General features: G+C 35.9%; 16 protein-coding genes, 2 long non-coding RNA genes, 1 other non-coding gene and 2 pseudogenes across 31 annotated transcripts; 10 read left to right on the top strand and 11 right to left on the bottom strand.

The window, feature by feature from the left end:
- The first annotated feature begins 3,139 nt into the window (after window positions 1-3,139).
- Window positions 3,140-6,382, top strand: LOC122318542 (probable protein phosphatase 2C 34). Of its 6 annotated transcripts, none has more exons than XM_043136036.1 (6): window positions 3,140-3,406; window positions 3,724-3,971; window positions 4,118-4,426; window positions 5,142-5,259; window positions 5,353-5,576; window positions 5,887-6,382. In XM_043136036.1, the coding sequence occupies exons 2-6, from the start codon at window positions 3,729-3,731 to the stop codon at window positions 6,094-6,096; spliced, it is 1,104 nt and encodes a 367-aa protein (XP_042991970.1). In that variant the 5' UTR covers window positions 3,140-3,406; window positions 3,724-3,728; the 3' UTR covers window positions 6,097-6,382. The 6 variants fall into 6 exon arrangements, with proteins under 6 accessions (XP_042991970.1, XP_042991960.1, XP_042991952.1 ...); XM_043136026.1 differs by having other exon boundaries at window positions 3,140-3,441; window positions 3,693-3,971; XM_043136018.1 differs by having other exon boundaries at window positions 3,140-3,452; window positions 3,693-3,971.
- Window positions 6,383-12,025: 5,643 nt separating this feature from the next.
- On the top strand, window positions 12,026-14,888 carry LOC122318534. 2 transcript variants are annotated; one of them, XM_043135982.1, is made up of 8 exons: window positions 12,026-12,366; window positions 12,463-12,593; window positions 12,782-12,859; window positions 12,988-13,032; window positions 13,135-13,179; window positions 13,261-13,312; window positions 13,810-13,906; window positions 14,457-14,888. In XM_043135982.1, exons 1-8 carry the CDS (start codon window positions 12,084-12,086, stop codon window positions 14,518-14,520), a joined length of 795 nt encoding a protein of 264 aa, XP_042991916.1. In that variant the 5' UTR covers window positions 12,026-12,083; the 3' UTR covers window positions 14,521-14,888. The 2 variants fall into 2 exon arrangements, with proteins under 2 accessions (XP_042991916.1, XP_042991907.1); XM_043135973.1 differs by having other exon boundaries at window positions 12,030-12,366; window positions 14,446-14,888.
- An 8,168-nt stretch (window positions 14,889-23,056) lies between these two features.
- LOC122318523 lies at window positions 23,057-28,802 on the bottom strand. 2 transcript variants are annotated; one of them, XM_043135952.1, is made up of 7 exons: window positions 28,023-28,798; window positions 27,515-27,712; window positions 26,607-26,879; window positions 25,621-25,723; window positions 24,493-24,611; window positions 24,209-24,385; window positions 23,057-23,883 (listed from the first exon to the last, which is right to left on the bottom strand). In XM_043135952.1, exons 1-7 carry the CDS (start codon window positions 28,314-28,316, stop codon window positions 23,134-23,136), a joined length of 1,914 nt encoding a protein of 637 aa, XP_042991886.1. In that variant the 5' UTR covers window positions 28,317-28,798; the 3' UTR covers window positions 23,057-23,133. The 2 variants fall into 2 exon arrangements, with proteins under 2 accessions (XP_042991886.1, XP_042991895.1); XM_043135961.1 differs by lacking the exon at window positions 27,515-27,712 and having other exon boundaries at window positions 28,023-28,802.
- Window positions 28,803-31,622: 2,820 nt separating this feature from the next.
- On the bottom strand, window positions 31,623-32,121 carry LOC122302638. The gene is made up of 2 exons (XR_006240493.1): window positions 32,003-32,121; window positions 31,623-31,847 (listed from the first exon to the last, which is right to left on the bottom strand). It is a non-coding gene; the product is annotated as an uncharacterized LOC122302638 (long non-coding RNA).
- Window positions 32,122-44,849: 12,728 nt separating this feature from the next.
- Window positions 44,850-45,839, top strand: LOC122297842 (protein FAR-RED IMPAIRED RESPONSE 1-like). The gene is made up of 3 exons (XM_043108052.1): window positions 44,850-45,326; window positions 45,557-45,688; window positions 45,771-45,839. The coding sequence occupies exons 1-3, from the start codon at window positions 44,850-44,852 to the stop codon at window positions 45,837-45,839; spliced, it is 678 nt and encodes a 225-aa protein (XP_042963986.1).
- Window positions 45,840-51,435: 5,596 nt separating this feature from the next.
- LOC122318506 (pre-mRNA-splicing factor cwf23-like) lies at window positions 51,436-53,450 on the top strand. 3 transcript variants are annotated; one of them, XM_043135926.1, is made up of 4 exons: window positions 51,436-51,765; window positions 51,863-51,914; window positions 52,003-52,070; window positions 52,669-53,450. In XM_043135926.1, the coding sequence occupies exons 1-4, from the start codon at window positions 51,619-51,621 to the stop codon at window positions 53,206-53,208; spliced, it is 807 nt and encodes a 268-aa protein (XP_042991860.1). In that variant the 5' UTR covers window positions 51,436-51,618; the 3' UTR covers window positions 53,209-53,450. The 3 variants fall into 3 exon arrangements, with proteins under 3 accessions (XP_042991860.1, XP_042991873.1, XP_042991866.1); XM_043135939.1 differs by having other exon boundaries at window positions 51,436-51,631; window positions 51,863-52,070; XM_043135932.1 differs by having other exon boundaries at window positions 51,621-51,778; window positions 51,863-52,070.
- A 17,836-nt stretch (window positions 53,451-71,286) lies between these two features.
- Window positions 71,287-75,173, top strand: LOC122318497 (probable polygalacturonase). 2 transcript variants are annotated; one of them, XM_043135914.1, is made up of 6 exons: window positions 71,287-71,776; window positions 72,486-72,803; window positions 72,925-73,079; window positions 73,165-73,339; window positions 73,445-73,515; window positions 74,089-75,173. In XM_043135914.1, exons 2-6 carry the CDS (start codon window positions 72,658-72,660, stop codon window positions 74,760-74,762), a joined length of 1,221 nt encoding a protein of 406 aa, XP_042991848.1. In that variant the 5' UTR covers window positions 71,287-71,776; window positions 72,486-72,657; the 3' UTR covers window positions 74,763-75,173. The 2 variants fall into 2 exon arrangements, with proteins under 2 accessions (XP_042991848.1, XP_042991839.1); XM_043135905.1 differs by having other exon boundaries at window positions 71,291-71,772; window positions 72,959-73,079.
- Window positions 75,174-80,394: 5,221 nt separating this feature from the next.
- Window positions 80,395-90,030, top strand: LOC122318490 (WD repeat-containing protein 43). 2 transcript variants are annotated; one of them, XR_006244843.1, is made up of 13 exons: window positions 80,395-80,665; window positions 82,092-82,445; window positions 83,498-83,652; window positions 84,385-84,473; window positions 84,611-85,160; window positions 86,438-86,602; window positions 87,446-87,609; window positions 87,761-87,840; window positions 88,434-88,545; window positions 89,052-89,126; window positions 89,211-89,376; window positions 89,588-89,681; window positions 89,722-90,030. XR_006244843.1 is itself a non-coding variant. In XM_043135889.1 (12 exons), the coding sequence occupies exons 2-11, from the start codon at window positions 82,096-82,098 to the stop codon at window positions 89,355-89,357; spliced, it is 1,887 nt and encodes a 628-aa protein (XP_042991823.1). In that variant the 5' UTR covers window positions 80,395-80,665; window positions 82,092-82,095; the 3' UTR covers window positions 89,358-89,376; window positions 89,588-90,030. The 2 variants fall into 2 exon arrangements, 1 of the variants encoding a protein (XP_042991823.1); XM_043135889.1 differs by having other exon boundaries at window positions 89,588-90,030.
- LOC122294007 lies at window positions 81,027-81,182 on the top strand. The gene has a single exon (XR_006237439.1). It is a non-coding gene; the product is annotated as a small nucleolar RNA snoR134 (small nucleolar RNA).
- A 1,108-nt stretch (window positions 90,031-91,138) lies between the features above and the next one.
- Window positions 91,139-92,724, bottom strand: LOC122318486 (heavy metal-associated isoprenylated plant protein 35-like). Its single transcript, XM_043135876.1, has 3 exons — window positions 92,456-92,724; window positions 92,260-92,344; window positions 91,139-92,133 (listed from the first exon to the last, which is right to left on the bottom strand). The coding sequence occupies exons 1-3, from the start codon at window positions 92,615-92,617 to the stop codon at window positions 91,409-91,411; spliced, it is 972 nt and encodes a 323-aa protein (XP_042991810.1). The 5' UTR covers window positions 92,618-92,724; the 3' UTR covers window positions 91,139-91,408.
- Window positions 92,725-100,516: 7,792 nt separating this feature from the next.
- Window positions 100,517-101,828, top strand: LOC122318466 (major pollen allergen Bet v 1-D/H-like). Of its 2 annotated transcripts, XM_043135835.1 has the most exons (3): window positions 100,518-100,876; window positions 100,996-101,189; window positions 101,311-101,828. In XM_043135835.1, exons 2-3 carry the CDS (start codon window positions 101,006-101,008, stop codon window positions 101,613-101,615), a joined length of 489 nt encoding a protein of 162 aa, XP_042991769.1. In that variant the 5' UTR covers window positions 100,518-100,876; window positions 100,996-101,005; the 3' UTR covers window positions 101,616-101,828. The 2 variants fall into 2 exon arrangements, with proteins under 2 accessions (XP_042991776.1, XP_042991769.1); XM_043135842.1 differs by having other exon boundaries at window positions 100,517-101,189.
- Window positions 101,818-102,792, bottom strand: LOC122318474 (major strawberry allergen Fra a 1.07-like). The gene is made up of 2 exons (XM_043135853.1): window positions 102,442-102,792; window positions 101,818-102,323 (listed from the first exon to the last, which is right to left on the bottom strand). Exons 1-2 carry the CDS (start codon window positions 102,623-102,625, stop codon window positions 102,025-102,027), a joined length of 483 nt encoding a protein of 160 aa, XP_042991787.1. The 5' UTR covers window positions 102,626-102,792; the 3' UTR covers window positions 101,818-102,024.
- Window positions 102,793-103,008: 216 nt separating this feature from the next.
- Window positions 103,009-103,958, top strand: LOC122318485. Its single transcript, XR_006244841.1, has 2 exons — window positions 103,009-103,261; window positions 103,392-103,958. It is a non-coding gene; the product is annotated as an uncharacterized LOC122318485 (long non-coding RNA).
- A 213-nt stretch (window positions 103,959-104,171) lies between these two features.
- LOC122318482 (major allergen Pru ar 1-like) lies at window positions 104,172-105,120 on the bottom strand. The gene is made up of 2 exons (XM_043135866.1): window positions 104,752-105,120; window positions 104,172-104,639 (listed from the first exon to the last, which is right to left on the bottom strand). Exons 1-2 carry the CDS (start codon window positions 104,933-104,935, stop codon window positions 104,341-104,343), a joined length of 483 nt encoding a protein of 160 aa, XP_042991800.1. The 5' UTR covers window positions 104,936-105,120; the 3' UTR covers window positions 104,172-104,340.
- Window positions 105,121-107,320: 2,200 nt separating this feature from the next.
- Window positions 107,321-108,126, top strand: LOC122318459 (annotated as a pseudogene).
- An 898-nt stretch (window positions 108,127-109,024) lies between these two features.
- Window positions 109,025-109,975, bottom strand: LOC122318450 (annotated as a pseudogene).
- Window positions 109,976-114,592: 4,617 nt separating this feature from the next.
- Window positions 114,593-115,575, bottom strand: LOC122318446 (major allergen Pru ar 1-like). The gene is made up of 2 exons (XM_043135806.1): window positions 115,310-115,575; window positions 114,593-115,146 (listed from the first exon to the last, which is right to left on the bottom strand). The coding sequence occupies exons 1-2, from the start codon at window positions 115,491-115,493 to the stop codon at window positions 114,848-114,850; spliced, it is 483 nt and encodes a 160-aa protein (XP_042991740.1). The 5' UTR covers window positions 115,494-115,575; the 3' UTR covers window positions 114,593-114,847.
- Window positions 115,576-117,681: 2,106 nt separating this feature from the next.
- Window positions 117,682-123,911, bottom strand: LOC122318433 (26S proteasome non-ATPase regulatory subunit 14 homolog). The gene is made up of 6 exons (XM_043135780.1): window positions 123,684-123,911; window positions 123,213-123,390; window positions 121,735-121,816; window positions 119,779-119,955; window positions 119,534-119,701; window positions 117,682-118,122 (listed from the first exon to the last, which is right to left on the bottom strand). The coding sequence occupies exons 1-6, from the start codon at window positions 123,823-123,825 to the stop codon at window positions 117,931-117,933; spliced, it is 939 nt and encodes a 312-aa protein (XP_042991714.1). The 5' UTR covers window positions 123,826-123,911; the 3' UTR covers window positions 117,682-117,930.
- A 1,119-nt stretch (window positions 123,912-125,030) lies between these two features.
- On the bottom strand, window positions 125,031-125,909 carry LOC122318440 (major allergen Pru ar 1-like). Its single transcript, XM_043135792.1, has 2 exons — window positions 125,646-125,909; window positions 125,031-125,534 (listed from the first exon to the last, which is right to left on the bottom strand). The coding sequence occupies exons 1-2, from the start codon at window positions 125,827-125,829 to the stop codon at window positions 125,236-125,238; spliced, it is 483 nt and encodes a 160-aa protein (XP_042991726.1). The 5' UTR covers window positions 125,830-125,909; the 3' UTR covers window positions 125,031-125,235.
- A 4,099-nt stretch (window positions 125,910-130,008) lies between these two features.
- LOC122318429 (major allergen Pru ar 1-like) lies at window positions 130,009-130,959 on the bottom strand. The gene is made up of 2 exons (XM_043135765.1): window positions 130,672-130,959; window positions 130,009-130,552 (listed from the first exon to the last, which is right to left on the bottom strand). Exons 1-2 carry the CDS (start codon window positions 130,853-130,855, stop codon window positions 130,254-130,256), a joined length of 483 nt encoding a protein of 160 aa, XP_042991699.1. The 5' UTR covers window positions 130,856-130,959; the 3' UTR covers window positions 130,009-130,253.
- A 2,812-nt stretch (window positions 130,960-133,771) lies between these two features.
- LOC122318424 (major allergen Pru ar 1-like) lies at window positions 133,772-134,844 on the bottom strand. The gene is made up of 2 exons (XM_043135752.1): window positions 134,580-134,844; window positions 133,772-134,328 (listed from the first exon to the last, which is right to left on the bottom strand). The coding sequence occupies exons 1-2, from the start codon at window positions 134,761-134,763 to the stop codon at window positions 134,030-134,032; spliced, it is 483 nt and encodes a 160-aa protein (XP_042991686.1). The 5' UTR covers window positions 134,764-134,844; the 3' UTR covers window positions 133,772-134,029.
- Window positions 134,845-140,472: the final 5,628 nt, after the last annotated feature.

Below are 140,472 nucleotides of genomic sequence, written 5' to 3'. Positions count from 1 at the left end.
AGCCTATGCTAACTTGTCGGCCTTCTAGTTCTCTCCCCTTGGCACTTGTTGGATATGAAAATACCATAAATGGTTGCCTCTTTTCCACACTAGCTGCAAGTATTTTTTCAATTTCTCACCCTTTGTGTTGAATTCTCCCAAGACTTGGTTGATGACTATTTGGGAGTCAACTCTTACTTCTACTTCGGTGGCCCCCAGTGACTCAGTGACTGATAGACCAACCAATAATGTTTCATATTCCACCTCGTTGTTGGTGGTCTTGAAAGTAAACTTGATTGCGTAGTTATGTTCTTCCCTAGCATATGTGGTAACACGCACCCCTACTCCCCTACCAGCTGTTGATAAAGATTTGCCAGGGCTTGCCCATAGGTCATCTTAGACTTCTTCAGGGAAGTCAGTGAATTCTGCAACAAAGTCGGCCAATATCTATCCCTTTATCACGTTTCGAGGAGATAGTTGATGTTGAACTCGCTCAATTCATCAAATGACCTGAGACTTTTGGCCACTGCAAGGCCTTCTACAAAGGTGCTTATGTCAGGACCTTGATTGGGTGGACTTGGAAATATGGCCTCAATTGTCGGGCTATCATCACTAGTGCAAAGGCCAGCATATCCATCCAAGGATACCTCGCTTCTACTCCCTAAAAAGCCTGTCTAGTGTAATATACTGGTTTTTTTAAGTCAAGTGGATTTAGTATGCATGTAAAGTAGTTTTGAACACAAAATCACATTTGCTATGAAATGGTATGCTATTTATACGTTCAAACTATAATCCTTTCATCATCCCTTCTTCTGATATTAATATATGTTTTCCTTTTAATAGATTGGATTATCTCTGTTTCAGAGAAATATTTTGTTCAGTGCATTAACTAATTCCACTTGTTATTAAAATATTATAATTATAGATCATGGTATGTATTGGGGACGATCTAATTATATTTAGGTCTCGTTTGAAAATGAGATGAAAGTTGAATAAAATATTATTTTTATTTTAAAATTAAAAAAAATTAAATTATTTATTAAATTTTGTGGAAGAATTTAAGAAAATTATCACGAGATGTTGGGATGAAACGACTCCTCAATGTGTTAAAAAGGGCAAAACTCATAAACTTGCTGGCCCTGAATCGACATTTTCTCACACGGAGCCGTGGAGGATTCCTAACCTTGGTAGCCTCAACTAGCATTCATGTATATATATTATACCTTTTTTTTTTGTTTTTAATTTTTATGTCAGTGTCCACTTCACACGTGTAGCAAAAGAAAGGAAGCATTTACGTTATTTCAAAAGATTTTTAACGTATATCCCAAATGTGTGCCAATTTCTCTAACTTGTTCGTGCTTGTGAAATTGCCTTGTTTTTAATGTTGAGGTAGGTTGTATATAGTAGGCCTGTGCATGAAATGCATTGGGCCGATCCGTCCGCATGAACCGGCTTGAGCCCACCCGACAAAAGTCGGGTTCTTCGGATCCACGTCAGTAGCAGGTCGAGCTTAAGTATTATCGGTCGAAACCGATACCGGCAATGCGTTTTGAACCAAGGCAGAGACCACTCTGTCGTTTCAGAAACCCTCTTCCCCTCGTTTCACAAACCCTAGCCACCGGTGTGACCACTCTGTCGTCAGTCGCCGTCGTCTTCATCGTTGCTGCTGCCCTATGTCGCTGCTCCACCTTGCATCCAGATCTTCCCCTGCAACGGGTTCGTCCTCTACGACCCACATGGCTTCTTGTTTCTAGTATTTGTTCCTTAGGTCTCAGATCTCTTCACCTTGGTCGGGTTGCTGGAATTTTTCTTTACGGTTTGCTGGAATTTTTTTTTTTTTTTTGTTTTATTATCTGTCTTTCTTCTCGTTTAATCTGCCAAAGTCTGATGCGGTAAACTCCACCTTTATCCATGGACCGCCTGACAGCACTACCCAAATCCGCCGCCCTCTTCCGTATCGCATGCCCTTCCTTCGATGCCATCAACAGTTTCACAACTTTTTCTACAGTGTTGACGTCACTAGCTATGCCCGGCGCGACCAGTCCTTCACGACAATTCCAACTTCGAGCAATTCTGTAATTAGAACCGTGTTCCTCGGCTGGTCCAAGGCTATTGGCCAAGCTGCAATTGGCACCCCTCATGCTGATGCTCTCGATGCAAGAATTACTGTGGCAGAACAAACGAGGAGAATGCGAACGGGTTCAATCCGACTTGAATTTCACGGACCGGATCAGATCAATTGTATTTTGTTTTCCCGTCGGGTCGGGTCGGGTCGGACCAAATTATGGACCGGGTGGATCGGTGTGCAGCCCTAGTATATAGTAATAAAAAAATAGGTAAAAAATAATAATAGAATATTAAATAGTAGTAAAAAATAGATAAAATAATAATAATAATAAAATAATAAATAATAATAAAGTATGTTAATAATAATAAAATAATAAATAATAATAAAATATATTAAAAAGTGTTCAGAATATCTAAAATAATAAGTATTTTTACCCAAAGAAGCTGACTCTAGAAATCCTTGATTTGATGGAAGAAAAACAACCACAATTCGAGCGCTTGGAAATAGTATCTATCTTTTGGTTGCAAATCTAACTCCCTGGGCCACCATTATCATTTTCTCTTAAAACAGATGAATGAATGTTTTCGACATCATTATCAGTAATGATGACTGGGAATCCACTAGGTGCAAGTTGCAAACTCTACTGGCCACAAGTATATATAAAAGACCCAGAATTCACTTTGCTTTACTTTTTATATTTCTTGCCCCAACTTCTTATATATTTGTCTTTTCCTCCTTTGAGTTCCACGACCAGAATCTAGCACCCATATCCGGTCCCTCTATAGCAAAAAATATGCACGATTTTAAAGCAATGATCTTTACTTCATGAAGTTGGACACCCATATGGTCCACCTAATACAAGCGGCTAACTCTCAGCCTAGTATTAATTAGTTCCTTCTTTGGAACTCGATTCATGTTGTTGATCCTTCCACATTCAGGAACTTTTATTTAAACTGCAGGCACCATTACTCATTTGTTATTTTTAATATACCGACCTAATAAATCAAATAAATTAATATTTCGATTAGCTCATGATAATCCACCTACTAATGCTTCCAAATGCATGTCTTTGTTTGATTTATTAAACTAAACTTAAAAGCACGTCAAAAGTGGGCGGGGATGATGCAACTCTCAATATGAATCACCTGCCAGAATGTTCAAAACACCCCTTACTTTGTTGGCACACTGCTTGCCATTACCACAGGTGTTCCAGTAATTTGACCAATATACTGTTGCCGCAAGACTGTACAGGTATCCCTTTACGTAAGTACCCACGGGAATTTTGCAAGGTGGAGAAAACGAGAATGCTCAATGCAGTGTAAGACATATTAACCCTCTCAGACTCGAAGGTTGATCAAGGTGAGGGTTTCTCCGGCAGAAGCTTCTGCTTTCAGGCATATACTTGGTCGTTATCTTAAGCAAAAATCGGTGAAGAAACAGTTTTTTTTCGTACTTGTTCTCTTATTCTCTCCAAAGGCTTTCAAAGAAAAATCGCTATCTTTTATCAATACTGATATCATTTTTCTGTTCTTCTTTTGGTGATTCTAGAGTTTTTAGTTGTTTTTGTTGTTTATTGGAGATTTGGTTTGGAGTTTTATCAAATAATTAAAGCAACTTATATATATATATATATATTGTGAAGTAGCTAGGTGATTATGGGTATGATTCGACTGTAGTGGCGATGGTACTTTTTCCGTCCTTTCTTGATGGGCTGACACGATCTGAATCACTCAAGAAAGGCAAGAACTATGAGAATGACCTTGGAAGGGAAACGGCGAAAACATTAGCAAAGGAAGCCAGGAAGAATGAGTTGATATTGAGTTCTTCTGGCACCGTTAAGTCCAACAAATCCAACAACTTTGCATCTGTATGCTCTAAGAGAGGGAAGAAGGGAATAAATCAGGACCGCTTAATTGTTTGGGAGGTATGTTCCTGCCTGTTTAATGTTGAGATCTAGCTAATTGATTAACTTAACATACTATTTGAAAATTCGAGCTTTTGTAGCAGTTATGATTTCTTTAGTTTGTTCATTCTAATTAACTTGTAATCAATGCATGGGCTGGTTGTTAGGAGTTTGGATGTCAAGAAGACATGATTTTTTGTGGGATTTTTGATGGGCATGGCCCATGGGGACACCTTGTAGCCAAAAGGGTCAGGAAATCAGTGCCTACTTCTTTGCTGTGCAATTGGCAAGAATCTATAGCTTCGACCTTACTGGACTTGGATCCTGAAATAGAAGTGGATAGAAATCTTCATCGGTTCAATATATGGAAGCAATCCTACTTAAAAACTTATGCTGCCGTTGACCACGAGCTTAAGCATCATCCCCGAATCGATTCTTTTCATAGTGGTACTACAGCTCTGACGATGGTTAAACAGGTGCTTAGGAATTTGCCGTATCATAATTTTTTTCCCCATGCAATAGATTTTGAATTCGGTGTTGGGTTCCATCAACCATGCCTTAGCTTTTGCCTGTTTGATGGGTATGTTCGGTTTGCTTACTCAAGTAGATGATACTAATGTCAAGGATTAAAACTAAATGAATACAAGAATTTTGTGATACAGATAAGCGACACCGACACCAAATACAAGTGGAAATGCTTTATCTGTATCACGATCTGTTACAAGAGTAATCAGACTATCTACTTACAGCATATGTCATGTGTGTGTGTGTGTGTGTGTGTCTGTATACCCTAATGTTTGTCTAACTTGGTGCCATCTTCATTTGCAACTCTGTCATAGTATCTGTGGCTATGCTATTTATTGTCATCTAGCATAAATCAGGAATAATTTTCCTTTCTAGCTAGGAACCATTCATGAACATAGAAAAAATGTCGTCCCTTGCAAGTCTTGTTTGGTGTATTAGGACTATTGTTGCTGTTGCCCCTTAAAAACTTGGGATCCTTTCTATCTAGTATTAATTTATTGTCATCTAGCTAGATTTCTAAGATTATTTAGAGAAATAGGAATTGCCTTAATGCCTTTGACCCATGCAAGTCTCGGTTGTTTTGAGTACTTTATATGTGCCTGTTGCATATATGTTAATACTCATGTTGATAAGTAACCTGAAGCATTGACCATCAATTGTCTTCAGGGCGAAAACATTGTCATTGCAAACGTTGGAGATTCTAGGGCTGTATTGGCAACTTCCGATGATGCTGGCCATTTGGTGCCACTTCAGCTTAGCATTGACTTGAAGCCCAATTTACCTCGTTAGCTCTCTCTCTCTCTCTCTGTGTGAGCGCGCGAGCGCAGATGTGCATCTATTGCTACAGATTTTCAACTTCTATCTATTTTGGTTACAGAGGAGGCCGAGCGAATAGCAGAGTCCAAGGGAAGAGTCTTTTGCTTACAAGATGAACCTGGAGTGTACAGGATCTGGAAGCCTAATGGTCAGACAACAGGACTAGCACTATCAAGAGCTTTGGGTGACTACTGCCTAAAGGACCATGGGCTTATTTCTGTGCCAGATGTGACACAGAGGAATTTAACCAGCAGAGACAAATTTGTTATCTTGGCAACAGATGGGGTATGCATTTTTCTTGATAGTTGTTCCCACTCTTTCTTATCCTCCCTTTCGGCTAGCAAAATCCCCAACTCTCTCTTAATCGCAGAATGACTTGCATTTCTTTTTTCACTGCTTCTTCGTGAATAAGATTACAAATTTCATATTTATTTTGCAAAAGGAGATGAGATATGGTGTGAAATTCCATTGCAAGTGTGAGGTGGAAACGTTTTGATTAGTCCCAAGTATAATGTTTTTTACGTAAGTTTGTCTTATAAACAACGGAGTCCGAGTTACTTCAAATTGTATGTGATATTTTTTCTTCTCTTCTCAGATATGGGATGTTATTTCCAACCAAGAAGCTGTACAAATTGTCTCTTCAACACCTGATAGGGAAAAATCAGCAAAAAGGCTTGTGGAGTGCGCTGTCCGTGGATGGAAACATAAGAAGCGAGGCATTGCGGTGGATGATATCTCAGCTATTTGCCTCTTCTTTCACACTCCATCCCCTCAACCAATCCCCGCTGTGCATGTCTCAAAATGAGAGCTTATTTTCCAACGGCCTGTGGCCTGGCACGAGACTCACATCTCCAAAATTGAGATCGGATTCGACCGCTCTTCCCAATGACCAATGTATATATAAAAAAAAAAAAAAAATGATTGCCTATTTCCATTGTCTTAGCTGTGATCATCAAAATTGTCGAACATCAAATAATCAGGTTGCCTGGACCCTAGTCCTCCAAATAGAATCTTTGTACTAAATCTGTCGACTGTCATGAATACACAGTTTGAACTGTCCAAGGTGGTTATGAATATACTTACTTCTACCATTGGATATATAGCAAAGAAAGATTGACGTCATGATACTCGTAATAAAGTTTGAATATTTCATTATCGTGAAGCGTATTGAATGGAAAACACACTCAAGCGAGGGAAATTTTGAGGGAGGCGTTAGGTAGGCTTGTGCAGAAAAATGTCTGGCCCAATCTCTCCGAAATAACCGGCTTGAGCCCACCTAAACAAAGTCTGATTCAACGGGTTAAGCTCAATAATGGGTTCAAACACCATGTTATCGGTTGAAACCGATTACCGGAAACTTGCTACTGCCTCTCTTCTCCTTCTCCTCAAACCCTAGCACGTCATCGTCATTCGTCTTCACATCATCCCCTTTGTTGCTTCTCCACGAGATTCATATCTACGCACTCAAGTCTCACGTTTCTCCTCTGTTGCTTTTGGGTTTACTTCTGCTAGGATTGGAATTCTTAATGACACAAGATTCCAATTTGTGATGGTCACCTAGTACTCAATATTCACTATATATATTTATATATTAAATTTCTCATCACCACTTGCCTTCATCAATGGAGAGCTTGCTTTGACCACCAATGGAGCCATTTACTTTGGCTGGAGTGGTTGCTCCAACTTACTCAACGACAAAGCAAAATAAAGCTGACCAAGTTGAAGCTCTTCGTCTTCGTTCATTGTGGATTGTTAAAATCCCAAGGCAGGAAGCCACAGGCCATGCCTTGACAAGTACCTTGCCGTGCCCATACAACATAGTGGAAGCACTGTTAGCATCGATGCTTGATTGCTCATAGACCGAGTCCTTGGAGAATGCTAGGCCATGGCTACAACCACCCTCAAGCAGGCAATGCACAGTTGGTGCACGCACAACTTGCATGCGTGCATGAGCGAGGTTGTCGCACCTTGCTCAGTTAGCAGCCAAACTGCACGGATGCCTAGTGTGCGAACACAACACACATGCATGGCTTGTGCACAAGCACAACACGCATGCATGGCCTAGGCACCAACGCAACGCATGCAAGCACACCCTATTTGGAATTGACGGCATGACTGCCCAACAAGCTGCTCAATGCTCTAGCCTTGGCTAGGCCCATACCGACCAACGCCTAGGCCCCACAGCCTTGGTCATGCTGCTCAACGCCCAAGTTCCATTAGCCTAGGCCATTATTAGCCTGGGCCATGCAGCAGCCTACCACGCTCAAGCCCACCACAGTCTAACCTAGCGACACACCATTGGCGCCCAACCCACACAACCGGGGCCACACATGCAAGGACCAAGGACTAGCCAGGGCTGGCGCCCAGCTGGCCAACCTGAAGACCTATGCACACCAGCAAGCAACCCATACCGTGGGCTTATTCAGGCCACCCGTGGCCCACCAACAGAATGAGGCCTAAACCAAGAGGCATGGACTAAGCAACCATTATCCACTTTGTAAATATTGTTATTTGAATTCTAGTAAGGCACTAGACCATTAGGATCTTTATCTTTTATGCTTTGAACAATTTGGCTTGTAAGATTTTGTAGGCACTCTTGTACTCTATCACTTAGGCTTAGGGGTGAATTTGGTCCGGTCCGGTCCGGTCCGAGGAGGTTTTACGGACCGGACCGGACCTATTCGGTCCAGGGTTTTCCCACCCTGGACCGGACCGAACTTCATACGGTCCGGTCCGGTCCGGTCCCATTCGGTCCGGTCCGGTCCGGTCGGTCCGTTCGGTCCACCCTATGAGTTTTTTTTTTTTTTTTTCAATGACATTTTGTTTAATACTTATGTAATTATATTGTGACATATTTAATATATATACATATACTATACTATTATATATATTAGTAATACACTACTACTATTAGTAATAGTGATAATTATATATGTAACTATATCATGTAATAATAATAGTAATAATAGTAATATATGTAACTATATGTAATATTAATAACTAATACTATTAGTCTATTAGTACTAATACTATAACTAATAAATATATGTAATGATAGTGATAATATATGTAATATTATATTAAATAATAGTAATACTCTTATTACTAATATTCTATGTAGTTATAGTGATTTAATACTAACATATTACATATTAAGTTAACTATACTAATACTATTATAAATTTACAAATATATGATATATTATAATTTATACTATAACTTTTATAATATGTTAATACATTAATATATATACTAGTACTATATTTTTTTTTGATCGGTTATACTAGTACTATATATTATAGTTAATAGTTATATATTAAAGAATATAGTAATACATTGATACTAAATATATATATATAATATAGTTATAGACTTACAATGATTTAGTTATTATGAATTTATAATTAGTATAACTATATAATTGTATTAGTATTAGATTATTAGTAATTCAACTATTATATAAATAATAATTTTTTTTTTAATCTATTCGGTCCGGTCCGGGGTGAAAAACCCCCGGACCGGGACCGGACCGAATACCTTCGGTCCCTTAAAAATTGGACCGGGACCGGACCGGACTCATTCGGTCTGGTCCGGTCCGGTCCAAAAATGACCGGTCCGGTCGGTTTTTCCGGTCCGGACCGTTCGACTTTCAGCCCTACTTAGGCTCCATTAGGTGCAATTCGTGAATTAAGGTAACCTATTATTATCTTTGTTTCCCTTATGTTAATGCAATCTCAAGGTATTTCAGTAGGTTTGTTGTTATTGCATTGCATTTGTCTTTGCTTGCTGATCATTTTGCACTACTCTGATGGGGCAATGTATAAGGCAGCCACAAGTGGCCATTGAAGGGCACTCGTCCTGCACTAGGCCTCCATGGTCGAATTTGGAGTAAGGATAGGAACAAGCTAAGCGATTATTGCCAACTACCTGAGCCACACGGCCAGCTTTAGACACATGTCTAGCCATAATCGCCTCCCTAATTAGTAGGGATTAACCGCACACACCATAAACTACCCAACCACCCACTTGACCAAACCACATAACCGCCCACGTGTGCTTCACTCAATCGCATTAGCCTACTGAACCACTTTAGCCCACTCAACCGCTCTAGCCCACTTAACTGCTGCAAATGCATGCATGCAAACCCACTAGCATTGCGCCCAGCAACACCCTTGAACACTCATTTGAGTTAAACCAACACCATCTATAGCCATCACAGTCAAGCAAGTGATAGATCACTTCGATCATCAATGCACAAGAAGGGGCTCGATAACTTGGTGTCTAGGGTCTTGACTGAGGACCCGATATGACGTCGTCGAAGTCCATCTCAGGATGAACTACAAATACCCATCCAACCATATCTGATTCCACCTCATCTACAAGGCCTTGAAAATCAAAGAGCAGCCTTTGCATCCCTAGGATCAGAGATAAATACCCATTTGTGGGCAATGAATGGAGATCAAGGATTTTGTTTGGGAAAGGAGAAATTGGAGATCACATGAAACTAGCCAAACCCCTCTCTGTCTCAACTTAAGACCCAGTCCATCTTTTTGTCCTCAACTCAAAACCATCAAAGTCCATCGTATACCAACATCAACATGCTCCCTCCTCCTCTCAGACTCAGTCCCCACAAGCTCTCTTCCCAGAATTCCCCCTTCCCTTCTCTCAATCTCCATACGCAACATACTTATTAATTTTCAAAGGGCCTAAAGTCAAGCAAAACGAAGAACTTTGAGAATTTCAGAAAGATAATAGAGAGAGATAGACCTAATCAATGGGTGGCAATGGTAAGCACAAGTGGAAGATCTCGTTTCACCGCCAAAGCCGACGATCTACAGTAAGTAGGAAATTTTTTTTTTTAAAAAAAAAAAAATTTGGTAAAGGTTGGGTCATACGGGTTTAACCCAATTTCATTTTCTTTGGGTCAGGTCGGTTTGGCCCCTTGCATGGGGTTGTCTGGGTCGGGCACAAACCAGAAGCGTTACGAGCCAAGCGAGTGGCTTTCACTATTTTACACTGACCGATAATAAGAAACATGTTGGGGTTATAACAAAATAACAATACAATTGCATGCAATGAATCTACATTACTTTCATCTCCTTCCCCAGCCCAACCCAATCTCTCTCTCTCTCTCTCTCTCTCTATATATATATATGTGTGTGTGTGTGTTTGTGTGGGGACTCGAGCTCTCATAATTGTTTAGAATAGAACGAATGTAGTGAATAAGAGCTTTGAGAGTTATCAGCATCGTCCTACCAAAAATGGCTGATAAAAAATTGTCTTCAGCTTAGCATTGTTGCAGTTTTAAGGTCTCCTTCACATCTATGGATTTAACCAGCCTTCCTCTCTCCTTCGATTATATTCCCACTCCACCACAACAGCAACTATTCTTGTTGGGTATCATTTAAATGATTAATCGGTGATTTGTTGGGATTAAACCAATAAGAGAAATTTCATGACCAACAAAACCAATCGACTACATAGAAGATGCAGATTTCACATAATTCAACATGAAGTGAGAAAAACGAAAACAAAAACAAAATTGATTAAAAACATCGAAAGGTCAAAAAGAAAAATGAAGTATGGCGTCAACAACCTATGTTCCATCTCCAGTATCACCAGAAGCGTTCACATTGCAAGATAAATTTACCACACTACTTATTTTTAAAAAGGCCATATAAAATAAAATTCATTTAATTGTTTTAGTTCTAATTTCTTGATCTCTTTGAGTTAGTTTTCAAAGAACGTACCTTTTAGATTATTTTATGCGTGTATAAATGAATACTTCATTATGGTAAAAATCCTGAGAACATAACCACTATTATTGGTTTTGAAAAAATTAGAACACAGCAGACACGTAAAATTTGAATAAATTCGCAGGTCTCACTTTGTATCATTCGTCTATAATGGAAAATGAAGTTATTGTGCTAACGGATAGAGAAACAAAGACAGAGTGGCCAAAGACAAAAGCGCCGCGCGAAGATTGATAGAGAGAGACAACAGTGTCGGACTTCAATGGCCTATGAGGACATAGATGGCTTTGAGGGTGTCTACAGACTTCGGTAAGAAGAAAGATGTAAAAATGGATTTTGAGTGCCCAATGGGTCTGTGGTAGGAAAGAAGATGAAAAAAATTGACTTTTATCTGTTGTAGTAGAGACTATGGTAAGAACAATAGAAATAGGATGTGTTTCCTTCTCATTGGAGGGTGTAAAATACACTTTTACACCAAATCTGATTTGGAGGTTTTCCCAAATTTTGAATATTACAGACAAGGAAAGATTTAAAAGAAAACTAAATAAAGTTGAGAAAAAAGAATAAGGTCGATTGTGAGGTTATTAAGATATCAATAAGTTATGATGGATCTAATTCTCCATGTTAAGCACGCATCATTTAGCCCGGTTTGGATGATGAAAAAGTTTTATTTCATTTTATCATTATAATTTTTCTAAATTTTCATACAAAATATAATAAATAATTTAATCTTTTCAAATTAAAAATAATATTTTAAAATTATTTTATTTAATTTTTAATTTCATCTCAACTCACTATACACTTAGTTTTCAAGTGCTTAGGAAGATGAAAAGGCCAAATTCCGTAGGAAAATACAAGTTACTTGAAACCAATTCATCTATTATTTATATGAAAAAAGAGTTTAGGTTAATGGAAAATTATGAAATTTAATTTATATCATTTATCGTATATAATCACCTGTAGTGTTGGTCTGTTCGTAGACCACATCATACTCTTTTTTCTTTCTTTTATTTATTTTTTCTCGACTCCTCAGGCTCTCATGCTCGATTCTATTTCTATTTCCCTATCACTCCCCCCCATTCCTCCCCGACTCGCGCCTCGCTCGTCACCCCACCCCTCAGCTCTCCCTCTTCTAATTACTCCTCTCCAATCCGGTCACAGACAAATTGTCCGGCGACGTTCTCGGACCAACATGTCCTCCGAACACCGCCGGCTTAGTTCTCCGGAGAACTACAGTGAACTCAATGACGAGTCCGATTTCGAAACCATCGTCTCCCCTGATGGCTTCATCTCCATCTGTGGCTTCGGTTCCCTTCTCTCCGGTACGTACGACCAAGTCACATTTTTCATCATCATCGTTGTTTATATGTTTTTTAATTTTCTTTCTTTCGGACGGCCAATCTTTCTGTGCGAACCAGAGAGGAGTGCAAGGAGTACATTCCCGGATCTGATCAAATTCAGAGTCGCTAGATTGACCGGTTTTCGGCGCGTATTCGCTCACGCGGCTCCGATTTTCTTCGAGCGTGGCATTGCCAAGCCAGAAACCAAGGTCCCTCGGGATAACATTTTTTTATTTTTATTTTCATTTATTAATCTGTTGGGAAAATTACAAGATATATTAAGTTGAGGTTTTTGCGCCATTTTCAGTTTTCATTTATTTTACTTCAATTTTGTAGAATTATTAAATTTGGATGAAAATATAACGACCTCGTTGCTTTTTGCTCGTTAATTTTTCAGGAGATTTCTAGCTTGAGTGTCGAGCCTTGTGAGGACGAAACACTAATAGTTACAGTTTTCGAAATACAAAAATCAGAGGTATATATATGTAGTGTATGGCTTCAGTTGCTTTCTTGTGTTTGATTGGAAAATTATTATGAACTACAAGTGAAACGAGCTAAATTCTCTTCAAAGTTCAACTCAAAAGGTAACTTTGTTACTTTCAGATTCCGGCTTTTATCGAGAGGGAGCTCGAATTTCGGTTTCTAGCTGTGAGTTTCTATATTGTTATAAAATATTGAATTTGTCATATCAAGTTACGTCCAGGGATTGGCTCTCGGGTTTTATTATAGATTTATCTGTTTCTCTTTTAGGTTCAGCCAACAACACTTGATGGGAAGCCACTTGATAATCTAGCGGTTAGTTTTTCTAATATGTCGGTTAAAAGTTACATAATAGTAATCTATAATAAATTTAAACTTGATGGGACATTGATACAGGTGCTTTGTGCTCGGTCTAGTGATGAGGAATTTTTTCAAGTTCGATGCAAAGGTATTCCTTTTCAGGGTTTTAGTTATCATTAGTTAGAGAATATGATGCGTTAGTAATTTGAGATAGGGGCTTATCTTAGAGATTTATCATGTAAACTACCTGTATACTCAGGTTGTTCATCTTTCAGATAAGAATCCTTGGCTTCGTTTTGGCTTATTAGCCAGCTTCCAAGTAATATTCTTTAGTAATTGTCAATCTTAAATATTGCTAACGTTATTTCAGACACTGTAGGGATAGGGGCTATTCCTCATTTTTGCTTCAAATGCTTGAAAAGATATTGTGTATGCTGCTATTGCTAGTTATCTGTTATCATATATCAGCTTGAGGAATTGGGAGATCTCCCTTTTCATCCCTTGTATGTGGATGAATCTCATCTTTAGTTTTCGATATCCCTTCATTTTACGAAGTGTAACTAGTGTTTATACCCTTTTCACTGTAAGCTCAGAAATGAAAAGAGAGTATCTGTGATGATAGTTATGCTGGTTATTTTCCAACAGGAAGCAAGGAGATCTATTTTCAGCACTATGGACGTTATAACATCGATAAGATTTGGCGAAATGATATTTTACCTTGCCGTGTTTATCTTAGACACTGGTAAGTGCTATTTGAATCCGTATCTGTTATGTATAATTCAAGATAAAATGTATTTCTATGAAGGAACATGATGACAAGTAATCTAGTAGAAACAAAGTATTGGCCTGTAATCTTGTGGGCGCAGCCACAATGATCTGTAGAAAACTTTGCACTTGTACATGTGGGAGCCTCTTTTTTACTCTTTAATATGCGTGTGTGTGTACATATGTATATATATATATATATTTTGATAGGTATATACATATATATATATATATATATATATAACTGCCATTCTCCATGGTTTGGTTGGATGTCTTGATCAGACATGACACACGCACAGAGTGGTTTACATAGCACAAACTTTTGCCCAATAACCATATATATCAACATCTTGGAGATGATTTGAAGCCACGTCTCTTTATATGATATAAGATGGCGGTTCACTCGTTCCTACCCAATGTATTCTCCTGGCTTTACTTATATATATACGTTGTTTCTAACATGTATGCTATGCTGACCACATTGTACATAATTGAAGCTAATGAAACGTTCTGTAGTGTATTGGCAGCAAAGAACCTCAGCAATGTCGCCTACGACAACTTTCTGGATCACACTTTCCTTGCAGATCGTAAAACAACCATCCGTGAGTACTTTGCAACAGCGGGTTCCGGCATTATGGAAGAGGAGCCCCCAGAATCCCTCAAAACCCGCTATGATGGTTGACATTGAAGATTATATCCCTGCTAAGAAAATTTGTAAACAATTTTTTCTATGAAATAAAGAGAAAAATTAGAAGTTCTTAGAAGAATATCTGATGTACTTGCACAACACCCCGTTGAACCTCATTTATCTGCATGCCAATTTCAGGGAGAAAACTTACGAAGTCTTGTAATCGGAGCAGTAATTGTTCTCCTTTTCAGATTCATTTGAAATTTTTCTCATACTCATAAACATGTGGTATCATCTATGTTAAGATATTACGCTGTTATTATCATGTCCATTTTGGGAGTGTCATTATTTTTCCCTCGAGCAAATCGCAATGCTTTGAACCAAGTGGATTTACTCCAGAAGAAGGCTAATGTCATTTTCAATGTAGCAGAAGCATATTTTGTGATGGCTGAAGACAACAAGACTTGAGCTGTTGTTTGGACAGTGAGTTAAGATAAAATGAAAGTTGAAAGTTGAATAAAATATTATTAGAATATTATTTTTTAATATTATTACTGTTTTGAGATTTAAAAAAAATTAAATTGTTTATTATATTTTATTTAAAAATTTGAAAAAGTTGTAATAATTAGATGAGATGAATTGAGATCACTCTTGTATCCAAGGGCTGTCACAGAAAACACTCCGGAAAAGCATGGTAATAATGTTCTTCTTGCCAAAAAATTAAGATTATGAGTAATGGTTGCCTCCACCCAAATAGAAACTTAAATTCAACTTTTAGATAGAGAAAAGCCCACACAAACACAAAGAAGACACGATAAAAACCCTAATCACAAGCTCGAGCGCTCTATTTGTTTTCGTGCTCGAATATGGCAGTCTTCCCACTCTCTTGAGTTTATTTTCCTTCAAAATACTTGAAGAGATTGATCTTTTTTCCCATGGTACCATTTTTCTACGAGTTTCTGAATAGAAAATTCGTCTCTTCTCGTATTTTACCCGGTTGCTAATCAAGTAATAGTAATTCTTTTTCATATATTCGTGGGTTCATCCCTTTTAAAGAATATGATGCCAGTCTTTTGTGCTATATATCATCTCAATTCACACCCAAAGTTGTCGCCTACTGTAAGATGCTTTGAATGTTTGCCAAAGATTTGTCTTCCAATTATACGATCCCACCTTAGTCTGCAAAGCAAGCTGCCTAATCTTATATGCAAACGAATAAATCATGACAAACAATTTCGTATCTAATTAAAGAGAATCTTTTGTGCGAACCAATTCAAACAGAAAGAAAGAGGATGGGAATTGGAGTCCCACATTGCAAAATGAAAATTACAATACAAGCACTTCAGAAAAAGCACCTCGTACTGAACCATAAGTTTCACAGGCGACAATGATACCTTATAAAGGACTTTAAAAACAACATTGTGAAAAAAGAGGAGTGGGTTTGAGTGAGCCTTGTCTTCCTCTTTGAAAGTATTAAGAGGCCATTCATGCTGTGAGTTTAAGAACATGTCTTACTAAACAAAGTGCCATGCAAATAAATTCTACCTGGTTCCTTTTCCCAAACAGATATCAAGGTTCCACGATAATGTCATATTGCCTATTCCTAATGTACAAGTGCATGTTCTTCATCCTCATGTAAAGTTCACTTGATATAAATAAGCAATCATAGTACGACTTTTTTGCTGTTCCTGTAAAGTACTATCTGAAACTTCTTGTTTTTTCTATATGTACCATCTGAAAATTGACTCATTGAAGGAACTCACAAACAATACAAAATCCAGTGACAAACTTTTAGACTCATTCGAGTTTGGAAGTCCACAAAAGTCTGACTTCAATGAATATAATCAACAAGTACAACTTATTCTTAGTCCTAGAAAGCCAGTTGCAAACTCTAATAATCTCACTGTCCTTCCATGAAAATTTATGAAGTCCTTATAAAGACCATAAAATAAAGTTACCCCCACGTATGTAGTAATAGAAAACAAAACATAAGCATCACACTTGATCAGTACATGCCTGGGGCAAATGTGACACAAGTGCTTGAGGAGAAATCTTTCTGCTCTCGAAGAATATATGTCAAAAGTGCAGCAGTACAACCACCAAGTGAATGGCCAACAATCTGAATGTGAAAATTTCAGTATAAATTTATTTATAAGAAACATAAATTGCGTGAACCGATTATGTACAGTAACTCACGGTTGAAAATTGACATCTTAAAGATATAACATGGTACACAATAACAAAGGATTATAGATTTATATATCTTACAAAGAAAATCCAAGTGGATGTGAAACGCCAACACATCGTATTTCAAATTTAATTTGCATCCAGGGGATCGCAAATTATATAATTTAATCTACACAAGAGTCAATATTGAGATCAACCAAGTCTTATGAAAATTTAGGCAGAGAGCTGACCATATTGCTCTCATGATGAATCGCACAGTTATATAAGAACTACTACAAGATACTTGGCATCATCAGTTCCTGTAATAAAGGCCACGTCACTAACACTGACTAACAAGCAATGTGAGAATTAACACCAGTACGATTTCACAATCCACCCATCCAGCACGAAATTAACAAAACACCTTCACAACCAGGATGTCACACACAGAAATGGAACAATGAAGATCATGTTGCGTTCTAAGTTTAACTATCCATAAAAAGGATTAGTTCTGAAACAACCACATGCTTTCAATTTGTTTGACAGAAAGATGAATAAACTTAACAGCGAAATCAGAACAATTAAATATTGACATGAAAATAAAAATAAGAAAAATAGTATTTACCTGAACATTGTAGTCGGGATATTCATCATGAGTTTTGAGCAGAAAAGAAGTGCTAAGCTTTGCTATCCAACGAGCAGCAGCAACCATTCCACAATGGGCATATCCTTAAACCAAATTGCTTATCCCACCATCATGTAAAACCAAGTGGTGGAAAGGGACCACTGCACCAGTTGCTGCTGTTAGTACCGGGAACCAACAGGAGGAAACATTTTGAATCTTTATCTCGTATAATTGTGAAAGTGGGCTTCAAAAGCTGCAATCATTGTTCTGGTAATTAAAGCAATACTCAAGTATGATTTTACTACTTAAATAGAAAACAAAATATGTTTTTCTTGGCCATGTATATTACAGTTGGTATAAGAAAATCAGAACAACTACCATGGGAGAAAGGCCAAACCTACAACTTAATGTTTTCGCAAAGTTTAGCCCACATTGGAAGTCTTATTAGTGTGATCATCAGTAAGTTGTTAATTGGACGTTTAAATAGGTAAGTTCCAATTTTACAGCTAAAAATGCAAATTGAAAATTGCTATTTTCCTGAAAAGTCCTCTCTGCTTTTTAGCTCAGTGGTTGACTATAGTCCCTATCAACTTATTCTACCCTCTCTATGACTAAACCTCAAGAGATGTGCAACAATCCATTCATGGCTATTTATTTCATCTCCCATGAATGAGGAGCCTTCTGAGACTATTATGGAAATAAACACTGCAGCAGATCACGGCAAATCAAGGTGCAGGAATATCACATGCCGAGAAATAAAGACCTTGCCATTTGACGTATCAAGGCACTAAATCCGCGGTGAGAGTTGCTATAGCCAATAAAGACGCAACGTTTTGATCTAAAATCAAGTTTGTGGTGGTTGAACGGGCGAAGAAATGGGAAACAAGCACAGCCAAAAATTTTTAAAGATGAAAAATTAGGAGCATGTTTGTGAAGTTTTTCAAACGGTGAAATACCAAGAGGAGTGGTGGGAAGGCGATTAATAAGATAAGTGGCCGTGAGAAAAGCGTCATCCCAATAGGTGTGAGGAACATGGCTATGGGATAAGAGTGAGAGGCCCGTTTCAACGACGTGACGATGTTTCCTTTCAAAGGACCCATTTTGTTGGGACGTATGAGGACAAGTGATTCGGTGTTGAATGCCAATATTTGCAAAATAGGTGTGAAGGGAGCAATATTCCCCACCCCAATCAGTTTGCACCGATTTTATCTTGCAATTAAATTGACGCTCAACAAATTTTTTAAAAGAGCAAAAAATTTGCATGACATTAGATTTGTGTGGAATTGGAAATAACCATGTAAATTTGCTAAAATGATCAACAAACGAAACATAATATTTATTGCCATTGGTTGACATGATAGGAGATGGACTCCAAACATCTGAAAAAATTAATTCAAGAGGGTGACGAGAAATGGATTGAGAACTAGAAAAGGGAAGACGATGGCTTTTTCCTTGTTGACAAGCTATACAAACAGTCGGAATTTTATTAGATGAAGTAGGTAAAGAGAATTTGGAAATAAGGTGGCGAACAATTTGATAGGAAGGATGGCCCATCCGACAATGCCAGACGTCAAGAGGCACCCATTGAGAGAGGTATGTTTGAGGACGATTTGTTGGTGGCATGGAGGTCGAAAAAATGTAGAGGCCATCTTTAGGTTTGCCGCGCAGAAGAACTTTCCCCGTTGCCTCGTCCTTCACCAAAAAAGAAGAAGAGTGAAATTCAAGATAAACATTATTGTCACTTGTAAATTGGCTCACAGAAATTAAATTCTTCTTAATATGAGGTACATGCAGCAACTTATTTAAAATAAAAGAATTTGTTGAGGTCGAAAGAGTAGTGGAACCAATGTGTTTTATAGGTAAACCTGCCCCGTCGCCAACATGAATCTGGTCATTGCCAAGATAAGGTTCGAAATGCATTGATAAGTTGCTGAAGTCGTTGGTAAGATGGTTTGTGGAACCAGTATCTGGATACCAGTTGGTATCATTTTGTGGTAAGGGAGATGCTACATAAGCCGCCATATTAGGAGGAGTGCCTTGATAGGCATGATCGAACCTGTAATAACATTGGATGGCTATGTGACCATTTTTTCCACAGACTTGGCATTGGGGTCTCGGGTTGGAGGAGTAGTTTGTAGGTGGAGCACCTCTTCCTCTGTTGCCACTTCCCCTGCCTCTATTGTTGGAGTTGGAACCTTGGTACTGCTTGTGAGAAGAACGTTGTTGTGGTGGATGTCGTCCACCACGTGACTTGGAATCAGTCCGTGTGGCCACGTTCATCGAGCCTACATTGGTGTCAATTATAGCTTGTTGCTGCTCAAGGCGTAGCTCAAACGCAAGAAGATGGTTAAACATATCTTCAGAAGTCATTTTGTCAATTTGAGTAGAAATGGACGTGACAATAGCATCATACGAATTATCGAGACCACCAAGAAGGTAAGCTGTAAACTCACGGTTTTGAAGGGGCTGTCCGATGGCAGCCAAGTTGTTCGAAAAAGATTTCATTTTTTGAAAGTAATCGGAAATTGACAAGTTACCTTTCTTGTTGGAGGCCAAAAATTGTCGAGTTTGTATGGCGCGAGCGGAAGAGTGAGAGGCGAACATTCTCTTGAGGGCAACCCAGAATTCTCTTGAAGTTGTGAGGCCAACCATTTGTGCCAGGATATTCTCGGATAAGGAGGAAACCAGGGCACTTAGAACAACCTGATCTTGATCATACCAGGTAATGTATTTGGGATTTGGTATTTCAGTAGAAGCAGTTTGGGAGGTCGCTGCTTCAGGGTTGGGAATGGTGGGACTAGGATTGGTGATGGTTCCATCAACAAAACCAAAAAGACGCTGACCACGTAGGTAGGGGACGAGCTGAGTTTTCCAGAGGAGGTAATTGTCCTTGGTGAGCTTAACTGTGACGAGGTTATGGATGTTTATGGGAGTAACCGAGTTGAAGGCCATATGTATGGATCGGAAAAAAAAAAAAAACAGAGGTTATGTTAGGCTCTGTATACCATGAAAGAATAGAACAAGAATGCTGGAAACGCTTGTGTCTTGTGCAGCGAGAGATCATGTTTATTTATATCAGTTTCTATACAATCGGTGAGGATTTGTTTACAGCTGTAGAAACAGATTTATAGGAAACTATAAATAAGGAAGTGAGGTATACATGGAAGGAAAATAATTTTGTAGCCGTTGAGGACTCCTGGAATCAAGGTGTAGGAATACTTGATTTGCCGTGATCTGCTGCAGTGTTTATTTCCATAATAGAGACAGTTGCAGTCAAAATCGTCAGAGGGGGAAGTAACTAGTCCCAGTTGCATAATTTTCTATTTAGCAACATAAAAAGGACAAGAAATTATAGAAATGAAACCCCCGAGAGAGAGAGAGAGAGAGAGAGAGAGAGAGAAGGGGGGAGAGACTACCCGTTTAGATTCAAAAAATATTTTATCACATCTCATCTCATCATTACAATTTTTTTCAAATTCCGATATAAAATATAATAAACAATTTAACTTTTTCAAATCCTAATTTAACTTTTTTAAATTCTAAAATAATAATAATATTAAAAAATAATATTCTAATAATATTTTATTTAACTTTCATATTTTATCTAAAACTATCTCATCTAATCTTAAACTCCAAATCAATCCTAAAACCAAAACAAAGCATACTCTAGATAGTAATGCACCCCTGCCTTGGGCTTGTGAATGAAGACTTCTTCATGTGAGAAGCCAGCATATAGGGCTGTAATCGAATCGAGCCAAGCCTATCTTTGGTTTGTATAGCTCGGTTCAATTCAAAATATTCGAGTTCGAGATTTTTTTTTTATTCTTTGTTCAAACTCGACTCAATAAGCTAAACTCTCAACTCAAACTCGAACTCGTCCTACAAATGAGTTTAACTCGAACTGAGGTAATTTTTTTTAATAAGATTTAATAATTAATAAATTAAATAAATAAAAAAATAAAAAATCTAATTTTGAATTTATACAACTAACAAGTAAAATCTCTATTGAATTATAAAATTTTATAAATAATTAATATCTAACTAATTGATATTTATCCAAAATAATAATATATTATTTGCTTATATATATTATTAATACATATACTTAATATGATAGCATATATCTATCTTATGTATGGTTTCCACGTATTAATATATAAAATTATTAAATTTTATCGATTAATTATTATATAAATTATAAAATATATCTATAAAATATATTCACTATATAGACATAAATAATTAGATTATATATTATATATTTAATTATAAAAAAAATATACTTATATTATTAGCTGACACATGTATATATACAATTATATATATATATATATATATTTATCAATATATAAATAAATTTTAATTGAATTAAGCTAACCAGTCGACTTAAACATAAATAAACAAATATTAACGAATCTTAACCAAATTGAATTTATTTTTATTAGATATATATCATTTATAAATCCAGCGAATATCTAATTTCACGAACGGAACTTTTATTTTACAAATCGAATTCGCTTTGAGTTATCACTTCCAGCGTACACACTTGCAACTTGTAAGTTACCCTGCAAACATAACGAGAATGAGCTCACAACACAAGCTTAACAGAGAGCACTACTTCGAGAATGACCTAGAAGGAAAGGATCTAAACTTTTCCCTATACGGCTAAAGGCTTTGGAGTCTTTCCCTATTGGCCATTTGCCCAAAGTCTCAGAATACGCAAAGCGCAGCGTCTCCGAGAGCGTGTTGATCGACTCGAACAGCGTGGCCGGGGCCTGAGCTGGCCTGCGAGCGATTCTCCTTCTATACGATCTGGTCGACTTTGATATATATCCACTGAGGTCATCTCCCTCAACCGTACCCGCTCCTAGTCTTCGGCTCAGGCTGCTCAGCACGTAAGACTTTTGTGTGAACCAATTCAAGCAGAAAGAAGAAGGATGGGAATTGGACTATTGGAGTCCCACATCGCAAAAGCTAAGAAGTGGAAGGCCCAGAGTATTTCTATAAATAAGCAAGCGACAGCCTATATTTGAAAATAACTCGTCCTGTCAGGGGTGAAAGGCGACTCGTCAATGATCGTTTAGAGACGGCGGGTCGTGCCGACACCCAACATCACGAACACCTTATATGAGGCGAGCAAGTTCCGCCCTACTTAGGTGGGCTTGCCCGTCAATTTTTGGAAGCCTAAGCCTCCCTAAAGGCTGGGCTCACTAAGCCCATTTCAGCAAACGCATAAAATACTTTACCAACCATATTAGGTAATATGAAATCGTTATGCCGTACACTCAACTACCAAAGAAAAGAGCATGATTAATCTGAAAAATATAAATACAAGAAAAAGATAACTTATGCCAACTCTGAAACCAGATGTTATCTTTATGTGGTAAGTCATTTAAGGTTGACATAGCGAAAGAAAGATAAATTAATAAAATTTTCTTCTGTAAATGTAATCCCTTTAAAATTGCAAGCATGTTACAACCTCTATTATCCAAATCAAAATGCCTGTTGTTGGGATACCAAATCTGGATCCTAACAATCCTTTTATGTTTTCTGTACAGTAGAACTAATGGCTTCGATAAGTCTGTTTTCAATAAGCACAGTACTAACACACCCGGTCAAGCGCACAGTACCAACACACCCGGTCAAGCAAAGAAGGATCTCATCCAAAAGAAACAGATATCGCACAAGAAACACTCTTGACTCCTCAATAGCATCAAAGAGTTGTATATAAATAAAATGAAGAGTATACAACATATGTAATCTCTTGACTATTAATTTATACATTTCACATTTCAAAACTACAATCTGCTTCATTTTCCAGTTCCCTGATTAACATTTCCATCATCTTCTTATACATAGGCATATAATGATCATTTATCATCGTTTTTGAAAGTCGTAGCTTACTATACAGTTCTCTCGGTGTCTCGTATATACCAACGTGTTCCTCACTGTGCATACCATGCTCCATATTAGGAGTAACAGATGCAGGGGCGGAAACGATATGCATGATTCTGCCAGGGGGACAAAAGCGGACACTCTCTGATACATCCGACGCTGAGATTGGCTTATCACCTTCCACTGCATCAGCCAGCATATTTTCCTCTTCAGTGATTTCTTTAGCTGCAGCCGCTTCTTCCTCCTGGGCTCTAACATCTGATTCATTCTCCTGCCTTTGAAGCTCTTTCTCCAGTTCATACCACAACTCACCTTCAGTGACATCTTCCACGGTTGATGCACTGGTGACTCTATCTATTGGAAGCAGCAGCTCTTCTTCGTCTGTATCATCATGTCCTGATTCATTGCTAGAAGAACTAGATTGCACTTCATTCTGAAGCGGGTCACTTGTCATCCCTTCAGTTGCAGCAGCGTCTGAATTTCTTTCAGACACCATAGCTGCTTCAGGCAGATCCTCTACTTCAGAATCCATAATTGAGCCCACATGACGGCGACGTGCACCCATGCAAGACCATGATGATAGAGATGAGCGAGTTCTGACAACAGCTTGAGCAACATTCTGAGCACGCTTCATCACAACCTAAAATTTACCAAGCAGAATTTTCTTTAATGATAAAAATATATTCAAGCAAGAATTGAGAGACAAAAAAGTACAAGGTATTATTACATCATATTTTATCAAAATTTAGTTTTCCAAGCAAAAGAGTCCACGATAAGTATGCACTCAAACTAGTTTCAAACCCTTGTCGAGCAGATTTATGGGAAAATATTACATTACCTGCAATGTATAAGAGAACTAACTTGTGCAATTTACCAGGTTGATCTCTAGGTTAAGTCTAGATCTTGAAAAGGTAGACAAGTATATGTTGCTAGAACTTAACCAAGAAGAGTGAGCTAAAGCCTACCTGAGTGCTGCTGGATACTGGCTTCAGAAGTGCACCTGCACCAGCAACCCTGGCTTTTGTACTAGCTACAGATGGTAAACGAGATCCCAGAGCAGTTGCAGAGCGATAAACAACATTTAGAACCCTTGTGTGCTCAATCTGATCCCGCATATCATTTAACCAGGATGATGCTCTGACCTGAAACCAACAATCTAACTAAGGATTACCAAAGTTTCTAATGGATGAGAGACTTGAAATTTCCCTGTTAATGTCAAGAATTCATTGTCTATCAGGCCATTTCCAACCTCAGAGCGAAGGTCATCAAGAGAAGCTGTTGAGAATGTTGGAACCAGGTCAGAACCATTAATGATGGTAGTAATGAAGTGTTTGCCTGATTCTGCTAATTCCCAAGTCATACAGGCGGCTGCAAAATGAAAATTACAATACATGCAATTTAGAAAAAGCACCTCGTACTGAACCACAAGTTTCAGAGGAGACAATGATACCTTGTAAAGCACTTTAAACATTGTGAAAAAAGGAAGGGGGGGGGGGGGGGGGGGGGGGGGGGGAATTTCAACACTATAAATACCAAATGCAGAAAGATCCAATTTCCTTCGACCCTCCATTATTGCTATCTTGTCTTCCTCTTTGAAAGAATTAAGCTGCATATGCAATTCTGGCAACTCTAAACAGGATTTTCATCGCTAACGACATCCATTATTTTTTATAGGTAAGACAAACATCCAGTGGGTATTGAAGCCACGAGCTCACTCTTCACCCTTTTCCTATGGAGGAAGGAGGTGCCATTTGAGCTACTGCTCATTAGCATCATTAATGTCCTCCACATGATAATATTGCAGGTTTTGAGACAAAAGATGCCATTCATGCTATGAGTTTAAGAACATATCTTACTAAACAAAGTGCCATGCAAATAAACTCAACCTGGTTCCTTATCCCAAATAAATATCAAGGTTCCATGATAATGTCATATTGCCTATTCCTAATGTAAGTGCACGTTCTTCATCCTCAATTTTTTTTTTTTCTTTTATAAGTACGCTCTTCATCCTCATATAAAGTTCACTTGATATAAATAAGCAATCATAGTATGACTTTTTTTTCTGTTTCTGTAAAGTACTATCTGAAACTTCTTGATTTTTCTATAAGTACAATCTGCAAAATTGACTCATTGAAGGATCTCAAAAACAAAACAAAATCCAGTTAGTTCGAGTTCGGAAGTCCACAAAATTCAGACTTCAATGACAATAATCAACAAGTACAACTTATTCGTAGTTGTAGAAAGCCAGTTGCAAACGTTATTAAACTTCTATCCTATGAACATTAATGAAGTCCTTATAAAGCCCATAAAATAAAGTTACCCACTTATTGGTAGTAACTGAAAGAAAACATAAGTATCACACTTGATCAGTACATGCCTGGGGCAAATGTGACACAAGTGCTTGAGGAGAATTCTTTCTGCTCTCGAAGAATATATGTCAAAAGTGCAGCAGTACCACCACCAAGCGAATGGCCAACAATCTGAATATGAAAAATTAAGTACAAATTTATTTATAAGAAAAATATATTGCGCGAACCGATTATGTACAGTAACTCATGGTTGAAAATTGACATCTTGAAGATATAACATGGTATACAAAAACAAAGGATTAGAGATTTATATATCTTACAAAGAAAATCCAAGTGGACGTGAAATGCCAACACATCATAATTCAAATTTAATTTGTATCCACGTGATCACAAATTATATGATTTAATCTACACAAGGGTCAATATTGAGATCAACCAAGTCGTATGAAAATTTAGTCAAAGAGCTGACCATATTGCTCTCATGATGAATCGCACAGTTATATAAGAACTACTAGAAGATATTTGGCATCATCAGTTCCTGTATAACTTGAACTAAAATGATTATATTGTTACGCCACAATATAAGCAAAATGTCATCACCCAAGAAAGTTCTAGTTACATTTGTGCTACTCGCAAAAGAACAAGTCATTGGTGTAACAAAAACCTCCTTAAATCACTAATAAAGTCCAGGTCACTGACACCGACTAACAACCAATGTGAGAATTAACACCTGTATGATTTCACAATCTACCCATCCAGTACGAAATTAACAAAACACCTTCACAACCAGGATGTCACACACAGACATGGAACAATGAAGATCATAATGTGTTCTAAGTTCAACTATCCATAAAAAAGGATTAGTTCTGAAACAACCACATTTACTTATCAAAAAAAAAAAAGTTCTGAAACAACCACATTTACTTATCAAAAAAAAAAGTTCTGAAACAACCACATGCTTTCAACTTGTTTGACAGAAAGATAATAAACTTAACAGCGAAATTAGAACAATTAAATAGTGACATGAAAATTAAAATAAGAAGAAAAATAGTACCTGAACATTGTAGTTGGGATATTCATCACGAGCTTTGAGCAGAAAAGGAGTGCTAAGCTTTGCTATCCAACGAGCAGCAGCAACCATTCCACAATGGGCATATCCTAAAACCAAATTGCTTATCCCACCATCATGTAAAACCGAGTGGTGGAAAGGGACCACTGCACCAGTTGCTGCTGTTAGTGTATCTTTAATGCTATGAGTACCACGAATCAACAGAAGGAAACATTTTGAATCTTTATCTCGTATAATTGTGAAAGCGGGCTTCAAAAGCTGCAATCATTGTTCTGGTAATTAAGGCAATACTCAAGTATGATTTTACTACTAATATGGAAAACAATAAGCATGTTTTTCTTGGCACGTATATTACAGTTAGTATAAGAAAATGGGAACAACTACCTTGGGAGAAAGGCCAAACCTACAACTTAATATTTTCGCAAAGTTTAGCCCACATTGGAAGTCTTATTACTCACATGTTTTTTTTTTTTGAAGTCTTATTACTCATATGTGATCATCAGTAAGTTGTTAATTGGGCATATAAATAGGTACGTTCCAATTTTACAGCAAAAAATGCAAATTGAAAATTGCTATTTTTCTGAAAAGTCGTCTGCTTTTTACCTCAGTGGTTGCCTATAGTCCCTATCAATTTATTCTACCCTCTATGAATAAGCCTCACGAGATGTGCAACAATCCGTTCTATGGCTATTCATTTCATCTCCCGTGTGAGGAGCCTTCTGAGACAGTTGCAGTCAGAATCGTCAAAGGGTAAGTAACTAGTCCCGGTTGCATAATTTTCTATGAAGCAGCTAAAAAAGGACAAGATATGATAGAAATGAAACCCCCACAAAAAAAAGAAAAAAGGAGGGAGACTAAAACCAAAACAAAGCATACTCTAGATGGTAACGCACCCCTGCCTTGGGCTTGTGAAGGAGGACATCTTCCTGTGAGAAACCGGCAGACTCTAAAAACACCGGAAACTGCTTCTTTGAGAAGAGGATACAAAGGGTCAACAACCTTAGAAATTTATTCAATTCCACGACAATTTCCGGACCTTTAAGTTGAATACAATCACTACCAGCATACACACTTGCAACTTGTAAGTTACCCTGCAAGATGCCAATCATAACGAGAATGAGCTCACAACACAAGCTTAACAGAGGCCACCACTTCGAGAATGACCTCGAAGGAAAAGATCTACTTTTACCCATTAAACCAGTCAGTACTGAACAAGCAAACGTTATGAGAAACTGGTGGGGGTGAGGATTTGGGGGTGGGAGAACCATGTGATTCATAGGGAAAGACTCCAAAGCCTTCAGCGGTATAGCATTACAATTTCAACCAGGCAAATGCTTTAAAATAAATAAAATTTAAAAAAAACACGGTTTTATTTAATCAAAATTCTAAAATATCCCAGACCTGCCTCCTCATGAAATATTTAATCCCGAAAGCCAAGTCCCCGATTGGCCATTTGCCCAAAGTCTCAGAATACGTAAAGCGCAGCGTCTCCGACAGCGTGTTGATCGACTCGAACAGCGTGGCGGGGGCCTGAGCTGGCCTGCGAACGATTCTCCTTCTACACGATTTGATCGACTTCGATAGATCTCCACTGCGATCATCTCCCTCAACCTTACCCGCTCCCAGTCTCCGGCTCAGCACGTAGTACAGCAGAACCGCAGCTCCGGCGGCGGTCGCCATTGCCCCCGCCGCCATGAATCGACGAGAGAGATCGAAGAATCAAGCCGAAACCATCAGGTCTTAAATTTTTAATTATAAACGATAAGCATTCTAGAGCAAAATATTCGTAGAAAAATAGAATTAAAAAAATCAAAATCTGAATGAATGAATGCGAGCTATGGTTTTGAAGAAGAAGAAGAAGACGACGAGGACGGAGAAGAAGGAGAGATCCGGGACTGGGACGTAGCAGAGAGTAACAGAGAATCTGAACGATATATCAAAGAAGAAAGGAGCACAAATTTCCAAAAAAGTCCCGTCGTTTTGGAGAATTGACGAGTGAATCACCGTCAAAATCACGCGGCAATCGTAGAAAGAGTAGGGTTAGTTTTGAACGTTGAGTTGGCGAAACGAAAGGAATAAATAAATCAATAAATATAGTTGGGGGTGAATAATAAGAGTGGGAGGGTTGCGCACGTTAAGGATGCAGTAAGGATGTGGGGAAATGAAATTGGGGGGAGTTGAGAACTTGAGAGTGAGAGGGTTAAAACGGAGCCGTTTGGGCGGGTGGTGGTGGTGAAGATAAGGACAGGGGAGGGGAGTGTTGTGCTGGCTGGATCCAACCCAAGAGTCAAAAAAATAAATGGGCATTGGACTGGAACAGCTTCTTAATAATAATAATAATAAATTGAGTAGGTCCCGTCCAAATTCGCTTGTCTCTCACCTCTCAGGCTCAACTCGGCTAGAGGATAATCTGTCACAACAAAACAGCATATAATACTAGGATTAGACCCCACTTTCGGCTGATGTCTTTTATATTTAGTATAATAAAACATAAAAAATCAGGTGGTCCATTATCTACCCTCTCAGCTTAAAGCCCTTTTATTAGCAATTCAATTACTAAGGACAAAGAGACAACCCAACTAACTATGCCCTTGTGGAGCCCAGCCCAAATTCCAAACAACTGATTTTATAAATATTTTTGTTTAGAAAATTAATGAGATAATTAAATGAGTAATACTACTTATCATTTTATTTTTATCAATTTTTTATTATTTTATAATATGATATTAAATTATAATTTTATAAGTAAAATATAGTAAATATTTTCTAATGATTTAATATTATATTATAAACTAATAAGAAAATGATGAGAATTAAAATGATGAAATTTTAATTTGTGAAATTTTGTGAAAGGTTTTGCATTCGAGTAGTACCACATATATTTATACTTTTATTTACAAAACTCATTTTGTTAGTGTTTTTTTTTTATAAATTTAAATTTTAAATTTCAAATTTCATGATTTTCAACGTATCAATAACTAATAATAGAAAAGTAAATTTTTTTGTAAGTTTTTCTTAAATACATTTAGTATTTTCCTTTGCATTTTATATCAGAAATATTAGATTTAACGCATTGCACTGACATATTATTACAAAATGATGCTTTGCACCTCCCTCCCACTGTTAACATCTAACTGTTAATTGTACCATATTGTCTATATGTCATTTATTTCAACTATCAAGATTGAATTAGAGTATAAAGTATCAATGTTGTAGTTTGAGGCTGTAATAGTAATATAGCTAGTTTTAGTGGTTACTCGGGGTAGCAAAATGCACATTTCTCTTATTTCTACGTGATCTTTTATTTTCTATAAAATTACTGCTCGACTAGGACCGAAGGATAAATAATTGAGAAAATACTATTCCTTATAATTTTGAACAACCCTTAACCCCTCAAAATCTTTAAGAAAACCGGCCTTCTTTATCCTACAAAACAATTATCAAATAACCTCATATGTTCATAACTCTAATAAGCTTGAAATAAGTTCACAAATCCCTAGAAAATCTTATTATAAAATAAATAAAAATAATTTTTGAAAAAAGAAATACAAACTTTAACCTAAATCTTTGATTGATAAAGTCTTTATATTTACAACTCAAAAATTTTTGACTCAAAAAGCTTATGAAAGTCGAAAGGTTTATTTTCTTAAGCCCACCTGTTAACATATATATGATTTTTCTCTATTATCTTATTCTCTTCTCTATAATCATAATTTTGAACGAAACATCCTCTAACTGATCATTATCTTTTACAATCAAGAGAAATCTTGAGCAATTTTATTTTGATGAACATGCTAATATTTTTTACATCTTTAATTATGTTTTATGTGTTTCTCTCTATATCTATCTCTATTAAGTAAGTGCAAATCGATGATGAATAGTGTTTTCATCTACTAATTTATTTCCATTTTTGCTCCTTGTTTTATATCGAATTCCTTTCTTTTTTGCATTCCTTCCTCCACCTCAGACTGTGTTTATTGCCTTTTAACATTTCTTTCTTCTACTTTATCTCTTGCACTTTTTTCTATTTAAGAAAAAAAAATTATTTTTGCCAAAAAATTCCATAGAACCAAAACCAATATATAGAAGAAAATTATAAACATAAATAAGGAAGTTCCCAACAATCCGTGTGTAGCAATCCTCTAATCATCCCGTTTCCTATTTCTATTCCAGTGAATGAGCAACAATTATTATTGGCACCTTGTTTGACAAGAAAATTCTTATCGAAAAATATGACAAATACTACAATTCAAGGCATGAAACAACACTTTAATTTCTTCCAAAAAAATTCCACAAATACCGAAGATTACAATCTCCTGACCGGATCCATCCCACTATTACCGCCGAATTCGATTCCACCGTAAAATCCTTGAGTCCCATTTGTTGTGCCATTCTTAAACTATCAAAAAGCGCACGACTCTCTGTTACTATATTTGAAACCACTCCATAATATGTTGCAAAACTAGCCATGGTTCGGCCATTATCATCTAGGAAAATGCCTCCTCTCCAGCCAGCACGGGGTTGTCAAGAGAACTACCATCAATATTAAGTTTAACTTCACCCCCTCTCAATTTCTTCCAAGCAACAGCCTTAACAATTTTCTTCCCAACCAGAACAAGAGGGGAATTAAATAATTTTCAGATCTTTAAAATTCATTTATTTGAATTTCTAGTCTTTAGAAAAAATATCTATCAAAACTGCCTTAACTCGCCAAGCTACCCCTCTCTAATCAATACTTTATCTCTGACACTTTTTGTAATTATCTCATCCCTAGTTTCTAGAAAAAATGAGAAAAATTTTCCTTCATCTTAGTCATTTTTTTAGATCTTCTATTACTTTCTCACACAAACTTCTTAGTGGCCTTTGAATTCATCTTCTTCCTTGTGATTCTTGGTATTAGTATGCTTTTTCTTATTTCTCTTCTCACTTCAAGATGTTTGAATTTCTACTAGCTTACTAAAGAAATAATTTACATATGCATGAAACGAAAGCAAAGCCAAATACAATCTGTAAGATGTTTGAATTTCTAAAATTTAAGTAAATAAATCATATGCATATACATGAAATTAAACCAAACCAAAAAATAATATGTAATATATGTTTAGATCTAAAAAAAAAAAAGATGCTCAGAGGATTCAACAAACAAAGAGGGGAGATACGAGAGATCCTTAGACCCAGACCCTATAGCTGTTGTTTTCGTTATTTCTCTCTTAAGACCACGCGCTGCTGAAATAATGAGATCAATACACATGCATCAAATCGAATGAAACAAGATACCAAATTAGACAAAACAAACACTACGTAATAATATCTGTGTAGATCTAAAAAAATTGGTGATGAGAGGATTTAATAAACATAAACAATAGAGATCTAAGAGATACTTGCACCGAGGCACTAAAGCGACGTGATGTTGCAAGCCGTAGAGGGTGGTGGTTGTTGTTGGTAGAAGTTAAATGTAACAGAGAAAAGATGGAAAAGAGTGCGATTGGGTGGGTGAGAGAGAGAGAGAGAGAGAGAGAGAGAGAGAGAGAGAAGAAGAAGAAGAAGAAGAAGAATTGGGGTTTGATGGTTTTTATTAAACATTGTGGTACTCATTCAGGGCTGGGCTTTTTTTTTTTTTGGGGGGGGGGGGGGTATGCACTTAAAAAAGAGACCATTTCAAAACTCAGCCATGTAAAAAACTTATGACAAATGACCTATACTTTTTTTTTTTTTTTACAAATTGACACAAAGTCACAAACTCTTCATAAAATTTTTATGAAAAAAGTGTAACGCTTGAAAAATAAAATTTTAATATTGGACATAGGGAGCTGCTACAGATACACAAGGATCCTATAAAGGGATCCAACAAACTAACGTGGCATAAATACCACGTCAGTTTTTTTTTTTTTTTGTCTTTTTCTCCATAAAGTAAACAATCGACACTCCAGCCCTGCCATGCATCCATCCCATTTCACAAATTTCCCTCCTTCCCAACATCCTTGCAAACTTCTGGAGCAACCCAACGTCCCTGCAAACTTCTTCAGCAACCCAACGCCAGGTAACACACACACTTTCTCTCTCTCTCTCTCTCTCTCTCTCTCTCTCTCTCTCTCTCTCTCTCTCTCTCTCTCTCTCTCTCTCTCTCTCTCTCTATGGCATTTTTTTCAACTTTTTTCCTTTATGCAACTTACTTTGTAGTGGCTCCCTTTCCACTTTCATTCTCTTTTCTTGTTTCTTTATGCTATTCTTTTTTTTTTTTAATGTATTTGTGTTCTAGTTTGAAGCTTGTTCTAGTCTGATCCTATCATTTATGAGTTGGAAGCAAAGACATGTTAACTAAAATTTCGCTTGTATTGCATAACTAGCTGGCTGAAATTTCTGTTATTTGTTCACCCTTGTGTATGTTATTTCTTACTTTCTGGTTTAAATCAATTATTTTAATTCTATTACAGTCTACGGGAGTGCTTGTTGAACGTAACATAGATAAACAATTGGTATTTTCTCCTAATAGGGATGAACACCAAACAACTAGAGCTTTGTGGGCAACAACAACATCGACTGGTTATGATTGTGGGTTGGAAGAGAAAGGGAGGAGGGAGATGGACAACGGCCACCCAAAACCTATAACTTGCTCAAGCTGTGCGACTCTCACGGTTGGAAGAAAAAGGGAGGAGAGGGATTGGCGGTGGTTTGTGTGCAACGGGTTGTGGTTGTGGGTTGGAAGAGAAAGGGAGGAGGAAAATGGGAAGGAGAGCAGCGGGGGAAAGAGGGAGAGTAGGGGATTCTAAGGAAAAAGAAAAGGAAACTGACAGGGGAAAGAGGCAGAGCAGGGGAGGGGGATTTTAGAGAAAAATAAAAATAAACTGACTTGCCACGTCAGCGTGTGGGATCCCTTTATGGGATTCCTTTGTGTCTGTATCAGTTTCCATGGACATATTAGATAACATGGTCTAGAACATATTAATATATATATCAGAACATCTCTAATCTTTTCATTTCCTAAAAAGTTATATAAGACTGATGAAATAAATTTCACCATTTTCTACTTTGTAATGTTAAGATTTTATTTTAAATAAATTCTACCATTTTATATTATCGAGTCTAAGGTCAAACCTGTAAATGATATTGAAATGATAAAATGTCCATACCTAAACAGGCTCAGCCCACAAAGCAACTATTAGGAGACAGAAGAGAGAGGGAGAGGAGATAAAGGGAGACAAGGTAGTGAAGATGTCAGGAGGAAAGGATGGGAAGGGAAGGGAAAAAGTGGAAAGAAAAGAAAGAGATCAAACACGCAAATGTGACCTGCCTTATCACTACAGACGACACGCGGATAGGGATCAGATAAAAAGCAAGCAGCTAGACGACTTGGGTACTCAACTTTTTCTTCAACCTCTCAAAAAGGGAGCTCCAGCGAGGGGGTCTTCTCCAACAAATATGTTCAAGATTTTCATTGTACAGTGAGAAATGAGAGGCTGAGAGAGACTATAAAACAAGCATATTATAGTGGATTTTCCTTCCACAAGTGCCCCCCAAGCGCCCCGTGGACTTAAACAATATGTTGAATCACGTAAATCTGTGTGTTCATATCTCTTTACTTTTTCTACACTTATTTTCCTTTCACTGCCGTACACACTGACACCGTACAGTTGTACCAAACCACTGCCGGGGGCTCCAAACCACACCAATTGAAGCCCGAATCATCATAGCGGGCTGGAAAATTACTCGTTCTCCCCCTTTCAGTCTCTTCTGCAATTTTTCAAGCATTAACAATAGCGCCATCTATGGGATCTGAATAACTTTCTATGCTAGAGATATGAAAGGGAGATTTCCGGTGCACTGAATAATCTTTGAATGAACAAATGAAGCTTCCTTAATATAAGTACTTCCAGCTTTTCTACTCTTATTTTTATTAACGGCGCCATCGCAAAAATTGGGTGAGTAAACTCTTCCTTGCCCATGTAGTTGATAATACTCTACACTTAAGTGCTTGCACAAGGCACTTGCAGTTCAATTAACTCGGCAACTCATCTTCCCGACTTAGGGGGTGTAGTTTATGCATGGGAAACATGCACATGCACTAGCGAGCAAATACTATGCACTTAAATGCACAATACCATGCAAAACATTGTGCTCCTACATGTATAGTAACCGTGCACATTCCCACCATTGTACATAAAGAGAGACAGGAACATTTGCAAATGTGCACTAAGATGTGCTCAGGCACATTGTGCACATGCACAATACATGTCACACACGACACTTTGCACTTAAGTGTACAGTGGTGTGCACATACAGGCCATGCATAATACACATAGTTTAGGCAAGGCACGAGTCCCAGGACTTGCCCAGACGGCCACATGGACACAAGTTTCTTGACTTGCCGACCTTTGCACTACAATCCAGGTCCCTTGATTCTCCATGAAGTTGAGCTGGGCACCAGTTCCAGGACTTGCCCAGACGGCCTCTTGACTTACCGATCTTCATGCAACAAGTTGAGTTCTTTGACTCTCCTCTATGCAGCAACGCTAGCACACCCTCTACCACAACAAATGCCAAGTGTTACACTCGTGCCACAACAACTGCCTCAGACCTTCACTACATTCCAAAAAGACAATGCAACAATGTCAAAAATCTCCTACTTACTTTCTCGTTGAGGGTCAATAGGTGGGTCTAGCCTTATGGCAACCCGGCCTGCTTGACGGCAAGGTACGAAGCTAGCCTTTCAGTTGCCTGGTGTTACTCTTAAGATGACATCTTCTTTAAAAAATGCCGAGTGTTTACAATTGTGCAACAATCTCCCTGGTTATCTTCATCAACGAGTCAACAAATGGAAAAGGTCGAGGACCACTTAACCACCCAAGCCATCAATGGTCGGGCAAATCACTTGACTACACGACCCTCTCAATTTATACAGTCAAACTTAACTCCCGCTTATCTCGCCGAGACGATCTCTGTGCTCGCACTTCAAGCGGTTGAGCCAACGTCTCGCTTATCTCTCAAAGACAAGCTTTGCGCTCGCACTTTATGTAGTTGAATACATCTCCCGTCACATCCAAGCTCCGCGCTCGCACTTTATGTAGTTGAATATGTCTCCCATCACATCCAACTTCATGCTCGCACTTTACGTGGTCGAATATGTCTCTCGCCACATTCGAGCTCTATGCTCACACTTTACGCGATTGAGTACACCTTTCGCTTAACTCCGCACTCAAAAAGTCTTTATCGCTTAATGCAAGTGAAGTTGACAACCAGGGACCAACTCTCGAAATTTATTTTCGTGCATATTTCTACAGACAACCCTTGTTGCATATTTTATCCTAAAGATTCTTAAGATCTTTGTTAAAACAAATTGCCTTTAAGAATCGCGGGCAACTGAAGAGGATAAAATATCAAGGGTCAAAATTAGGCCCAACTCACCAGGTCACCACTATGAGACAAAAAGAGAGAGAGAGATGACAAAGGGGGGATAAGGGAGTGAAGGTGTCAGAACAAAAGGAATAGAAGGGAAAGGAAAAAGTGGAAAGGAGCAAAAGAGGTCAGACACAGAAAGGTGACTATGCCTCATCACTACAAAAGGCATGCGGAAAGGGGTTAGATAAAAAGCAAACAGCCAGATGATTTAGGGACTCCAACTTCTTATTCAACATCTTGAAGGGGAGCTCTAGCAAGGGGGTCTTCTCTAGCAAATATGTTCAAGATCTCCATTGTACAGTGAGAAATGAGAAACTTGGAGAGATTGTAAAATAAGCATATTATAGTAGATTTTCTTCCCCCACAAATGTCTAGTTGACATCAGGGCTGAGCACCGACGCAACCGGAGTCGGTATCTGGGTCCTCCGACTCCAACTCCGACTTTGTCGGAGGCTGAGTCCGACCTCCGACTCCGGCTCTGGCTCCAAAGGCTATATGCTCCGCTCCGGCTCCGACTCCGACTTGTTGGAGTGAAGTCGGGACGGAGTCGGTGAGACCGTGGGAGGGCAGTGGGCACCGTGCGATGACCCAGATCTGCGACGACGTGGGGACTCGGGGCGACGGCTGACAGGGACTGCCGAGTACAACTTGAAAAATCCAATCTCGGTTAAAAATGCCAAGTAAACTTGAAAATGAAAGAACAAAACATAGAAGATTGAGTCTAATGGATTGTGTTTAGCTATGAGAAACAACGGGAAAAACATGTAGAAGAAACGAGAGATTAAAAACCTACGACTTTCGATTCCAACAAGGAAAAATAAAATATTTCAACTTTATTACAAATCGATTGAAGAAGAGGAAGAGCTCGATGCGAAGTCGTCGGAAACTGGTGGAGAATGCATCGATGATCTCCATTGGCTGAGATTTTGATTAACGTAGCAGAGACGATTCAGGGTTCTTGAAAGGATGGTCGCCATGATAAATGCGAGAATCTTCCCATCCAGAAAGCCCTCTTTCTCTCAGAATATAAACCCTAGGTCCTTATCGAAATGGCCAGACTTCAGTATCGGGGATTCCGGGGGAGGGGGGGGAATAAACTGCCAGACTTCACTCTTCAAAGTAAACGGCGCCGTTTACCTCCCAAACGATGCCGTTTTACTAAAATTACTCTGTTTTGGCAACCAAAACAGAGTCCAACGACACCGTTTGGGCTTTGTTTTGGTATATTCAGTCCCCCCCCTTTTTTTTAAACTCTAAATCAAATATTAATTTTTTTTAATAATTAACTATACTATTATATATAATATAACTATATATTATATAAGTATAGTTAATTAGTAAGTTAATATATAACTATATATATTATAGTATATAAGTATAACTATATATATATTATATAAGTATAGTTAATTTGTAAGTTAATATATAACTATATATATTATATTATATAAGTATAACTATATATATTATATATACTATATAAGTTACTATATATACTATATATTATATAAGCCCTTAATATAATTATATATAATATAACTATATATTATATATTAACTTATAGTAAACTAGTAATGTAAATTGTAAAATATAAAACAAGCTATAGTAACTTATATAGTAACTACATAGTCTATATTAACTTATATTAAATTAGCTATAGTAACTTATATAGTAACTTATAGTAAATTCATAATGTAAATTAACTAAATAAGGTATAGTAACTTATATAGTAACTATATTATTATATAGTAACTTATAGTAAATTAGTAATGTCAATTAACTATATAAGGTATACTTATATAAAACATATAAATATATATGATTAATGCATAAAAAATACATATTATAGTAACTATATATTATATAAGTCCTTAATATATATAGTATATATATATAACTATATATTATATATTGACCTATAGTAAACTAGTAATGTAAAATATAAAATAAGCTATAATAACTTATATAGTAACTTATAGTAATTAGTAATGTAAATTAACTATATAAGGTATAGTAACTTATAGTAACTTATAGTAAATTAGTAATGTAAATTAAGGCACTAGGTATGGTAACTTATATAGTAACTATATTAACTTATAATAACTTATAGTAAATTAGTAATGTAAATTAACTATATAAGGTATAGTAATTAGTAACTTATAGTGTAACTAATAACTATATTAACTTATAGTAACTTATAGTAAATTAGTAATGTAAATTAACTTATACTAACTATATTAACTTATATTATTCATTATAATGTTTATACATTATTATTTATTAGATGTTAATATATTGATAACACATATTTTTATAAAATATGCACAATATCGGAGTCGGAGTCGGAGTGGAAGTCGAAGTCGGAGTCGGTGTGTCGGAGTCGGAGTTGGGACACCTCCACCTCCGACTCCAACTCTGACTCCGACTTTCAGGGGAAAAAAAATTCCGACTCCAACTCCAATTCGTCGGAGCCGGAGCGGAGTCGGAGCCGAAGTCGGATTTTTGGATTTCTGCTCAGCATTAGTTGACATAGGCAATATGCCGAACTATGTAAATCTGTGTGTTCATATCTCTTTACTTTCTCTGCATTTATTTTCCTTTCACTACCATGGATATACGCATTGACACCATATAGCCATAATGAACCACTATCGGTAGCTCCATACCACACCGATCTAGGCCTTAATCATCACAACGGGCCATAATGACCATTTCTTTCCTTTCGGTCTGTTGTGCAATCTTTTACGCATCAACAGATATGTAACATAATTTTTCAAAAAACATCTTGGACAGAAGTCTAAGGTACTATATCAAGGATATGGAACAAAAAGGAAGCCGGTCCTTGATTTATCGAGCATTCTATTTGAACTTCACTGAGGAGGAATTCCATCGGTTGATTGCCCATGTTAAGTTTTGGGCTTCCTATATGGAAAAGAAAACCAGTTTTAAAATTGGCCCATGTAAAAAAATTATTGCAAAAAATACTAGTGTTCGGTTTGGCCATTGAGATTTTTCATCTCAAATACAAAATTCTTATCTTATCATTACAATTTTCTTAAATTTCTATATAACATATAATAAACAATTCAACTTTTTCTTAACTTTTTCAAATCCCAAAATAATAATAATATTAAAGTATAATATTTTAATATTTAATCTTAAAATTCAAAATTTTCATCTAAGAAATTTCAGTGGCCAAGTAGAACCAACTCTTCATAAAAATTTTATTAAACATACTGAACTCTTAAAAATATAAACATTAATCTTGGATGGCACGTTATTTTCTTCACTTTTAAATTTTATGATTATTGAATTTATTTGTTACGTTTTAGTAGTGGACATTATATTGCTTTTGCTTATGACTATTTTACATGGGATTAATTGCAAATTTATAATTAACAAGTGCTCATATTTTATTAATGTTTAAAAAAAGGTTATAAAAGTTTTTGAGATAAATTAAATTGATACAGTTTTTATTTCTAAAACTAACAATTAAATTGTTTTGAGGTTGAGTAATGATGAAATTATTATTTACTAACATATATCTGAACATATGCGATCTTTTCCATTCTTGAAAGTTTTTGTAATATTGATTGTTTTTTTTATGGAGCATTTTATATTGAGGAGCATTTTATTTCCTTCAATTCTTAGTTGATTAACGATGTTATGAAATTATTTAAAACTTAGTACTGAAATTTGTGAGTTTAAAATTGTCATTTTATATATTTATTTTCTAACTAACAAATACGCAACATATGCATTGAATTATAACTATTAAAATTAACAATAATAATTTCTTTTAAAAAAATACTTTTTTTGTGGATTTTTTGGGCTATACAAACCAGCAGACTTTATGAAAAGTTACTATAATTTAAAAAAAAAAAAAAGAAATTAATTTCTTTTTTCGCTTTAGGTGTGGTAAATAAATAATGCTAGAAATGAGTATGGATTTATCAATTGGACTATAGTCCTCTCTTCTTTGCTTCTAAATAAATTCTAAGTGTTTGTAAGTTTATTACCTCTTTTAAATTTGTTTGAATTTTTTTTATCTACATTATCATTTATCATTTATTATTATTTTTTTAATTTTCTCAATTGAGCACACGTGCCGTACATGTTGTGCCTTACTAGTATATTATTATATAGTTCTTCTATATGCAAGTAGACGGCTTACGAAAATGCGCACCATTTATGATGTGGCAACTTCTTCCACATAGCTTCTTTCTGCCATTTTTCCCTCCAGTAGTGCTAGAGACAGCCACATTGCGAACTCCACTAACGTGGCAAAATGCCACATTAGCATTTATATTAAAAAAAAAGAACTAAACCAACGGGAAATACATTCAAGCTTGAAAGGGTTAGCAGCAGGAAAGACATTCAACCAAACCATCGCAGATCTTCTCTTTCAGACCTTTCATCTCTCAGTTCTCATAGCTATGTTTTTTTTAAAAAAAAAAAATTCTTGATTATTTTTAGTCACTAAAATCAGATAAATGAGAATTTAGTAGAATAGTCTATACACAAGAGATATATGGGTATATGATCCGAGTGATTTGTTGTTACTAAATTACGTAGGTAGATCGAATATAATTTTCCATAGGTAGAGCTAAGAAAGCTCTATGAAATGATATTCATGATTATTAATCATATATGAGTCTCATTATGAAAATTTATTTCTTTTTTCCATAATTGGGACATGAATATGATCATGAAGGCAAATGCGTACCTGATCTAGAACATGATGGCTTGCTAATTAAATAATGAAAGTGTTGGCAAGACAAATTAGAGATAAAGACATGTGATGCCTGATATACCATTTGTATCTTTACTCATGTGTGCATGTATCTTGCTTTCATTTTTGACAACCACCCACTTGCTTTCATTATTGAGGTAGTTTTATTTGGAATTGTGTAGATAGAAAAAGAGAAAGAAGATGCATCCCACATAAGATCTCCTATCACTAATCCATCAATCACGGTATTGTACATCTCTTTCAACAGTTAGCGTGTGTTTATTTTATGTGTAGTCATTGGCCACTTGGGTTGATTAACATTATATTACTACATGTTAGGACATATTACGACCACTTTATCCATGCATTTCAAATTACATGACAAGTTACTACGGTTCAGTGCCTCATGCATGATTACCACCTTTTATGCCTCATCCAAGTGCCATATCCATTGAGCTACCAGGTAATCGTTCAATGATAGCTTTAATTTTATGAACTTGAATATTTAGTCTAATTATTTATTTTTAATTTTTTTTTGGGATAATTACAGCAACAACCATGGAACTCTACTTTCGTTACTGCGTCAAGTACTGCTGCTCTGAGCAGTTCCGCTACCTTGCATAATTCTGCCATACCAATGATGGAACCTCCTCTAACTATCTACCTATATCTATGGAGCAACCAGGTGATTATTTCTTGAAATATTTATTGTAGTTAGTGTGTTTAAATTTTATGAACTATACAATATTTGGTCTAAGTATTTATGTTAAATTTTTATTTGGAAACTTGCAACAACAAACACGGAACTTTACAATCGCTCCCATGTCTAGTTCTGCAACCAATGTCAGCTCTAGCGTAGCTGCCAGTCCTAGTGTACAAAGCAGCGCTAGTGTAGCTACTAGCTCTTGTTCGACTTTACCAACATTTGTTCCTCCGACGAATGCCAACCCATATCCATGTGGTAGTGATGTAATGTGTTTGATTTTCCATATGCATTGTTTTTTATATTATTTAGAACATATATTGTCATATAATACTTTTTTCTCCTAATTTGCAGGAAAATAAAGTGCAGTAAAGTAACTCTATTGAAGAGATTAGTGAGGCCACGTTAGACTCGATAGATTGTGAAGAGCAGTCGGATGTGCTTTGAATTGGAGAATGCGTTGATGGCTTATTATAAACATTATGGAAAATAAAAAATTTTTTCAGTTATGATACAAAGGAGTAAAAGAGAGAAAGATTGAACTATCAAATATGTTACTCTGGGATGTGCTCGTGGTGGCAAGGCATAGAATAGGGCATCAAATGTCTCAAAACCTCGGCCAACAAGCAAGACAGACTGCAAGGTAAGGATGAATGCGATGTTCAAGAATGAGAAGTTTTGTATCACATCGGTTTTTAACACACACAATCATGTACTTAGTCCAAGAAAAACAAGATTCCTCATATGCAACAGAGAAGTTAATGAGTCAGTTAGGAGGGTGTTGGACACAAATGATCAGGCTGGCATATGGATGAATAAGAGTTTCCAAACTCTTGTAACTGAAGCAGGTGGGTTTGAGAATGTACAATTTGGAGAAAAAAATTGTCGTAACTATATTGATAAGGCACGACACCTGTGTCTTGGTAAAGGTGGTGCTCAAGCACTATTAGAATATTTTAGAAGGATGCAATACAAGAATGATGAATTTTTGGGCATCATGGATGTGGATGAGGATGATAGGATGAGAAATGTGTTTTGGGTAGATGTGGTAAGACCCCATGAAGATAAGGGCCAACCTAGCCCACCTATGGGCTCAGGCATGCCATGGCTCAACTTAGCCTATGTCAACTATGTTATTGCTTATTATTTATTTTAATTTAATTATTTATTTTCCAATGGACCTATTAGGAGTTTTCAAGTTGTAATCCTTATAAATAGGACCTTTAGTCTTTACATTTACATCTTTTGGCAAATTCCTTAGAGAATGATTATTTTGTTTAAGAGATCAACAATCAATGCTAGGCACTTGGGCTTTTTGGATGCAATTCGTGAATCCCAGAAAGAGGATCACACCTTGTAATTCGTGAATAGGTGTAATTCATTTATCTTGATCTTGCAACTTGGTGCAATTCATGAATCCAAGTTGTTGTTATCCTTATTTTTATCAAGTTATCAATGCATGAGATTTATTTCAACTATTGTGCAATCCGTGAATTATTAGTTGATTTGTTACCTTTTGTTCATTCAAGTTCTTAAGTATTTTACTTTGTTATTGAGTATTCATCATTTTGTTCTTGGTGTTCATCATTCCATTGCTCATTTGATTCTTCCATACTCTCATTTTCGACCACTAAAGTGTTTGTCACTTTTCATAAATCCTTTCCTTCACAAAACCCTAGCCACCCACCTCAAGTCCCTATAAGGTAATTTACTTCCTTCTAGGAGTCTTGACTCTTTCCCATTTCAAAGCCCTTAATTTAAGGAATTGACAATCATATTCAAATCCTTAAATCACTCTTCCTAAAATCTCTCTAGTCAACTATTGACTCGCCATCCTAGTCCAAATTCGAATTCCCTCATTCCCTCAAAGATTCCTTCCATCTTGCAAACATTCCATAAAATCCTAGCCAAATCATCACTTACCATACATGGCATTACCATCTTTACCCTTCTTCCATCCCAATTTACCCTAGCCGAAACCCCCCAATTCTCCATAAGGAAATTCTTTCCTTTTAGGAGTCTTGACTTCCTCCCATTCAAATCCCTTAGTTTAAGGAATTGATAATCCCCTTCAATTCTTTAAATTCATCATCCCTTAATTTAAGGAATTGATAATCTCCTTCAATTCCTTAAATCCCTCATCCCTTAAATTTCTCAAGTCAACATTGACTTTCCAAACTAGCCCCACCAATTCCTCAAGGATTCCTATCACTTAGGAATCTTTCCAAAACCCTAGCCTCCATCCATCTTGGTGCCAACCCTAATTCCATTGGGCAATTTTGGCAACCCTAGTTGCCTCATAGCCGAAAACCCTACCCTCACTCACTCTCATCAACCTTAACCCAATCAACTTGGCACTACACTCAAGGAACAAGCCCTAGCCGTCCATAGAAAATTGCAAATCCTAAACACTTAGCCTACCCAATTCTATCATCATCTTCATCATTCCACATCCCAAACACCTACCCTTTGTGGAAGGTCAAGCAAGTTGGCAAGATCACTTGATCACCAACATCACCAAGGCGAGCTCGTGTACTTAATGTTTAGGGACAAGACCGAGGTCTCTAATAGGATGCCCGTAGTAGAGGGGCCTATGACTATTTTGGAGATGCGGTAACATTCGATACCACAATCCTGACAAATAGGTATGGCATGCCATTTGCACCTTTCGTGGGTGTAAACCACCATGGACAATCAATCATTTTGGGTGTAGGCCTTATTTCAAGTAAGGATACAGAATTATTTGTATGGTTATTTAGAAGTTGGCTTGATTGCATAGATGGAAAAGCGCAAAATACTATTATTACAGATTAAGATCGCGCAATAAAAAATACGATCGTCATTGTTTTTTCCAACATGCGACATAGATATTGCTCGTGGCACATATTGAAAAAGGTCTCTGGGAAGCTTGGTTCTCATAGTCAATACCAATTTGGCCTGAAAATTAAGTTACTATCTTGTGTCTATGACTCCCTTACTATCGAGGAGTTTGAGAATTCTTGGAACATCATCAAGGATACATTTAACTTGCATGAAAATGCATGACTACAAAGCTTATATGCAAAGAGAGAGTTTTGGGTGCCTGTATATTTAAAAAATTCTGTTTGGACTGGAATGAGTACAACTCAGCGCAGTGAGAGCGTGAATGCTTTCTTCAACGGTTATGTGCATGCCAAGACAAACCTTAAAGAGTTTATTGATCAGTTCGACAATGCATTGAAGAAAAAAATTGAGAACGAAAACCAACTAGACTTTCACTCTTTCAATTTCACCATTCCTTACATATCACACTTGGCTCTTGAGAAAAAGTTTCAAGATATGTATACAAATGAAAATTTTAAAGAAGTTCAACAAGAGATAATGGAAATGATTTATTGTTATTGTCGTTTCAAAAAAAATGGATGGAGTAATCGCGACTTACTCGGTTGATAATGAAGTTAACGCTGAAGATTTCATTAAGGATGTTACTTATACTGTTTTGTTTAATGAGACGAAGTGTCTTTGTAGGTTGTTTGAGATGCGAGGGATAATATGTAGACATATTCTTTCCATCTTTTCAGCTAGGAAAGTTCATGAGTTGCCGGAAAAGTACATATTAGACCGTTATAGAAATGACATTAAACGTAAGTATACTCTCATTCCGAGCAATTATGACGTTATTGATCTGAGGCCAGAAACTGTTAGGTATAAATGTCTATTAAAGATTTTTTATGAGGTAATAACAAATACTTGCACTCAAGATGGGCATACTGAGGATATGGTATCAAAGTTGTATGCGATGAATGAAGTATACTGCACCTCGAAGCCCCACAACATAGATTTCAATGTTGGAGTAAGTACTGTGAATGTAGCCACGAAAGGAAGTTCGAAAAAGGTACTAAGTCCCCATATTGTCAGAGGCAAGGGAAGACCCCATGTAAGAGGAGGATGTGAACGATGGAGGAACAAATGAGGAAAAAAGAAAAAAAACTAAGGCAGTGAGAAAGAAAGGAGATAAATGAAAAAGCAGATTGATAAGAGTATAAAAAAGTAGATTTGAGTATTTGATAATATACTATTATTTGTAAACATGGCTTATTTAGGTATTTTTTTTTATGTTGTTAGAGACGTAGATTGGACAGCGAATTATTGGAAAGCACTGGAAATCAACTTGATGGAAATCAAGAAAATGTACAAACTCCTGTAATGGTGGATCAAGAAAGTGCACAACAAGAAGTGATGGGGACACAAGAAAGTGTACTAAAACTTTACTTAATTCATTTCTTGTATTTGTATATTTTTTATGTGGGTCTTACTTTGTTTGCTATTACATACACAGATACAACTAAGGATAGATGGGACACAACCAGAGACGACAGATGGAATGCAGCCAAATAACATATTGTAGCAAGACTTTGAGAACGGGTGTTGGAGTATGTTGTGTGTTGGTGTCAGTTTGTAAACAAATGCTTGTTGGTAGTGATTTGTTTGGACCCAGCAAAATGAACTCTTTGTATTTATTGTTGGGCTGCTATTGCATAAATGAAGTGTTTTTTTTTTCTTTTTAATTTTTAATGCTTCCAATCTTCGAGTGAATGCAGCAGTCCATAGTTTTTATAATGCACGTGTAGAATGAAGCAGAATTTTTAAGTGAATTTGCAGATTTTTTAGTTAATGCAACAGATGTTCAAGTTAATGTAGCAGATGTTCAAGTTTGCTGTAGCAGAATTTTTTTTTTTTAGTGAATGCAGGCTGCAACAGATTTTTTTTTATGCTCCTATCTTTGAGTGAATGCAGCAGTCCATAGTTCCATAGTTTTTGTAATGCACGTGTAGAATGAAGCAGAATTTTTGAATGAACTTGCAGATTTTTTAGTTAATGCAGCAGATGTTCAAGTTAATGCAGCAGATTTTTTTTTTAGTAAATGCAGCAGATTTTTTTTTTTTTTATGCAGCAGATTTTGCAGCACATATGTTGATTAATATACAACTGCCATGTCACCTTCGAAATCTTGTTAATAATTTCTATTTATAGAGCAGTTTTTTTTGCACAAAATACAAGCTTTGTATTGAAAATCTCAATAAATACAAAGAGTTTCCACAAAATACAAAGAGCTTCCACATACATTAGAATACCTACTTTGTTAATAAGCAGTGGAACATTAAAGAACAATAAAGTCTCGAGATTGAAGATGACTTTTTACAAATAAAGTCTCAAGTACATTCATTAAAGTTTGGACTTACAAACATTAAATTCCTATCAAATACAAATACAAAGTCTTCGTCACTTTGAGTGTATCAAATACAAGTAAATAACTATGAACATTAGCCATTACCCACGGAGTAGTGTGCATGCATGCCACATGTCGGATTCTTGCCTACGAAGCTGGGCTTCATCGTTGTGGAGTGCCAATCTCTTGTTCTCTCTTTTTAAGTTCTTCCTCTTTCCCTAATATTTATGCTTCTCTCTTTACAAGGGCTTGCTCTTTTGTATTCACTACCATCTGTTCACTTGAAATATTTGCAATGCGGTAATTCCTGTGTGTCACATAAATCATTAAGTATGTTTGATGTCAAAATTTTTAATAAAACATTAATATGTAAATAGAAACACACAAGTACTATTAATTGCATCTACCTCTTTATTATACAATGGACACCTAAAGAATGCTCGTCCAGGATTTTTTGGAGTACTTGATATTCTAAGTACAACTTCTTTCACACAGCTGCACATTGAGACGGTACTCAATGTGCTATGTCCTAGTGTAGCTGAAGAAACTGAGAATGGCATCCTTAATTTTTTTTCCTAATGAAAGCCATAAAAGAACATTATTAATTCATGGCAACATAACTTTGTCATGGTGTGTATTTGAATGGCATTTACCTTACTGATCCGCAATTTTATGGCATATTGATTTCCTCCTTTAATTGAAATATTTTCTATCGGCCAACCTAGAGGTATTCAAGAACTGAGTTGTATGTAGCCTCGACATTGTTGATTAAAACATTTTCTTTCATTCACCTAATAGAGTTTAAAGTCATGGAATGAAATAACTGCGTCTATTATTGATTATTGGGATTTGGTGGGGGGTGGACGGGAGGGGATATTACGCAGATTTTTCAGGAGCTATATACACCTTTGAAAGTGGAGGGACTGCAAATGAAGAAGCCAAAAGGGTCTTTTTACCCAAATGATACGGATAGAGTCTCATGGGTTGTGGCTCTTAACCTCTGCATTTTATACTAAACAAGATTATAAACCCAATCAACTTTGAAAGATGAACAATTTATAAACACCGAACACACCCATACTATATAATGCAATATGAGCAGCCACCTAATGACCACTTTTGACTGAATAAAATTCGTCAAGAAGAAATACACACAGCCAACTACTATCAAAATGACAAGCAAAAAGACAAGGGCAACAAATGAAATTTGGCCTTAAAAAGAAGTAGACCAAATAATAGAGGAAACAAGTCCAACCATCAAAACCGTACCTACGAGGGTTAAGCTCTTCTATACAGAAAATTCAATTGCAATTCAACTTCGGAGAGAAAGAGATGCGAATCGAAAGGGCTCTTTATATGCAAGCTTCAATGGTGGGAAAACAAGCTTATCTTGCTGCCATTTGGCCACCGTGCCACCATTTAGGGTTAGGGTTGGGAACAGAATCGCTAGAGAGAGGGAATGGGAGGGAGAGTTCAGGGAGAGAAACGAAAGAGAGGGAGAAGAAGTAATGCGAAACGCACTGTTTCGTGTGGGTTCAAAATGAGACAGTTTCAGTTCAATAAAACACGCTATTTTACTTACTTCTAAACAGTGTGTTTGGTGCCACGTTAGAAGTCGTTCGCGCACAGTTTAATTGACAATTGAATAACTTTTTTTTTCCGATAAATGGACAATTACAACTTCTGACTTGAAAATACAAGCCAAATCTAACAGTTCACGCTCTCCAGCCCACAAATTTCTTTGTAGCTAGTAAGGTCTTGTCCTATGCCTCCAGACTAACCGTTTGAGAGACAGGTCTCTGGACTAACCGTCTAGGAGACACACCTCTATCTTCGACCACCGTTTAAAATAGACCACACAACTCCCCCTCCCAAGGAGTGGAATACAAACTCTACGGACCCTAGGTCCTAGAGACAAAGTTTCCTAACACTCCCTAATACAGACTAAAAAAACATAATAATCACTCCAAAAAACACAATACAGAAAATAAATACAACTGGACTGAAGCATACACCTTGGGCCCAACCCAACAAACCTAAATATCCCTAAACACGTGGACCATACGGGATGAAGGAAACACCAGGGACTGGCTAGGGTTTCAACTCTAACTCTCCCGCCGCCCCCCTTCTTCTTTCGATCCAATTGCTTTGCAGCATTGATCAGCCATGCCGACCACATGGTTTCATGCACACCAATCCATTGCCAAAATCAGAGAGAAGGAAGGCCAGCAGCCTTTCCCTCGTGATCCAACACCTATGCTCGTACCATCAGTTTTCTGTTAAAAACAGAGCAGCACACCTCTCGCCGACGAGCAGCCCTGTCGTTGCCTTGCCTCGCCATAGTCCATTGCTGTCAGTCTTGTGCCATCAAAACAGGGTGGCTAGCCTCTCACCCCTATCAAGATCCTCCGCCCTCGGTGAAACCACCGTGCCTCTGTTCGCGTCTCCTTTGCGACGTGCCAGGTTGCACTCGGGAGCAATTTCTATATGGTTGCAAATGTTCCTTGCCTCGGGACGGCTCCATATAGAGAGTAAGAACTAAGCCACCATAACCACAAGCACCAGCTGAAGAAACAAGCAAAAAAAAAAAAAAAAAAAAACCCAAAAACCAGACAAAAGACTGGAATAAAAGTAAACAAAGCAAAGAGTAAACAAAAAAATCTAACGGGAGGGAGAGAGGGAGGTGGGAACCACCTCTAGAAAAGGTTTCTTATTTACTGTCTAGAGAGAAGGGAGAGATTCTCTCTCTAGAAAAGCTGATTGGCCAAAAGGCCTGGTTAAACATCGACAATTGAATAACAAACTTGATAGTTGAGAAATCATGGTACCAAAGGGAGTGGTAATTTAAATGGATAGAGCATAATTTTTAGTATTTTTGTTATAGACAGCACAATAAATACTTGTAAATTTATTATAAGAAATTGAAAATATATAATTTTCTTACACCCATAATTATCTTCTAATTTTTGCCCGACATGGAGTGATAAATTTATGAGAAATATTTTTTTATTACGAATTTTGTCATTCTCAATCAGATGTATAATGACTTAACTAATATTTTATTTAAATGGTTTGTCTATAAAACTATTTAGAATATTATTAAATGATTAATATAATTAAAATTAATAAAATTTAAGATAAAAATAACATTCCTCAATTTCATCCATGTTGCGTTCTGGATTCACAAAGTCAAACTGAAACTTGAGTTGACCGACATGGAAGCATATAACCTAGGCCCTCGGGCACAGGCTCCTCCAACCCTATCCACCTATTCCGCAAAATAGCAGCATGGGATTCTGAATTCCCAACAACTTCTATCGGCTATTTCATGCAATTGGACATTGTAGAATGTGTATTTCCTACTCCCTTTGGAAGTTGTCCCTACACAAAACAAAAGCTACATTTGATAATCAAGCAGTCCCTGCCGGCCAATCTCGAAAACAAAGCTCCAATAGCGAAGGCCATTGCCTAGGTCATTTGCCTCTGGTTCTCCAGTCATGGACTTGGACTTGATGACGGGACAGAGAATGGAACGCATCGGGTTATGAGACACACAGTTGCTCAATAATTGCATGGGGACAGCCACATAGAGTACTCTTGATTCCAAGTCACCAGTCGGCGACAAAAACCAAATGCAGCCATAAACACCAACCAATATCTAACAAACGTAATAAGTGCTTTCTAGTTCAAGCAGTCTGACATATGAGCAACCGAATTGTTATATTTATAAGATGGTGTGCACAACATACCGTTCATATCATTTATATAATAAAATTTAATTTATAAAATTTAAATTTTAAATTTTATTTTTTAAATTAAATTATGTTAATGTAGAGACTTTAAATTAACAATACTCGAGCCAATATTCAGTTCAAATATGCCAAATTCAAATTCAAGTTGTTGTGTAAAACTTGACCAATTAGTTAATAAAAAAGGCAGACAACAGAGGCTTTTTATTTTTCCACCGGTGGTAGGGGCCTTTTGGATTATTTTACACCTACTCTAGATCACTTTTCATGCTGTGATTCAACTGGGCATTATATGTGTGGGCCACACACACCTACTGAACGCTCCGTGTTCACGTGTAATTTCACTTTGGAATTCACTATTGTACCTGTTTTGAAATCCATGATACCTGTTGTTTCTCAGCTTTACTGTCTCAAAGTCTGCAATCCCTCTTTCTGCATTCTCCATATGCTCTCTCTAATGGGATTTTTCTGCGCTTTGATTATGATATATTAGTTTACTGTAAACGCATCACTTGTTACATAATTCATTATAATTATAAAAGAAAATTAAAATATCGACATTATAATGATTTGTTAGTTGTATCTTTAACGTGTTAGGAAATAATTGTTGTTCTACTTAGTTAAGTAGTCATCCATCATAACTTATAGCCAGCAAACTGAACAAATGAGATTTATAGTGATTTAATCCGAAAGAAATCATATTTACAGTCTTAAAATACACAATATTACTTTTAAAAACTAGATATATATGAAATTCATATAAAAAAAATTAATTTTTTTTTATGATGAATTTCACTTAAAAATAATAATAATTAATAATAATACATATATTCATAAGTAGAATTACATATTTTAAGACTATTCCATCCATAAAAATGATTGAGATTAACATAAGGGATCTGTAATTCAATTATTCAAAGCATTTTGGTTAAACCAAATGGCCGGCCCTATTCCTTCTTAGGTGATGCCACGTGGCATAATTAACGTTAAACTCTCCGCTTCTTCTTCCCACCAACTGATCCACTTTCAAAAATCTCTTCCGGAAACCTTGCTCTTTTTTCTTAACCGCTCCACCTCGTAATCAATCACTACCCTCTTTCTTTCTTAAGACCAAAGGAGACGCACACAAAGAAAAGCCACGAATCTTTACAACCCACTTCACATTTTCTCCTCCTCCTCTTCCTGAGTTTTACTCTCTTCTCTTCGAAATGGGTAGAGTGGGTAAAGAATCCGATCTCAAATCCCGTTTAGTCACTGAAATTTGCTCTATTTCAACTCGTTCAGTTTCTTGCACTCATAGTCATGGTTGCAGCCCGTTTAAATCGCATTTGATCGATTGGTATCGCGTTCTTGGAGTAGGTTTATGGGGTGCTCATGATCTCAAGTCTTTCAAGCAGTCTTGTCACAGAGCTTTTGCATTTGATCTAATTTGTTTGTTAATGGATTCTATAGGTGGAAGAAAATGAAAAGACAGACGTTATCCGCAAGCGATACCATAAGCTTGGTGGGTTCTGTTCGTGGACGCACTTTTATTTCTTTTTCCAATACGCATTTTCATTTTCTTGTTTTGGTGAGAATCGTTTGTTGTGCAGCTTTGCAACTTCATCCAGATAAGAACAAGCATCCCAAGGCTGAAATTGCTTTCAAGCTTGTCTCAGAGGTTAGATTGATTCTTTCCATTTCGTCAATCTTGAGAAAATTTACATGCTGAAGATTGAAATAGAAAACCAAATATTTAGAACATAGGATACAGAGTTAGCACTAGACCCAGAACAAATCATTATCATTTAGCCCTCTCCAGTTTCCAACATCGATTAAGCTGCCCAACCTACCTGAAATCTGGGTTTAACACATGCGCCTTGTCACACAAGGGAAGTTGACTGCATTTCGAGAGTCATTGCTAGTCTGGTTCAAGATGGTAAACTCATGCAACATGAATGAATGAATGAATCCTGGGCCATGGAAGGATTGGTGTTTAGTTTTTTGCATGTGATTGAGTAGAGTGCATTAATTTGCAAGGCATTCATTTTGTCAGTTTTTCACTATTCCGCACACCAAAGTCAACATAAGTTTCTTTTTCCTCTCTCTTCGGTAATTATTTTCTGTTGAAGTTTCAACACGGTATGGAATCCTGCATCGAATGACCCAAACAAAATGAGTGATTGGTATAATATAAACTTGAGTTTTGAATTACGCGATTAATATAATATTATTTTCTTTTTAGAATCTTCACTTCAAACACGAAAACGTATCTGCAGGCATATACATGTCTCTCTGATGGTGCAAAGAGAAGAGCATTCGACCTGGAGAGAAGGAAAAACTTATGCTTCAAGTGCAAGACAAATCCATATACGATCTGCAGCAGTCGTACAAACTGCAATGGCTCAGAAAAGGTTTGGAATCTTACAAGCCAATCAAGGTCTCACAAAATTTTGCAAGGTCTGAAAGACATCAGAGAAAGATTCAAAGAGGAGGCCAAGGTAATAGAGAACTGTATGAGAGCTAACGCAACATCGAGGAAAGAATCCCCACTCTTCACTCCATCCGAATCTTTATTCCCAAGCAACAAAAGGACCCATAAAGAATCTCCAATATTCAATCCAGCGGACTACAATGTCCAAGGATACCCTCATCTTAGGACCCGAGTTTGCAGGCAACCAGGGAACTATTGGTACTTACAGACAGGGAGTCGTGTGAATTATGAAGGGGGAAGAAGCAGGGGGTATGACACTCCAATTTTTGAAGTCAGGTCGGAAAGGGCAATGCTTAGAAGTAAATCTGCTTGTGCGCGTTCCTAATCTTAGCCTAACAGGTGTAATGCGCTGCATTGAGAAAAGACAATGTGATGGACTTGTTGTCTCTAGGAGATCTTTTAGTTTTCTGTTCTGAATTTTCTTCGTGCCAAAATTTTGCCTGAAAAACATTTGATGTAAATATTTTAGGACATAATTGAACATCAGGATCCAACACTTTTTCAATATCAAAGGGATGAACACAAGGATTAGGATTTCCTACAATTTGTCCCAAACACTTCTGCTTATGCCAATTTTCAGGTATTTTTGTTGCGTTTTATGTTGTTATCAGCGGTTCTTTTCATCATTAAAACCTGACGATATGACAGGGAAAATCTCAATACAAAAATTCACTTTTTTAGCCCTGATGATACTGCGTGGAGAATGCCAACAGAACCTCCAGTCGCAACCTGCATGCATCGGCATGACAAAAACCTGACGATATGACAGGAAAAATCTCAATACAAAAATTCACTTTTTTAGCCCTGATGATACTGCGTGGAGAATGCCAACAGAACCTCCAGTTGCAACCTGCATGCATCAGCATGACAAAAAAGTAGTCAAGGCAGTTGTATGATGGGCTTAGAATTTAGAAAGTGCAGATTATAACATGGAGAACCAACATCTGAATTTTCTTTTTCAAGGAAGTGGTATTCCCAACATATAGAAGTTTCAGTATGTCTAATCTTCAGAAAAATGAACAGATCTGCCAAGAAACAACCATTGAACCTCATAAAATACCTCATATATGACTCCTTTTCCAAAATTTGATCTCAATTAGTTCTCCTGTACTCTTGATACATATATCAACTAGACCCTACAAACATTCCAGCATCCAATTTTCCCCACTCAAAGTTAGTCTTTGACTAGTTTAAGCTAACTATAGATCTACATTATTGGAGCTTCACAAATTTCAATAGTGAAGATGATATTGATGAAGCGGCGGTATAGGTTATTTCTCAACTAAATGAAAGAAGTTATCAAAAGGGATCATAAAAATGTAAAAAGAAAATGAAAATCTATTAACGAATCCAAAAAGTAGAGTAAAACACCTCAGCAAGACCACCACTGAGTCCTGACCAACAGCTCTTGCCTTCTTAAGAAAGGGTCCTTTCTTCCTCCCTCAACTAGGTGAAGACCATCACCTAGATCCTCACCTAGTTGAAGACCATCTAGTGACCATCAACTAGATGAGGTGATGGTCAACAGATACCAATAATGTTCAACAGACAAAAGTTCAGGTATAGATCCTCTCTTAAGTGGCATTCAACAAGCATTGACAAAAGAAACATGATGGATAAACACACTGTCGGCTGCGTATTTATGAATAGGAGTGCTTTATAAGTTCCGTTGAAATGTATTTAAATATAAAAAATAGATTGAAATATATTTAATTTTTTATGAAAAATTTAAAAAAATAGAGAATCTCATTAATAATTTATCTGAAATAAATTGAAATGATTTTGACAACCCAAACATATACATTTTTTTTAAGTGATGATTAATTGATTATGTTGACACAAAAAAGGTCATGGACCACATTCAAATAAATGCCGAGTAGACCGTCCATATTTTTTAATCATTCGATGTTAGACTACATATGAAACCGGGCAACAAAAAAATAAGTTAGCAGTTCGGAGAAGAATTGTGATGACCCGCTTTTGAGTGTATTTTCGCGGAAATAATTGTTTTTATTTTAATTAATATATCAGTTATTTTATTTTAATTTATTTGCGTTTTAAAAATTGGATTTTAATTTATTTGAGGTTATGTTTTATTTCTTTTAGTTGTTTTGTGGTTTTAATCTTTTTGGCGGTTTGTTTCGTTTTCCCGGAGTGAGGACTGGACCTCATCTCTTTTCACATCTTTTCCTTTTTTCTCTTTTTCCTTTTTCTTTTTTCCCTTCTTTTCTTTTTTCCTTTCTTTTTCTTTTTCTTTTTCTTCTTTTTTTTTTTTCTTTTTTTCTTTTTTTTTTCTTTCTTTCTTTCCTCTCCCGCTCGACCGAACCCCCCCGTGCTTTCTCTCTCTCCTCCCTCTCCCTCACGCCGGCGTCACCTTCTCTCTACCCTACCGCCGCCGTCCGGCCACCGTTCGGCCTCCCACCGGTCCCATTCTCTTCCTCTCCCTCCGGTGCACCACCCCTCCAAAACCCACCCCCAACCGGCCGGCCGTTTGGCCGGAAAAGCTCCAAGAAGGGTGCACGGATTTTGCTCCGATCCGCCGCCGTCGCTCCACCTCCGGCCACCATTTCTTCACCACTTCATCACCGACTCCTTGCCGTCCTAATCCACCCATTTCCGGCCTCCAACGACCACCGGAACAGCTCCTACGAGCTTAGTTTCCGTTTTGGGTAATCCGGCCATTTCTGGCCATTCCGCCGCCACCCACGGCCGTCCGTCACTTCCAATAGCCTCACAACCATCCCTAGACCATTCCCTATCAATCTCGTGTCTTAGTTTGTCCCCGTTCAAAAGTGGGTTTTTCAAACCCAGGCCACAGTGAATTTTCACTGTGACGTTGCTGTTTTTCCGCCGCTTGCAACGCCGCTTGTTTTCTAAAATTGCCGTATAGCGCTATAAGTATTTTCCAAATCCTATTTTCAGATTTTAATATATATTGCTCATTCAATTATTTACTGTTGTTGGTTGTTGATTCCGGACTGAGTCCGAAGAGTTTCGGGGGTCGGATGGATGGAGGACGGAGTTGTCTGTTTAATTGATTTATGTTGGTTGGTTATTTTATTATGCATTGATATGACATTTCATGGTGCATGCACGTGTGTTGGTGGATTTATATGAAAAGCCTGTGTTTTGGCGTGAGTGGTTTTGCGGGTGCGTGTGTATCACGAGCCCAAGCCGGGATGAGTTATTATCTCGGTGGAGCTCCTCTGGTCACTCGGGAGCGGAATAAACTGAGTGATGTCCCCTGAGTTGTCGAGAGAGATGACGGGAGCGGGGCTAGGGGATGCTTGGCTACGAACGCGCCGGGCGCGGAACCAGGCATCGCCCTACTCACAGACTCCGTGGCCCTTCGCTGGCGAGGGCTAGAGGATGCTTGGCTACGCACGCGCGGGGCGCGGAACTGGGCATCGCTCGTTAGGTGTCACATGCGTGGTGGTACTCTACGGTGTGACACTGGAGCCAGGGTGTGCGGATGACCCCTAGGGGAGGTCATGGTGCATACGGTTAAAATTGGATAATGGTTTATGAGGCCAAATGGGACTTTTGGCGTGGGCCAGATGGACTTCTGGCGAGATATTGGGCCGGATGGACTTCTGGCGAGATATTGGGCCAAATGGACTTTTGGCGGCCAAATGTGACTTTTGGCGTGTTTTTCGGAAAGGATGTGTTTTTGAGCAAAATGGGTTTTTTGGCGTGTGTGGAAAACTGGTGTTTTTGGACTTTGGGCATTGGGCATGGTTCATGCATATTGTTTGAGTTTTATGTGTTTTTATCTGGTAGTGTTTGGGTTTTACTTACCTGCGGTACCATTCGTGGTTCCGCAGCTTTTGGTGCAGAGTTAGAGGACGAAGAGGAGGAGGCTGAGCCCGAGGATACGGCTCCGCCGGGTTGCTGATGCTATCTTTTATATTTGTTAAAACTGTATTTGTGTTTTGTAATATTTTATCTATGTATGTTTTAAACAGCTTGTATTACGTTAAGAAAAATTCTGGTACTTAGTTATGACTTTCGTTATCCGCTGCATGTTTTTCTGTACACATATGTTGCCTTGCACACACTCGGCACCCGTCGATGGGATGGTGACCCGGGTTGTCACCATCCGGACGTCTCAATTTCCCCGTGTTCGGGCGTGGGGATTTGGGGGCGTCACAAGAATAGCAATTTTATTCAAAAGGAAAAATTTAGTTATAAGTATAATTGCATACTAATATGTATATAAATTTAATATGATTAGTCAAAAAGTAAATTTTATTAAATAGTAATAATTTAAATTTTAAATATAAAAAAGTCAATATTAATATGCAGATTAACATGCAATTTTATTTGTACGTAACAAAACTCTATCCAAAATAAACTCCTTCATAAATCTTCTCAAGCTCATGGATCAGGATATTGTAACTTATGGAAAATGCCATTTACAGTCACTTTGGAGAGCAGTGGCGTAATCATGGTCCAACGTGGCATTAATGAAACGAACCATTTCATTAAGGGAAAACAAACTGACGCCACTCCTTAGTAATGAAACGGTGTGTATTTGAAGTGGTATATTCCCACGATTACGAAGAGAAATGCTCACAACCAACACTTCACCCTTTCGTCTCCTCTCGTCTTCTCTATCTACCCTTCCCTCTCATCTCTCCTCTGATACTCATGAAGAACCCTAACCCTAACCCTTCGATCCCCATGAAGATTTACTTGATTCCTTACTCTGAGTTGGAATGGTGCTTCGTCCTTATATTTTTTTCTCATTTCTTTCGCAGGTTCAAGATTTCAGTTCCTCGGTTTCATTTCGCAAGTCTGGGTTCTCATTTGGATTTCTCATTTATTCTCTTTCACAAGTCTGGGTTCTCCTTTAGTTTTGTAGATTTCACAAGTTTGGGTTTTCCTCAGTATGGGTTCTCCCTAGTGTTTTTGATTTCACAGTGTGGGTTCTCCTAGTGTTTTCAAAGAATCCTAACCCTAACCCTTCGATCTCCATGAAGATTTACTTGATTTCTTACTCTAAGTTGGAATGGTGCTTCATCCTTTTTTTTTTTTTCTCATTTCTTTCGCAGATCCAAGATTTCAGTTCCTCGGTTTTATTTCGCAAGTTTGGGTTCTCATTTGGATTTCTTGATATTTCTCTTTCGCAAGTCTAGGTTCTCCTTTAGTTTTGTAGATTTTGCAAGTTTGGGATCTAAATGAGTGTGGGTTCTCCCTACTGTTTTCGATTTCACAAGTTTTGTTAGATTTTTTTCCTTTTTCCCTCCTCGGTTTGTGTCTGCAAAAGTTTGTTCTCCTTCCTCAAGGAGAAGAGACATTGTTTCATCTATAGATCTATCATCTATAGATTTGGTTCCTCCTCAAAATCATTGATCCCAAAACCCTAACCCCAACTTCCGAAACCCTAACCCTAACCCTAACTCCCAAAACCCTAACCCTAATCCTAAAACCTCAACTTTTGGACTTCGAATTTGGGCACTTGGCAATTGGCCAGAGAACCCACTCAAACTACGTAAGCTCCCCCTTTGATATGTGAGGAAAGATTTTATTTATTTATTTGCATGATATTAGTGATTTTTATTTTGGTGAATGAATCTAATTATTTCATTGTTTCGTCTGTAGGTTTTTAATTATGCAGCATTGAGAATGAATGCAGTTCAAAGTGTCCAACCAAAGTTGAGTTTTATTTTTTCTTCTCTTTGGTTCATAAGTTTATTTGTTCTATTTATAAGCTTACTTGGATAGATTTGAATATATTTATATGATATTGAAGTGATATTATTTGCATAATATTCTCTTTGATTCATAAGTTATGTGTTCTGTTTATAAGCTTACTTGGATAGATTTGAATATATTTAAATGAGATTGAATTGATATTATTTGCATGATATTCTCTTTGGTTCATAACTTTCTTTGTTCTGTTTATAAGCTTACTTGAATAGATTTGAATATGTTTAAATGAGATTGAAGTGATATTATTTGCAGGATATTCTCTTTGATTCGTAAGTTTATTTGTTCTGTTTATAAGTTTACTTGGATAGATTTGAATATGTTTAAATGAGATTGAAGTGATACTATTTGCATGATATTCTCTTTGGTTCATAACTTTCTTTGTTCTGTTTATAAGCTTACTTGGATAGATTTGAATATGTTTAAATGAGATTGAAGTAATAGTATTTGCATGATGTTCTCTTTGGTTCATAACTTTCTTTGTTCTGTTTATAAGCTTACTTGGATAGATTTGAATATGTTTAAATGAGATTGAAGTGATAGTATTTGCATGATATTCTCTTTAGTTCATAAATTTCTTTATTCTGTTTATAAGCTTACTTGAATAAATTTGAATATGTTTAAATGAGATTGAAGTGATACTATTTGCATGATATTCTATTTGGTTTATAAGTTATGTGTTCTGTTTATAAGCTTACTTGGATAGATTTGAATATGTTTAAATGAGATTAAACTGATATTATTTGTATGATATTCTCTTTGGTTCATAAATTTCTTTGTTCTGGTTCATGTTAGAATGTTGTCATCACCTTCGTCTTCTTCATCCATTGGTAAACGTACTTCAAGTCAACCATTCTACTTCTGTGAGGTTGAGGCCACACTGAAATACTCAAATACTCCCAGAAATCCAGGACGACCCTTCTTAGGCTGTCCAAAGTACAACAATGAGGTAAAACGTTTCAATTTAAAGTAATCATAGTCTCACATTTTGATGTAAGTACATCTAACATTTTTTTTAAATGTGTAAAATGAGCAAGGCTTACCATATTGCGAGTTCTTCAAGTGGGCGGATGGTACTTTGGACATAGAGCAAGAAATTCAAGAAATAAAAAATGAACTATTAAGGAATGAGGAAGAATTGAAAATGGATAAGATTGAGTTCCGAAAGCGAGCTGATGTGATCGAGAAGATGTTAAGCAATATACTCGAGGAGGTTCGGAAGCAAGATGCTGAAAATAGACAGAAACACACACTTCTCAATCTGTATTGGGTTGTTGCCATTGTTGTCTCATGTTTTTCTGCTGTCTAAGTGATTTTAGACTAGTGTCTTAAGTTATTATCTGTATGTATTTTAAGTTACTCTGGATTGGGAAGCTATATTTGTAATGAGATTGAATTGTTATTTCAAGTGTTCTGTCTTGATAGATTGTACTCTAAGTTGGGAAGCTATGCTTGAGACTCATAAATGAGTTTTATTTTGTGTTTTGATGGTGGATGTATTTTGAAATAGAAGCTATTTCTTTGGTTCATTGTTTTTAAATTAGAAATGTATGTTTTGATTACTACTATGAATTCTGAGTTGAAGGGCTGAGCCCATTTTCACTTTGCATTGACTCAAGCCGCTTTAGATTACAGGAATTATTTGCATTACAAGAATTAGTCACATGACCATCCCATTGTAATCCAAGCTTTTGGATTACAGGAACCAACTCATAACTTTCTTTTGTGTGCATAAATGAGTGAATGAGTTGCTTCAAAAAGGGATAAGTCCTGTGATCAATTCTAGTATCTCCTTTATCCAACCATACTCAGATGATAAATCATACTCTCGTTGGAGAAATAATACTATAACCCATTAAGGCAACCAGTGACTATGACAGTGATGTCGTGAACTTAGTGATCTGTTTATAAACTCAGTGACAAAGTATTAACTTAGCAACAAAGTGAATGACTATGAATTCATTCGGTCTGAGCAAAACTGGGTGACAGTATATGACTATGATCCTGACAACAATAATCAACTTGTAGAGTCTCAAAATTCCAGTAGCACATAACCCCAGCTATAACTCATTAATAGAGTCTCAATATTGGCCTTTACCATTTCAACCTAGAAATTTCCCAAAATTCATGAATATATACAAAATATCAATTCTAATGATTACAACCCCTCACAACAATTATTAGGGACATGGAAACTAATCACAAACTTGCAAAACATTCAAAAGAACCTGGAATATGTCCAATTACATTCAATACACCATATATTTTACAATTTCTCCAAGAATTACAGCTACTACACAAAAAATATCAGTGTTTAAAAATCGAACAATCTCATTGGTCGATCTAGTTGTGATCCATCTAACCCAAATTACATATGTAATGAATATGGTCACAAATATTCAAAGAAATTGTAGAATCCTATTAAAATTTGAATCTTAGCAACAAATCTTATTGTTTGTTGACTCCCAAATACTGTATGCTGAAACTAGGTTCCATTAATACCAATAACTGAGCTCTCTGCCACAATCTAGTGAGCATTAAAAAATTAACATTAAGATTATTCTTTGCTTTTAGTGCACAAAATAGCGTAACATCTAAATTCAACCCACTTTCTTCTCAAATAAAATTTTAATGTAATACACCTGAACATTTCCAACATTAGAGATGGAGGTCTCTGATGGGTCAAATAAATTTTTGTGCGTGCCCATAGCTGTTGTATCTCCTTCATCTCGTTAATAATAAAGTAAAAAGTAAAAATACTCATTTTTCTAAGTGAAACTTTATAAACATTAAAATAATCTTTAATTTAGCCAATGTTAATACATGCACCTGTTTAAACTTTCCTCCTACTTATGCTTTCTTTTGTTTGGCTTTAATCTTGCGTATGTCTGTTTCCATCCTGGATGCTCTCTTTAAAGATGGGGGTCTTCCTTTCCCTGACAACGATTGGACCCTTGACTTGTTGTGAACTACCAGCGGCAGTTGTATCTATTGTTGTAAAGCCACCTTCCAAACTTGTTTGGAGCAAAGACTGTTATATAGGAAATTATATAATTATAGAAATTGTAATTTCTCTTTTCCTAGTTATAAAGAACTAATTAAGGAAATATAGTAAACCACACTATGGAACTAGAAAATTAATATTTTTAGCCAAAACATTTCTACATATTTAACTATATGCAATGCAAAATTTTTATATTGTTAAGTAAATCAATACATGCTTGATTATTTATTAGTGACCGGTATTTATTTAAGCAGTGACCAAAATCATCATAAACATATAAATTACACTCAATAGCTTCACATGTATCCTCTTCATGAACAACCAAGGCAGCAGCGATTAGTAAACCAACTAGAAACATGTCATCATCTGTTCATCCAACTAGAAATATATATTTAACAACAACTAAACCACAATAATTAAACCATAATATTTAACCTGAAAATTAATATTTTTAGCCAACAAATTTCTACGTATCTAACTGTATGTAATGCAAAATTTTTATATTGTTAATTAAATCAATACATGCTCGATTGTTTATCAGTAACCGGTATTTATTTAAGCAAATGTAACTATTATTGCATATTGAATAATGAGTTGGTTTCTACGGATTAAACTCACAAAGATGATCCATGGAGCTGACCCACAAAATGGATGACCCGATATCTTGGCCCACGAGCTTGTCCCAAATCAAGGCCACGACGCTGACCCAAACTAAGCCCACCACACTGATCCAAACCGAACCCACCACACTGATTCAACCCGATTCACAGCCTTGACCCACACCAACGAACGCCCCCACTCAGTCTGTTTCTACACCCACATCAATAAACGCCCTACTCAGTGATGTTGTGAGCAGGAACTGCTTGGATCTACAATACTCTTGTGCCAATGGCTGTAAGCAAAACAGAGCAACAAATATAAAAACTGAAAGGCTTTCTGCGTATTTTAGCCTTTTTTATTTGTTTTAATAAATAGTAGGCCACATCAACTAACTGCACCCCGCTTATAGTTGACAACTGTCAATAGAACTCTTGGTAACTTAGAGCATTGGCATTGGCTTCATCAAAAGCCAATGCAAATGTATAAAATGATGAATATGTGTAAAAAACCACTGTATTGGATTAGTCAAACTGGTAAATGACAAGTTTTGGCCTATAGTGAATTTATGGTTTCCTTCAAATATGAAGGGCTACTGCACATTCATCTTCTTATTATTTTCCTCGATTTTAATTCATTACCGAGCTCCCCGTGTTTTCTCTTCCCCTCTCTCTTTTTCATTTCTCGCACGAAACGGCACTCGGATTCTTCAATCCACCGAAACAGCACTTGGATTCTTCACAAGAATCACTTTGATCTGAAGCTACACAAATAGCACTCACATCCGCTGCTTCAAGTCGTCGAAGCTGCACACATCTTTCAAAGAACAACGTAAATTTGAAAACATCGAATCCTAAAACTCGGCCACGGACTTCTCCCCGGCCCGCCACAGCAAATCCCTTTGCCTCTTAGGGCTCCGCCATGTGGCATCGACGCCAACCTCGATTCCAGGCCCACTGTTGCTCTTACCCTTCGCGGCCGCACGATCCCCATCGCCTCGGATGGATAAATCACAACCGCAGGAGCTGGGGTTCTCAAACAGGAAGTTGAGCCAGACAGTGAGCGAAAACTTGGCCACGGACTTCTCCCCGGCCCGCCACAGCAAATCCCTCTGCCTCTTGGGGCTCCGCCATGCGGCATCGACGCCAACCTCGATTCCAGGCCCACTGTTGCTCTTACCCTTCGCGACCGCACGATCCCCATCGCCTCGGATGGATAAATCACAGCTGTAGGAGCCGGGGTTCTTGAACAGGAAGTTGAGCCAGACAGTGAGCGAAAACTCGGCCACGGTCTTCTCCCCGGCCCGCCACAGCAAATCCCTCTGCCTCTTGGGGCTCCGCCATGCGGCATCGACGCCAACCTCGATTCCAGGCCCACTGTCCCTCTTACCCTTCGCGGCCGCACGATCCCTATCGCCTCAGATGGATAAATCACAGCCGCAGGAGCCGCGGTTCTCGAATAGGAAGTTGAGCCAGACAGTGAGCGAAAACTCGGCTACAGACTCCAACGCCGTCAACGAGAACCTCCTGTATTTCATCTCACCTGTGCACATCGGCCCTCATTTTGACCAGCACAAGATTTTTTCTAAGTAAATTGATTTTGTTTTTCGTTTCCCCTGTATCGGCCATTCTCTACTCTTTTTTTTTTTTTTTTGTTCCTCTAGGATTTACTTAGTCTTTGTTCTTCTCTTTGATTTTGCCCCTATATCTTTGGTCTTTGCTTGGAATTTGCGTGTCTGTTTTGAGCACCAAGTGCTCGACAGCACATAAATTACTACTTTGTGTGCTCATCATATTCCAATTGTTTGATCATCGTTACGTCAAATTAAATTATTAATGTACATATAGTAGGTTTAATTGTAAAATATAAACAATATATATTATTAAAAAAATAATATTATATTATTATTTTGATGAATTCAATAGCTAATCCAACGTGGAATTATGGATATGAAAATTTTAGAATTATGGAAAACTTATACTTTTTATCAAAATTTAAAGATGATTTTGATGAAGCCAATGTCAATGCTCTTATAGGGTCTCCATTGGAAAGTGTGTTGCACTATATACCAGGACAACTATTCATGAAAAGATGGAAATAAGACCCAACGTTTGTCATTAGCTTTGTACCATCAACAGTGGAAAAAATTACAGACAAGCACCTGAAAAAGTCGATTGTGGAAAATTGAAGCTTCTCACAAAAATCTGACAGATATTCAATTTCAACGATACCATGCTAAGAAATTATTAGAAAAATATAATGAAATTCATGAAGATTGTAGTTGGGTGGGTTTGTCAGGATACTCAGATTATTCATTTCCAGTGAATTTTGAAGATGTAAATCTCTAGCCACGTTCTTAGCATTAGGAACATGTACCGCTCATGTACCAGATAAGAGATTAGTCTGATGGCCGGGAATGAAAACTGTTAGGTTAAATAATTTATCCTTGTAGTTTTTTTTCCAGGTTAGTAATTCTGCATTTGGAGCTTCAAAGAAGATCAACAAAACGATTAGCGATCCACCAACCTTCCAGCACTACTGTGTCTGAAGCACAAGAAAACGATGACTTTGAAATGACAGAACCCTGAAATTTGAAGTCCCTTACCATACTCAAAAGCTGATCATGAGTTATCTTGCCTACTTGGTCCTTCGTACCTTTGATAATTTTCTTTCTTTTCTAAAACAGAATGTAGAGGAGGAACAAAACAGAAGTGAACAGCAATCAGATCAACTGCAGAAGAATATGGTAAGATGAAGAAATGACAATATTTTATCACTGTTCTTAATCTTAATTTATTAAGCATAGAATTCTAAGAGCAATTGCAGCCAACCTTTGCATGCACTCCTATCCTGTGTATGATAAAAGAGGTCGACTATTAAATTCTCTCCTCCAGAATTGGCTGAATCACTGAAGTCGTGTCGAAAGACTGAAGCTTTCTTTAGTCTCAGCAGAATTTCCTGCTTTTGAGAAAAAAGTAGATGAGTACCTACTGAAATTACATCCGTTAATTGACATCATTTTTAGGAATTATTACAACAGTTCTGCATGGTAAAATTTTAGTAGATAGTGCCAAAGCCACAAGCAAATTAAATGATGTACACTATGACTTTAGTACTCCTGCCGCGCGCTTTCCCTTAATGGCTCTCAACTACCAAAACATGTTATGATTCTGTGATTGAATCCTGGAAAAATAATATTAAAATTAACATTAAAAACAAATCTTATATCCTCTATTGAGTGATTGGATTTTCTACCATAACCCGAGTCATTTCAAAAGAGTGAAAACATGTCAACATTTCTAGCTATAACCTGGGCCACATCAGTACTCTTGATAATCCAATTATTTGGAAGAAAATCCAAGAACAGCTAAAAAACGAAAAAACTTTAAAACAAGACATTCGAACTAATCCGACCATGTGGTGAAGAAGAGAAGCCACATGCCCGTGGAGGCCCGAGGGAGGGATAAATCCTGCCAGCTAGGGCGGCTGCATATAAAGAAGACTGCTAAACATATGAGTAATTATATACAATTATTTTTACATACTCTCTCTTCACTCTATTGATATAATTGGCTGTATCAATTTTTTTAATACACAACCAAGTACATTAGTAGAGTGTATAAAAGAGTATACAAAAGTGACTACACATAAAATTTTTATAAACAAATTGCTTGACATCGGCTTAATCAAATTTAAATTCGGCTCGATTCATTTATAAAATAAGTTATTCATGAAAACAATAATAATAGAGAATTAAACGATCTAATTCGTACAAAACTCACTTCAAATCTTATAAACTCAAATAAGTATTTTAGTATTATCTTTATATCTACAATGAGAATACAAGAGATTATTTAGATAATAAGATGAAATAAGATGATTTTAGATTGAAAGTTGAAAGTTGAATAAAATATTATTTTATTATTATTATTATTATTTTGAAACTTGAAAAAATTGATTGAAATTTGAAAAAGTTGAATTGTTTATTGAGAACTAATACAAATACAAATAAATTACAAAAAAAAACCTACAAACTGATGTGATTTTATGAAATTTTTTGTAATAAAAGTAATTTTATAATTTATATCAAGTTACATCAGTTTATAGATTTACTTTTGTGTAATCTCTTTGTGGCTAAAATATTTTCTCTCTTTGAAATACATGAGTAGTTCGTGAATGAAGATTATACATATTATTCTTATGTCTAGAATGCACAGATTACAATCAAGGGATGATCAGCCATGCATATATCCTTGAGGGGCGAAAGGCTACCTAAACGTATTAATCATTCATACATGGAATCGTTATATTGGGAGGAACAACATGTAGGGCAGTTGTAATGATATCTTTCCCTCTCTGAAATTGATTACATGCTTTTTTGTGCCGAAGAAAAGTAGTTAAAAGCACACATATGGCTAAGGTGATATGTAAGGAGTGGTACCATCGCTTGAAGTCAATCCTACTAACAGAGAATACCCAAAAAAAAAAAACTTGTCCAAGCGCTGCAGTAGTCCTGTGTGAACTGTATTTTTATTGTTCAATTTGTTGACATCTTTTGATATTTGTGAGGAATATTTAAGTTTTGTTTGGTTACACAGATGAAATGAAGTGAAAAATTTATAAATTTTAATGAGATAATTTGTGAATAATAGTGAAATGATTTGAATCAAGATATTTTATGGAGTTTTGAAAAATGAGAGAAAAAATTAAATAGAAATATTATAAAGTTAAACTATTATTATAATATTATTTTTGTTTTAGAATTTGAAAAAATTGAAATAATTTTTATGTTTTGTTTGAAAGTTTAAAAATATTATAATGATTAGGTAATGATTAAATAAAAAAGTTGAAAAGTTGAAAGTTTAAAAATTTAAAATTGAAAAATATTTGTATTTTAATAATATTTAAATATTAAGATAAAATAAAATAAAAATGAGAACATATATAAAACCAAATGGACCTGTTATGTAAAGATTGAGGATACCATACAAGTAGTTTTCCATCTGCACAACTAATGGTTTTGATTTAGAGATGAGATGAGATAGTTTTAGATAAAAGTTGAATAAAATATTATTAGAATATTATTTTTAATATTATTATTATTTTACAATTTAAAAAAGTTGAATTAAGATTTAAAAAAGTTGATGTTTTATATGAAAATTTGAAAAAATTATAATGATGAGATGAGATGAGATGAAAGACTTTGCGAATCCAAACGGACTGTTATTATTATTATATTTAACAAACCAAGATCAACCGATTTAGATTATTTATACATTATTAATATTTTATTTTTATTATTATATTCTAATTAATATTCTAATAATAAAAATTAATATGAAAAACAATATGAAGATAATTTTTATTTTTTCAAATAATATTATACGTGAAAAATCCTATTATTTTTAAATCTAAGAAGAAATATAAAAAAAGTCCTAATTATTAATTTGTTCCACAAAAGCTAAAAAAAAAATATCGAATTGAGATTATTTGTAAGATATTAATATTTCATTTTTATTATTATTTTATTCTTATTAATATTAAAATAACATAAAGTTTAATCACATTTTTAATGGCAAATTACAGGATAAAAATGTAATTGTGCAAATGGGACAGTGTGAACTCAAACACTATTTATGAGGCTATAGCTTTTTTATGGTAGAATAGATATGGAGAGAGCTTACCCAAAAAAAAAAAAAAAAAAACAAAAAGAATAGAGAGAGACTGTTAGTCATGCCTATATAAACAAATAAGATAAGAGGGAGAAAAAAAATTCAAAACATGCACAAAGGACAAAAATGTAATTTTGTCCATCAAATAAGAATGCACTATTCATTTATAGAAGGGTTTTTTTTTTTTTTTAGGTAACTGCAAAAGTCACTAAGAGTGGGTCTCGATACTGTGCATCAATAAGATCATTTTATGTTTTTTATGTATTTTTAAATCTTGTTAAACATTTTAAAAAAATAACAACATTATTTAAAAATATTTACTTAATTATTAAATATAAAAATAAAATTGGGACCCATCATAAGGATCCATTATATTTTCGGAAGGAGAAACATTTTCCTTTTATATATATATAAAGGAGATATATATATAAATAAAATTATATACAGTCATAAAATACGTAAGTATTATAAAATTATATTCTTTAAAAAAGGGTCTATTATTAAAAATTTAATTAATTTTTTAATGTAAATATTATATTTTTTTCACTCTCTTTAAGCTACAATTACACACTCTACCATTGAAAATTATTTTTATATACATATATGCGCATTAGTCGAGATACGTACAAATGTGTACGTGTATATATATATATATATATATGAGTTCTTCTATAATCACTAAAGAAATCATCCGAAAAGTATTCCGAATTGTACATTTCTTTTTTTATGTATTTTTTTAATCATCATAAATATTTAAAAAATAGAAAAAATAAAATATTATTTAAAAATACTTATTTAATCATTAAATAAAAAAAATCAAAATACATTCAGGACACATATTCGATAAAATTAGTATTTATCTATATATATATATATATATATATGGGAATGTCAGTGCAACAATAATGCGGTATGCACTGTTTGCATGGTTGGCGAAATGCATCATGTACTGTTCTGTCAAAGATCAGATTGCAAATTAAACAGTATTCTATGATGATTTACATAGTGCCAAATCTAATTATTTGGGCACTCTTTCCCTTTCAACGTCAAATCTTCGCCGGAAATTAATTGCTTTTTCGAGTTCTTTGCATTGTGATAATTAATATTGAAGGAAAAAAAAAAAAAATCTGGCCACGTGTTGTCACTGTTGTGGGTGTTGATATGTTACTTCACTACAAAGACGTTTGGTTCGTGCATGGGTCCAGGGTTACAAGAAGATATGTAGCTGCATCATCATGCGGTCTTGGCTATGGAAAATAATCATAACGCAGATAAAAGCATTATTGCAGGGCAGGTTTCTTGGCGTTATACTGTTGATCTCCACCAATGGCCTGCACATGTTTATTCATGTGTCATGTACTGGTCATCAATACTCATGTACAGATATGTGGCCGGTACTCCTGATTATGATCGTAGGATCATCAGGGTTTGCTGCCATGCATGGATTTTTCTGACCTGTGATTTATAAGCTCGATATGTATGATCATTTTAATTAGTCTATATATTCTTCTTCGGCTGCAACATGCAGGCATGTTAATTTGTTTAGACTTGGAGCAATTCTCATTACTTTTCATCATGAATTAATTTATCATCTTTTAACTCTATATATCCATTATTTGATATGCATACATATATATATATATATATATATATATGTTGTGAAAAACGATGACAATGAATTGAAAGATAATAACGAACGAGAAAAACAATCACACACGCAATCACACACGACACAAAATGTACGTGGTTCGATAAATTGCCTACGTCCACGGGAGCTGCAGAGGATTTTATTATTGAGGAATATCACACTACAAGATGGATCTCAACACTGTTCGTCCACAGTGTTTTCGTGTTTACAGTGACCGGCCACATGAAGTAAAACATCATATATATAATTTAAGAGGCGGAAACCCTAAAATCGCATGTTCGCTCAAGCGGCATGTCGAGCGCGCGTCGAGCGAACTTCCCTTCTGCATCCCGCTCGAGCTCACTGTCGAGCTGACATCGAGCGTTCGACTCTGCCTAATTTTGCTCGAGCGGCCAATGCCTCCGCTCGAACGAAAGCCTCCTGCTCGAGCTTACTGTCGAGCTAACATTGAGCGTTCGACTCTGTCTGATTTCGCTCGAGCGGCTAATGCCTCCACTCGAGCGATGTGGACCAGACTTTACAGTATTCAACATATATATATATATATACTCGCTAGCAAGACAACTACAATAAGGAAATTAAGAGTCATATTCAGACTGCAGCAGCAACTAGCATGCCGCATAACTCTAGGCACATAAGGATAAACGATCTGCAATCAAACGCTTCACATCCTTCTTATGGTGGGTTTTGGGTTTGCTTAGCTGCTTAGCTGTTCACACGGCCCCGACGTGTACGTCGACTGCTTTCACGGAATGCCTACAACCTTTTTGCGATGATCACCTTTTGCATGGCATAAATTTTATTTAAGCCGACTAGTGGACTCAAAATCATGCGTAAAAGCTAGGCACAAAACTTTGCTGCTCGTTTTTAATAATCTTGTTAAAACTTTCATGAGCTAGTACTCCAAAATTAAAGTTGCTTTATATTAACATGTTTATAAGTGTGCTAGTACAAAATTAGGTGGTTCGGAGACATCCTTGAAGAGTATTATATGTATTCTTCACAATTTTTCATTCAAGTAAGCATGCATTTACTTCTCGTATCAGGAATCATGATGTTATTTATGGGTTGGTATCATTCTTGTCGAATTTGAGATTTAAAATATTTTTTTTTTAATTTTAAAATTTTTTTATTATCAAGTCAATGTGAAAACACAACTAGTAAAATATTTATACAGTATAATTTAATTTTATAAATAAATTTTAAAATTTAAATATTTAATATTATTCTTATAAAATATTTATAAAAAAGTAAATGTCAATAGTAATTTTTATATATATTTTTAAAATAAGACCCATATTTAAAAATAAAAATAAAAATTACACAGAACTTATCTGTTTCACGTTTCTATAAATCATTTCTCCATCTTAAAATGTCTGTATTTTTCATTTTACATAATAATGGTGTCAATTGTCATGCGTGTGGTCTGTTATGTTCTGTCAAAGTGAAAGAGGCCAGGCTGGCACCCTTTGACATGATTGAGGTGGGTCTCCCCTCCCCTCTGTGCATCCACATGCTGTCTCAATGCCCCCATGCACTCCCCTACCCTCACTTATTTTTATTCCCTTTATTTCCTCGTCACCCCAAGTTTCACGCACTCTCCCCTGCCACCCCCCCCAAAACCCATCCACGTTTCATAACTTGCAAACGCCTCCCCTCCCCCATGCGACATCCGTGCAACCCAATGTCAATTTATTGAACGCGTTCTCTCATTTTGTCCTTGCACTTATCAATTCTCAACAAATGTAAGCAAACAATCCCGCACAGATACTTAATAGTTAAATTCTTTGGCTCTCTCTTTCTCTCTCTCTGGCAGGGGCCGTTTCAAACAATTCTGTCGGCTATACACGTTATTAATCATATTGAAATGGAGAATAATTACCAATTTAGTGGATATTAATATTATTATATTTCTCCTCGTCCTTGCCACCTTGGCTGAGCTTGATTTTTGCTTGATTGCATGGCAACTGGCAAGCTGTCTTTTTTAATTTTTTTGTACTACAATTGTTTTGCTTGCCATATATAAGCATTAGTCTCTCCCGTCATGTACATAATTAATGCTTATAATAAGCACCCATACTTGCAGAGACCTCCCCTGTTTTTCTGGGTGGTTCCTCTTCTGCTTCTCCGGCTCCCCTGCTCTGTATTTCTCTGCTGCTGTTTTGTTCTTTCTAGGTGTTTTGGGCTTCACCGCGTCCTGTTCTTGTCTCTTTGGTCACTGGCTGCTGCTGAGGCTTTTGTCCCATGAAGATCCTAGTAAGTACGTTTCTTTTTTTTTTTTTTTTTTTTTTTTCTGGGTTTGTTTTATTTTTTCCTTCTTCCAAATCTGGGATTTTGGAATTTGATTGTTTAGGTACGATTTTTTATTGCCCAGGTATTTATTCAAGTTTATCTTTATTGGTGGTGGCCGTTGCAGATGTTTCGATCCAATATTGCTGTTCTTTTTTTCTTAAAAGATGATCTTTGATATTGAATATGTTTTAGAATCACAGTTTTCGTGATCTTGCAAACTTCTCGATTCAAATGATCTAAGTTTTCTCGTTAGCGAACTTCTCAAAGTATGAATTTATTCAAAGTTGGATAATTTATGTTTCTTCAGTTTAGAAACGCTGATTATGTTTCTTTGTCATATACTCATAGTGACAATACAAAGGGAGGTACATTCTAATTGCGTGGTGTATTCTTGTGTTATGTATGGGTTTTATGTGAATAGGTCGTTCACTTTGGGGTTTTACCTTTTATCCTTTCATATAACAGAGTTAGATATTGTTTGAAATCCAATAACGGTGTTGAGTCTATTTGTGTTTAACCTGTGTCCTTTGGATCGAATTCTTGGTTTTTCGTTTGTTGGTACACCTATTTTTTCTCATTTCCTTTCCGAATTAGTTACTAGAAATTATAAATTTGTACCCCTAGAAAGTCTTCCGAGTATCAGTTGCTGGCCACTTATTTGTTCTCCCGCCTTCCAGGTGGCACTGCTCTTGCTGCTGGCACTTAGCAATGCAGTCAAAACCAATGGAGATAAGAGTGATGGACAGTGTGATTATAAGCTGACATTGGAGCCAAGACCACATAGTGTGTCTATATTGGAGTTTGGTGCTGTGGGAGATGGTAAAACATTGAATACCTTAGCCTTCCGGAATGCCATTTTCTATCTCAAGTCCTTTGCTGATAAAGGTGGTGCTCAGCTCTATGTGCCACCGGGAAGGTGGCTTACAGGAAGCTTCAATCTTACCAGCCACCTTACACTCTTCTTGGAAAAAGGTGCTGTCATTCTTGGATCTCAGGTAAGTTTCTTCCCTTTGCCTTTTTTCCACATTCTGTAACCTATTTCATTTTATTGGTTTCTAAACTGATTTGAAGTCATAGTGTAGGATGTACTTCTAACAAAATAGTATTTTCTGTTAGCCTTGGATTTTCACACACACTGTCATTTGTTAAGGACCCATCGCATTGGGAAGTTGTTGAACCCTTACCATCATATGGTAGGGGGGTGGATGTTCCCGGAAGAAGATATCGAAGCTTGATAAATGGATATATGTTACTTGACGTGGTGATTACAGGTATATATAACTTCAAGTTTCGCGTTTTGACTTTGTTTTCTCTGTAATCTGTGTGACATTTACACTGCCATGTTTACCGTCCTAGGTGATAATGGAACCATTGATGGTCAGGGCTCAGTTTGGTGGGATTGGTATAGTTATCATTCTTTGAACTACAGCCGTCCTCATCTCGTAGAGTTTGTGGCGTCTGAATATGTAGTAGTTTCTAATCTTACGTTCTTGAATGCCCCTGCATATACCATCCATCCAGTCTATTGCAGGTATGCTTTAAATCCCCGGTGATTGGTATGCTCTTTTTCTAAAATCTAAGCCAATTTCCTAACATGTGAAGGGACTGAATTTTTATGTCATTGGGTTCAATGCAGTAATGTGCATGTTCAGAATGTCTCTGTCTCTGCTCCCCCTGATTCCCCCTACACCGTTGGTGTAGTCCCAGGTCAGTAATGATATTTGACTCGCCACTTTTTGGTTCCCAGTGGGAAAAGACCTATCGAGAGCCTTTCTTCATATCTGCCCATCTGGCCTTCTCTATATTGTTATTTATAGAAAACAATTATTTAGAGCTTTTTATTAAATTTAGTTTTGCAAAGACCCAGAGCGATGACATATTGTTTCCTCTCTGGATTGCTTGTGTCTTGTATTTTTTTTTTTTTTCACTTGGGTCGTGTTAAACATGCCTACTTGTAGTAGAAATATTTTACTTGGATCTTTTGTCAAGCATGCTATCAAAGGAATCACACACTTTAATTGTATGTCTGTTCTGTTGTGATATGTGAGAATGGGTACTTGTTTGAAGTGTGGTTCTGGGGTTTTAACAAGACTTGCTGAACATTTCTGAAATTACACTTAAGTGACTTAACAGTTAAAATCTACATACTCATTTAGTTGATTTACAAATCCTCTATCCCTCTCCCTCTGGTATGCATTCCAGGCTTCTCTTTTTTTGTTTTGGAATGATTACATGAGGCAAAATTCGTTCAGACGTGTTAACATTGTGTTGTGCTTTCAGACTCCTCTGATAATGTGTGCATAGAGGATTGCATCATCGATATGGGTTATGATGCCATTGCCCTCAAGAGTGGTTGGGATGAGTATGGTATTGCTTATGGGAGACCCACCACTAATGTACACATCAGAAGGGTCCGCCTAAAATCATATTCAGGTTCTTCCCTTGCTTTTGGTAGTGAGATGTCTGGTGGCATTTCTGATGTGCATGTTGAGCAGGTCCATCTATACAACTCATTTGGCGGGATTGAGTTTAGAACCATCAAGGGCAGAGGTGGTTACATTAAGAGAATCATTATATCAGATGTTGAAATGGCAAACATCTTCTTGGCTTTTGCTGCCACTGGTCAGTGCGGGTCCCATCCAGACAACAACTATGATCCTTATGCTCTCCCAGTTTTTGATCACATCACCTTGCGGGATGTGATTGGCACAAACATCACAATTGCTGGAAGCTTTACAGGGATACAAGAATCTCCTTTTACTTCTATCTGTCTATTCAATATCTCCTTCTCAATTAGTTCTGGATCCCCCACTTCTTGGGTATGTTCCAATGTCTTTGGCTTTTCGGAGTCCGTGTTCCCTGAACCTTGCCCTGACCTTCAGAGCTCATATCCAAATTCTTCCTCAGATTGCCTTTCCCTCCTGCATTTAAATGGAGAAGTTGCAGTCTTATGATACCATTCCTCCATACTACAATCATACTTTTCAGCACCCCTTTACAATGAGTAAAAAAACAGATATTCTCCTACCTTTTACCATTTCGAATTAGGCCACATTCTTTCCAATAAGAAACATGTCTACCCTATTTTCTTCATATCCTATATTTGCGTTTTTGTATGTTGAGATGTGCACAGCTTATTTGTACAGATTCATTTCTTCATTCATGTGTAAGGAAATTTTGATAGTGATGGTGCATAGGTACATTGATGTTGTTAGTATTGCAGTGCAAATGTTTACTTGATGTGGAGTTACATGTCATGTGCGATGGTACCATATGAAAGGAAATTTCAAGGGGAGCCATGTAATTTGAATAGAGGGTTTGGACTATCAAAGCAAAGATATAATGGATGAGTTTTTTAATGTTTACTTCTTTCCCCTTTTTATTCATTTATTAATATTTTTTGGCCATTGATTTTACCCCCGACTGTTCCAAGATGTTAGTATGCATAAATTCAACTGTAAATCAAGATCCATTTCTCTCCCTTCACTTAGAAGTTAAGACACATTTAGGGGAGGTGTAGATAGTGACTTGAGATGAGATGAGTTGAGATGAGAATTGAAAGTTGAATAAAATTTTGTTAGAATATTATTTTTTAATATTATTATTATTTTGAGATTTGAAAAAGTCGAATTATTTATTATATTTGTATGAGATTTTGAAAAAATTGTAATGATTAGATAAGGTTAGTTGAGATACTTTTTGTATCTAAACTGGACAGTGTTAGCTAAGGCCGTTGCTATTTATAGTATAAAGACATTGTGTGACACTTGGGATTTGTTTGAATAAAGTTATCATTCCAAAATTTTCATCTCATCCCCTTCTTAAACATCATCTAAACACAAATTTTTCAAATTAATCATTACAACTTTTTCAAACTAATCATTATAACTTTTCCAAACTTTCAAACAAAAAATAAAAAACAATTTAACATTTTTAAATTCTCAAATAAAAATCATATTTTACCAATATTTTAACATTATAATATTTTTTATTCAACTTTTTATACTCTTATTTTTTAAAATTTCATAAATTTAAATTATCACACTACTATTCACAAATTATTTTATCATTATTTACAAAATTTTTATCTTATCTTATTCTCCAAACATGTCCTTAGTTGACATGTAATAGCACCATATTTTTATTATTATTATTTTTTGCTGAATAAAAAAAATGTAAGAAGGTGGCCAGAAATCACTTTTCTATCTAAGTGTGATCATGATAACATTAATAATATAAGATAATTCATATTTGGATACGAAATTCAACAGTTAGTAAATTCTAAATCACATGAAATTAACTTAACACTGTTAGGGCTACATACTTAACAGTATCACTATATTATTTACAATAAGTGAGAAATATTTTAGTTATAAAAAGATTCTAAAAAAATAAACTCATAAATTAATATGATTTTATGGTAAATTAGATTGTAAAGTTATATTTATTGTAATGTAGACTTAACGTATCATATGAAATTACATCAATTTATAAGTTTACTTTTATGTATTCTTTTCACGATTGTAACACTTTTTTTAAGAGAAAATACTATAAACATAATAAACATGATTACTTTCAAAATCAACTTTCTCGTGCACATTTTCTCTCTTGACTTGTTGATTTAGATTGTGTTTAGATGGTAAGTATATTTTAAATTATTTGTGAATAGTAATTAAATAGTTTATAAATAATAACAAAATAATATGTTGTATTCTAAACAGATATTGATTGGTTCATCTCCAATTTTGTTACTATTATTACACATCCAAATGCCATACAATCAATTCACGTTGTAGTTTTCCCTTGTTACGCTGAAAAACTTCAAGTCAAAGACATCGATTGCTGCATTAAATGCCCCTTCAATTGCCATCAATAGCTTTAATGGACGATGTTATCTTGCCCTTTGGCCCGTTATTCTTGGTTGCCACTCGAGTCTGCCTCCTAACCTCGTGCATTACCATCACGTCTGTTGGTGCGCTGGGACCGTTTTGGGATTGTGAATTGGCCTTGGGCTTTCTGGCCCTCTACGACTGTTTACTCAACTGGTAACCCTAGAAGTGCATGTCTCGTCCATAATGTCTTTGGCACATAATTGGTTTTCCTCATTTGGGAAGAATGTTGCTATTGAAACCGAGTAAATTACTGATAAGAAACCGATTCTCACATATAAATTGTGAATCAACAATATCAAGATTGCGAGTGCTATCCGCACCTTTTGAGTGGGCAGCTCCCTGCCTCAACCTTGCCTCCCTTGTGTGAGTGCCCATATTTAGATGTGAGATGACAAATTGGCTCTTAGGACCATTTGCCCACCACTCACGAAGAGAGAGGGAGAGAGAGGGGATGGGGTTGCGGCAATGTTTTGAATACCGTACCGGATGCCGTACCGGTCAAGGCACTGGAACGAAATATTTCGGTACCGGTACCGTTTCGTGTACCGTTTCGGAATAGTCGATATATAAATAAATTATATATATAAATATATATATTAATTATATTTCAAAAGAATAATTTATATATAAATAAATTATACATAAATACATATATCTATATAAATTATAAATAGTTTAGTCTAAATTGGGGGTAAAAAAATAAATTTGTAGTTTGAAAAAATGAAAAAAAAAAAAAAAAAAAAAACGAAACCGAAATACCGGCCGGTACGGGCCGGTACATAGGCCGGTACAGGCCGAAATATCGGCCGGTACGGCCGGTATTTGAACCGGTACGAAATTACAGAATTTCTGTACCGGTCCGGTGGCCGGTACGGAATATACCGGCCGTACCGGCCGGTACGGTACGATTTTTAAAACAATGGGTTGCGGGCAACAACGAGAGTGAAAGTCTAAAAGACTGACAACCGTTCACATGGAGAGAGAGAGATATATATATATATATATATAGCGAGTGGGGGGAGGGAGAGTGTTTTAAAACAAAACTTAAAGACAAAATAATGCCATTTTATTAAAAAAAATCTTTTTTTAAATACATATATTGGATTGGTGGAGGAGTGAAAACTCAGACAGGTTTGAGCCCAGTTCAAACATTGTCACCCGGCACTTGCTAGAGTGCAGGCAAGTGCCCCAGCCAGGGCTGGATAAGGGAAGGGGTAGGATGCAAAGGCTCCACCTAACCCTAATCAAGATATGTGAGTATCTACTTTCTTATCCGTGATTTGGTTTATACTCTCGTCATTTTCCATTGCAAAAATATGTGTTCAAGTGTTTTGTTAATAAATGTATCCCTCCATAACATTTTTAAGAATTACTCATGTGGGCCCATAGTTACCCCTCCAATATTGATTATTTAGTGTTTACAATTCAAAGTTTTTAATTTGGTTCTACTTCGGTCAGAATGACTAGAGTTTTTCATATTGAAACAATTATTAGAACGGTGACATGAGTTGTTATGTTTCGGTTGAAATTCTAGCTATTCTAATCTCTTCCGGTCCATTTGGCCACATCTTAGTATTTCAGCCAAACACTTATTTGGGTTTGGAATTGGGCTAAGAGCTCTTCTACTTTCCTATATCATACACATCACTCAATTTTTTTATTTTTTATTTTTATTCTTGTTAAATTAAAAAAATTCTTCTACTTATTATCCATATACTACATATTATGTAAAGGAAAACATAAATCATGTATAGTGTGAGTTGTACGATTCTGACTACCGATAATTTACGAAAGTGTCGGGTAATCATTACTGATTGGTATTGTATGTGTAAGAAAGCTGATAAGTCAGTGAATCATCTTCTGTTATATTGTGAGATAGCTAGAGCCTTGTGGTGTGAAGTATTCAGCTTGAGGAGGGTTGAATTGGGTGATGCCGAAGTCAGTAGTTGAATTATTAGCCAGTTGGGCAATGTCGAAGGGCGATCCACAAATCAAAGTTGTGTGGAAGATGGTACCTATCTGCATTATGTGGTGTATTTGATAAGAGCGTAATGAACGAACATTCGAAAATAAGGAGCGGACAACTGAGAAGCTTCATATCTTCTTTTTCAACACTTTATTCCTGTGGTCTCTAGGTATAAACTTTAATGGCCTAAATGTACATGATTTTCTAGTGACTACTATAGCCACATAGATAGGTCTTATCTCTTGTATACCATCTTGTGTACTTGGGCTATGCCTATTATTATTAATATTACCGTTTTACTTATAAAAAAAAAAATGATGAGTAGAATTTTTATGGTAATTTGGGATATACTTGAAAAGGAAGGAGCAAACTTGTTATATTAGAAACCCTTTTCTTCAACCCTTTGATATTTCTCCGGTTCACACTTTTCCTACCCTAATTTCTCTACATTCCAGCAACCCAATCTTCCTCCATTCTGTAACACTATGATAATATTTTTCTGACAGAATGGTGGGAATTGTGATAGTAATACTCATTTAGAGGGTGAGAAGTTGAGAACCCCCATAAGTAGAGAAGATAAGTAGGAAGAAAGAAGGAAGGGAATAATAACTTTAATTTAGATTTTGCATAACTGGCAGGGTGCAAAGAGGTCCCAGCAAACATAACTAACTGATTCCCTTTCTAGAAGACTAATAAAACGATATAAACTCTAATGAAATGACACAAACTTTGATAATAAAGCAATGGGCCTCCTAGCCTTGGACTCACTACTGACGCTTAGGCCTATGCATAAAATGTAGTGGGCCGATCCGTCCACAACAACCGACTTGAGCCCACTAGACAAAAGTTGGGTTCTTCGGATCCATGTCACTAGCGAGTTGAACCAAGTCAATATCAGTCAGTCAAAATCGATACTGACTATTGCATTTTGAACCAAGGCAGAGCTTTTCCCCTCAAAGTTTCACAAACCCTAGCCACCAGTGTACCACTTCGCTTGTCGTCATCGTTGTCTTCACCGTTTGTAGTTGTCCAAGCTAGTGAGTCCCTCTATTTAACGCATTTCCCCCAAAACTAAAAACTGAAAAAATGATTTTGTGCTAAATTTTGCTTCGTGTTATTTATCTTTGTGATTTTGTGTTGGATTTTGCTTCGTGTGATTTATCTTTATAATTTTGTGCTTGATTTTGCTTAGAGGATAAATGATGCTTGTGTTTTTCTTCGAGATGAGGGTGTGGGGTTTGGTTTGGTTGGACTTATTGAAGTGGGTGATGGTGCTTTGTTGGGTTTTGCAATTGGCTTTGGTTTTGAAGTTATTTAATGGTGGATAGTAGGAAGGATAAGTGCTTGGATATGTTAGTTTCAAATTGGAAGTTATGCCTCTGCTTTCTCTATCTGAGTTTCAGGCTTTTATCATAAACTTACTCATTTTCTCTCATTTTTTCCCTCAACCCTATAAAAACATGCCAGAAAACCTAACAATTATACGATCATTCTAACCTTCTTTCTGATAAAAGGTTATGCTTTAAGAACCACAGTCTGTCTCCCAATTAGTATTTGATCATGTATAGATCACGAGCAGCAACACAACACATGATGAGGGGGGAATCGATGTAAATGCTGCCCCTGCAGATCACGTTGGAGGTGGAGTCGTCAAATTATCATTATGTGGAGGGTCAGTGACGCTGGCCTAAACCCAATATAACCACTATGGTCCAACAACATTAGAGCAAATAACATAAAGTAATTACATCAGATAACCCAAAGCCCATGCTTCCTAACCAACCCAGCCCCACAAACCACGACCAAAGTCACCAAACCAAGTTAGGGCAGCGGTTCATCAGTTCACTCAATTGTCAATTCTCCTCCCCTCTTCGCCACCCGACGTGTTCCACATTCACAGACTTCAGTTCGTGGCTTCAAGTTCAAGCTCCCGGCACAGTTCGTGGCTTCAAGTCCGCTCCGTTGCAGCACCTTGGTGGCTCGGTCCGTCGCAACCACGGTCTCTCTCTCTCTCTCTCTCTCTCTCTCTCTCTCTCTCTCTGTGATGGGTTCATTAAATCATGGTTCATTAGTTTATTTTGTATTTTGAACTTTGGACGTTTGGAATCAATTATCAGACCCTAGCCATCTGTAAAATTTGTCAATACGTGGTAATCAACGGGTTTTAAGGGGGTTCAAGTTGTAAAGACGACTCTAAGTCGGTAAACATTGGAAGCTCTGTTAGTTCTCTTAGGTTATGGTTTTGTTTCGACTTCCTCTGTTAGTTCCTCTCATTCTCGCTTTCTCTCTGTGTTTGTGTCTCTGTACCTCTCTCTCTCTCTCTTTTTTTTTTTTTTTTTGAGATACTTGGCTACTTCAATCTGCACGATGCACTACGCCGGGCTTGTCTGAATGAGTAATCAATCGATGACGACGAAAGCCCCATTGCTCGTGCCAAAACGATCCGACGTCAAGTGTTGCAGTTCAGCCATTCTCTTTTTCCCCGGCTGAGCTGTGTCAAATCGACGCCCACATCTCAATCTCTCTCTCCTGAGGATAAAGCTGTTATTTATTTCCATAATCTTTGCCTCGCTACACCCTTAGCTTGTTTTCTTGTTTTTTATTTTTTATTTTTATGTCGGGGTCCTCTCCAAGGCAGGACCTTTTGGATCCACTCCTGCAGGGTAAACTCTGGTCCCATGCATCGCACTCTTGAAAGTTTCCCAATATAAAACTTGTTAATTCACTGGCTTTTCACCGGGGGGGTGTGGCTCTAAAGGATTGTTTGTACTCATAAGGTGTTGAACATTGGACTTTGAAGAGAGTGATACCCCAAGACCAAGGCCTTCAATTTATAGATAGCGATATGAAAACAAGGCTAGTCATTGAGGCAGGCATTGATTTATCTTTTGAGGTTTTCACGTGGGGGTTTATTTCTTTCAATGGTTTTGCCTCTAAAAATATCCGCTACAGGTTTTTTCCATCTTTCCTTGTTACTTATAAAATAAAAACCATTGGAAGCTCAACTTTTTGTAAGCATAAGGTTACCCCTGTAGAGCATTGTCTTTAGGTATCAGTTAACGAGTCCTTGAAAATATTTACTATTGAATTTGTATTTCACTTTGAACTTGTTTTTCTGTCCATGTTTGTGGGTTCGCTTTCTGGTACTTTTTGTCTCTGATGTGCTTATACCCTACCTCCCCAAAGGAAAAAAAATTCACGTGTGCATACTTTTGTTGTTTGTATGAACCTGAAGATAACTTTAGAATGTTCTATGGCTATTACTATGCTTTTTACCCTTTTTTTTTTTTCCAAAATGTGATGTTTTTTTCCCTATTCTAATTGAGTGACCAAATGGAAGAAAAAAGACCTTGGAATTATTTGCTTAAAAGCTTTCTTAGTTGTTCCATAGTAAGGTAAACTGATCAGTTAAGTGCACATTTCAGGGTTATGGGATCATCAAATATCAGAGATTTGTTGACATCATTTAGTCCTTCTTTAGACTTCTTTGCCATAAGCTCTGGAGATGGTCGAATTAAGATCTGGGAAACTTTGAAGGGCCAGATACAGACTGAATTCTCAGACATCACCTCAACTGATGAGATAAATATATTAACCAGACATGAAAGAGGGCACCTTTCAGTTGATTATACATGCATGAAGTGGTTATCTTTGGCCAGAAAGAGAAAAAGGAAGCTTGGTTACTCCTTGTTAGTCTTAGGAACAGGTAGTGGTGATATTTTAGCACTGGATGTCTCTGCTGGTCAATTGAAATGGAGAATTAGCGACTGCCACCCTGGGTGAGTTTATCGTGAAAATCACATACTTGATTAATAATAAAGTTTATTTGTGCCATGATTTGATATGCTACTGCATATGTTGTACATCATATTAAATTTATAAGTGAGCTATAATTTTTTCCCATCCATCTTTAAATCATGACAGCTTTATCTTTGAAGCCCTGTGTCTAGATTAGCTGGCTTTTGTTCTAACCCACTATTAGAGTAGACTGCTATAATGCCCTAATGGAAAGCCCAAATCACATGACCTATACTCCAAAAGGACTAGACAATGATATGATTGGAGCCCCATTAGAATCTTATAAAGAACAAGAACTTCTCCTTTCCAAGCAATGTGGGATCCTATATACCACCTACCCTTATCATTATCATATGGGGTATCACAACCACATTCCATCTGTTTTTTTTTTTGACAAATATTGAATGTTGTTTCACATTCTTTCTTCTTTTCTTAATCACTTCACCTCTTTCCTTGATCCATAGGACCTTGGTTGACCAAGGCCTAGATAGACCCCCAAACTGGGTAATATGCTACAGCTGTTGCTGATATCAGCATACTTGGTTGTTGATACCAGCACTGTTGACATAACTGACAACTAAATTACAAGGCAGACATCCTATGTTTTGGAACATGCTCTTGATAGTTGTGGCTTTTTAATAGGCTGGAAGTCTCTAAAGAGATACTTTTTTGGTTGATGGTAAGATGATTCTATTAATGAGCAGAGGTTCCATCTAAGTACACGTTATATACAACATATGCACCTATTTTATTTTTTATATAGGTAATCAAGAGATTTTATTCATAGGAAAATGAATATAACTAGAAACTGTTTGTAGAAACATGACTTTGGTAATGTTGGTGAAAGTTCTGTGTTCAAAGACTAGATTTTCAAGGGAACACCAGAAAAGATGTTAAATATGTGATATGAATATGTAATTAATTATGGAGGAAATTAACAATGAATGATTTTAGTTAGCTGTGATGTTTATATCTATATTTGGAGGACCTAATCCACTTCTCTCCTTCCCTCCTCTCGCTCGCTCATGTGCAGGGGTGTTAATGCCATTTCATCTCCTACGAATGGTTCCTGTATTTATACTGCAGGTGCTGATGGCATGTTATGTGAAATTGATTCTCTGTCGGGAAACCTGTTGCAGAAGTTCAGAGCTTCTACAAAGGCAATTTCCTGTATGTCTGTTTCGTCAGGTAAATATTCTTTACATATTGGTGGTACTCTTGCCTTAAAATGGTGGTGAGTTAACACATTGTACTGAGAACAGTAATGTTGTATGTGTATACATAAATATCTTACAGAAGTATTTTATCTGGAATAATGCAGTTCTATAGCAGAATGTGGTGCTGTGGTTAAGTGAATATATAGTCAACTGTGTAGTGAATATGACATTAAAAAGTTCACATGCTCGGTGATGTTTTAATCTAGGGGATTCAGTCAGGTCTCATTCAATCATTTGGTATTGGAGGATGTGCTGTATGAACTAGAGCCCCTTTAGATGAGACCACGTGTCATATCAAATATCTTGTCTGGCTAAGTAGTAGTACTTGTAATAGCAACAATAATATTATAAGAAAAAATGCTATATACTATACCATCATCCTACTCTCATCCAACTATGTTGATGTGACATTTCCTATTAACTTTTGAATATATTGTTTTAAAAACAATAATTGATTTAAGCGTCGTATGCGGTGCCGCATCAGTATGGTAGGATAAGAGTGGGTATAGCATCTAGCTTAACCCTGATGATGACAATAATCATAACAACAACGACAACAACAAAAGAAATTGTAGAACGTTAAACATAAATGAAGTAACTCCTGAGCATTCAGGGAGAATACTTTCCTTGTGTTAGGATAGAAATAAATTATTGTGTACTTATTAATCTTCTGACATTGTCACCTTGGATGTGAATTCCTCAGATGGGAAGATATTAGCAACTGCATCTGCACAGTTGAAGATTTTCAATAGTTCTGATCACAAAAAGATGCAGAAGTTTTCTGGGCATCCTGTAAGTCTGATGCAGTTCTATATTCCTGTTGTGTCAACACCTTTTTCCTCCTCTTTAGATGAGTGAATATTTAGTCTCTGTGGTTAGCTTTTCCAACTTTCTGATCTTATTGAAATAAGTTTCTTAACTCTTCATAGGGAGCTGTTCGCTGTATGATTTTTTCTGAAGATGGGAAGTACGTCCTCTCCTCTGCTGTTGGTGAAAGATATATAGCAGTATGGAGGATAAGTGGTGGCAAAAAGCAGTCAGCAAGCTGTGTTCTTGCAATGGAGCACCCTGCTGTAGTACTTGACAGCAGGTGCATTGATAATGGGGAAGCCAGTGATGCAGGTCTCTATGTTTTGGCTATTTCAGAAGTTGGGGTTTGTTATCTTTGGTTCGGTCAGAACATTGAGGAGCTACGCAATAACAAGCCCACCAAAGTCTCATTATCTTTTGAGGACGTTCCATCTATAAATCATAAGAGTGCATTACCTACAATATTTGCTGCAAAATTACAAGCCATTACCAAACCTACGTCTGGGCAGGTCTTTGTTGCTTATGGGTTGCCAGTAAAGCCATCCTTTCAGAAGATTTTAGTGCATTCTGGCTCAGATATAAGGTTGAATATCTCCAATGATGGGGTTCTTCTACCAATTAGTCAATCTCGCATCAAATCTAAGAAAGGATTAGATTTTCAAAATGGAGGTATGAGTCCATCATGAAAAATCTTCCCTGTTCTATTTATTGTTAATGCAAAGTCATGATGTTTCTTGAAAAGAAAATGATTTTTTTTTCAGTTCAGATATATAATAGATAAAATAAAATAGGTCCTGGGGATTGAGTGTTTTCTTGCTTTGCTAAATCCAGTTGCACAATAATCTTATAAGAAACTTTTTAGGTGCTCCTCCTTATCTTTTATTTTCCATAATGAAGTTCGAAGATTATTAAAATAGTCACACCTGCATGATATGTGGTAATAAATTGTTAATTTTTAACTCCGTTATATTTTTAATTTTGTTTATAACCTGATTGTGAAGTTGTTCGAGTGTTGCCTTCTTCAATTACCAATTTCAATGAATTTATAAATAGGAAAGAAGATGAAATGTTATAGATGAAAGAAGATGGAATGTTCTTGACCTTTAAGAGTTCATGAATTTTCAAATTATTTTAAATTTATGGTCATTCAATATATGAATGGATGACATGGCTTAACAAGAGTAAAACTATTGCTCTAAAAATTATATAGAGGGAAGAAGATGAAGTCTTCATAACTTTTAGGATTCCATGATCTTTCAAATTAAATCTGGGGTCATTTCACTTATGAATGGATGACGTGGCTCCACAGAAACAAAGCTATTGTTTTGAGTTATTATATATGGGGAAAGACGATGAAATGTTATCGATGAAACAAAAATAATTGTCCATTACATTTAAAATTCGATGACCTTTCAAATTATTTAAATTTACTGTTATTTAATTCCAGAATTGATGGAGTGGCTCCACAGAAGCAAAGCTATTGCTTCGAAAACATATTGTAGATGGTCTGACTCATTTGTTTCACATGGAAACTCTCTTAGCGTAGCCACCATGTTATGACAGAATTTACTATTAATGCTTTATTTTCGTTTTTCATTCCTACAGTTTGCTCGCATTTATTTTATTTTCCTTTATTTTTGGCGTTGGATAATGCACATATGTGATGTATATTGTCTATTTTCACCAAGTATAACAGTGTATGTGCTTAGGAGTAATGCTAGGGACAAGCCTCATACAAGCCCTTTGTAAAAAGTGTGGGTCCCACTAATAAAGAATAGTTTTTTTCACACTTTTTTAAGGTGGGGTCCACTTTTTTACAAGGGCTTGTCTATTTGGGGCTTGTACAAATAATTTCTCATATGCTTAGTGGTCTGCTTTAATATTAGTTCCTTCATTAGTTACATGTTATTGTGTTGATTTTAAAAACTTGTTTGGGGATAAAACAGTTACTGCATTAGACCGTGCAAATGCGGAGGATGCCTTACTACCTATTCCAAAGATTTATTCTCATGAAAAAAAGAAAACATATACAAATATGATTGTTGAGCCTCATGAGGTAACGGCTTATTCAAGTGGCAGTAACAGTCAAGCCAAGCTTGTAGAGAGGGAAGGTATGTCTAATATACTTTCTGGAATCTTGTAACATTTTATATTTTTTCCTTATACTAGCCTCTCATATGGTTTATAAATTGATTTTTAATTTATCAGTTTGGGGCCAGGACATTCTTTTAATGACTCTTTAGGGAGTGATAATTTGAACAATTTCTCGTCCACTCAAGGTTAAATTTGAGTATAGGGACTGGTTTTGAATAATATACTCTGGTAAATCATCCACACAAAATCTATTTGGATGGAAAAAAGCTTGCCTCTTACAGATAAAAAGTGGAGGAAAGAATATATGCAGACAAAAGGGAGGAGTAGCCACCAGACAAAAGCATGGGCATGGAAATGGGTTTAGGTTTTCCATTGCAGCGATCTCTCACTATCTATGACTATTGGTAAAGAGCCTTTAGTGTTTCACAGCCTGATGTTGTATGTGGTTTTGCCATATTGGGTGGATTGTGGAAGTAATGCCAATCAATGCATGTTTGCACAAGGGTTCAATCTGGAATTTTCTATATTCTTCACAGGTTATGATGTAAATCATGAAGTTAAACTTTCTTAAAAGTGAAGTTTCCTCCACGTTTCAGCATAATCTACTCTATTTGGTAAAATTAGGGTTAGTTTGATTTCAACTGAACTTCTGGCAATGGCCTTGGACCAAGTGGCCTTTGGCCAAAATATGGGTTTCCTCTTTAGACAAGGAAATGATAAAGTGGCATATGTCTTTTTTCTATTTCACCAGCCTGTGACCGTTATTTGCTTGTGGTGACCAACTTTTCCTTTTAGAAGAGAGAAAGAAAGTTTTTTAATGGTGATCCTGCTTGGCCCTATATGCCTGCTGGTCTGTGCAGATGACATGGATGAAGTAGAAGTGGACACTGAAGCATTTTGCATGGAGGACAAGCTGAGATCATTAGGGATACTTAGTAATGGAGATGACCTAGCATTAGACTGTACAGTTGATTTTGCAACATTCAAGGGTGTTAATCTTGAAGCTGAAATGCCACCGAAGAAGGTTTGTTTGATTTCTATTTTTTTTTTTTTTTTAATCAAGTCGGAAACTAAATATCATTATCTCCCCACTCAACAACACATACTCTTCATCCCCTCTAAACAAAGGGGAAAGCATCAGTCGTTATTTACTCTTTATATGTTTCCTCTACCAGATAAGGGCATCTGTTCTATCTATGGACCCTAGTGATGCATACAAGTTACTGCGAGTGTTGGTGGCCAAGTGGCAATGCAGGTTAGTCCTTTCTCTTCTATTGATGGTGTTGTAAATACATTTTAATGGGTTTTATGTAGAAATTTATTAACCATATAATATCTGAAGCATCTTCTTTGTATTCTACTGAGCCAACTCATCCTTTATTTTATTTTATCTTATTGATCTACCCAACCCTTAACATACTAAAAAGGCCTTTCATTGTATTGTCTTTATTACCACAATTAATCTTCTCGATTTTTTGATATTAAGATTTAAATTAAAAAAAGGTTTGAAGATGAAAGGTTTCCTACCATTTATGATTACTAATTCAATTGATAGAAAAACAAAAGAAGGCTTTTCATCTTATAGTGATTATCAATACCCATTACTTGTCTCTTTGGCTTTTCCTGCCACTTAACCCTTCTATCACTTTATTATTACTTTTCCAGTAATAAAAAAGGACTATTAATCTTATTGTAGCATTGACCCTTCATTACCTATCCGTTTGGTTTCCTCACCTCTTAAATCTTCTACTCTGAAGTCTTTGTATCCTCACCAGGTAATTTTGATATTTATTGAGATTAAAATTGCCATTCCTCCAGATGATAAGAATATTCTTGTTGTCTTAACAGGACATGCAGTGGAAAGTATGCCCTTCCATGGATATATCATATACTTTTGAATCGCAGTCATCATGTTATGTCTCAGGAACCGACAAGCCAGATGCTCAACTCCTTATACAAGGTGAAGTGCTGTGAATTTCTTCCTTGTTTTTTGGAGTTTAATTTTATAAATATGAAATAGTGGATCAGTCATGTTTTCTCTGATCACAACTTTTTGCTTGTGCTTATATTATAGACATTTGATTATATAACTAGATATGTCTTCATCTACAGTTTTGTTGTAAAAGTTGAATTTGATGGATGGTTGTAGAAGGGGAGGATTATAAGGTGTTAGAAAAGGCCCAAGGATAAGCCTTTTTTTCCTAATTAATGTTGGATTTAATTTCATTTCTATAAGCCTTTTTTTCCTAATTAAGATTCATAAAAAAGTTTCATTTCTATAACTTTACTGAATGGGAAATGAAGATAAAAATGTGGGGTCATTGATCAATAGGCGATCATACTCTCTGGATCTGGTTATTTAATGTTTTAATGTGGGGGAGTAAAAATATCTTTCCAGAAGCAAACTTTGATCTAAAGTTGTCATACATTGCATGACATGTTTAAATCATGTTTTTCTTCATACAGATTACTAAACCCAGAGGTGCTGCCATCCAACCTTTATTACAATTATCGGGTCGTTTGCAACTTGTGATGGCACAGGTTTTTAACTTCGCATCCTCATTAATGCATTATTATCTTATGAATTTGTTGGTTTTTAAGTTCACATTCATACTCTTTTTACAGATTGACAGGGCTTCGTTGAACAAAACTCAGATTTCAGCACATGATAGCCGAATAAATGAAAGTGAAGATGAGGATGAAGAAGTTGATGAAATTCTTTATGGAGAAGAAGATGATGAATCTGAATTAAGCAGTGATGACAATAGCTAGGTGCATTGTACCATATGAGGTAAATACTACTTTAAGAACAATGAGATTTTATTTTTCCTTTGTTCTAGAAGTCTATATAATTAGGAGGTAGACAGCTTGAAAGAGATAATTATGTCAGCATCCATCAATTCCGTGAGCTTTGCTTGACATTTTCAAGGCCTGGTAAGGTACTTGGAGTTTGATCTTAAGGTTTTAGTATGCTTGGAGTAAAGGTCATAATCCTCATGTAGGCAAGGCTGCTGAAATCTATGGATGAGACAGTAAGGGTGTCCTTTCTACCAGTTTCATGTTGATCAAGACAGAGAGGCTTAACACATGGTCCAGGTTGTACATCAATTTGGACCAGGTTGATCAAGACAGAGAGGATGTACATCAATTTGGACGAGGTTGTTTACCAATGGTGCCAAATTAACTGACTTCAAACCTTTCTGTGGACAGGCTGCTTCTCTCCGTGTCTTATTGACTACACCTTTATTTCCTTCTAGTTTTCCTCCTTGCTCATGGGGAGGGAATTCGGGTTATGTCCAGACTTGTCCATCAAGTGTTCTTTTTTCTTTTTTAATTTTTGCCTGTAATGTTGAATGAGGCACAGTTTTTTTGATAAGTGAATGAGGCACAGTTTTGTGAGCCTATATTTATTTCATTTATAAAAGGCCAAGCAATTTTGCAAGAATCTTGCTCATCTTCTTTTGAACCTTTATTTCGCTGCTTCTGTTTATTTATTCATTCCTTTTAATATATCAAGTGCATACTTGGACGTCAATCAGGTTAGGACTGCAGTATGGGTACTTAATAAGGAGTTAAAGACCAAACATTAGGCTTGTGTAAGATGTTGTAAAAGAGCTCAATTTATGTGATGGGAAGTTAATTATATAACAGGGGCAATTTTTTTCGTCAAATTTCTCTCTGATATTGTACTTTGCTATAATGCTGTCTTCCTATTCCTCACTCATCTTTTGCATTACTCGACGGCAAAAATATTTCCATCGTTTAGTTTTTAATTTTAAGTTTCTAAGACTCTAAACATGTCTGATTCAATGTAGGAATGGGCATCCTGTGGGGGTTGTTAGAATAATTCATGATTCTGGATATTCTTACAGCTTTACAATTTTGCAAACCAGTAGATGATGTTCATTTTAGTAAAAAATTCACTGAGTGAAGAAAACTTCAATTAATTTCCTTATGTCATATACTGCCAAATAGCACATAATATTTCCAGTTGGATTTAAATAAATTCTGCACACAGCTGTTTGATAATCCAGGGGTGCAATAATGATGCACATTGCAAAACATGTGCTAGTTAGAGGGCTCAAAACTGTATCCATCTTTTTTGTTTTTGGGACATATCCTTTAGCCTTTTAGGTATTGAGATTAACACTTGTGTGTAATTTTAAAAAGCAAATCGACTATATTCACCAATATGTTCAGTGGAGAGTGGAAAGAACGGTAAAAAGTTACACGGCTTACTGATATTGGCAGGACCGATTATTGCCAGCATCTTCTTTGATGGTATCATTAGCAGAGTTAATTAGAGGCAAATAGAAGGAAGAAAAGAACACACACGTGTTAAAACTCAGCTTGGGGTTCTTTTCTTTGGAAGTCACAATTTTGCCGGTTTTCCCACAGGGAAAAAAAAAAAAAAATTACTTTTCACTGCAAATGCTTTGAGATGGTATAAACTAAAGAAAATGATTATTATTATTCAAAAAGGGAAAGCTGAAAAATCCAAAATAAAACAAAATAATAATAATAATAAGAAAAATGAATGCTGAGAAGTTTACTTCCGGAATATATGAACTTTATCGGATTCGCTGAGAAGAAATGAATACCGGGCAGTACTTGCTAGCCTCTCAGAAATGGAATCCAGGAATAATACTTCTTCACACAAAAGCTTAGAATCTAATTCTTTCCTCAAAATTTTCACATGCTTATTAGAAAAAATATTACTGTTCCATTGTATTTTATTATTTTTCTAACAGTTCCCCATTAACTTTCTTCCGAATCTCCCTGGGAGGAAAAGAACTCCCCTTTCATACAGGTTTTCATCCCTTCTACATTATGCTACAAGCATTTGGATTTTCATCACTAAACATTGATGCGATATTTCCATGGCCATTATTGCCATTGTGGTAGTCTTCAGCGTAGCTGTCCATCCTACTGTAATTTATGTGTCGTGGTGGTGAGCCGACGTACTCATATTCAGTGACATATGGTGATGGATTGTATGTGTTATAGCTATGTGTAACGTACACGGGTTGAGGGGGCTCTTGTTGCAATCCTTGGCCATTTTGGTACTTGTGCCAATGCCCACCATATCCGTGACTGTAATTATATCTGTAGCCGTAGTCAGGTGGATGGTGGTAAATCACATGAACCTCTCCAGCATCTTTGGGTCCAGAGGGTTTGTACGTTGGCTGGCTTGTGTTATTGTCTGGAACCATAGGTGGTGGTGGTGGTGGTGGTGGATTTTCAGGCGGTGGTGGTGGATTTTCAGGGGGTGCTGGTGGATTTTCAGGGGGTGCTGGTGGGTCTTTTGGTGGCTCTGCTACTTCGGCTGGTGGAGCTTCTGGAGGGGTCGGTGCATCAGGGGCTGGTACACCACCCTTCTGAGGTGCTTGTTCTGTTGGTGGAGCAGGGGGCTCTGTTGGTATTGTGTGAGAGCAAATAGTAGCAATTTTCCTTGTCTTCTTAATGGCTTTCACAATTCTTTCTGGATCTGCCCACCCTATTACTGTTAATTTCTGCTGAGGGAAGTCAATGTTGAGATCATATATACCTGTAGAAAATAAGCGTTAGCTTGAAAACTAGGAGGTGAACAGGTGTTTTTCAGACCACTAGATGTTACCAGAGGAAAATTCTGAAGACTAATAATTCAGGCACTTTCTTGTTATCAGTTGCCTACCATTAATGCCATGTAGTGCTTTCTTTATCTTTTGAACACACCCATTACAGTCCATCCGGACCTGTATCTCGGTGACTCGAGGTTTCTGCATTTGATAAATAGACTAATTGGTTAGAACAATATCCCTTGTTATGCATGAAAAAGGAAACTACATGTTGCATAAAATGATGTGGTGAAGTGGGTTTCGGAGGCATACCTCTAACTCTGGAAACATGAGCAATGGGAAGGATAGAGGAACCAAGAGGTGCGTGTGCTCTGAATAGGAATGAAATGGAGGAAAGTGAGAATGAAGAATCAATAGGTGGCATTTATTTGTACATGGTGTAGGAATACTTGGAAAAGCAAAGGTGTGGGACATGTTTCGAATCTCTTTAGAGGGATGGAAAGAAAGATGGGTATTACTAGCTTGATTAGGCTATAGAAAGGGGTCGGTGTTTTTTATGGACCTTGAAATGAGCCGAAGGGAATTTACTTTTGGGATCGATGGACATCTACAATTGTGGGACGTCAGTGATGTAGGCTAGGATATCCAAAACCGAAAGAAATTATAAAGCGAGAGCTGATGATAGATCATGTTGCATGCATGCTTCATGGGTCAAAAAATATCAAATCAAAAGCAGCTTTCTAGGTTGAGGATATCCACTATCAGGGAATTCTTTTGTCACAAGAAACCGTTATAAATGAAATGACAAAATTGTAGTTCATCTTTTTGGGTTGGAAGGCACAAACTCTTCTATTTTTGTCGAAAAGATCGATAGAGGTTGACTCCAGAAAATGTTTTGTTGTTAGTTTTATTTATACCCCCGGGATTGATTTATTTTAGATGCGACTTTAACCTGCTATACAAACACTAATGCTTGTTTTTCTGCGAATCATGCGTGTGGGCTTATTTTTGTGACATGCTTTGAGTCTCCATTAATACAAAAACTCTTGAACTTTATTTCTTTTCGGCAAAGGAAAACCTTGACTATATCAGTGTCCCTTAACTATTGTCAACAGCAAAAGAAAATATGAAAATAATGGAAAGTCATTAATGTCTAAAATTGGGTATCCTGACTTATCAAAAACAAAAATTCCTATCAAACTTTGAGGGAGTTGAGCAGCAGTAGAAAAAGATGCAGCCTTTGTGATGTTTGCATCGAATCTAACTGCATTTACGAGCAAGCCTTGTCCTGGTTGTCCATGTATGCTAAATAAAGGAACCCGTTCTTGAGATTGATTGAAGTTTAAGTGATGCCATGGAAAGTAAGTTTTGACGTGGAAACTACTGAGCTGTGCGGTAGGTGGAATTTTTTCTAGCATAATCTGTGAGGATCTTTCCAGCTTGTTCGTTCTTTTCAGTAGATATTTTAGTTTCATTCCTGCTGCGGATGGAGACAAAAAGAAAATAAAAAGAAAAAACGGTGAGTCATGCACCATTTGTTCCTTTGTCATATTAGGTACCAAATGCACCGAAAAATATTATAGGCTGCTCTCTCTTATTTATAGGAGAGAGCTCAATTGAGGTGAGTGTATAGCAGAGAAGTGTAGAGAGAAAACAGAGAGTGTGTGCTGCGTGTGTGTGCGGACAGAGTGTGGGAGAGAAAGAAGAGAAAAACAGAGTGGGTGAGCAGAGAGAGTTTACAAGAGAGATTTTTGTAAAAAATAATTTCATAGTAAAATTACAGCAGCTGTGGAAGTAGGCAATTGTCGAACCACGTTAAATTTCGTCCCTCATTTATTTAAAATCATCTCTGTGTCAGAACAGCTCCCAACAACTGGTATCAGAGCTCTGGTTCGAGCTGTCCGAAAATTCAAGTTGCTCAAAATCAATTTTTGACAACTCCACGGTGTTCCTTGCGTCGAGACAAATCCGTTGCCGCAAATGGAGGTCGGACGAGCCCACACGCACCCCTAGAAGATCGGCGTGTGCATCTGCTGCAACCCACGCGCCCCCACGTGCTCCAGAGGTTGAAGACGCGTGATGGATACGCGCCCACGCGCCCCCACGCGCCCTACAGAAGATCAGCACTTGAACTACACGCGCCTCACTCTCCCCCACGCGCACACAGTGCTGTAGCGCGTGTAATACACGCGCCCACGCGCCGCCCACTCGCACTGTGCAGCACGTGTATCCCACGCGCCAGACAGATCAAAACCGTCCATTTTTCAGATCTTTTTGCGCTAGATCTAAGCCATTCGGAGTCCGATTTCAATGATCAAATAGTGCTTTCCAACTATTTGGATCATTCCGAACTCATCCGTACGGTCAAAATTTTGAGATTCACCATCAGTACATTGGATCTGAACCATCCACGTGTTGCAGATTATTTTGGGCTAGATCACGCCAGTTGGAGTTCCATCGCGACGATCAAATAGTGCTGACAAACTATTTGGATCATTCCGAACTCGTTTCCAGCTAATTTGAGTGTTTTAGACGTAACGGTAATCTTTGTTTGTTTAAATTTGAACTCATTTGTAAAGTTATGGCTGAAGAAGAAGCTAAATGTGTTGGTATCGAGAAATTTGACGGTACAGACTTTGCCTACTGGAGAATGCAGATAGAGGATTATCTCTATGGGAAGAAACTACATCTTCCACTCCTAAGAAGAAAGCCAGATGACATGAGCAATGAAGATTGGAGTTTCCTTGATAGACAAGTGTTGGGAGTATTCGACTAACACTGTCAAGATCAGTTGCACACAATGTGGGAAAGGAAAAGACCATAGCGGATTTGATGAAAGCTCTATCAGACATGTACAAGCAGCCATCAGCCAATAACAAAGTGCATTTAATGTACAAGCTATTCTACTTGAGAATGGCAGAAGGAACTCCAGTTATTCAGCATCTGAATGAGTTCAACACCATCATCAATCAATTAGCTTCAGTGGGGATTGAATTTGATGATGAAGTACGTGCACTGATTGCTCTAACTCAATTGCCAAAAAACTGGGAGGCCATGAGAACAGCTATTAGGAATTCTTATGGCAAAACAAAAATGAAGTATCAAGATATCCGGGACCATATTCTTAGCGAGGAAGTTCGCAGAAGAGATACAGGAGAAGCATTAACTTCCAGTTCTGCCTTAAACCTCGAGACGAGGTAGAGGAACTAGTAGAAGTTCAAATCGGGGCAGGTCAAAGTCCCGAAAAGGCAGAAGTAAATCTAGGTCCGGAAAACAAGTACAGTGCTGGAATTGTGGCAAGATTGGCCACTTCAAAAATAATTGCAAGGAAGCTAAGAAGAAGAATGAGCATGACTCTGTTAATGCCACAACAGAAGATCTCCAAGATGCCTTACTTCTTTCAGTCGACAACCAAATTGAATCTTGGATGTTAGATTCAGGAGCCTCATTCCACACTACAACACACCGAGAAATCATGCAGAATCATGTCACTGGTGATTTCGGGAAGGTGTACTTAGCAGATGGTGAAGCGTTGGAAATCGAAGGCATGAGAGATGTACCAATCAATCTGCCCAATGGAAGTGCATGGTTGCTACAAAAAGTGCGACATGTTCCCAAGCTCATGAGGAACCTGATTTCTGTAGGACAACTTGATGCTAATGGGCATTCTGTACTATTTACCGGTGGCACGTGGAAGATAACAAAAGGAGCTATGGTAGTAGCTCGAGGCACAAAAACAGGTACTCTATATATGACTTCAAGCATTAGAGATACTATTGCAATTGCTGATGCAAATGCCAACCTATAGCATCAAAGGCTTGGTCACATGAGTGAGAAAGGAATGAAAGTACTATTATCCAAGGGGAAGTTATCAAAGTTGGAATCAACTGATTTCGACATGTGTGAATGTTGCATTTTTGGGAAGCAGAAAAAAGTTAGTTTCCTGAAAAATGGTAGAACTCCAAAATCTGCAAAGTTGGAGTTGGTGCACACAAATTTGTGGGGGCCATCCCCAGTCGCTTCTCTTGGAGGATCGCAGTACTATGTTTCATTTATTGATAACTCAAGCAGAAAAGTATGGGTTTATTTTTTGAAAAATAAATCTGACACATTTGATACTTTCAAGAAGTGGAGAGCCATGGTTGAAAATGAAACAGGCTTTAAGTTAAAATGTCTGAGGTCAGACAATGGAGGAGAGTACATCGACGGAGGGTTCAAAGAATTCTATGCTGCAAATGGGATTAGATTTCAGAAGACTATTCCAGGGACACCGCAGCAGAATGGCGTAGCTGAACGCATGAACAGAACTCTCAACAAACGTGCCAGAAGCATGAGGCTGAATTCAGGATTGCCTGAATGTTTTTGGGCTGATGCAGTTAACACTGCAGCCTATTTGATTAATCGGGGACCATCAGTTCCCTTAAAGTTCGATCTACCAGAGGAAGTCTGGAGTGGAAAGAAGGTAAATCTTTCCCATTTGAAAGTTTTTGGCTGTTTATCATATGTTCACATAGATTCTACTGATCGTAACAAGTTAGAAGCCAAACCTAAAAAATGTTTTTTCATCGGTTATGGTTATGAAAAATTTGGCTATCGATTTTGGGATGATAAAAATTACAAAATCATCAGAAGTAGAAATGTGATATTTAGTGAGCAGATTCTGTACAAAGCTAAGTCATAAGCTGAACCTGAAGAGCAGCCAAAGAAACCTGAGGTGGTTGACTTTGATGTTACTCGAGTCAACACTGATCAGAACGAGGATCAAGAAAATGATGATACACAGATCGAACAACATACACCACTCACTGTTATTCGAAGATCTTCAAGGACAATCAGGCCACCACAGCGGTTCTCACCATCTCTACACTACATCTTGCTAACAGATAGTGGTGAACCGAAAAGTTATGATGAAGTTCTACAAATTGAAGATTCGATCAAGTGGGAGAAAGCCATGCAAGATGAGATGGAGTCACTGATGTCAAATCAGACATGGGAGCTAACTAAGCTTCCAAAAGGCAAGAAGGCTTTGCACAATAAATGGGTGTACAGAATTAAAGAAGAACACAATGGTAGCAAGCGCTACAAAGCTAGAATGGTCGTGAAGGGGTTTCAACAAAAAGAAGGTATCGACTACACAGACATTTTCTCTCCAGTTGTAAAATTGACTACGATCAGGCTAGTGTTGGCAATTGTGGCTGCAGAGAATCTATATCTTAAGCAGTTAGATGTGAAGACTGCATTCCTTCATGGTGATTTGGAGGAAGACATCTATATGCACCAGCCACAAGGATTCTCAGTGAATGGAAAAGAGAATCTAGTTTGCAAACTGAAGAAGAGTTTGTATGGCCTAAAACAAGCTCCACGACAATGGTACCGAAAGTTTGACAACTTCATGTGCAGTAATGGATTTACAAGACTGCAGGCTGACCATTGTTGGTATATGAAGAACTTTGACAAGTCTTATATTATCCTACTGTTGTATGTGGATGATATGCTCGTTGCAGGGTCAAGCATCGAGGAAATCAATGAACTGAAGAAGCAGTTGTCAAAGCGGTTTGAGATGAAGGATTTGGGTGCTGCAAAACAAATCCTTGGTATGAGAATTATTAGAGACAGGACTAATGATTCTCTTAAGCTCTCGCAGGAGGAGTATGTAAAGAAGGTGCTCAGAAGGTTTAACATGGACAAGGCGAAACCAGTGAGCACACCCTTAGCTAGTCACTTTCGACTAACTAAGGATCAGTCGCCAAAGATGGAGGAAGAGCAAGAATGCATGAACAGAATACCCTATGCATCTGCTATTGATAGTCTTATGTACGCCATGGTCTGTACAAGGTCAGATATTGCACAAGCAGTGGGAGCTGTGAGCAGATATATGAGTAATCCAGGAAAGCAGCATTGGGAAGCAGTCAAGTGGATTTTAAGATATCTACAAGGCTCTTCAGATACGTCACTATGCTTTACAAAAGCAGGTTTAAAACTACAAGGATATATAGATGCTGATTTAGCAGGTGACGTTGACAGCAGAAAAAGTACTACTGGATTTGTGTATACGCTGGGTGGTACAGCTGTATCGTGGGCTTCTAAGTTACAGAAGATTGTTGCTCTCTCAACTACAGAAGCGGAATACGTTGCTATAATTGAAACAGGGAAGGAAATGGTTTGGTTGCAGTCATTCTTGGAGGAATTGGGAAAGAAGAATGAAAAAGGTATTCTGCACAGTGATAGTCAGAGTGCTATTTTTCTTGCAAAGAATCTAGCCTTTCATTCCAGAACAAAACATATACAGTTGCGATACCATTTTATCCGATCTCTTCTCGATAGTGGACAGCTGATACTTGAGAAGATTCGAGGAACAGAGAACCCAGCAGACATGTTCACAAAAGTAGTTACTGTTGACAAACTGAAGCAGTGTGTAGCTTCAATTGGCTTCCGTACTTAAAGGCATGACTTGAAGTTGCTGTGATAGTTGCTATGAAGATATGTAGACTCATTTGTCTCCAAGTGGGAGATTGTTGCGGATGGAGACAAAAAGAAAATAAAAAGAGAAAATGGTGAGTCATGCACCGTTTGTTCCTTTGTCATATTAGGCACCGAATGCACCGAAAAATATTGTAGGCTGCTCTCTCCTATAAATAGGAGAGAGCTCAGTTGAGGTGAGTGTGTAGCAGAGAAGTGTAGAGAGAAAACAGAGTGTGTGCTGCGTGTGTGTGTGGACAGAGTGTGGGAGAGAAAGAAGAGAAAAACAAAGTGGGTGAGCAGAGAGAGTTTACAAGAGAGATTTTGTAAAAAATAATTTCATAGTGAAATTACAGCAGCTGTGGACGTAGGCAATTGCCGAACCACGTTAAATTTCGTCCCTCCTTTATTTAAAATCATCTCTGTGTCAGAACAGCTCCCAACAATTCCTAACTTTATACTTAAATGCCACGTACCCTGCTAAATGCACCGTTAATCATGCCTAATGTTGTTGCTGGTTAGAGAGGCAGTAGAATTCTGCTTAAACAAGTCAACCCCGCTTGGTCATTACTGCATGAATTGGAGATTCCTTCCCACAATTAATTAATTGCTCTCGCAGGCTTCAATTTTTGCATTGGTCTCTATGGTTTTGAGCATAGGGCAAGGTATACTGTAGGTGATTTTTCAGGCACTTACAGATTGGTGACTCCGATATGTTGCGTGAAGATCCTCTGCAATTCTCTGCCTAGATTGCAGGGTAGGCCTTCTCGAATTGTCTCCAATCCGATAAGAGATTACAGGAACCAGGTTCCCAATATGGTGCCTGCAGCCAATTGTTCACTGGACGTTTGAGTACAAAATAATCTGTAATACTCATTTCACATTAGTGGGTTGGCTTTTCAAGGATCTCATTGACTAAAAGTTACGAGTGTGGACAGGAGCATGTCATGTACCCTGTTTCAACTACAAATTGTGCACACAGGAGGGATGTGGGTTGTGGAGATTTGGCTTCTGAAAAGTTGTGCAGAGTGTCACCAATTTCATGGCATCAATTATTTAAGTGGAGGTTTCTTGAGGTGTTGGGAAAGAATATATTGACATATTTTAAGACAATTACTTTGCCATGCCTTGTGATTGGCGATTATAAGCCTAAATTCCTAGCCTTAGCTTCTTTGTATCTCAAAAGAGTAAAACAAAAGTCATAGTGATTTGGACCTCTGGTCTAATGGTCTTAGTATGTACAGTTTTCCCCAATGACCAAAGTGAAAGGAGAAATTAGTGGGAAGGGAACTTTATATGAAAACATGGTCCATGCTCAAAAGAGCAAATGACAATGACCTGCTTTTGAGTTTTTCTGGGCTTGGATTACAGGGAATATACAGGCTGGCTATCCATGACGTTGAATGAATTGCCATCCTTGTTTCGTTATGGTAGCAAAGCATCTAATGGAAAAAGATTTTGACTTGTACCGTGTTTGGGTTTTATTTTGCGTTAGAGTTCAGCAAAAGTTTGTGTCTAAAACTTGCTGTTTTTCTATAGTGGACTTAAAGATGATGGGCGAGCATCGGAAGAGAATTTTTAGATTTTGAAAAATTATTCAAATGAGCTTCTACTTCATCAATAAATATCTAGTGTTCTTTATTTCTATGCTTTTAATTATTTTAATATTAATTCATTTGCTAATGTTTGGTGATATCAATTGTATGTAAATTCTAAATTCCGTTGTAATGGGATAAGACACTTGTTCACCCCCTTTGGAGTTTGGTGTATTCAAGATCTGTGCCATCTGGATTATGTTTCAATTTGGATTCCTTTTGACCGAGCAAACATGCTCGCGCACCCCTCAATGATGATGGGTTGATCTCTAAACTATGGTAAGACACCAGCAAGACCTCAACATCGATTAATAACAGTAATAGTGAATGATCTATCTCGACATCTCACACATTTAGTCAAATTTTGATTAGACTTCAACATAATTAAGCCAAGGGTTATTATTTTTGTGTTGAAAGATGCCCGACTTTCGTAACCTCTCAAGAGTAGGACATAATGCATACTCATCAACCATAGCTCAAAGGCCCATAGGATAAATATATAAAAGCAATAATATTTGGAAGATACGACTAATTATGGGTCGTACTTGTATTGATTCAAGGGACGGCAGATGAGATATCAAGCCCACTTCAAAAGTCTCGCCTCTGAACATTATTTTGAGTACAAAGCAATGGAGCATACACTACTGGCCGACCCCATCACCAGATGAGAAAGAGTGAGGTGCACGAACACTTTACCTTTTGTCACCTCAAAACTATGTGATTCTGATCTGATATATATATACACACACTCATCAATGTCCAAATCACTCCACTATTTTTCTTGATTCAAAATCACAGATTGTTGAAGATGATTACCGGGATCATCGTTGATGAGCACACGTCCCCAGTCGCTGTCGAGAGGCTATGGAAGGCAAGCATTGGTGACATGCGGAACCTCATGCCCAAGCTTCTTCCCCAGCTCGTATCAAGCATTGTCATTCTTGAAGGAGATGGTGGAGCTGGCACCATTATGCAGCATAACTTAAATAACGGTTCTTATTCTGAATAATGAAGCTTAATTTATAAGTATTACACTAATCACGTAATCATACTCGTTCGATTATGCTAACCAGATGTATGTGCTGGTGTTTTGTTTGACGTGATCATGTGCAGCCGTTAAGGAATTTGCGTTTGTTAAGGATCGCATAGAAGTAATAGACCATGAGAACCACATATTTAAGTACTCTGTTATTGAAGGTGGTCTTGTTGGTCTCAAATTGAGTTCTTTCACAGCTGAGATTACCTTCAGTTCTACCAGAGAAGGAGGCTGCTTGGCCAAGGTAAAAATCGAGTACGAGTCATTGGAAGACGGCAGCTTGCTGTCTGAAGGAGATGTTATAAGCATAAAGGAAGGGAATTTGGCGATGATTGAGGCCGTTGAGGAGTACCTTCTGGCAGATCCGAATGCTTATGTATGAAATTTATCGATGAACCAAATGGCTTCTGCAGAGAGGCTCTGACGACTACGTAATTCTTATTCTAGTATTTTGTATTTTTGTTCAACGGGAGAAACATATTATTGTCTTGTCTCAAAGAGGTTCCCTCGATCGGCAAGAAGTTTTGAAGCTGTATTGCAAATGTTTCACTGCAAGTGAGGCGTATAAATAAGAACAAGAGAACTTAGAGAAGAACTTTATAATTTGTAGTACTATTTTTCTTTACGAAAAGCACTTTCTGTCTCATCAAATCTCTTTTGTATGAATACCCGTTTCTCTCATTGAATTAAAGGGTCATAAAATAAACAACAAACAAATATTTCGTATCTCGTATGGAGCTGAAATATTATTATACTAGAGAACTCTGAATGATATATTTGAGAGTCCCAAACTAGGCGTAGACTTGAGGGTTCTCCAAAAGGTAGGCTTCCACAACTTTGTAGACCCCAATAGCACTGTCCTTGCCTGCCTTGATTTCTTCTTCTTTGATTTCAAAGTCGCCGATGGTTTTGTAATTGCTTGTCATCTTGGAGATGCAACCTCCATCACTAGCAGCCTCAAACTTAACCTCATAAGAAATACATTCAAGCTTGTCACCCAAGGGGTCCCCCTCAATCAGAGTGTATTTGCACACGAAATTCTCCTTGTCAAGCTCATCCATCCGGTGTTTCACATATTTAAAGGGGCTAGCTACGTGATCATAAAACCAAACGAAACATGCATTAAAGTCAATTATATGATATTGAAAGTACGGCCAAGGTAAATCAGTGACCACATAAGTTCGGTTGGCATAGTTTAGTTTGCTAACCTTCAGTGAAGTTGACTTGTTCGATGCTTCCCGCTCCACCATCTCCTTGAATTAGATCGACGCTCTTTACGAATTGAGGTACCACCTTTGGGATCAAGGTGGAAGATTCTAAGATCAATGCCTTGAACATTCTCGCTGGGGCAACTGGGCATGCGAACTCTTGTTTGAAGGTGGTGACACCCATGGCTTTGCAGATTGTGGGAAGAATGAGGGATAAATGATATGGTTTATGAATTCTTGGAAGCCACTGTGGCTATATATAGATCGAGTAGGAGATGGGTTGGTTTGGTAACAATCCACTGAGGACAAACAAAATGAAAAAGGTTGAAGGTGCAGCCGGAGAAAATGGGAACTTTCAAACTTCAAAAGGCTTTTTAATATTCAATTTCAGGCTTCAATTTTTGTGGCTAGTCTTGGACTGCTTTTGTTTCAATGTTGAAAATTCTATTCAAGAAAAAAACTTTTATGGATGTGGTGTTACACATGGGCGGCGCATGCTGGGTTGAATGGGCTTGAGAACTCAAAGCATGCTGCCCGTCACTGGCAACGAGTCAGAATGGCCCAAAATATAATATTCAGCTGCCAATCCTAGCGATTCCGCAGTGTTATATTTTCCATGTAATGACTGTTTATATTAAAGGATAATGATTCCCGACTTGCCATACTTCAAAGAATTTCAATAATCGTTGGTGGGTGTGTAATTCTCTGTGTTTGCAGTCGGGCAAGAATTTTCATGGGACTCCCCCAAAGTTGACAATGCTAATACGGTAGTATTAGTACGACCAGCAGCAGGTGATATGATTTCCAATCTATTTATACGGTAACTCCACAAAGAATATGTGGTTTTCCTTTCTATTCCCCCCTTTATACGCTAATGCCTCATTTCCATTTTATATTTTCGCCTATATCAAGAACTTGAAAAATGATCTCCAATGATATCTATCGCGCAGGATCAAGGGATGGACTGACTATAAAGAATGCACAAGTGTCTGCTGAAGCTCCAAGAAATACAGAAGTGAATGGGAGAGACCACCAGAAGGATGGGCAAAAACCAATTGGGATGCTGCTATAATGCTATTGACAGGTCTAGGAATAAAATAGGAATTGGAGTTGTTGTTCGGGATCATGAAAGACAAGTTATGGCTACCTGACGTGCATCCAAAATTCTCAAAGCTAAGGCCATCCTCGTTGAAGCTTTTGCCGCCTAATTTGGGAGAGAATTGGGGTTGCAACAAGTCCTGATGGAGGGAGATGCTTCACAAGTTGTGAATGCTCTCAGGAACTTTCTGAAAGAATAGGGGGATGATGAACTGAGACATACTGCTTAGGATGCTCATTATTTTGGGTCTTTTCTATAGAGAGTCTTGATGTTGCGGCCATTACGACACTGGCGCACCGCAGTCCTTGCTCAAGGATACAGAATAATCAGATTAAGCCATACATGAAGAGATTTTTCTTTCCACACATGGCGACATCCCATGCTTTTGTTGTGAATATTGCATGCCTCATTTGTGCCATTTTCCGATCCTACTAATTGAGCTATTACATCAACTTCTCATAAATAAAATTCTCAGAGAGTCTCACGAGATTGTGTGAAGTGATTTACAAAAAATACAAAGTCCTCTTTCTTTCTTTGTTTTGTTTTTATTTTCAATCTTTTTCAGTTCCTGCAGCTAGGATATGTGCCACGACCTTCGATGGTTCAGAACCACAAAAGTAGAATCCAGAAATAAGGCTAAACATGTTTTTGGTAGACCAAAAATTCACACATATTAATCATCTTTTGCACAATCTCAATGAACAAAGAGGAGGAAATTCTGGCAAAGAACGAAGGAAGTAGAGTCTGTTAGAATCATTTAACAAAACCCAGTCCACAAAATCATTACATTACTTGAAATTTTAAGTATAGGCACGAGGGTGTGCCAAAAGGTAGGCCTCCACAACTTCATACATCCCTATGGCTCTGTCCTTTCCAAGCTCAATATCCTCTTCTTTAATGTCTACACCTTCCTTTGCTTTGTATTCACTAGTTATCTTACAGACACATCCTTTTCTGCCATATCCCTCAAACTTGACCTCATAGGTAATATATTCAAGCTTATCCATTAATGCATCACCTTCGATCAAAGTGTGCTTGCACGTGAACTTCTCCTTATCAAGTGCATCAATCCTGTGCCTCACGTATTTGAAAGGACTGGCTGCAGATTGGAACAAACACAACATGCTTCTTATGTTACAGATAACATATATATATATATATATATGAACATAATTTGTCTGTCTAAGAAGCTAATTAAGATCTTTGCTAACCTTCAGTGAAGTTGATCTGTTTGATGCTCCCAACATCTCCCTGGCCTTCAACAAATTCCATGCTCTTTATTGATGAGAACATGAGCTTTGGGCAAAGGTTGTGGGAGTCAAGGATCAAGGCCTTGAACATCCTGTCCGGAGTAACCTGAGTTGCGAATGACTGAATGATTTTGATGACACCCATAGTTGCTAAAACTATGAACCAAGAGAAAATGAAACGGTGAAAAAAAAAAAAAGGAGATGAAATGAAGAAGATAAGCCTGGGAACACAATTCAGAGGAGGGGGAATCAGAAGACCTTATTTATTTATTTATTTTTGGGTAGCTCTGCAGAGATTTGGAAAAGGGGACTTTAATTGGTTTAAATTTGATTTATTCTTATTGTGGTTAGCCTTCAAACTTCAAAGTCCACTGTGGTACGCAATCATAATCTGGGCTTAAAAGTCTTCGATTCCATGTTTGATCTGGTCAACTTCACAAAGAATATATTTAAAGTTTTTGACAGCAAACAAATTGTCTCCACTCACCACAAGTGGCTCCCTCACATCACCACCTAAAGAATAATAATTTTCCAAAGGCTCGAGAGACATTGAAAACTAGAAGTATGACTTGAAATAAGGTTAGGAGTGAGAAATGCCGTAATTAGTTTTGAGTTAATGGTACACCTCAACGAGTCTCTAGACCAGTGGAGATCCTTGACCTCTTGAATTGAGAGCAAAATCTATAAACCGTTGGCCACCATTGTTGAAATTGAACTAATGCTTTTAATCTAAGGAGATGATTAGGACATGAGATGAGATGAGAATTTTGTAAATAGTAGTGAGATAGTTTGAGTTAAGGGGCCGTTTAGATTGAGAAATACTTTAAACCAAACTCAACTAATCTCGTATCATTTTTACAACTTTTTTAAATTCTCATACAAAATATAATAAACAATTCAATTTTTTCAAATCTCAATTCAAATCTAATAATAAACAATATTGTTAGAATATAATATTTAATATTATTTTTATTTTGAAACTTGAAAAAGTTTAATTGTTTTTTGTTTTTTATTTAAAAGTTTGAAAAAGTTATAATGATTAATTTGAAAAAATTATAACGATTAGTTCAAAAGTATTTGTATTTGAATAATATTTGAGAAAAAAAATGAGATAGGATGAGATGAGCTGGAAATAAGATGAGATAGGATGAAGAAGAAAAAGAAGAACAAGAAAGATAGAACTATTGCTATATATATATATATATATATATATATATATATATTTTAGGCGAATATCACTCACATGGAAAAATGTATGTAATTAAAATAATAAGAAGTGCATGAAATGGTCCTTGAGACTTATAACTTATCTAGGGATATAGGATGGACCGGGCAAGTTCATCAATTTTTATTAAAAATAAATATAATTTTTGTATATACCATTAATTTGTTTTATAATCTTTTGAGTGTAAATATCATGTATAAAATACCTACAATACACGGATAATCCAATTCTTTGATTTTTTTTTTTTTTTTGAGTTAATACTTGGCACATGTTTGGATTGTGCTAAGAGGCTTAAAAAATGTTTAAATTGTCTTAAAATCACTTTAATAATAAAATTAGATTGTTTAGATGACACATATTAATTAAAGTACTTTTTAATATAAAAAAATTAAAAAGTGCATTTGAGGAAAATTTGATAATTTCCTTCAAACATACTTTTTCGTATATTGCGGAAGCTAGTTACACAACTTACACTTTTAAAAAAAATTATCAATAAAAGAAAATAACTATATAAATTTTATATAATTACAATTTTGTCCTTGTCTTATGTATGGGCAACTAAACTTAATTATGGGCAACTATAATTACAAGTTGAATGCATATAATTACTACTATAATTACAACTATAATTACAATTTTGCACATATAATTACAAGTTGAATGGCAATACATAGGGATTTTTTTCATCATACTTACTAACAGCTATATATGGGCAACTAAACTTAATATGTGAATTTGTTACGTCTATCACAAAGACAAGATGTCCTCGCTCATTTTGTCCATCTTGTTCAACACCATTGACTTCAAACGGTAGATTTGTATGGATATGTTTTTGAGAAATGCATGGCATATGTGCAAAAAGGCCCCAAATCCGATCAAACTGAAAAACCTGATTGGGCCCATCGAAAGAAAATCGAGTTGATCGGTTTAGACAACGAATCGGGCTCAACAACTCACAAAGTCGGTCGAAACCGATCACCCGACTATAAGGTTTTCTTTCTCCTCAAACTCTAGCCGCAGTTCTTCTTCTTCTTCTTCTTCATTGCTATACCATTGCCCACTATCTGGGTTTCTCCTCTTTAGCATTTTAATGGATTCTCCGCCATTAAAGATATTTTTTTATCCAAAAGAAATAATAGAAAGATGGCTCACAAGAGTTGCAGAGCACTGCACAAAGAGAGAGAGAGAGAGAGAGAGAGAGAGAGAGAGAGAGAGAGAGAGAGAGAGAGAGAGAGAGAGAGAGTGTGTGTGTGTGTGTGTGTGTGTGTGTTCTCGCAGAAGGAAGGGATCAAAGTTTCGGATGACTATATAGATAAAACTCTTGGATTCCTTATTGCCGTGGACATAGGCTTGGTGGAATTTTCTCAGGTGCGCAAACTCTTCTCCTTTGTGCTTGGCAATCCTTTTTTTTTTACCTCTGTTTTACCTTCTTTTTATTTTTTATTTATTTATTTTGGTTCTTGTTTTCTTTTTCTGATTGTGGTGCCTTAGGTGTTTTATTGGATATTAATATCAAAGAAAGATATGAAGACTGAAAAGATAGCTAGCGAGAAAACCAATGAAAGAAAGAACGAAAGCAACAGTAAGATCATAAGGGTTTTTTTAGCTAACTGTGCGAGTTCAGTTTTTGCTCTGACCTTTTCTTTCTCAACAACTTTTCGTGAAAATGTCGGGACGTGGAAAGGGCTTGGGTAAGGGAGGAACAAAGAGGCATTGTAAGGTTTTCCGCAATAACATTCAGGGTATCACCAAGCCTGGGATTTGCCGTTTTGCTCGCAGGGGTGGTGTGAAGCGTATCAGTGGTCTGATCTACGAGGAGACCTGAGGGGTTCTCAAGATCTTCTTAGAGAATGACATCTGCGATGCTGTGACGTACATTGAGCACGCTAGGAGGAAGACCGTGACAGCTATGGATGTGGTTTATGCCTTGAAGAGGTAGGGAAGGACACTCTATGGGTTTGGTGGTTAGATTGTATACTTGGGGCTTTAAGATGGTTAGATCTTAGTAGTGCTTGTAGATCTTGGCTATAGATCAGTTTCCATTGTTTTTTGTGTTGTTTCCTGTTGTATGTGACTCAAACTTTAAATTGGAAGCATTTGATTTCTATTTTTTTTATTTTAAAAAAAAAAAGATCAAAAGGGTTTTTTGGGTCTATTGCGTCCACAAACGGTGAAGGATTGAAAGGAACGGGTTCAACCTGATCCTATATTTACGGGTCAGATCGGATTGTGTTGGCATGATCTTTCCAGTAGGTAGGGTCGGAACCAAATTCAATTCAAATGAGCTACTATGCAGGCCTAGCCTACACTAACATATCTTAATGTGATCTATCAGGTTACAAAATTCTTTTTATTATAAGATAGAATTTAACGTATCATATTAAATGAAGTCAGCATCGTCTTAATGTGATCATTAAATAAAGTAAAATTTCTTTAATATAAAATTTCTATATAGACAGTGGCGGACCTATTAAGGCCATTGGGGAGGCCAAGGCTCCCCAAAAGTTTGAAAACAAATTTAATATATATTAATATTTTATAATTTAATAAGATAATATTGATTTTATCTTGTGTTAGCCCCTCTCTAAAAAAATTAATTTGACCCTTCTTTATAAAATTATTTTGATCTTATAGATTATTTATTTATATATTTTTTTATTATTTCAATGATATATTGTTCTTGACACATGATATATTTTTTTAATACATAAATTATATTCATGTCAAAAAAATTGTGTAAAAATAAAATAAAAAAAATCTTGTTATACTTTTATCATTTGTAAAATACAGCTAGCTCTTCTAACCAAGGGGATTGGCTATCGCAATGACTTCAAAATAGGCCATAATTAATGGAGTAAAAAAGGCCTAGTATGAAAGCCCATCTGACGCTACAATATTACAAATCGAGAGGGGGCGAAATCACTAACACATTTTGTAGAAGAGAAATGTTTTAGGAATAGAGTATGAATCAAGAACACAAATCAAATGATATATTTTGCCCAACATCAAAGCCAGACTTCTTTGTTTAGTCTTTTTTTGAAGAAGCAGACAGAAACAGTACATGAACACATTTCACCATGCCTCCACAATCACTAGCGATTGAGACTTATTATCACGCAGCTGGCTGCATGCAGGCCATTACAGACAGACGTACAAAGGCATAAACTACACCATCAAGCAGATGTCAGAGATCAGATTGCTGGTTGAAGATTGATCAGCAATACTCATTTAAGAAAAATATAAAAGCGATAATTAAGCATAGGCATCAGGGTTTTGGAGCAGGTAGGCTTCCGCAATTTTGTACATGCCTAGCACCTTTTCCTTGCCAGCCTTGATTTCCTCTTCCGTGATCACAATGTCACCCCTGTTATGGTAGTTTGTTGTCATCTTATTTTTACTGCCACCCTCTGGTGTTGGCTCAAACTGGACCTCATGAACAATGAATTCCAGCTTCTCCCCCATCGCATCTCCTTCGATCACTGTGTACTTGTAGTAGTAGATCTCTTCGTTCACTTCATCAATTCGGTTCTTAATGGAGCTGATAGGGCTACCTGCATCATCATCATCATCATCAAGAGTATTCATCATCTTATCTTTAATTCAATGAAATAATTCCCGGGCGTTTAATGTTTAATTGTAAGGATACATGAGTAATATTATATATTTGCTAGATAGCTAGCTTGCTTAATAATTAATACCTTCAGCGAAATTGACCTGCCTGATGCTACCGGGCCTTCCATTGCCTTGAATGCAATCAATGCTCGACAGCTTGTGGCATGACTTTTGGGATGAGGTTGTGAGAATCAAGGACCAGGGCTTTAAACAATCTGGATGGAGGGATTGGGGAAGTTAAGTAGTCTGTATAAGTGATTACACCCATGATATGCTAGCTAGAGGATTGGAAGTACGAAGACCGGCCTCTGGACTCTTAAGCTGGTAGATGGGTTTTAATTACGAGTATAGAGCTTTTGATCTATCTTCAACTAATTGGTAAGAAAAATGTATCATGGAAAGGGCCTATTTAAAGGTTGAAGTCATGACTGTAGTAGTACTCTTGTTCTTGAATTTAATTGTTTGCTTTTGGTTATTGGGCAATCAATGCCTGGAATACTACATTTGATTAATAACATATAATGTATTAGGGCGTCATTCTCGAAGTAAGATCACAGACGGTCCATATATAATATTATATGCACTTCCAATCTCCTTGACCACCTTAACTGCATGCATTATGTTAATACATATACAGAAGGACAAAGTAAGGATCTCAACCTCTATTTAAATTAAGTTCTCTCTCCTGTACGTAATACGTCATCAGACAGTACTACATATTATATTATTAATTGTAAACTAAGCCTGCGAGCTAGGGAATATTAATATGAGATGCACCATTTTGTTCATATTAGCATGTTGGGTTCTTATATATATAAATATATAGGACGTCACCATCTTGATGAAAATCTCAAGAAGTCAGTTTGGACATTTTGATATTAAGCTAGCCATCAGATAATAATTAATATGCCTCACATTCCTCGACCACTATCAATTTTTTTTTTCCTTAGAAAGTAGAACATTTATAGGTAAACTAACGAAAACAAAATACAAGTTCGATAGGGTAGGAGTCTCCTACAGTCTTCCCAAAACCAAAACACATTATAACACAAAAAAGAAAAAATAAAAGGGTAATCGGAACCAAACAAATGGCTCCCACCCAATTCCCACAAGGGGAAAACTGCTTGGTGATGGTCTTTACATAGTCTAATAAATAGACTATAAAACTGCGGTTGGAAGCCGCAATACAGAGGGTTGTGCTGCAACGTGTTGGTTTGGACTAGCTGGAAGAAACTATCATATCCACTTTCACTCGATCCTTGGTTAGGAAAAGCATAAATATAGTGTAGCATCTTAAAACTGTGTCGAATCTCCGGCTAGCTGGCGTTACCGATAGTGGCGGTGTGTGCAGGCCACGTGCCATATCTAGAGAGAGAAGACTAGTCGGATCTACAAAATCTGATGCCGCAAACCTCGAAATTGCCGCGCGTGGTGGCAGAAAGCCCATCGAGGCGTGGCGGCACGTGAAAATCACGCGCCGCATAAGCCGCGCATGAGACAAATGTGCCACTTGAATGGGCGGATATCTTCCACCAATTTGACGATTAGCACCTGGAGAAGCTGAAGAGGCAGTGTGTGTCTGCCCTAGGTCGCCGGAAAGCAGTAGATTGACAAAGTTGAACGGAGCAACTGGAAATAAGCTAAAAAAGGAGGAAAAAAACAAAGAAATACATAAATAAAGGCTAGTAAGGAGGGGAGGTGGGTGGTGGAGCCGAAGCACCAACCCCCCTCCCCCTAGTGAACGAAAAGTTTTTCGGGGTTGGGCGATACGGATGCTGAAGAGAAAAATAAAATGCTGGAGAGAGACTTCCATGGTGTTGACCAAAAAAAAAAAAAAACTCCTTAACCACTATCAATTAATTGAATTAGGTCGGAGTATATATTTTATCTATATAAAGATAAATGTTATAGCCATAAAGAGATATTATAAAAATAAATTTTAAAATTGACATAATTTTATAATATGATACAAAATTAGACTTCTTTATAATAAAAATAGTTTTATAAGTTAATTATACTCACCACACAAAGTGTCATTAATTATAAAATTTCTATGTGGTTAAATCCATGTACAGTTGTTTTATGGGGTTATGCTACACAACACCCCAACACCCCAACACCCCACCCTTTTTTTAATTTTTATTATTTTATTTTTTATCAAATATTTAATATATAAATAATAAATAAAATAATTAAATTAATTTAAAAAAAATAAATTCAAAAAAAATATTAAAAAAATATTAAAAAATAAAAAAAGGGTGGGGTGTTGGGGTGTTGGGGTGATGGGAAGATTTATTCCAAGCAAATTATTGCTGTGTATTTACTCTCTTTCTTTGAGTTTTGACATATATACTTGTGAAATATGTAAGTGTCGTGTAATTATTAAAAAAATAAAATAAAATTTATTATTAAAAAATTAATTAATTTTTTATGTGAATTTCATATCTATTCATTTTTTTAAAATTATTATGCAGTGTGTGCACACTCAAGACTATAAATATAATTTCTCCAAAAATACAAAAAAAAAAAAAAAAAAAGATCATCGCCTTTTTCATGTGTAGATTATGCATGATCAATAGATATGTCAGTAGCTTCCATAATGAACCAGCTAATTATTAATGATGGTTATTAAGAGAATTAGCTGCATGCTAGCTAGGTTGGCTTCTAATTTCGTATTGCATGCATTAGAAAAACTTGCAGGCCGATAGTTAGGCCACCACCCGGCCGGCAGTGGTCATGGAGGGTAATTTCTTCTTGTTTGTTTCTTCTTCTTCTTCTTCTTCTTCTTCTTCTTTTTTTAATAAGATTGTATTAATTTTGATTTTTTATTATGTTGTTATATGCGTCAAGAACTTAACGGAAAATTAGTTAGAGGTCTCAAATTTTAAATATTGCAAACTCGAATCTTAAAATTTTACAATTGATAATTTAGGACATACAATGTAAATGTAAAAGTAAAAGAAAACAATAATCAGCCGACAAGTGATTTATTTGAGACAGCTAGCGGTTTGGCGTAGTTTTTAAAGAAGGAAAATGACTGTGTGGCCATGAGTTTGTTACTTCCATATATTTAATTTTTTTTCTTAATAATTAAGAAAATAATTTTTAATATATTGATAAATTTTTTATTTTTAAAGATATTTAAAAAATATAAAAAAATTAAAATATACAATTTGTAACAGTAGACACACCCAATGGTCGCCACTGAGCAGCACATTAGCAGCACCCTTTAAAGAAAAGTACTAAAGCCTCGTTGTTACATAGATGAAGTAAAATGAAAATTTTATGAGTAATAATAAGCTAATTTGTAAATAATAGTAAAATAGTTTAAATTAAGATATATTATGGAGTTTTAAAAAATGAGAGACAATTTTGAATAAAAATACTATAAAGTTAAATTATTGTTATAATAATATTTTTAATATCATTTTTATTTTAAAATTTAAAAAAATTAAATTATTTTTTATGTTTTATTTAAAAATTTAAAAAATTGTAATGATTGGATTAAAAAGTTGAAAAGTTGAAATTTGAAATAAAAAATTATTTGTGTTTGGATGTTAAGATAATATTTTAGATAAGATGATACTATCTGTGAAATCAAACGGGAATAACTAAGTATACATGTAGAATTTTTTATTTAATATGTTTATAATTAAGAATATTTCTGTAAAATAATATTATTTTATAAAAATACTTCCTATCTTAAAACTGAATTATATAAAAGATTCGGAAAAATATTTTATAAATGATACGAACTGTACGTACGTGCGAATCGAAGCTAGTTTTAATATTATGTTGACATCGTAATATTGGAAATTAACTTAGTGATTAGGACAATATTGTTTAATAATAGTGTGAATCAGTGGCGGAGCCACATTGGGGCAGGAGGGGGCCATGGCCCCCCTACAAATTTAAAAATATATATATATGTTAATTTTTTTAATTTAATAAAATAATATTAATTTATTATGTATTGGCCCCTTCCCTAAAAATTATTTTAGCCCATTCATAAAATTTAATCTGATATAAAAATAAAATAAATAAAATACATCTCATATAAAATAAAATACATCATTTTTATTATAAAAAAAAAATTCTAACTATAACTACTAGTATTTCTAACCTATTTCCATTGTCTATATTGAAAGAGAAATAGTTAAGAATTTTGATTTAAATTCAATACTTGATGATTTTGTTTGTTTAAAAGAACTCAAGTTATAATTTTAGACACTATTTTTTTTGTTTAATATATTTGTATGAATGTCTTTCTATTATTTCAATGATATATTATTCTTGACATCAAATATTTTTTTAATACATAAGTTGTATTAAACGTATTTTATTTTTATTATAATCTTCCTATCAGATTATTATACATCGTAAAAAAAATTATATAAAAATAAAATAAAAAATATTTTATGTATATTATTCTAGTTTTATTTGGCTCCCCGTCAAATAAATTCCTGACTCTCCCACTGGTGTGAATGTTTTCTTTTTAAAAAAATATTTAAAAGTGTTCAAAAAATAATGTAAAAAAAAATATTTTGGCATAACTAGAGCCCCAGGAGGCCTAGCGCTGGCTGTAGACCCACCTTTTTTATTTTTCTGTTTTTGATTGTTTTAAAATATTATTTTAAAATATTTTATTATTAAAAATATATATAACTTTACTAATAGTTATTTTTTTAATCAATAAATAAAAAAATTAGAAAATAAAATAAAATGCATAAATTGTACTAAGATTAATGGGCCGGAAAACTCATGGGTTAATCTAGCATTTTACCTCAAGTATCGATCGACCAGGTAAGAACCTCATCACATAGAGATAATAAATGGGATAAAGGAAATTAAAAATAATAATAATAATAATAATAATAATAATAATAATGCATGTTTTTTTATCCCATATATGACGCACATCTTTCTTTTATATCTGTCATTTTTATCTCTTTTGATAGAATGAGATTCCAAAAACTGTTCAAGCTATATATATATATATTATAGGAATATTTCCCCATTTTTTATTTTATTTCGCAGTTGTACATAAGTCGAATTTTTCAGCGCAGAAGTTCTTATGTACTATTGTGCCACATACGCAGGTGATCAACAGTACATCTGGCGCCACAAAGCAAAAACATATATAGAAATCACAGTACTACTTAATCAATCCATGATCATGATCATGATCATGTATATATGATAATGAAAGATATTGAAAAATTAAGCATAGGCTTCAGGATTGGCCAAGAGATATGCTTCCACAACCTTGAAAACAGCCATGGCCTTTTGCTTGCCTGCCTTCGCTTCCTCTTCATCGATCTGGACCCCTGGTTTTGGATGATACTTGCTGACATCTGTACCTTTGCATCCCCCATCAGGAGTGGCCTCAAACTTAATCTCATAAGAAACTGATTCGATCTTGTCCAGCAAATCATCACCCTCAATCAATGTGTAACTATATGTTAATTTCTCTTCATCTACTGCATCGATCCTATGCTTCACGTACTTGATGTGTGCACCTGCATAGATAGACAGTAAACTGATTAAAAAAAGAAAAAACGGGTTTAATGATTCAACCATTCTTTGAATAGAAAGACGACATAAAACCATTTATTCAGTTCATGTCCTAAATTATATATAAGCATAATGAAAGTTACTGTAAGATGCAACTAGCTTGCTTGCCTTCAGCAAAGGTCAGCTTCTTAATGGTTCCAGGCCCTCCATTGCCTTCAACTATCTCGACACTCTTGATGGCCTGGGGCATGAGCTTGGGGAGGAGGTTGTCAGCATCAAGGATCAAGGCCTTGAACAGCTTTGCTGCCGGGACGGGGCTAGTGAACTTATCAGTTAGAGATACAACACCCATGATCTTTACAGCTTGGAGATGAAAAGCTAGAAAACAAGTAAACACTTTTGGACTGGAAGTTTGGAGTGAGAGAGAAGGTGTAGACTAGGGATATATTTATAGATCGAGAGGACAGGAATTGTGCAAGTTTACGTTCCCTAGCTGTGTCCTATGGCTTCGACTAATTACTTTAGCCATATTTAGTTGAATAATGTTGGTAGCTGTCTCTATCATGAGAAGTTGCTGATACTATGTGCTACCAAACGCAACAGCATGCACCGCTTTCTTACCAAGAGAACCTTCATTTTATCCGATTATATGCATACCCACCTGTATTTGCATGGCTCATTAATTATGATCTCCAGTTTGGTTTTCAAATTCATCTCAATTCATTTTATTTAATTATTATAATTTTTTTTAAATTTTAACATAAAATATAATAAAAAATTCAATTTTTTCAAATTATAAAATAATAATAATATTAAAAATAATATTCTAACAATATTTTATTTAACTTTTAATTTTTATCTCAACTCAACATCCAAATGCAGCTATTCTCTTTTCTTCTCTTTTCATTTCTTTTTTGTGCAATTAACTCGTATCAAGTGCCTATAAAACCTCTATTATCAAAAAATATATATATAATTACAAGTATAATTATGCATTAATCTGTGCATTAATTTGATGTGATTGGTCAAAAAATAAATTTTATTAAAAATAATATTAATTTAAATTTTAAGTATGAATGAATCAGTATTGATATGCAGATTAGTACGTAACTTTACTTGTATGTAGCAAAACTATATTATCAAACATTTCTTAACAAACATGAAATATGCATTATATCTTACGAAATCAATCGATCCAAAAAGCCTCACTCGAATGCGTTCATGGCATCGAGATTCTCTAAAATTTTATATAAATTTCAAAATTTAAATTAGGAATAAGATAAACACATAATGTAAATTTTATAATATTTATTAAATATTTAATATTGTCCCAAAACTGAAAGCATAAATAAATATGGTAAAACTCACGCAGTATGTGTATCTGTTTTTAAAATTTATCTTAACTGTGGATAAAATAAAACGATAACATATTTGGCAGATAGACTTGATCGTGATAACTTGAATGTGGGGCGGCGGATACTTCTCATTATGTTGAAAAAAAAAAACTCAAAATGGCGTACAAAGCGACCGACTCCTTGTATTGCAAAATGATCTTATAATTTATTGCTCTGATGCTCATTAAATGCCACCGGGGAAAGGAGGAAAACTATAAAGTAAAAATAAAAGCCTGAAAATTCGATAATGGTTTTTTTTATTCTTTTTTTGTGACTTCGGGCCCAATGAGATTTGAATCACAGATTCACAAGTATTCCACGGATATCAAAATCCATCCCCAGACGGCAAAACTGTACGCTCATATAATTAGCTTAGCCCAATTACAAAAGTCGTTGCCAAAATGCAATTTTCACAAATCTAAATGGCTGTCCCACAATATATATAAATATATATATATTCCACAATGTCTGTCTGCAATGCAATTTGCCTTCGGCTTCGATATATATTTTACGTGGGTGCAACTTGAACTTGACCTTTAGGATCTAGTGAGAAAAAGAAATAAACATATAAAGTAGACTTCATAATATTTATAAAATATCGGAGTGAATTTTCCAAATAGCATTAGCTGCCCAATAAAAAGCTATAAGACACGTTCTTGTATTTATCTCTCTCTTGCTCTATGCCCAATAGTTCAAAATCTATAAGGATCTGTATCCAAACTTGTAAGCTTTGAAACAGACAGGAAAGAGTCAGGAAGCTTAGGACCAAGATGACACATCATTCATAAATAGCCGGAAAAGGTGGTGACAGCCGTGCCATCATATTATTTCTTTCACGACCCAGGTTAACCAATGTAGCGGCAGGGTACCAGGCAACCATTAAATCTGACACCCTAGCCTTATTAGTTATTACATCTTGTGATGTAGTTCAAGATCTCGCACCTTCACCGTTGTCCCACCACCGACCTAAAGGGGTTGGGTGCCCACCTCTAGTACGTGTACCTTCTCTTGTTTTACCAAGTGAGGGAAAGGAGTTCTACATTTTTTTTTTTTTTAAGGTTTCAGAGATCCATATTTTAGAGGACAGATCGAGTCCTTTTCTAACAGACTTCTAATAAGAGTAAAAAACTTCTAGGCAGCACCAAATTAAGAAATCTGATCAAATATGTTTAAAGTACAACTGATACAGAGTAACAGAGATGCCAGAAAATCATAAATCATGTAGTGCTAAAACAAGCGCAAATCACTTTGTTGCCCTTTCAGTTCTACTAAGCAGTACAGATCCTTCTAGCAATGACACAACTGATTGCCAAAAAGTTCAAGAAAGAACGTACCCATTTCAAGAAAGAACGCCTCCTAGATGATAATGAAGGCTTGGATTTGAAACACTGGACTCTAGAACACAACTGTATCAAGCATAGTTCCCAGAGTTTGAATTATATTTGACGACATCAAGTTTGAGACATGTTCTTCAAGGTGCTTCTTTGCATCCTGCCTTCCCACATTTGCTATTGCAAGCTTTTCGGGTGGCAGCTCATCTTCCTCCTGCACTGCCTTGTTGTATTTAATAGCTAAGTTAAGCATCTCCTGCACATGCCAAAACAAAAATCATAATCAGATAATAGTAGACTATATATCAAGTATCTGTACATATATATCAATCAAAATCCACAATCGTGAAAGGTGGGGAGGTCAAAATCAGCTCATATCTGAAGGTCATTCCCACCGCAAGAATGCTGTGCCAATGTCAATGTAGCAAATCAATATGTTTTTCCTAAAATATAGCTGTCACTCCCTTTAAATCACTGCTTTAGTATCAATAAACACACCGTTTATGGGTACAGGTTAGCATATGCAACAGCAGGGGGTGAACAAGATAATCATATTCCCATAGATAAAGTCCAGAACTCCTAAGCCAGAACAAGTTTTTTTATTTTTTTTAATTGCCACCGGGTGTCCAGGACAAAGTCCTGACTAACCTCAAGGATGCACAAGCTCTTAGTAAAGAGTTCACGCAAGTACACCTCAGGTAATTTAAGGAAAGCTTCAAACCAAAACAAGTAACACAGCAATATGGCCTGTGGTAAGATAGTATTATAGTGGAAGACAGCATGGCAAGGACCTTTCTGTCTATACCCTTCCAAGGTTTAAAAACAAGATATTAAGTATATTTGTTGAAGTATTATGCAATATTTTATGGGAAGTGCTTTTGATGAATAAAGTGTCAACCTTGCTCTACAATAAAGAGAAGATTGAACACTGACAATCCATGACATCCTTTTGCATTTATTTATTTATTTATCATAAATGTAATTCGTTCTGTAAAATAATAGCTAAAAAAAAAGAATAAATTATCCAAAAAAGACATAAATAAATTTGGTATCATAAAAATTGTCTAATGCGGGAATGAATTTATGATAAGCCAACAAGTTAATATTAACAAATTGTCAGCAATCACCACTCCTACACACCCATACATTAATTTCTCGAATTTTAGTTTTTTCTAAGAGATAAATAATAATGGTAAAAGAGAAATAGTAATGAATAGGAAATTTTAAAGGGTTGGTATTTGTCAGATCAGATGCCTTTGAAAATTTGAGAGACGGAAAGTGTATGAATCATGATTTGGTTTTAAAAGTCACAGATGGATTTCAGGAGAGTCCAAGGAATATAGAAGTGCGGGGAGAAAAATAAGCAAAGAGAGAGATATGCCAAGAAGTGGGTGTTGTTGTGTGGTCAAGAGAGGGAAAATTCCTTTTGTCTTGTCTTCTTTCTTAATAATTGATATATTCTATATCTTCTCTCATTTTTTTCTCATTTACAATAAGTACATATTAAAAAAATTCAAAAAAGCATGTTGTTTGCGCTTTAAGCCCACCAGAAATGGAGCCAAAAAACACACTTTAATGTGGCCTTTTGCACACGTGCTTTGTTTTTGGTAAAACACTTTAAAGTCAAGCACACTTTTGCCAACGCCATTCCTTAGACCTTCACTCACCTGAACAGTCTGCTCATTAGTTTTAGAATGGGTGTCAAATCGCTTAAGTGTTAAGCCATCAGTCCATTTCTTCTTGTGAAGGTTAAGCAACATCTTCTCCTCAAGTTCATTCTTCCTGTAATTAATTGCTATTGAGTAATAATGCCGATTCAACCCATGGATCAATGCCTGCAAATAGAATGCATCAAAGTAGGTCAAAAGGCTGAATTGTACAAGAACAACCAGACTACTAGATCCACACTCACTTGGATGGATGGTTTATTAAGATGCCCAAGGTTGGACGTTGTCTGTCGTGGCTCTTGGCCAAGCATCATAGTTTGTGGGTTAATCAGACGAAATGCATCAATCACTACTTTCCCTTTCACACTCTGAATTGGATCCACAACCACAGCCACAGCTCGTTGATTTAAAGCTTCAAAACTCTGCAGAAGATAACAAATTTGAGCATATGAAGTTTTTTGATGAGGATGATAATGAAAGACAAGCTAACCCCATCCAATAAAACAAATGGAAAAAAGAAAAGAAAAGAAAAATAGACGTGAATTGTTGCAAGTCCACGTGTACTTTTTTTGGTTAAGTAGCTCCTAATCAATGTGTTAAAAACCTAACTATTGAGAGAGAACTGGAAGGTAGAAGTTTCAAGCTGCAGATGTCCGACCAACGGATCGACTGAGGTCAGAGCTAGACATCAAAGATTTTTTTTACAAGTAATCAAGATAATAATTACTAAAGTAACTAATCAAAAAATAATATTACTCCAAATACAATTGTACTTCAGAATAATCAATTTAGTTCAGCATTGAAACAATATTACTCCAAAAGTAACCATTAATATCAACTTCGCCACAACATCTCTTACTTAAGCTAAATAGTGCAACATATAAACTAATAAAAAACTAAGAAAATATCACCATTTTGAACAAAAAAGGTGTGTTCCACACATTCATTCTCCTAGGAATGTCGCTTAACCAAGGTCACCCATTTCCATTTATCCATCCTCTTCTTATATCGAAGAAAAGTCTAACTAGCAATCATGCCAACACCCCCCCCCCCCCCCCCCCCCCCCAAAAACACCCAAAAAAAAAAGAATAAAATAAAAAGAAAAAGAAAAAAAAAACTACATATCTAATTTGAAATCAACAGCATTGGAAGGAAAAGGCTCGGCCAAGGGGGGCAGAGGTGTGGGGGGTTTCCAGGAAAGGAGAGGTAGGCAACAGCAGATGGAGCTAAGAGACGGTGACATAATGAAGGGGAGGAAATATGTGGAGTTAGAATTTCATCCAATGGAGGCAGGGAGAACCAAAGGGAGGGGTAAACAATTAAAGAACCAGTAAGGTAGAGCAGTGGTGAAGGGAGCAGAGAGATAGGAAGAGGGTTAGGAAGGGAGCCATGGTCGAGAAGATGTTTTAGGCAATAGGTCACAGTTGATCAGGTCCAACAGTCCATTTTTTAAAACGATTATTATAGTTGTAAATTGAAAAAAATTTCTTTAAAAAAACTCATCAATGAAGGTAAATTTTCATGAGTCATAACAATCCTTTGGAATCTTCAATACCATCCTTGAAAGCAAATTAACATAGAAATTATCTCAAAGTTTTCTAAAAAAGTTAACCTGACAACTTATAAAAAAAAAAAAGTTACCAGACAAAGACTAACAAAAATACATGCATTTTTCTGTTACTTGAGAAAGGGCGGGGGGAAGGCCAAAGAAAATACATAAGTGAGAAGCGATTAGCACAAAAAGTTAAAGGGAACTGCTGATGTACAAAACTTGTTAGCAGAGAAAAAATAAGACATTTTTTTTTTTTTATAAGTGAGAAAAAATAAGACATTTAGATAGTCTTTTCATAATCGAGATAAACATGCCCTTGCTTTTATTAAAACATACAAATTTTCTGTCACAAAATGTTTATTGCTACCATAAAGAATAAAATTTCAATATAGGTTAGAGTAAGTAACAACCCAAGGAAAGCTTAAGTCACATCTGGCCTCATATTCCAAAAACACCAGCAAGGTTACGATTGGAATCGCTAGTAATAATTATATTGCAAAAAAAAAATCCTCCTAGTCAATGTGCAATCTCATTCACCATCCTCCCACACTAAATCCAAGATGTTACAGAGTATAAAATGGAAGATAAAAGAACAAAAATAAACTTAAGAAAACAAGAAAAAGAAATGCAAAAGAAAAAACCGTGCAACCTGCTGTGTATTAATGTCGACTCCAGAGAGCCAACATCCAAATCCAGGATGTGAATGGTACCACCCAACAACCATCTCGGGCCTGGAATACCAAGGAAAAGAAAAGTAAGAAAGTCAGAAAAACAAAACAAAAGTGAAATAAAGAAAGGATATCATCTATATAAACATGTTAAACATGGAAGCTTTGATATCAGAAATCAAAATCTAAAGCAAAAACCTGATTTTGGAATTGGAAGAATTCATACAAATATCCCATCTTAAGCATTGATTTGAATCCCCATAGAGGGATGCGAAAACACACACAAAAGAGCTCCTTAACACCCTTTCCGTCAATTACTCTTGTAAAAATGATAACTCTAGTTGATTAGTTTCAAAGGTTGTGGGAGTGAAGTCTATAAGCTTCCAATCTCTCAGCCTTTTCCAGTTTATACTAGGGGTGTCAAATCATGTTAACGGGTCGTGTTCGTGTCGTGTCAAAACATGTATATTATACTATATAAATAAACCCTAACCCGATCCGTTAACCTTATCGTATCAAAATCTCAAACCCTAACATGACCCATTAACATAACGTGTCGTGTCGTGTCGTGTCAACCCGTTTTTGACCCATTAGTGAATATTACTAAATAGGTTGACATGACACGATACGATCCGTTTCAAATTGTTTATGTAAATGAGTTGAATAGACCTAAAATTAACCTGTTTGACTTAATTAAATTTAACATAATTTTCTGTAAATGTTAAAATCACAATATCTATAAAAATCATAAAACTAACTACAAGTCTAAAATTACAATCTAAACAATAAAAATATCGAAATTAAAACTCTTAACAATTTTACTTTTGGGTAGAAGGGTATAATTGTAATTTTAACTTTCTTAACGTGTCATAACGGGTTCACCCGTTATCAACCCGTTAAGCAATAGTATCTTAACGGGTCAACCCGTTTTGACCAGAACCCATTAAGATTAAACCCTAACCCGCTATTATCGTGTCGTGTTCGTGTTGGGTTAACGGTTCATGTAATAAATTGTCACCCCTAGTTTATACTAATCTTTTTGCAAGTCAAGATCATGGCAATGGTATTTAAGATGTATAGGTTCCATAGTCAGAGACACGATCAGCCAAGAAAGAGTGCTAGAAAACCAATGAAAAGAAAATCCATGAAGCAAGCACAAATACCCCTACCAATCCCTAAACATTATGCAAACGGGGGTTTTTACACAAACCATTTGTCTTTTAATATTTTAATTGAATTTAGAAATTGTTCATAAAAAATTAAGTATCAATGACGATTCAACACCAAGTCCCATAAGAAACAAAAATCACAATGGCCACCGTCATTTTTCTTGTGTACTCCACGCATAAGCAACATAGTAACAATCAAGCACATGTCAAGTCATACGCACAATTAACTGGAATAATCCAATTTTCAATATGTACATCTAAATACTACACAGCTCTCAAAAATCAAATACCGTCCGGTCTGTTTAAGCATATCGAGCATGTTAGTCTGGAAGACGTGATCAACGGCCTCAACGCTAACCCCAGTACCGCTCTGTGGCATTGCAAAGACATCCACAACACGAACAGTGTACTCATCCACAAACTCTCCCAGCATCAAACCCATCACCTCCATGGGAACACCAGCTCTTCCTATCATTCACATCCAATCCAAAATTATTAAAAATGCAACAACAACCAGACCTTAAATATCCCAAATAGGCCCAAAAGCTAAAGCTAAAGCTAATTCCGTCGAAACCCTAGAATTGAAAATCAGAAATCCCAGGCGTTTAGATTCCACTTCAAAAAAATAACGCCAGAAAAGAACAAAAGCCTAACGTATTCCGATTAGAGTTTTGAACCAATCAAGATTACGGAAAATATAAATTAAATCCGAAATAAAATCCAAGAAAAAAAATATGAGAGAGAGAGAGAGAGAGATGTACCGTGCTTGAGCATTTTTAGGAGCGCGAGGGAAGAGATATAGACCTGCTCGGACGAATCGAGGGTGGGAGAGTCCGGCGGCGGATGCCCCAAAGCACCGCCTGCACCGGCGAACATTCGCTGCAACCTCTCCATGCCGGACATATCTGATCTTTCCGGTTTCTTTCTGAGCAAGAATTCAGCTTGCTTCGGGAAAATTTTTCCGGACACAGCGAACTGAAGTGCAGGAAGAAGCGCTAAGCTAATTTATAGTTACCGGACTGGGCCTAGGCCTAGCTTATAGACCCCTGATTTTGAGCAGAAAGGACCGGCTTGGGCTGACCCCGAAACCCACCATTATAAGCCCACACTAGTCCTTTATGATCCACATGCTTCCTTTAAAATGGATTATGTATGTATATATGCATGTCGGAATGAAAAATGACTTTTATAATTTATTTTTTATCTACTCTTCTTTATTTTTTTTTTTTCAAAAGAGAGCATTTTTTGTTATAGATTTTATAATATCTCTAAGCTTTTCCTTTTCCTTGCTACAACAAGTCTCCTAAGGTCACGTCACCGACGAAAGAACCTCTTGTGCTCTATTCTTTGAAGTGAGTTTCACGCCTGCCAATGGACGTCTGAGATCTACAAGAATATGACTATAAAAGATCTCCACCCTTCCCTTAAGAGTCACGGAAGTCTTACACATCATGATCAGCTGCCTTTGCTTTGGTCTTTACTTTGATTTTATGATCCTTTTTCGATTATTGCTACCATTACTTACCATTTGTTTATATACAAAGACTTTAGTGTTTTCAATGGAACTTGAACCCAAAATACACTGTAGCTATGGTTTATCATGTAATTACCTATAAAAGTTCTAATGCTTCAACCGACAATTATTAATGGACATTTGACTTATTATAAGTTATTGTCAAATGCTGGGTCCAATTATAAGCTGAGAATATTCTTCCCTTATCCTACTACTACTGCATCGACCTTGTCTTGCAAGTCGTGACTGTCGACAACACCATCTACTTCACTGCTAATAGCTCGGATGGATACATTCATTTGGACTTGAAATGGCTGTCCAAACACAAAAATTCATATTGTTTTTTCCTTCTTCTGAGAGTTATATTTAGTTTGTATGGGAAAAATATAGAACACTGCCTCAACCTCAGTGCACGAGTCCTGCACAATTAACTCGAACCAGATGATCACAAAATGGAAGATTTTCTGTTTCTTGAAGCTATGGAATGCTTCAATTTCTTTGGATGATCCCAAAAGATTAAGCCTTAAATATGAAGAGAATTGATCATTTTTTTTAATTGGCAACTATTGGGAAATTGGAGCCAGTACTCTGCAAGTATAGTACGGTTCATCTTTCTTCATAACGCTTGTATGGAATCTTATAACATTCACTGTTCTCTATTATCAGCTAGAACATCATAAGAAAGCAAACATACAGATCACAGCAGCAAACTCCATTATTTAGCTAGCCAAGACTAGTTAGACTGCGCGCGCAAAAAACAACTTGAAAGCCAGAGGTACAGACGAAGACAAGCTTTTGATTTAGTTGTAGGCATCAGGGTGTGCCAAGAGGTACTCCTCAATAGCCTTAAAAAGGCCAGCTGCCTTTTCTTTGCCAGCCTTAACTTCCTCAGCCTTGATCTCGTGGTTGCCTTTGATGTGGTAGTGGCTGGTGCTCTTCAAGATGGATCCTCCATCAGGGGAAGCCACTATCTTGATCTCGTAAGAGATTTTCTCGAGAACATCCCCCAGAGCATCGCCCTCAATCACGCTGTAGCCGTAAGATAAGTTTGCGTGGTCAATCGCATCGATCTTGTGCTTCACATACTTGAACTGGCTACCTGTAAAATATTGCATGCCCAAGAGTTATTGCTCCTTTTATATAATCCTCATGATGCATGGCCAAAAGTGAGAAAGAGTACTATCTAAAAAAATGAACGCTAGAAACCAACCTTCACCGAAGTTGATCTTCTTGATGGTTCCTGGCCCTCCATCTCCTTCAATTATTTCAGTACTCTTGATGGCTTGAGGTACAACTTTTGGAACAAGGTTGTCACCATCGAGGACAAAGGCCTTGAACAGCTTAGCCGGTGGAATAACTGAGGTAGTCTCTGTTTCATAAGTGAAGACACCCATGATTAGCTAAGAGATTGGAAAAAAGTTAGAGATCAGGAGTTGTTGAGCTTTAGAGAGGTTTTGAGCTTGGAAGATATGAGTACTAGATCAGGTTGATATTTATAGACGGAAAAATATAATTATAAGTATAACTGTACACTAATATGTATATTAATTTAATGTGATTAGTTAAAAAGTATATTTTATTGAAAATAGTACTAATTTAAATTTTGAATATGAATAAATTAATATTGATATACAGATTAGTATGCGACTTTACTTATACATAGCAAAACTCATCGCTTTTACGTATTTTTCACACACTTTACAGATGTGATTGGATAAAATAATTATATTATATTAAAAAAAGTGACGCAACTAATCACATTAATAGAATGTGCAAAAACTACATAAAAATAACTGCATATGATGTTTTTATTGGAGAGAAATGATATTTACAGCCGTGAGTGTGCAAACGTCGTGCAAGCACTTTGAAAAAATTAAATAAATACGTGATTCATATGAAAAGAAAGTTAATTTTTTATAGTGGACCTTATTTTTAATTAAAATGACTGCATAGCACTTACACATTTCACGATTGTATATAGCATTACTCTTTAAAAAATAAAAAAAAAATAAAAATAAACAAAAAGCAAGGAACATGAGATTTGCTAGTTTATAACTTGTTCCACCTATTTTTTGAGCGAAGTTTTTGTGACTTATATATGTGTTTAGTTTATCATGAATGTGAGCACTGTTCGTATAAACAACCACCTATGCATAATTTAAAAGAGTAATGAGTACAAGTTTTAAATAGGCAGATTTCATGTTTTCTATAAAAATATGGATCCTATTTAAAAAGGAAAAGTTTCTATATTTTTCCAATAATTTCTTTATCTTATCTTTTAAAATATATTATTAAAATTTATTTTTTTAATTTTATATATTAATTTTTACAATATATCATATATTAATTTATCTATTTTTTCTTCATATTATTTAAATATTATATTTTTTTTTTTTTTGTATTCATTTCAAATATTTTTAAAAATATTTACACATAAAGAAAAAATGAGAAATCACATGAGGAAAGAAAAAATAATTAAAAATATTTATATTTAATGAATAGGATCATCTACATATAGAGATATTACTGTAGCAAAATGTATAATATTTTTAAAATACAAAATCTAATGAATTAGTATTTTAAGAATATTTTAAAAAATATATATTTTACAAGATTCATTAAGAGTGCTCTAAATACTAGTAATCTACTTGCTTCATAACTCAAAGATACCCATATTTTTCGCAATGAAATCCGTGTAGTACGAAGAAAGGTCAAACAAGGCTGTCTCTCTCTCTCTCTCCAGCATAGTTTTCCACCAGCGCTCGTAGCATTTCCTATAATCTTTTAACTATAATATATATTTCTAATTAAATTACTCCATATTAGACTAATTATCTTAAACTCTAAATAATAATATAATATTATTTTTCATTTTAGATAATATAATATAATTAATCCTAAACTCCAAATAATATTTGTAAATGTTTTTTGTAATTTTTTACAAATACACTTCATATATTAATTAATAACTTTATTAAAAAATAAAATTATTATTTTTCAACTATTTTTTCCCTCAATGTAATTATTCAATAAATCTATTTTATCAACCATTTACCTAACAATTATATATACATAAATTTCTGGTCTGTGATCTAATCTATGCCTACTTTGTAAAAATTCATGCATGATCTGTGTTTGTCTGTGCTGGTTTGTGAGCATAATTTTTACATAAAAATTATAATGCTAATTTATCCAATACTCAAAAGCTAATTAATTAATAGCATGCATGCGATCCAACCCAATGCTTTTATCAAAAGAACAACAATCTACAAACCGGGGGAAAGTGAGCAACATGTTGATAAAGAAATGATAAAATAATACTTAATCCTTGTATAGTGCCTGGCCATAGATGGAGAGCACCAAAGATTTACTGTAGTTGAAATGTAAAACTTTTCAAGTTTGGCTAGGCCAACACAGGGGATTTTTATTATATTTCTCTTCAATTTGCACATGCATAGTCATTGCCAGTGCTCTCAAATTGTTTCACCAAAAAAGTTTTTTCTTCCACCGCCCCTCGCGCTCGGGTGGGAGGGAGGGGTGGGGGGGTGTCGGTGCTTAATACAGCTCCTCCCACCCCCTCCTCTCTGGCTAAGGTCTTTATTTCTGGTTATTTATGTTTTTTTCTTTTACTGTTTTAGTTTTATTCCATTAATATTGTTCAACTTTGCCAATCTGTTGCTTTTCGGCGACCTAGGGATGACATGTGCCCCTTCATCAGCTTCTCTATTTGCCTATCATCAAGCTAATGGAAGAAATCTGCCCATTCAAGCGGCTCATACACCTCATGCACGACTTCTGCTGTACGTGGCATTCACCCGTCCGTGCCTCGGAGAGCTTTCTACCATCACAGGCAACAATTTTGAGATCAAGGACTTCGGATCTTCTAGATTCGACTATTCTCTTTTCTCTAGTTGTGGTGCATGGCCTGCACGAGCTACTACAGCCAGTTCCGTCCCCTCGTTGGCGATTCATCATAGTTTTCAGTTGCTACACTATGTTCCCTATTACCCTAACCAAGGCCCGAGTAAAAGTGGATATGATAGTTCCTTCCGACCAGTTTAGACCAACACGTTGCAGCACAACCCTCAGTACTATGGCTTCTAGCTGCAGTTTTATAATCTATTCATCAAATTATTTTAAAATCGTCACCAAATAGTCTTCCCTTATGGGAATTGAGTGGGAGCCAATTTTTTGGCTCCGATCACCCCTTTTGTTCTTTGTTTTTTGTGTTATAATGTGTGTTGACTTTAGAAAGACTGCATGGGACTTCCACCCCATCAAACTTGTATCTTAGATCCATTAGTTAATTTATGAATATCTTATTTGCAGAGAAAAAAAATCGGTGTAGTATTGTTTCTACATACCCGATAGAGTGAATTAGTCACAAATTAAATGGAAAATTAGAAATAACTAATGATCCAAGACTAACTCAAATATTACATGAAAGTTGAAAAAGTCGTAATTAACCATGCATCTTAATTCGTCGTTGTTATAATGGCTTTGACACATGCGTATATGCATGCATGCCATTTTAACCATAGTTAGGGTTTTAAGATTAAGGTGAGATATAGATAGTGAATTGAGATGAGATAATCAGTTGAAAGTTGAATAAAATATTATTAAAATAATATTTTTTAATATTATTATTATTTTGTGACTTGATAAAATTGAATTATTTATTATATTTTGTACAGAAATTTAATAAAGTTGTAATCCAAACTATTTAATTTTCGATCCTCTACCTTATTTTCTCGAGCTCTATTTTTTTTTTAATTTGTTATAAAATATTATCAGATAGAAACCTCAAAGCTCAAGTAGTTTTGACGGCCGTTCTGATCTAGAACATTAATCATTTTTTCACAGACTATACTTGTCTTTTGGACATTCTATATGTGTATGTATATATAGACATATATATAGACATATATATATACACGGCCAACATATTTTATGTTGATAAATTAAGACATGAGTGTCAATATGACAACTCAATATTCTATTTTCAACGCCTTAAGATGATTAAGAAAGATATTTCCAGACATTATACGTACCAATCTTTTTATTTGGATTAATTTTTGGCGCAATCCCCTGTCTTGTCCTTTTATGGATTTATCACCCTTTTTTTCCTTATCTTTGAGGGTTGGCCTTCTGTGCTTTAATCGTTTTCGACAAAAATTTTTGTCGGAAGAAATTCATTTTCGTACCAAATTAGTTAATTTTATTACAAATATCTAGTCTAAAATAGGTACTTTTCTTGTATTACGTGACAAATTTTATATTTAAAAAGTAAAAAAAAATTATATAGCAACCTACACTACAAAAAAATAGATATTTTGATTGTTAATAATCTTTCTTATTATTATAAATTAATCGCAAAAATCTGTTTTTCTTACCGAGCAAAAGGTTATAAGACATGCATGCAAGCTTATCGCCGCAGGGTTCATAAATCCATGCATTACTGTTAATAAACCATGATACGTGCAGCTAGAATACAGCATTCGCTTAATTTTACCCATCATAAGCAAGTACTAAAATGATTAATTTTGAGACACAATTTTCATTATACTATTGTATTAATTAAAGTAATGCAACGTAGAATATATATTATCTCAATCAACAGCAAAATACAGCATTCGCTTAATTTAAACTCTTCCAACTAGCTAGTACAACATCACAAAGCTGATGATCACAACTGCATGCAACCTCTTTTATATAATCAGAAACCCCAAAACCAATATTTGATATAAACACAACATAAAGCCACGACTTATAAGTTTGCTTATGATTGAGCAGACACGATCGATCGATCAAGCTTAATTTAGTTGTAGGCATCAGGATGTGCCAAGAGGTAGCCCTCAACAGCCTTGAAAAGACCAGCTGCCTTTTCTTTGCCAGCCTTAACTTGCTCTTCCTTGATCTCGTGGTCGCCTATGGTGTGGTAGTGGCTTATGCTCTTCAAGATGGATCCTCCATCAGGAGATGCCACTATCTTGATCTCATAAGAGATTTTCTCGATTATGTTGCTCAAAGCATCACCCTCGATTATGCTGTAGCCATATGTAAAGTTCGTGTGGTCAACTTCATCGATCTTATGCTTCACGTACTTGAATTGGCTGCCTGAAAACATAGGGAAAGAAAAACACTTATTAATTTACATATAAGGCTATGATAGCTAAAAGAATGTGTATGTTAGTAGTGCTAGCTGAACAAATTAACGAGATGGCCTGGAAACGAACCTTCGCCAAAGGTAATCTTCTTGATGGTTCCAGGCCCTCCATTTCCTTCAATGATTTCAGAAGCCTGAATGGCCTGAGGTACAACCTTTGGGATGAGGTTGTCTGCATCAAGGATGAAGGCCTTGAACAACTTAGCCGGTGGGATAACAGAGGTGGACTCAGTTTCATAAGTGAAAACACCCATGTTGAGCTAAGATCGAGTTTGGAAGTGATCAAAGGTACTATATATGATGAGGATTGATAGACCTTTAGAGAGTTTTTGAGCTTGGGAGATAATGAGTACTAGAGGTGGTATATATAGAGTACTGAGTACCGATCAAGGGCGTACCTTGTAGTAGTAGTATGAAAGTGTTCCTTTTTTCTTTATCCCACGCCTAGAAGTTGAGTAGTTTCAAATATTCCTTTGGGTGTTCCCACTAGGAAATTGAATCCTGATTTTCTAAGAGAAGAATATTTAAATTGGTCAAAGAAAAGCACCTACTGGAAATATTTAATTATAATAAGAATTTTAAAAAAGACCCAAGTACTGATCCCAGATGTTTTAATGCTAATATCAAGTGTTCCTCATGAATATTAAAGTAAATAGCTCTTATATATACATGTGTGAAGAGAACAAAACAATTAGGGATTATGAGCACTTTCTACATGACTTAATGCTCAAATAGTACTTTGGGCTAACCATGATCACAGTAATTAAGAAAATAAGGGTAAAAACTTGTCTAGCACTTTCATAGTTTGAACTTAATTTATGAGTACTTCTTACATGAATTAATGCTTAAATGCATGTTTCAAGCAAATTAAACCACTAGTTTCAGATTGATTGATGTCTTCAGTCATCACCATCATGTAGTTGATGGGTATTTTCGTGTTTTATATGGAGTATGAAAAAGTTGAATACTTTTTTTTTTTTGGTTAAAAAATTAATTAAATATGTCAACGACTCTTGCATGCAGCATTTTGCAATTTTCCAAGACTTGAAAATTAACGTCTTGGATTCAAGGATGGCTGCTGCTAGTCAACAAATCCCACCAATAACATTATATTCTTTCAATACAAGAACAGGAGGCTTGATTTCCACACACAAACAGACTTTAAACAAGTTGCTTTCATACGGTACGTATAAAAACGAAGACATAATTAAAAGCGACAGTGACGGCATATATATTTCGCCGTCCAACGAATTTCCTTTCATTTAATTTTTTACTTTCCTTTTTACTAAAAGATGTTTAATTTCTGAAATGGTGAGAAATTAAAGATCTACGTACAGAAACCATAAGAAAAGGGTTTTGATTTGTATATGGATCCGTGTACGAGTGTACACGATCGACCAGTACTGTACAATGATTTGCCCTGCATAGGAAAAAAGAGAGTCCCTACAGCCACCTATTCGGGATTTGGTCCGATCAGAGTGAACACTTATCTTATTCTTATCCCATTATGATGTAACACTTATTATCAATCTAATTTGTACGTATTTTAAAAAAAATAAAGGATCGAGATAATTAGTGATGGAAAGTGCCACAATTATAAAATGGAATAAAAGTGGGATAAGGGAGTATATTATATGGCAATGCTCTAGGAAAAAAAGGTTCCAAGGAGAAAACGTATGAGCCTATAAAAGAGTGAGTTTTTCCCTACTTAGGAAATATTAGAGAGAATACATCAATTATTTAACAAGAGAAATAATTTATACAAATTTTAAATAGATAAATATTTTTACACGTACAGTCTATTAATTTGTTTAAAAAAAATGAATCTCGTCTTGAAAAAGTGTTAAAAAAATCTATTATTTTCAGTATGATCCATTTTTTTTTAATAGAAGCCCTAAGCATAAGTACTTGTTTATTTATAACTAGACTTACTCATTTGACAATGCTTGTTATCTAAATCCTCATCTTACCTATTTTTGCTAGATGAATCCTCCTCTTGAGTCCTCTTACCAACAAACATCGATATCTCTCTCTTTCTTTTTGTTTTGTGTGTGTGTGTTTTTATTTTTTTTTTCTGTTTTTTTTTTCTTTTTTCTTTTTTTTTCCTGATCAGACAAGTCCTTTTCACTTAATCAGAAATTCTAGAAACCCTTTTGATTTTGATAAAGATGGTGTCGTCTTTAGCAATGTGAAAAGGTCAAATACATTAATAATGATCGAGTGGCTCTGCAGCCACCGAATTTTATTTTTTTTACTTTTTATATATATGTTTTTTTTAACATCATGTCTTCCTCTTTCGTCCGTTCACCACATCATGTCTTTCCTAGTTTGTCATGTCTTCCTTTCTACCTCTTGTTTTTCATTCCTATGTATTCAGTCAAAAAAAAAAAAAATTCTCAACGTTTTATAGCATTCTTATTAGTTTGACCAATTTTATCTTTAAATTTAGCTAATATTAATATTTTTTATATTTATTTATTCTATCTAAATTCAATCCCCACATTAAATTAGTCATTTATTTTCTATATAATAATAAATATTACTAAGTTAATATTTGTTTAAAAAAATTTATTTTTATCATATTTTATAATTCTATCAATTTAATATTATTAATAATTATATTATAATTAAATTAATATTAAAAAAACATATTTTCAAAGGTCATTTAATCATTTGAAATGAAAGTGTAGAATATTTTAATTGGTGAAACGAAAGTATAGAATATTTTAATATTTTAATTGGTGAAATGAAAGTGTAGGAGTGAGAAAATAATATTTTAATTTTTGGTGAATGAAAGTAGTCTGCTATATTTAGCCAATCACTATAGTAAAAGTATAAAATATTTTAGATTTGCCTAATCTAATGTGGATCTTTTTTATACAAATAATTCAAATTTTGACCAACATTATCGCGCGTTTGACCAAGCCAATGAAAATGCTCTCAAGATGATGAAAAGGATTTGAAAGCATGCAGTCATATCCCTGACCATATATATATAACCACAGCAATACTTATAATCATTTTTGTGAATTTCATTTTGTATCCCAAATTAATATTAGTCGGTCATTGACACGCCTGCTCGCGCGTTTCGACAAACAAGGTTTCAATATCTTTAACGTAATGGAATAGATCGATAATAATGGAAGAGTACTACGTGGGACAACAATTCATGTCATGTAAATATTAAATAACATCCATATATGATTTTCATTATATGTATACAAAGCCAAGTAATTAATACAGAAACCAAAGCAGATTTCTAGACTATTACTGCAAACTCGATCCTTTATTATCCCAAGCCCAAATTCCAGTACGTAGTATCGGCTGGCTAGATTGAAAAACAAACGCACATGAACAAAATGCAACCCACAAGCAGTACGTACTCACGATTCCAAGGGACACAAAAAACAAGCAGCTTAATTAATAATTTAATTGTAGGCATCAGGGTGTGCCACGAGGTAGGCCTCAACAGCCTTGAACAGCCCAGCAGCTTTGTCTTTCCCAGCCTTAACGTGCTCTTCCTTGATCTCGTGGTCGCCTTTGGTGTGGTAATGGCTGATGTTCTTCAAGATGGATCCTCCATTTGGGGAAGCCACTATCTTGATCTCGTATGAGATTTTCTCGATTATCCCGCTCAGAGCATCACCTTCAATCACGCTGTAGTTATATGTGCAGTTTGCTTCGTCAATCGCGTCGATTCTGTGCTTCACATACTTGAATTGGCTACCTGAAAACAGGACCCATTTTACTTTAACATTTAAAGAAAGACACTGCTTTTGGAAGTATTGAATATAATGTTTAATTATATAATTTTAGTGATCAGGGAAAGATCCTGATATGAATAATGTATACGGTACCTGTGTAGACTTTTTTTTGCCTAGCTACTAGCTAGAATGTAATTAAGGATAGTACTTTCAAAATAATACTGGTTATGTAGACAAATGAAGATAATTAGATTAATAGAAACTAATTATTAACCTTCGCCAAAGGTGATCTTCTTAATGGTTCCGGGTCCTCCATTTCCTTCAATAATTTCAGTGCTTTTAACAGCCTGAGGTACAACCTTTGGGATGAGGTTGTCGGCATCAAGGACAAACGACTTGAACAACTTAGCCGGTGAGATGATGGAGGTGGACTCGGTCTCGTAAGTGAAAACACCCATTATGATAACGTCCTAAGACTCGAGATTTGGTAAAATTAAGAGATAAGTTTTGTGTTGGTGATGAGGAGTGAGTACTACTTGAGGTTGGCCGGTATTTATAAACTGAAGCTGAATGTTTAGTACTTGGCCCCTTCATGTGCCTTGTGGATCAAACAGTACATACGTACTAATTATTTTTATTATATTTGATTTTTTTTTTTTTCTTATGTCTCCACTATGACAAGGACAATTAATATTTCTCTAAATCCACGAAAATGGTTTGTTATTTAGTCAAAGAAAGCAGGCACCTCAGCAAATTATCCATTAAAAAACCCATTTCCATATTATAAATATGATTTGCTGTATGGAAAAAGACTTTTTTTTCAAAAAGAAAAAAACTTTTCAACTTGTAGATGGAATTACTTTAGAGAGTACGCTATCTAGAAGTGATGAATTTTGCGTACCTATATAGATTTTTCAAACTGGGCCTATGCGAAGAACGACTTGAAGCTTGACTTTGATCATTCGGCAATGGCTGGCCGGCGTCGGTCAACATTGTCCATCCTTTTCCTTTTTTCGGTTTCACAATGATTTTCTTATTGGGGACTCCTAAGTTTTATTACATGAGAAAATGGAACTGCTCGTATTAGATCGATGGCTTAAAAATCTCCCCCAATTTAGCACCATTAAAGAGGTGGGTGTTTATTTTAATTGCGATATTAGTCCAATATGTCTACATATAAATCTTATACAATGAAATTTTCAACTTGATATAATACATACATCATTTACTTTGTAATAAAAACAATTTTACAATAGATCACATTAAATTATGTAAAAGTGCATAAATTTTATTGTGCAAGATTTATGTCTACATCGAACCTTTCTAGTCGGACAATATTATATGTACATGAGACTCCTTCGTTTCTTATATATGAAAGATCAATAGAGACAATTCGTGTAGAATTTTTTCTTTTCTCGTACGTCATTACATTCCCTCATAAATTTTATCATGTAAACTTTAAGTCGAAAAGTTTATATCTATTTTAATTTATTTGCTCATTTCATTTTGTCTACCGAACAAACCTTTCAGTTCTCTTTCTAATCCAATAAAAGGCCATTCAAGTCTACGTCCAAGTTTCCAACAGGAAACAAAAATTAAAATTAAAATTAAAAATTAAAAAAAATAAAAATAAAAAAAATACCATTTGCTCTTGTTTAGTCACAGTATCATCTTGGTACGTAGTTCAATGATCTTTTTGTTCTCCTAACAAATCGTGGCTAGTACTCTTGGTCTCTCTCAAATCACCTAAATTTTATGAGGTATCTCATGATGAATGCTAAACAGTAACTAGCACTACAGTACTTTTGTTTGGATGCTAAGACTGTCTCAAATTATATGTAAATAATTTGTAAATAGAAGTGAAATGTTTGTAAATAATATTAAAGTGGTCTGAAAATATCTGAGAACATGAGTTGTGCTCCCAAACAAGCCTAAGGGAAAAGAAACTCAATTAAAATTTGAAAATTAATGTGCTAACGTTGGTTAACGTATTGTTTTTATATATAAAACAAGAGAAATTGCTAGGTTTGGGACTTTAGCCTTGACCACTGGAGAAGACCAGCAAAGCTACAACTGATCAGTACATGTTACCAACCATTCTAATCTAATAATGATGGCGAGAGTTCAAACTTATTCAGCAAGCAATTAATTAGTTGGGTTAGTTTCATTTTCAATTGACTTTGAAAGTTGCGTATTTTTTACCCTAGTGAAATTAAATAAGGGGCTATTTGGATTGAAAAATCATCTCATCTCATTATTATAATTTTTCTAAATTTTCACATAAAATATAATAAACAATTTAATTATTTTCAAATCTCAATTCAACTATTCCAAATTTTAAAACATTAATAGTATTAAAAAATAATATTCTATTCAACTTTCATCTAAAACTATCTCATCTCATCTCACAATCCGAATAACCCGTAAAGCCTAAAGGGGGAAATGTTGGACCAAACATTTTTAGTAGGACCGTCGTTAACAAAATAACCCCTAGAATATATTTTAATAATTCCCCCAAGTTTTTAAGGGGAACCTCATTTAACATATATAATTCATTACTGATGGTCTATATTGCACTCCAAATTACTAAAACATACATGTTACCCCATTCAAGTATTAAAAAAAAGTTGCATTATGCATCATCAATTAAACTTAACTTACATGTAACATATTACCCATTTTTCATCAATCTTAATGGCTAGAATTAGAATATTGCAATATTTTGCAGTTTTTATATAGTTGGAATATGGTTCGATGTGTAAATTTTAATAATTCAAGGTTACAAAGTATAAAACATTTAAATAATTAGAGGGCACAAGCACAATAGAAAAAGTTGTTTAATTGGAATGTTTGAGACATCTTTATGTAGGGAATAAGGAAGTACCAGTACTAGTCTTGCAACAAAACTAGTGCAAAAGCAAAAATGGTCTGTTATTTCCCTTGTTCCTATGTTAATCTTGGTTTCTTGCCTTGTGTATTTTTCCCTAAATCATTATGGAGTGATCTGGTGTTTGATCTTGTAAGTGTGCATGCCGTAAATAAATATAGGCCATTGGTTTTCGTATTGAGGGTCAACTCATCGTCAAGCAATAGGTAAAGATTTCAGATAGCCTTGATTGACAATTGCAAATTATGTGAGAGTTGTACTGATGAACCGTAGCAAAAATTCAAATAAGAATTGAGAGTGAAATATGCTGCCGATTGATTGCTCTGTGCGTGAACAAGTGAAAATATTTGAAGCACACATCTGATAATGTAACACCTACATCCAACAAAATACAACTGATACGTGAAAATGGATCATGAAAGATTAAATCCCCCCCCCCTCTCCACAAAAACAAAAAAAAAAAAACAAAAAAGACAATAGAAAACCAAATAGAAGAAGAGAAAAAAAGAATATTGATCTCACAACACTTAAGAAAATGTTGGGTTAGAAAGCCTGGTTTTTAGCTGAGGAGATGTCAAGCCGAGAGGTTGTTCTACTCTCACTCGACAAGGAGCTTGAATGAAGCTTAGGTAGAAAATTCACTCGAGATGCATTTGACAGTTGGCTCAAGTGAATGTTGGATAGATTGTTTGCTAGAGCGAATAATCTTGTTTTGCCGCCTTATTCTAACGACATACACCATATATATGTTATGTTTATGTTCAAAATATGGAAGATTGAATAGAGTGAAACAGCATAAACAATGAGAGGTGTCTTGTGAGATTAGATTGAGAGAGGGAGAGAGAAAAACAGCGAACTTGAGAATTCTAATGAGAGAAAAAGCCTTAGAGAGAGAGTTAAGATTTTTGAGTAGAGTGAAGCTCTTGTAACTCATTATGTGTTGTAAATCTCCTATGAATAAAATCATCTACAGCTCTATAGACGTAAGCAAATTGTCGAACCATGTAAATCTTGTATTGTATGATTGTGTTTGATTTTTTATTGATTCTTGTATTTTTTTCACATTTGTTTCATTGTCTATCTTATTATCATTGTTTGTGGGTGTGGTGTTATTTCATCAACAGAAAATAGTTGCTTGAACTTTAGTAATAGAACATGTTCTTTAAAGCAAGGCTCGAAAAAAAGATTCTATTTAGGTCAATTCAAATTGAATTAGCCATAAACCAAACCGATTTCAATAAGCTTTTTGAATCATTCGCTCAACCGATTTAATCGACCAATTTAAGCCGATTCTAGCCGATTTTAGATTCAAACCGATACAAACTTGCATTTATCTTTAAATTGTCTAACAATTTCGTTTTTTTTTTTTTCCTATAAAAAAAAGATGGAACTTAACATATATATTAACTTTTTCATCATTGTATTCAATAAGAAAAATTAAAAGATAAAACATGTAGTTCATTTTTTTTAGTTGGAAAAAAAATAGGAAATGAATGTCAAGTGCTTATAACTTAATGGACTTATCTTCTTTGGATATGAGGTAAAAAAATGTTGATCGTTGAAGTTAAATACATAAATTGCGTGTTTATTGAAACTATTTGGGTTCATATCATTTTTTTATTGGCACTAGTCAATGAATTTATACTTTATACTTATTTATACATGATATTAAATGTTTGAATTTCATTATATATGATTTTTAATACTTTTCATCAACATTGGAATAACTTATTCAATTTTTTGAATCGTCTGATTCATTGAATTGGTCATATCCCAATTCCGATTTTTCAAGTCTTACTTTAAAGAATTTTTTAAAAAAAAATCTATAAATTTGAAATATTAGGACCCCATAAAGCAATTATTTTTTAAAATTCCATCTCAAGAGTTGGTAGCATTAAATTCGAAGAAACAAGTTTTCAACAGTATTAAAAGTCAAGTATAGAAGAATTACAAGGATAGAAAGAGAAAATACTGCCGCAATCAGGGAATGAAATCATACTTAAAGTTGTTGTCCAATCAATTCCAGCCTACTCTATGAGTTGTTTCAAACTTCCCAATAGTTTCTGTAAGGATCTTGAGCAATTAATGGCACAATTTTGGTGGGGACAAAAGTATGATGAAAGAAGAATACATTGAATGTGTTGGATTAAATTGTGTAAATCTAAGTTTGATGGGAGGGTGGGTTTTCATTGTTGGAAGACTTTAATCTTGCTTTACTTGCAAAACAAGGTTAGAGATTGATTTATCATACAAATTCTTTGTTTTATAAGGTTTTAAAGTAAAGTATTTCCCTCACTCTTATTTCTTTGATTCTACACTGGGTCATCATCCTTCTTATACTTGAAGGGGGATAAATCAATCTTAAGGGATCCTACAACAAGGTTGTAAGTGGAGAGTTGGCAATGGTCAGCAAGTTAAACTTTGACAAGATTGATGGCTAAATTGTGTATAAAATCAGCATATAGAAGAGTGTCAAGGTACAAGCCTAATTATGTGGAGGGTGAAAGCTCCACTGCTATTGTTTAAAAAAGAGTTTGGAAATTCATATGGACTATAAATTCTCCAAGTAAAATAAAGCAGTTTGCATGGAGATTATGTCATGATATCCTTTATACTATATATTTGCTTAAAAAAAGACATGTAGAGATTGAGGTTTGTTGTCCTCTATGTAAGAAAAATGTTGAAATTTCTCATCATGCAATATTCTCTTGTGAGCAAATTCAAGAGGTATGGGTAAGACAATTTCCAACCCTCTTTTCTAATTTTCATTTACTTCATGATGTTGATGTGAATCTATCTCATTTGTTAGTGAAAGACAATCTAGATGTTGTGAAGTTTTTTACTACTGCATGCAGTTTCTGGATTAGACAGAATTTCATAGTTTTCCAACATAAACATGTTGCTTCAAATATTGTTGTACAAAGTGGATTACATCTGCTTCAAAGTTTTCAGAATGTACATTCTCATCGTTTACCAGTGGCTAGAGAAAGATGTCTTCAATGGCAAAAATCACCACTTGATGGTATCAAATTAAATGTGGATGGATCTTTGTTTTCTAAGTTGAATAAATTAGGTGTGTGTGTTGTTTTACGCGATCATTCAGGTTCTCTTTTAATGGTTGTATGTAATGTTGTAAGAGGAGAGTGTTCTGTTAAGACTATTGAAGCTCTTACTATTTTAAGGGGATTGAAATTTATTTCTCATATGAGTTTTCCAAGATTAATAGTCGAGACGAATTCACAAATCATTGTTGAAATGTTGAATGCTAAGGAGGAGGTAT

Source organism: Carya illinoinensis, chromosome 1 (genome assembly GCF_018687715.1).
Source record: "Carya illinoinensis cultivar Pawnee chromosome 1, C.illinoinensisPawnee_v1, whole genome shotgun sequence".
NCBI lineage: Eukaryota > Viridiplantae > Streptophyta > Magnoliopsida > Fagales > Juglandaceae > Carya > Carya illinoinensis.
Note: the sequence above shows the minus strand (reverse complement) of the source record. Positions and strands in the feature narration are given on the sequence as shown.

Coding starts and splice junctions, on each gene's coding strand:
- LOC122318542 (XM_043136036.1), top strand. CDS start 3,729: ATGGTACTTTTTCCGTCCTTTCTTGATGGGCTGACACGATCTGAATCA. Junction 3,972..4,117: donor ACCGCTTAATTGTTTGGGAG/GTATGTTCCTGC, acceptor GCTGGTTGTTAG/GAGTTTGGATGTCAAGAAGA. Junction 4,427..5,141: donor CTCTGACGATGGTTAAACAG/GTGCTTAGGAAT, acceptor AATTGTCTTCAG/GGCGAAAACATTGTCATTGC.
- LOC122318534 (XM_043135973.1), top strand. CDS start 12,084: ATGCTCGATTCTATTTCTATTTCCCTATCACTCCCCCCCATTCCTCCC. Junction 12,860..12,987: donor TCGAAATACAAAAATCAGAG/GTATATATATGT, acceptor TGTTACTTTCAG/ATTCCGGCTTTTATCGAGAG. Junction 13,033..13,134: donor TCGAATTTCGGTTTCTAGCT/GTGAGTTTCTAT, acceptor TTTCTCTTTTAG/GTTCAGCCAACAACACTTGA.
- LOC122318523 (XM_043135952.1), bottom strand. CDS start 28,316: ATGGCGGCGGGGGCAATGGCGACCGCCGCCGGAGCTGCGGTTCTGCTG. Junction 26,880..27,514: donor TTCACAAGCCCAAGGCAGGG/GTGCGTTACCAT, acceptor CAATGATTGCAG/CTTTTGAAGCCCGCTTTCAC. Junction 25,724..26,606: donor ATCCCAACTACAATGTTCAG/GTACTATTTTTC, acceptor TTTCATATTCAG/ATTGTTGGCCATTCGCTTGG.
- LOC122297842 (XM_043108052.1), top strand. CDS start 44,850: ATGGATGGAGTAATCGCGACTTACTCGGTTGATAATGAAGTTAACGCT. Junction 45,327..45,556: donor CGAAAGGAAGTTCGAAAAAG/GTACTAAGTCCC, acceptor TTATGTTGTTAG/AGACGTAGATTGGACAGCGA. Junction 45,689..45,770: donor TGATGGGGACACAAGAAAGT/GTACTAAAACTT, acceptor TTACATACACAG/ATACAACTAAGGATAGATGG.
- LOC122318506 (XM_043135926.1), top strand. CDS start 51,619: ATGGGTAGAGTGGGTAAAGAATCCGATCTCAAATCCCGTTTAGTCACT. Junction 51,766..51,862: donor ATTGGTATCGCGTTCTTGGA/GTAGGTTTATGG, acceptor TGGATTCTATAG/GTGGAAGAAAATGAAAAGAC. Junction 52,071..52,668: donor CTTTCAAGCTTGTCTCAGAG/GTTAGATTGATT, acceptor ACGTATCTGCAG/GCATATACATGTCTCTCTGA.
- LOC122318497 (XM_043135905.1), top strand. Junction 72,804..72,958: donor CTGTCATTCTTGGATCTCAG/GTAAGTTTCTTC, acceptor TCATTTGTTAAG/GACCCATCGCATTGGGAAGT. Junction 73,080..73,164: donor ACTTGACGTGGTGATTACAG/GTATATATAACT, acceptor TTACCGTCCTAG/GTGATAATGGAACCATTGAT.
- LOC122318490 (XM_043135889.1), top strand. CDS start 82,096: ATGGGATCATCAAATATCAGAGATTTGTTGACATCATTTAGTCCTTCT. Junction 82,446..83,497: donor ATTAGCGACTGCCACCCTGG/GTGAGTTTATCG, acceptor GCTCATGTGCAG/GGGTGTTAATGCCATTTCAT. Junction 87,841..88,433: donor GTGGCCAAGTGGCAATGCAG/GTTAGTCCTTTC, acceptor TTGTCTTAACAG/GACATGCAGTGGAAAGTATG.
- LOC122318486 (XM_043135876.1), bottom strand. CDS start 92,617: ATGTCCCACACCTTTGCTTTTCCAAGTATTCCTACACCATGTACAAAT. Junction 92,345..92,455: donor TCATGTTTCCAGAGTTAGAG/GTATGCCTCCGA, acceptor TATCAAATGCAG/AAACCTCGAGTCACCGAGAT. Junction 92,134..92,259: donor AGCACTACATGGCATTAATG/GTAGGCAACTGA, acceptor TATTTTCTACAG/GTATATATGATCTCAACATT.
- LOC122318466 (XM_043135842.1), top strand. CDS start 101,006: ATGATTACCGGGATCATCGTTGATGAGCACACGTCCCCAGTCGCTGTC. Junction 101,190..101,310: donor GCAGCATAACTTAAATAACG/GTTCTTATTCTG, acceptor GATCATGTGCAG/CCGTTAAGGAATTTGCGTTT.
- LOC122318474 (XM_043135853.1), bottom strand. CDS start 102,625: ATGGGTGTCACCACCTTCAAACAAGAGTTCGCATGCCCAGTTGCCCCA. Junction 102,324..102,441: donor ACAAGTCAACTTCACTGAAG/GTTAGCAAACTA, acceptor ATGATCACGTAG/CTAGCCCCTTTAAATATGTG.
- LOC122318482 (XM_043135866.1), bottom strand. CDS start 104,935: ATGGGTGTCATCAAAATCATTCAGTCATTCGCAACTCAGGTTACTCCG. Junction 104,640..104,751: donor ACAGATCAACTTCACTGAAG/GTTAGCAAAGAT, acceptor TCCAATCTGCAG/CCAGTCCTTTCAAATACGTG.
- LOC122318446 (XM_043135806.1), bottom strand. CDS start 115,493: ATGGGTGTTGTATCTCTAACTGATAAGTTCACTAGCCCCGTCCCGGCA. Junction 115,147..115,309: donor GAAGCTGACCTTTGCTGAAG/GCAAGCAAGCTA, acceptor CTATCTATGCAG/GTGCACACATCAAGTACGTG.
- LOC122318433 (XM_043135780.1), bottom strand. CDS start 123,825: ATGTCCGGCATGGAGAGGTTGCAGCGAATGTTCGCCGGTGCAGGCGGT. Junction 119,702..119,778: donor TTAATAAACCATCCATCCAA/GTGAGTGTGGAT, acceptor TTCTATTTGCAG/GCATTGATCCATGGGTTGAA. Junction 118,123..119,533: donor CTAATGAGCAGACTGTTCAG/GTGAGTGAAGGT, acceptor TGGCATGTGCAG/GAGATGCTTAACTTAGCTAT.
- LOC122318440 (XM_043135792.1), bottom strand. CDS start 125,829: ATGGGTGTCTTCACTTATGAAACAGAGACTACCTCAGTTATTCCACCG. Junction 125,535..125,645: donor GAAGATCAACTTCGGTGAAG/GTTGGTTTCTAG, acceptor AATATTTTACAG/GTAGCCAGTTCAAGTATGTG.
- LOC122318429 (XM_043135765.1), bottom strand. CDS start 130,855: ATGGGTGTTTTCACTTATGAAACTGAGTCCACCTCTGTTATCCCACCG. Junction 130,553..130,671: donor GAAGATTACCTTTGGCGAAG/GTTCGTTTCCAG, acceptor CTATGTTTTCAG/GCAGCCAATTCAAGTACGTG.
- LOC122318424 (XM_043135752.1), bottom strand. CDS start 134,763: ATGGGTGTTTTCACTTACGAGACCGAGTCCACCTCCATCATCTCACCG. Junction 134,329..134,579: donor GAAGATCACCTTTGGCGAAG/GTTAATAATTAG, acceptor TCCTGTTTTCAG/GTAGCCAATTCAAGTATGTG.